Source organism: Ailuropoda melanoleuca, chromosome 3 (assembly GCF_002007445.2).
Source record: "Ailuropoda melanoleuca isolate Jingjing chromosome 3, ASM200744v2, whole genome shotgun sequence".
Taxonomy (NCBI): Eukaryota; Metazoa; Chordata; class Mammalia; order Carnivora; family Ursidae; genus Ailuropoda; species Ailuropoda melanoleuca.
The window spans coordinates 47148632-47285001 of NC_048220.1; the positions used below are offsets into that span (position 1 = coordinate 47148632).

Below are 136370 nucleotides of genomic sequence, written 5' to 3' on the forward strand. Positions count from 1 at the left end.
GGGGGGGGTGCCTGGCTGGCTCAGTCAGTGGAGCATGTGACTCTTGCTCTCAGAGTCGTGAGTTCAAGCCCCATGTTGGGTGTGGAACCTACTTTAAAAAAAAAAAAAATAGGAATCTCAGCTCTGTAGCCAGGCGTCATGGGGCCCAGCTGGACAGTGGGCACGACAGAGCCTGGGCTGCAGTTCTCCCAGCTGGAAGGCACCGATGCAGCAACAGCCAGAAGGGGCTCCAAATTGCCTCGGCAGCTGTGTTCATTGACTCTCCATCATTATGGCGACTCAGCAGCTCTCTTCGTGGCTCCAGCTCAACTCCTATCAACCAACCACCTCACTCTGAATATCTTTTCTCTACATCATGGCTTGCTTTACTCATAGCTTCTGCTCTGAGTTTAAGGGTTCTACATTCTCTTGGCACCCCTGCCCTGCCCTCCATCTGGGGAGGGAGCCCAGATCTGCTTCCATTACCAATTGCCTGTGTCTTTCCCTCCATCACCAGTACAAATTCTTTTTTTTTTTTTAATTTAAATTCCAGTTAGTTGGGGCACCTGGGTGGCTCAGTCAGTTAAGTGTCTGCCTTCAGCTTAGGTCATGATCTCCAGGTCCTGGGATCGAGCCCCGCATCAGGCTCCCTGCTTAAGGGAGAGCCTATTTCTCCTTCTCCCTCTGCTGCTCTCCCTGCTTGTGTGCTCTTTCTCTCTCTCTCTCTTTCTCTCTGTCAAATAAATAAATAAAATAATTTTTTTTAAGATTTTATTTATTTATTTGACAGAGATAGAGACAGCCAGTGAGAGAGGGAACACAAGCAGGGGGAGTGGGAGAGGAAGAAGCAGGCTCCCAGTGGAGAAGCCTGACGTGGGGCTCGATCCCACAAGGCCGGGATCACGCCCTGAGCCGAAGGCAGGCGCTTAACCGCTGTGCCACCCAGGCGCCCCATAAAATAATTTCTAAAAAATAAAAATAAAAAAAATAAATTCCAGTTAGTTAACAAAAAGTGTAATACTACTTTTTTTTTAAGTAAGTTCTACACCCAATGTGGGGTTTCTACTCAACACCCCGAGACCAGGAGTCGCATGCTGACTGAGCCAGCCCCAGTACAATTCTTGAGAGGGAAAATTCCATTGATTTAGCTGGTAGCTTAGGCTGCCTCACGGGCCCCAGCCCGAAGGTTCTCAAACTTGGGTCTGCAATCACTGGTAAGGTTTATTAAAACACAGACTCCTGCACTCTGCCCCCAGAGTTTCTGATTCAGTAGATCTCCAGGGGAGCCCAACAATTGCCTTTCTGACAAATCTCCAGGTGACACCGATGCTTCTGACCTTGAGGCCACACTTTGAAAACCACTGCTGAGCTACAGGTTTACCACGGATAAGAGGTCCATCAGCGGCCGGCAGGGGTATACATTGCATGGTTTTGAATGTCGCCAGCTATGACTAAGGAGCTGACAAGGGCTGCTTCCCGCACCAAGAGGCCCTGGACGTGAAACTTTGAGTATGGACTGTGAACAGGCAAGCAGCAGCCGGACATTGTCCCCATGCACTCTCTCAGCAAGGCCCAGCATCATTCGTTGAGCGCTCCCGTGTGCCAAGCCTTTGATACACTAAGTTAGTGCAAGTACACCACCAGATAACTTGAATTTGCAATTACGAAGGGCGCAGCTAAATCATGCCGATAAGCTCGAGGAGTCAAGATAAATGTTTTGGTTCCCTTGTGAGATAAAGACACATCAAAAGAAAACTGCAGAAATTCTCAAATCGTATTGTAACATAAACAGAAGGGTGAGAGGTTCATAAGCAGAAAAAGCACATTCCAAAAAAATAATGAAGATAAAATCATTAGTTATGCAGTATGCAGAAGTTCTCACTCTGAATAAACCGAAGCATATTATGATGAAAACAAGGCAGGCTCTGAGCTCTCAAAACCCAGATGCATGCAAAGGAACAATGTAAGCACCTCTGAAAAGGAGGAGGTGTCCAGCAGATGTGCTAGAGGCAGGAAAAAGCCGAATATATACTGGTTTTAGGAAAGGTCCTATATAACCAGCCTGAGAAATGCATTCCAGGCAGAAGAGTACGCACCATTTTTTTTCTGGACAGTGCAGAATCTCGACAGTAGATCAGGCTACAGCCCCGCTTCCTTCCCTGGTCACTCCAGGTTGCTTCGCTCCTCTTTCCCTATTCTGGCTTTCTGCCGCAAGCACTCCCTAACTTCACGGAGGATTCTGTTGTATTACACTGTCCTCTAGTGGCTTCAAATAGCTCTCGGCTCCCTTTTTTTTTTTTTCTTTTGAGAGAGAGAGAGAAAGAGAGGAGGACAGAGGGAGAGAGAGAATCTCAAGCAGGCTTCACACCCAGAGCAGAGCCCACTGAGGGGCTCGATCTCACAACCCTGAGAACACGGCCTGAGCTGAAATCAAGAGTCAGACACTTAACCGACTGAGCCACCTGGGCGCCCCAGCTCATCTCCCTTTTTTAAGGCAGCGTTTTTCACAGGGCCACCCAGACATATGGTGTTTAACAAACTTCTGTTAAATGGACTGGAATGACTGGCAGAGACCCTACGACGACATGACTAGGAAACCCATTTCAGCCACCATGAGAGAATGGGTACTCAGGTATTTTAGGCTCAGGTGCGTTACACCCTCTTCAGCTTTCCTTGAAAGTGAACAATGCGGTGTGGTTTGCCTTTCAGCTCTCCTACAGGCTCAAGGAAGTCCAGGGTAAACTTTTTAGGTAGGATAGCCTGGGAAAGCAAATATTCCAAAAATGATCACTGCAAGTTCTCTATGAATAAGAACAAATACAGAGAGTTGAAGTGTTGACGTTGGTCTCTGTTCCAGAACTTTGTGACTGAGAAGCATTTCAAGTGAGCCTTCATGTCTCAGTCATGTCTGAAAGGTGAGCAGCTCACTTACTAAATAAGGAAACTAGGTAAGCTCATGGCTCATTAATCTTTCTTTCGTCTCAGCTTGGTATATTGTGCGTTTGGGTTCTGATTTTTTGTTTTCCTTTATGTAGCCATTGAACAAGTGTTCTTGCTTCTGCTAATTGTAAGGCACCCTGGTGATCATTCTGGGGGCATGGGAGGGGGGTGGGAGTGCCGATGACACATGTCCTTGCCTTCAAAGTGCTTACGGTGTGGAAAGAAACCAGAATTCACATAGATTCTATACAAGCAGTGTTTCAAAGTGCCCCAAGAGAGGGGCGCCTGGCTGGTTCAGTTGGTAGAGCATGTGACTCTTGATCTTGGGGTTGTGAGTTTGGGCCCCACACTGGGTGTAGAGATTACTTAAAAATAAATAAAATGTTTTTTTTAAGTGTTTCCCAGAGGGTAAAAGAAAGGTAGTTACAAGGAGTTCAAAGAAGGAAGAGGTCCCTTCTGAAATAATCTTTGAATGTATGGCACCTGTCATTCCTGATTGAAGACCGTTCAATAGCAAACAAACCACAGAGAATTAACAATGACTGCGAGCTGATATCATCTGTCTGTAACAAAACTGTAACTAAGGATAAACGCCCCATTCCTTTTTTTTCATATAATAGAAATACTACTGGATTCCAACTCAGAATTTCACTCAGGAAATATTGGCTTTAAGATACCTCACTAGTTATAGGAAAGAAAAAAAGAAGATAATGACCCTGACCAGAAAGAATGTATTATATAGTGGGGGAAAGTTATGAACAACCCTCCAATTTAAGCTGAGCTATTTTTTGAACTTTCATTTTTTAAAGATTTATTTATTTATCTGAGAGAGAGTGAGAGAGAGAGCACGAGTGGGGTGAAGGGCAGAGGGAGAAGCAGACGCCCCACTGAGCAGGGAGCCCAATGAGGGGCTCCATCCCAGGACTCCAGGATCATGACCTGAGCCAAAGGCGGACGCTTCACTGACTGAGCCACCCAGGCGCCCCTTGAAGTTTTATTAAAATAATTTATAAATACCTAGGTGTTAGTACTGGTTTTATGAGATTTTTTTTTAAGTTTTATCTTTTTTTGCCGGAAGAAAATATTGCAAAACATTTGTTGACAAAGCAGTAGTATTTGGAGAATATGAAGAACTCTATAACCCAGTTTAAGAACACAAATTACCCAATCAAAAATTGGGTGAAATACTCAGACACTCCTCAAAAGAAGACAGAGAAGAGCCTATAAGCATGTGAAAAAAAGTGTTCAACTTTTATCTGTCAACAGGGAAATGTAAATTAAGTGAAATATCACCAAACACCTATCAGAATGGCCCAGCACCAAATGTGGTGTGGGGGGAGCAATCAAAACTCTCATTCAAGTTGGTAGGCTTGTAAAATAAAATAACTACTTTGGAACAAAGTTTGGCATGTTTTTATAAGCTTAAAACATATACCTACTCCTAGATATTTACCTGGGAAAAAGGAAACACCTGTCTACACAAAGACTTGCCCAAAAATATTTATAGCAGTTTAATTCATAATACCCCAAATGGGAACAATCCAGGTGTCCATCGGTAAGGAAATGAATAAAGTGTGTTATTTCTTACACCGACCACACAGTAACAAAACACACAGCCACAAGAAGTAATAAACTACTGATACATACAGTAACACGGATGAATCTCGAAAATATTCTGTTGAGCAGACGTCTCACTCAAAGAACTCATTGTAGGATTCCATTTACCTGAAGGTCTAGAACAGGCAGATCTAATCCAGATCTAATCTATGGTGGAAGAAAAAAATAGATGTTTCCTCTGTTGGGTGGAGGTGTAGATAGAGAAGGATATGAAGGAATTTTGTGGAGTAATGGTAATGTTCCACAACTTGACAGGGGTTTGGTTGACAAAAATAGATGTATTTGTCAAAACTTGGCAAATGTATGCTTAAAATGTGTGTATTTCATTGTACGTACATTTTAAATCAAAGAAAAAATCTGTAAACAAATACTGAACTACAATATAGTGTTCAGTATTGTAAACAAATATTGAACTATAATATAATAATATACATGCTGAAGTATATTTGGGGGAAATGTGTTAATGTCCACAGATGACTTTGAAATGCATCAAAAAATATAATGGAACAGAGCACCTGGGTCACACAGTCAGTTGAGAGTTGGACCCTCTCCCTCTACTCCTCCCCCACTCGAGCTTGCTTTAAAAACATATATATTATATTATGTTATATTGTATTATATATATGTATCAGTGATGTTGCCAATTGAACTAGGGACACCCTGGGCCCTGGGACCTCGATCCAGCCAGACCCAAAGGAGTCCCCAAAGGTTCTTGGTCTTGTCACAAGAATGAATTCAAGGGGCGCCTGGGTGGCACGGCGGTTGGGCGTCTGCCTTCGGCTCAGGGCGTGATCCCGGCGTTATGGGATCGAGCCCCACATCAGGCTCTTCCTCTATGAGCCTGCTTCTTCCTCTCCCACTCCCCCTGCTTGTGTTCCCTCTCTCGCTGGCTGTCTCTATCTCTGTCGAATAAATAAATGAAATCTTAAAAAAAAAAAAAATGAATTCAAGGACAGACGTGCGACAAAGCAGATAAGCAACACTTGCGGGTAAGTGAAGAGTACGCTCCGGAGAGTGAAGGAGGTCGGGAGAGACAGCTGAGTGCCCTGGGGGTTAGATTTCTTTTTTCTCTGGTTTTTTTTTTTTTTTTAAGATTTTATTTATTCATTTGACAGAGAGACGGCCAGTGAGAAAGGGAACTCAAGCAGGGGGAGTGAGAGAGGAAGAAGCAGGCTCCCAGCGGAGGAGCCTGATGTGGGGCTCGATCCGAGAACGCCAGGATCACGCCCTGAGCCGAAGGCTGACGCTCAACGACAGAGCCACCCAGGCACCCCTCTTTTTTTTTTTTTTTTAAGATTTTATTTAGTTGACAGAGAGAGAGAAAGCACAAGCGAGGGAGAAGCAGGCTCCCCGCGGAGCAGAGAGCCCCACTCAGGGCTCCATACCACGACCCCGGGATCATGACCTGAGCTGAAAGCAGACGTCCAACCGAGCCACCCAGGCACCCCTGGATTTCTTTTATTGACAGTTGCTAACTAGGAGTTGGAATGTTCATTACTTGGGGTGGGAAGCAGGGTTTTGGGCTTTTCCTTCCGAACATGGTCAGAGGGCTCTAGTCAAGGCATCAGCTACAGGAGCCTGACGGGTTTGAGCTGGCTTCTTGCCGCGGGACGTGCCGAGGCAGGCTCTGACTTTGCCGAGAGCAAGCCAGGGCTTCCTCGTTGCTGACCTCCAGGTATCCTGTTAGAACCAAACTGCCTACTTGAACAGCAAGAGAAAAGATAATTCCTTTAAAAGAAAAACTAAAAGATCAGAAAACAATTCCCATATTCTTGAAAATGAGAGAGAAAAACCAAGAAACATGTCAGCAGATGTTAAAACTTAATGGTTTAAAAAGAAGTTTTAATTAAAATGGCAACGATATAATTTTTTCACCCATAAAATTGCCCAAATATTTGTCCATTTATTTTTTTTTAATTTGAGGGTAACCAAACATACATTCCTAATTTTTTTTAAAGATTTTTTATTTATTTATTCGACAGAGAGAGAGACAGCCAGCGAGAGAGGGAACACAAGCAGGGGGAGTGGGAGAGGAAGAAGCAGGCTCATAGCGGAAGAGCCTGATGTGGGGCTCGATCCCATAACGCTGGAATCACGCCCTGAGCCGAAGGCAGACGCTTAACCACTGTGCCACCCGGGCGCCCCTACATTCCTAATTTTTAAATAATATCTTTATACAGATTTAATTCACATACCATCCAATTCTCATATTGAAAGCATGCAATTAAATGGTCTCTAGTATATTCACAGAGTTGTACAACCATCACCACAACCAATTTTAGAACATTTTTATTGGACCCAAAGAAACACTATTCATCGGCCATCACTCCCCAGCCTTAGGCAATCATTAACCTACCTATATATAGATTTGCCTATTATGGACATTACATATAAATGGAATCCTACAATATGTGCTCTTCTGTGATTAACTTCTTTCACTTAACACGTTTCAAGGTTCATCCATGTTGTCGCATCTACACGAGACTCTTACCAGAAACATGGTTGCAAATATTTTCTCTTCCTATTCTGTGAATTATCTTTTCACTTTGTTTTTTTTTTCTTTGTTTTTTTTTTTAAGATTTTATTTATTTGACAGAGAGAGAGAGAGTGTGAGAGAGGGAACATAAGCAGGAGGAGTGCAAGAGGGAGAGGCAGGCTTCCCGCTGAGCAAGGAGCCCAGTGCTGGGCTGGATCCCCCGTCCCTGGGATCACGACCTGAGCTGAAGGCAGACGCTTAATGACTGAGCCACCCAGGTGCCCCATCTTTTCACTTTCTTGATGGTGTCCTTTGAAGCGCAATGTTTTTAATTTTGATGAAATCTAATTTATCTTTTTCTTTTGTGAGTTGTGCTTTTGATGTTATAGCTAAGAAATCATTACAAGGTGACAAAGGTCACAAAAATACACACCCATATTTTATTCTGACTTTATAGTTTTAGCTCTTGAATTTAGATCTTGAAATATTTGGAGTTAATTTCTGCCTGTGGTGTGAGGTAGGGATTCAAATTCTTTTGTATATGCATGTCTAGTTGTCCCAACACCATTTGTTGTATAGATTATTCATTCTCCACTGAATTATCTTGGCACCCTTGTTGAAAATCAATTGAGTGTAAGCATGAGGGTTTCTTCCTAGACTCTCAATTCTACTTCATTGATTTATATATCTATTCTTATGCCAGTGCCACACAATTTTGATTACTGTACCTTTGTACTAAGTTTGGAAATTGGGAATTGTGAGTACCCCAACATTATCTTTTTCAGTATTATTTTGGCTATTTGAGGTCCCTTGAATTTCCATGTAAATTTTAAGATCAGCTTGTCAATTTCTACAAAAATCCAGCTAGGATTTTCCAGGACAGATATAGAATTATTGAACATTATTGAACTGCATTGAACCTGTAAATCAATTTGGGGAATAGGGCATAATATTCAACTTCAATAATATTAAATATGAACATGGGCACCTACCCATTTATTTAGGTTTTCTGTAATTGCTTTCAACATGTTTCATAGTTTTCAAAACATTGTCTTTTACACCCCCTTTGGTCAAATTTATTCCTAAGTATTTTATTCTTTAGGTGCTATTGAAAATGGAATTATTTTCCTAATTTCATTTTTTGATTGCTCGTTACAAATGTATAGAAATGAAATTTATTTTTGTATATTGATCTAGTATCCTGTAGCCTTGCTCAACTTGTTTATTTCTACCAATTTTTTTAAGTAGATTCCTCGTATTTTCTGTGTGTAAGTTCATGTCAACTGCAAATAGAAGTAGTTTTACTTCTTTCTTTCCAATCTGAATACTTATTTTCCCATACCCTTGATGATAGTGTGCTATTAAATTAGATAGCTAATTTTTCTAAATAACTAATAAATAATATTTTCTTCTTTTTTTTTTTTTGTAAGGAATTCTTTTCAGGGGCGCCTGGGTGGCACAGCAGTTAAGCGTCTGCCTTCGGCTCAGGGCGTGATCCCAGCGTTATGGGATCGAGCCCCACATCAGGCTCCTCCGCTATGAGCCTGTTTCTTCCTCTCCCACTCCCCCTGCTTGTGTTCCCTCTCTCGCTGGCTGTCTCTATCTCTGTCGAATAAATAAATAAAATCTTTAAAAAAAAAAAAAAAGGAATTCTTTTCAGTTTGTTTTCCCCAAAGGGTGTTGCTACCAGTTCAGTCTCTAATCAGTTTCAGAAGAAGGAGAATACTATATTTTCCTCCACTCGGGAATATAATTGGTACTGGCACTTAAAAGCCCTTCAGTAAATACTTTCTTTTTGACCACTGAGTGGATGAATGGATAAATGGAAGGATCAATTCCTGAAACACCTGGGGTATAATTACAATGAAACTTCAAGATCCACAATAAAACTCTGATCTGCTACTTGAAAATGTGTAAATGTGAACTGTATCTTTTCATCTCTTCATCTGTATCCCCCTCATCGTTCTTGCACATGATGTTTTTCATTTTTAACTGCTCACATTTAATGTCTGCTAAAAACATTACACAGAGTCCCTAACTGCAAAGAACTCAAATCCTTTAAACTACCCACTGTTTCTCTGTAGAGCTTTGCAGGTGTAGTATGAAGCCAAAGATCTCTGAGAATTCCAGAGCACTCAAACCCCCAATCTTCTTCCTGCCTGGTCAGGACAGATATGGAATTATTGAACATTGTTTCACTTTCTTTTTCTGATTTCAAATAGAAGATAAGAATATGTTTGGCATCAGATGAGGTCATCTTATCAGTCTGGGGCTGCTTTCTCCACTAGGGTGCAACATATTAGGTGTTGTTTTTGAAAAGCATTGTTCTGCTCCTTGGTCTGAAATAAAATGCGCTTACAAAATCTATGTGCAGCTTATTGATAGTTAGGGTTTGGTACCATATCACCTGTACCATTCAGTGTTCTTAATTGCAAAGAACCACCTCTACTCTGACTAGTTCCTGCAGGAATTTGTTAAGGAATATTGGGTAATTCACAGAACCTCTCAGAAGACCAGAGAGCCAGGCTCTTCCACCAAGGCAACAGAAGCAAGGCCCAACCACACCAGGAAGGCCACTCTGCCAACCACGCCACTGCCACTGTCACTTGGCACTAATGACCCTTAGGAATGGACACCAGAAGCTCTGCCATTGCTACTTCCAAAGTACTGGATGTCTCCTCCAGCGAAGAAAAGGAGTGTCCCCACTTGCTGCTTTCTCAGCTGAAGTCAAGTCACACCTGGAGGTGTTTGACTGGTGAAACCCAGGTCCTATGCCAGAACCCTAGGGGCAAGGAAGTCTAGGAATGTGAGTTTTCTGGTTTCAACCCTAGGAAGGTAGAACACACAGCATGTGGAAAATGACCAAAATATACGTAGCCTTGTAGTGGATACTGTCAGTAAGGCCTTTGCTCATATGCCCTTGGATCCCTTCCCCATTTTCACACATGCCAGCAGCACTCATAATACCCAGCACCTTCCTCTCTTTGGTCAGAGAACTGTTTCCAATATATCCCAATTCCCTTGTGTTATGGCCTGAATGTTTGTGTTCTTCAAGATTCATAGATTGAAATGCTAACCCCCAAGGTGATGATCTTAAGAGGTGGGTCTTAGGGGGTTATTAGGTTACCAGGCTCTGCCCTCATGATTCAGATTAGTGCCTTTACAAAAAAGACCACACAGAGCTAGCTCACCTCTTACCAAAAAAAAAAAGATTTGCATTTCAAAATTATAACTATTACTGTGGCAAAATGTGGAAAACAGACTGGAGAAGGGAAAGAGAGAACTTGGAAAACGAGTATGGGTTTACTAAAGTGGCTAAAGCAAAAGCAGATCATAGCCTAGACTTGATGGTGGTGATAGAGATGGAAAAATTTGGATTGACTGAAGAAATACTGAGAAGGTAAAAAATGGTATGACTTGGTGATGGAGACGTGTACAAGATGACAGCTAAGTTTTGGGTTTGCTAAACCAAACAAATGGTGCCATCCAATGAGGTAGGAAACATTAGAAGAGAATAAGGTTTTAGGGAAAGATCATGCATTGACTTTTAAACATAAAGACTTGAGCTTCCTTTGAGACAAAAAAAAATGTGGAGTTCTGGAAACCAAGGAAAGGGAATGTTTCAAGGAGAGAGGAGGGGCTCCTGGGTGGTTCAGTCGCGGTTAAGTGTCCAACTCTTGATTTCTGCTCAGGTCATGATCTCAGGGTCGTGGGATGGAGCCCTGAGGTGGGCAACGCACTGAGCCACCGAGCGGGGAGTTGGCTTGAGATTCTCCCTCTCCCTCTGCCATTCCTGCACTCTCTCTCTTAAAAGTAGAAGAAGGAGGAGGAGAGGAAGAAAAAATAGAGATCAACTATGCAGAAAGCTTTAGAGAGGTGAGGTAGTATATGGCTGAAAAATATTCATGAGAGATCTGCTTCAGAGGACTGATAGATGCAGAAGCCAAGGCTGGAATGGGTTGAGAAGTGAGTAGGCAGAAAGAAAATACAGGCTCTTGCCCTTTCACTACAAAAAGCAGTTGTAGAAAATGTACTTATATTGGCCTAAAAGAAAAGTGCCATAATTCCAGCCAAATCAGAAATATCGAGTGAGTTCAAGTTCCACTTGGAATGAAGTTAATTTCAATTTATATGTGTCATGCTACCTAGTCTTCTGGGCTCCACAAGAATGGAACTTGCTCTAGAAAACACAATACATAATACTCATTAACGCTGCTATTATGATTGGAAAATAAGAATTCTACAAAAAAATTACTACAATAAAGTCACTCAGAGTCACTTTGGCCTTCAAAGGTCATGTCTTCCTCTGTGTTCTACACATAGGATGTGTTGTCCCACGATGCTTTTCTCCCATATCCAAAACCTTATCCAAATTTCAGATCAGGTTCTGAAATTTGGATAGATCAGATCACTTCTGTCTATCAGTGAGTCATATCACACCTTATTTGGAAAACCTTAGCATTTGTGCCTTTAACCTGTAATGTTGCCAACCAGGCCTTGCTCTCAAATTAATAAATATTTACACAATACATTATGAAGCTCCAGCAGGCACAGTGAGTTCTCAATATTTTATATGTTGCTAAGACTTTTTATGTATATTCAAATTAAGTAGAGTATTGTAAACTGCTCCAAACCCCATTTCCATCTCCCAGTCCTCAATTTCCCTATGAGTCATAATAGTTAACATTCATTGATTACTGTGCACCATTCACTATTCTAGACATTTTTCACATAACACAAATAATCCTCCCAACAGCACTGTAATATAGATATTACTATTACTATTCTACAAATTAAGAAGTTGAGGTACAGAAAGGCCAAGTGACACAATTATTAATGATGGAGTTGCCACCTAATTCACACAAATGATTCACACAAATACAGATAAGAAAGCCTACGTTCCTAAATTTTTAGCAGCAGAAAGATAACCCTGATAAGGCCTGGTCCTCCCTGGCCAAGTTTTACTGATGTACCAGGATTAAGTAGCATAGTTTAGCAGCCGGATTTTTAAAAGATACTCTCTTCCATTGAATCACACGTTGTCTACTTTCTAGGCCCTCTTCCGCGGTGCTACAAGAACCCGCTGTATTCCTGACGGCCCAGAGGTGGCGCTGCAGGGACAAGTAAGGGCATAGGCAGAGTCACTGGGAGGGGCTGATCCCGAACAAGAAAACGATCCGCCACCCCGCGGTAGGCGGAACCTAAGGAAGGCCAAAAGAAAGCGAGTGTTCTGTTGTGCGCAGGCGCAGGGCTGGGCACTCCCCCGGGAGTGAGGGCTGCTGGGCCAGATGACGTGGCCTGGCAACGTCCGCTTCGGTGCGCCTCCGGGGAGCCCGGCGCCGCCGGAACTGCCCGCGGCCTAGTCCCGACGGGCGTGTGCTTGTGAGCCGGGGACGGCGGCGGCGGCGGCCGGGCCTGCGGGGACACGACGGGGCCGCTGCCATGGGGGAGTGACGTGCCTGTGCCCGCTGTTCCGCGACAGCGGCGAGATATGAGGAAACCCCGCGGTGGCGGCAGCGGCGGCGGCTCCTGAGCCCCGGCATGGAGGAGAAACGGCGGGGACGTGCTAGCCGGCCCCGGCGGCGGGGGCGGCGGCGGCAGCGGCCGCCTTGGGCCGGTGGACGTGCCCAGCGCTCGGTAAGTGACGGACGCGGCTCGCACCTCCGGAGCGCCTCTCTCCCGCGCCTGCGCTCGCCGGCTCACTCGCTAGTGCACCCAGACGGCAGCAGCCCCCCGGACGCGCGCGGGCACCGGCGTCCATCCCGTCCCGCTGACAGCCCGGAACGCCCTCAGCCCAGCACGCGTCCCACAGCGGTCCGTCCCGTCCGTGTGCCTCCTGCGCCTGTGGCTTTCATTGGCTCCCCCGTTGCCCGCTGCAGAATGAATGCTCTAAAGCCCAGGGCGGTACTGCTTGAGTTTCTGGTTTTCAGGGCATACCGTTAACTTAACTTCCCTCAGCCAGCCGGTTCACGGGAGGGGTGTTTTTGGTCTGTGACAACCTTTTCTGCTGGCTCTTTCTCCCTGAAATAGTAGTTTAGTGACTACTTAACCTTTCTTTCGTCTCCCTGCGTAAGTTAGGGGAAGGTGTCACCATCTTCAGGCGAAGAAACCAAAGTACAAACGGATGAACTTCGACATTCGGGTTAACCCCGCACATCAAAAATTCAGCCCGTCATCTAGCTTTCTTTATTTTCCTTGGCTTATTTATTTTATTATTAAGTGAGAAATGTGTACTCATTGTTTAAAAAAAAAAAACCTCAAGCACTACAAAAATTGGTAGAATAAAAAGCGAAAATTCCTCTTTACCCGCCCCCCCCATGTTCCCACGAACCTCCAAGAGGTAAGTACAGTAACCAGTTAGTGTGTCCTTGATCTGTCTTAAGTTATGAGGTAGTGTCAAGGATGCATAAAATACGGCCCAACAATTTTGCTGGAATTTGGTATTCACTGTCTTCATTTTTAATGAGGTTCAGTTTTTCCGTTCTTGAAGACTTTTTTTTTGAGGTTTAAAGATTTTGATAAATTCTTTGGAACTGTAGAAAGAGCATTGCCAATATAATTTTTTTTCAGTGAAGAGGAAAGGACATTTAACATGCTGAAACAGAACTTAGTCAACTGCATTTTTGTAGTTTAAGTTAAATTTTCTAATCTCTTATAAATAACAGCATATCAGATATTATTTTGTGAGCTCTGACAGGTAAATGCAATAGGCAACGCGGTCTAGATTTTGGTAGTAGAGGGAAAAATGCGGTAAAGGACAGTAATAGATCCATAACAAAACTGGACTATGAGTGGTAAAGTATAACCATGTTAAATTTTCTGAAGTTGATAACTTTCCTGATTTTATAAGAAAATGTACGTATTCTTAGGAAATCAAGTATTTAGAAGTGTGATGTAAATAACTTACTCTTAGTTGAGAAAAAGAGGCCTGTATTTAGAGAGATGATAACGCAAATGGGACATTTAACAATGAGGGAATCCAGATAAAGGGTATACTGTTCTTGCCACTTTTCTGTAAACTGGAAATTATCTTTAAACAAATAGTTTAAAATTACCATTTATTCAAGAGATTACTGTCTTATCTGTGGCAAACGGTCTTTTGCTCTGCTGTTGTATTATTTGCTTAGCAGAACTGCTTTTCTATTGTAGCTCATTGCAAAATCAAATTCAACTCAGGAGTGGTTGAATTTTTAATAGATTCCAAGTTGCAAGAATTTTCCTTTGCGTAGGCTAATGATCAAATACTAGTTATAATCTGCAATAAAAACTAGTTCAAAAATCCTTTAATTGTGGGTATTTTTGTGCCTGAATTCACAAAAAAAGAATTGTTTTAAATGTTTGTATCTGGCTTCTGTAAGGCCTCTTTGTAGAAAAGAAGATGACAGTCAATATTTGTTGAACACCGGTGTTCGATGTGCTTTGAGTATAGCATCTCACTTAATCCATACAACAGTGCTATAGACTACATAGCACATCCCTGTTTCACAGGTAAAGAAACTGAGACATAGAAAAAAGTTTATTTTCCCAACTAATAACTGACCTGAGAGTCAGTTATCCTAAACCCCATGCATTTCACACTGATTGTGTTTTTTGTTTACTGGAGAACCATGAACTGCCCACTGCAGTGGGCAAAGCTAAGAAGCACATTTAAACCCAAACCAAAATTTTGGTAATTCTAGGTCTAGAGAACCAGAGATTTTTTATAATCCTTTACATAAAAGACCAGTGATAATGTTTGGTGAAACTGTTTGATGGCAAATAATGATTTATCAGTTGGGTAGGTGGAATATATCCGTCTGAGTCCCCCAGAGCCATTGAGTGACTCAAGGGTCACTGCCCCTGTTGAAGAGCCTTTCTCTCCTAACCCCCTCATCTTTCCCTTTTAGTAAATGAAGCTGTTCATTCTTTCCCTGCACAATATAAACTACAAATTATCTACTTATTAGTATATGGTTATTTAGCCTTAGCTAGTGTTTCATCTGTAGCCCAAGAGGAAGACTTCACTATGAGGCTTTAAAAGTCAGAGACTCCAGGGATGCCTGGGTGGCTCAGTCGGCTAAGCGAGTCTGCCTTCTGCTCAGGTCATGATCTCAGGGCCCTGGGATTGAGCCCCACATCAGGCTCCCTGCTTAGCGGAGAGCCTGCTTCTCCCTCTCCCACTGCTGCTCCCCATGCTTGTGCTCTTTCTCTCTCTGTGTCTCTGTCTCTCAAATAAATAAATAAAATCTTAAAAAAAAAAAAAGAAAAAAAGATTGGGGGTGCCCAGATGGCTCAGTCATTAAGTGTCTGCCTTCAGTTCAGGTCATCAAGCCCCGCATTGGGCTCCCTGCTTAGCGGGGAAGTCTGCTTCTTCCTCTCCCTCTGCCGGCTGCTCTCCCTGCTTGCACTCTCTCACTCTCCCTCTGTCAAATAAATAAATAAAATCTTTAAAAAAAAAAGATTAATGTTTTATAAATAACAAAAATCAGAGAGTCCAACTTAAAATAATTTTCCTGATTTAATAGTGTTAGCAAAAATCTTGAACATATATTACATGAAAAGTCATGTAACTATCAAAATATGTGTATAATTGTAAATATATGAAATATGTATGTGTCCATACATGAAGATGCAAAGGAAAAGATTTGAAAGGATGACCACTTGGTTGCCTGTGAGGAGGAAACGGGAATGATTTTATCTAAAACTTTAATAACAAGCAGCTACTCAGGAATTACTTTTAAAATCTCTGTATTTTAAAAATTGAAAAAGGAATAAAGAAAATTAGTGTCAGAAAGATCATAATAGTAATATGTTTACCAAGAAGTATTTTACTTGGGGGGGCCTGGGTGGTGAAGTCAGTTGAGCGTCCAACTCTTAGTTTCAGCTCAGGTCGTGATCTCAGGGTCGTGAGATCAGCATGTCTGGCTCCAGGCTCAGTATGGTGTCTGAGAGTGTCTCTCCCTCTGCCTCTCCTGCTCGTGCTCTCTCTTTCTCTCTAAAGTAACTAAATCTTTTTTTTCAAGTATTTTACTGAAGTTAATGTTCCTTATGACTAAATCTTGGCTTTTAAATGACAAAATTTTAAAGTTTTATTAATACTTCAAATGGAAATTACTTAGAAACTGGGCACCTGGATGGCTCAGTCAGTTAAGCGTCTGCCTTCGGCTCTGGTCATGATCCTAGGGTCCTGGGATCAAGCCCCACATTGGGCTCCCGGCTCAGTGGGGAGCCTGTTTCTCCTCCTGCTTGTGTGTGCACGCTCTCTCTCTGTCAAATAAATAAATAAAATCTTTAAAAAAAAAATTTCATATATTGTCCCATCTTGTTAAAACACGTATATAATCTACCTTTTCCTTGATAACCTCTGGTCATTCTGTCATCTGGTTAACCTAGCTTAAATACAGTCATCTATTTAAGGCGTTTTCCTAGTACTAGTATTTTGCATATGCTGCTCTCTACTTTGAAAAACCCTTTCCATTTTCTTGCTTTGTAATTCCTGCTTATTCTTTATTTTTATTTTTTTAAGTATGCTCCATGCCCAGCATAGAGCCCAATGCATGACTTGAACTCATAGCCCTGCAGTCAAGACCTGAACTGAGATCAAGTGTGGATGCTTAACTGACTGAGCCACCCAGGCACCCCAAATTCCTACTTTATCTTTAATACACACTTGATATCTTGAATTCTAAAGACGGACCTTTGCTTACCAAGTTACAGTTAGTTGCTTCCACTATTCTTCTAAAACTCCATTACTTACTTGGGTCACATAAATACTTGTTTGCTTGCCTGTCTTCCTTAGGCCTCAGACTCCTTGCAGGCAGGTCTCTATTACACATTAAGTGTCGCAGATAGCACCTAGAAATATGTTTAGTTCCAAGTAACCTAACAAAGAGAACTTTAAACAAATAAGGAGATGTTCTTCTCACATAAAAGAAACCAGGTAGGTATTTGCTCAGCACCTCAGTGAGACCATCTAGGACCCAGATTCCTTGTCTTTGCTCTCTGCCATCCCAGGTGTATTGGCTTTGATATAAGCATGTTATAAGATGGATAACATGTTATAAGATGGATAACACTTTTAGATAATGTTAACATTTTGACAACATTTTTTAGATAAAGTTCCTGCCTTGAAGGCAGAAAGAAGACAGAAGTATTTCCAGCTGCATCTTCCCTTTTGATCAGGAAGGGAGAAGGCTGTGCTTGAAGCCACCCTGTCAGTCTTCCCTTAGGTCTCATTGGCCTTGTATAGCATCTGGCACATAGTAAGTGTGCAAAGAATATTTGAAGAAGGTTAACTATCCCTATAGAGGATATACAAGGGTCTTTGCTGACATTGAGAATCCCCAGACTGCTGTCATTGTTTTTCCTGGTCTTTTTTTTTCCCTCCCTATCTTGACATTATTGTTCTTTATGTCCTTGCTTCTATCCTGCTGCCTTATTATTACACTTAATTAAGAGCTTAAGGAGTAAAGCCCGTGCAGTTTCCAGTGTCGCTGTCTACTTAATTTCATTCTTTTTTTTTTTTTCATTCTGAGTTTCATGGCTGGGTTGCTGATAGTTCAAATTGCCAGAAGCTTGACTGCCACTTAATGTACTGTATTATTGCATTATGTATGTTACTGTCTGAGATACCACTGTATCACACAGGTATAGTTGTAGAGTTAACATTCTTTCTTTTGGTAAACCTTTGCTGGGTACATATAATGCCCTTGACTGCGTTAGGAACTAATAAACAGCAGATTTCTAGCTCAACTTTTATTTTCCTTGACTAATTTTGAATTGCTACGCTGACCAGAATATTTAATTAACATTAATATAGTTGATATACTCAGTGTACTAAAGTCTATGTGACTTTTTTCTCTGGTTTAAATGGGCCAAAATATAAAAAATCTTAGGTTTTAATATGGTTTTTGTCTTTCATATTTAAAGATGATTTGTGTGGGCCACCGTGAATGTATAATTTAGAACAGTTTAGAATGTAGGAACCCTCAAAGCCTTTAGATGAACTTTGATTTTCTCTGTGACATATTACATGATCTCAGGATTGTGAGAACTAGCCCCGTGTGTCTTTGCTGCATGCTCAGTAGGGAGCGTGCTTAAGATTCTCTCTCTCCTCTCCGCCTGCCCCTACCCTGGCTTGCATTCTCTCTCTTAAAGCAAAAACAAACAAACAAACAAAACAGCATACTTGGGCACCTGGCTGGCTCATTCTGTAGAACTTGTGACTCTTGATCTCCAGGTGGTGAGTTCAAGCCCCACCTTGGACATGGAGCCTACTTAAAATTTAAAAAAAAAAAAAAAAAAAAAAAAAAAAAAAAAAAAACATACTTAAGAGCCATGGGTTTGACCCTAGCTAATGTTGTGGACTTTAATTTCCCAATCTGTGACATGAGAGGAACTGGGCTAGAGAATCTCTAAGGTGTTTCTCAGCTCTTAAATCTTAGTATTCAGTTTACTCGAGCACGTGTACGTTTACTTTCATACCTGGACAGTTGCTAGAGATTTGGTAGATTTCCCTTGTTATATTCTTTGTTTTTAGCCAATTTGCAGAAAGTCCAAAAACAAAATACACTTGATTTTTTGTTGCTGTTATAGCCATAACTTTAAGTTTATTATTTTTTCCAATGCTCCTTTTTTCATTGAGATAAAATTTACCTATAATAAAATGCATGGATTTTAAAGGTACAAGTTTGCATTTTTCACAGATGTGTATACCTATGTAACTTTCAGCAAAATCAAGCTATAGAACTTTTTTTTTTAAAAAGATTTATGTATTTAGAGAGCACACAAGCACGTGTGGGGGGAAGGGGCAGAGAGGGAGAGAGAGAATCTTGAGCAGACTGCCTGCTGAGCACAGAGCCTGATCCCCAACTCGGGGTTTGATCCATGACCCTAAAATCATGATCGCAGCGAAAATCAATGGTCAGGTGCTTAACCGACTAAGCCACCCAGGCGCCCCAAGCTATGGAACATTTTTGTCATCCCAGAAAATATGTTTGATCTTTGAAACAGAAGTTTTAATGAAGTTTATACTGTTCAACAAGTGGGTTAAATAGGAACTTCTTTAGGGTGCTTTAGGATGTGACTTACATTATCCCGCAGTAACATTTTTATTAGCCTTTGGGTGATTAATTATCACATAGTTGAAATCCCCAGGGGGGAAGAAATCACCAGACTGCACTATAAAAGGCCCCCCAGATGGTGTTCATGATAAGAAAAAGCACTTTTGTCAAATCTTTTTTTAAATTTAGTATAATATCTGGACTAAAACAGAAAATGAGCCATCTTGGATGGTGAAGATGCTGAGATTCATTCTTTCAGGGGCTGAAATTTATTTTAATAATTGCATCAAAATCTTCCGAAAATATATTTTTTCATGCCTTCTTAATCAGATTACTGTTTGTTTAATATAGTTTAGCTAATTCAGCGCCATCGCACTGGGTTATTCATACTCATCAGTTTTTGTGTTATGCGTTGATATCCCCATTGTATGTCAGATTGTCTTAACTCTATTTGAATGACTTGGGCTTCTTTTAAACTTACGGGTTTGCTTTTTGTATTTTTTCTCCCATTGAGAGAGACTTCTTATTCCTGTCAGTATGCTGGCTGTGGACATCCCTCACACATCGTTTTTGGTTTTGGTTTTGGTTTTTTTCCTTCCAGCTCCTTTTTAATGTAGTAACACCTGTTTGGTGTAAACTTAAAAAGTCATCTACTGAGTGGCTTGCACAAGATGTCCTATTAGGGTGAGGGGAAAAATACTAAGAAGTCCACAACTTTTTATCTCATTCTTTTAATTTCTTTTTTTTTTAAGATTTTATTTATTTATTTGACAGAGAGAGACAGCGATAGAGGAAACACAAGCAAGGGGAGTAGGAGAGGGAGAAGCAGGCTTCCCTGCCAAGCAGGGAGCCTGATGCGGGGCTCGATCCCAGGACCCTGGGATCATGTCCTGAGCTGAAGGCAGACACTTAATGGCTGAGCTACCCAGGCACCCTCATTCTTTTTAATTTCTAATTTGTGTATGTTTCATAATATATATAACACCAGTACAGTAATTCACTTTTACAACATACGGATAAATAGTGGGTTTCATATGCAAAAAAAATTTTTTTTTTACTGCTAGAGAGTATATGATCAAAGAAGACTACTAGGCTAGAAAACTGAAGTTATTTCTTCCCTAATTCAGTTTCTTTTTCAGGAGCTCCTTCTTTCTTTTTATGGCACCCTAATTTTTTCACGCATGCAGTATTCTTTCTTTTGTCTCAGAGACTGTTATTTATAGTTCTTTGTTGTTTGCTGCTGCTGTTACCTATGATCCCTTTATCTTTTAGATTTGTTGTTTTTGTTTGGTCTCTCCTAAGCTTATCTTAAGGATTGATTATCCATGTTTGCCATTCATATATGAGTGAGCCCTAAAAAGCTAATTAGAACACCTGTATGGGGCTTGTAAGGGTTCTGCTGAGAGATTGCAGCCTGGCTGTTAGGATACTGGAGGTAAAAGAGGAAAAGGAGGTAACTTTCTTTTAATTTCCATGATTTTATTCTAGCACCGCACCGCTCCTCTCTACTTTGCCTTACGTCTAGACCTTTCCAGAGACTAAGCCTCCTGTGTCCGGTCATGATTGAGGAGAGATAGTTGCCTGGCTGGGTAGGAATGTGCGGATCTAATTACCTGGAGGACTTGTTGATGCTGATCCTCTTTTCAGCTTCCCGGCCGGCCCCATCCGAGGTGCTTCAGATTCCTGAGCCTGTACGGGACTCTGTAGGGCAGGCTGCTTGACTTTTCAACCATGACTCTCACCGCAGTCACATAGCAAAGCAGAGGAGGGGCAAACCTAAGGCATTTACCATTCCTCTGTTCCTTCTTACGTTGTGGTCTTCTAGTTTCATCACAGGTAGAGTTTGGGGTCTGTTTTTATTCTCTTTGTTTGAAGCAACTGTTAAGTTTAAAAAGCAGATTACGAAATGATCTGGCAACTCAGTTAAACAAGAACATATTTTTAGTTTGGCCTCTTTTTTTTTTTTTTAACAGACTCTGTCTATATACATATATTTTTTTCTATACATTAAAAAGAACCTGGATGTTGTATACCAAGATATTAATAATAGTTATGTGGATGGTGAGTTGTTTGGTTTTTTGTGTGTTTCATTTTTTTAATGAGTATCTGTGGTTTTTATGATCCCTATTGTATAATAAGAAAAAAAATACTACAGAGTTCCTGTGATTTTAATGATACTGAAATTTGTTTCTGCTTTTATTTTTCAGATTAACAAAATATATTGTGTTACTATGTTTCACTAAATTTTTGAAGGCTGTGGGACTTTTTGAATCATATGATCTCCTAAAAGCAGTTCACATTGTTCAGTTCATTTTTATATTAAAACTTGGGTGAGTGTCTGTGGTTCTTTTTTTCCTTAATGTTTTATTTATTTGAAACTCCTGTTTTAACTGATTATCTTTAGGAAATTTTAGGTAAAATATTTTGTGCTCTTTATTCCTCCTTACACATGTATGATAAATTTTCCAAAAAATAAAATACCTAAAGTTAAGGTACAAAGAGAATGACCTTTTTTTAAAAAGACTGTTATACTATAATAGCTTGCCAAAACTAAACTTGTACTATAGTTTGTGTTAAAGAGGTTTTTGCACATTTCTTTTAATGTTCAGCTTAATAGAGAATTGCTGAATTTTCATGTCTGTTTCAGCATCCAGTCTGCAGGATCTCATATCACTTAGCCACAGAAGACCAGCACTGTATGCCCCTGAGAGAATAAGAGTGAAAATGGCAGATAATCTCTTAGTATTTTCATAAAAATAGTTTTGTCCCCACAGTCTCCCTTAAAGAGTCTCCAGGCCCTAGGGATTCCCAGACCATACCACTGGTGTAGTTCAGCCTTCCAGCAGGCATAACCTGAGACTTGTTTTGGCACAGATGTTCCTTATTTTCTAAGTTAAACTGTGCTGGGCTTTGTTCACAATATGCTCCCTTCACAGTACAGGATCCTCATGTAAAATAAATTTTACATTATTCTGCACATAGTAAGAAATTCTCTCTGAATAAAGTTTCTTTAGACCTTGAGATTGATAGTGACCACTCTCTGTTAATAAAAATCTGTTAAGGCTCTGGGGAGTTAATTTTAGTGATTATGGAAAGTGATTCTTGACTAGAAAATTTTAAGTAAGCAGTTGTATACATTTTTATATAACCATTTTGGGAATGTGAAGGTAAGGACATTCTTCATTTCTGTTATTTCAAGATTTGTTATTAAGTTTTAGAGAAAATAGGATTATTTTATTTTTTGTATTTCAAAGGATGACAGAATATTGAGACTCCTTTCTTTTGTGGCTTGTGAACTGGTTCTGAAGGCAGTTACAAAATAAGAGTTCCCCAGATGTTGCAGTAGAAGCCTTAGTAGAATAAATACTGTTCTCCAGTATAATTTTTTTAGAGGGTAATGTACTTTTCAAGTTGTAGTATGTTTGTTTAAAGTGAGTATCTTTACTTAACATCACACTTTGTGTATAAGATAGATTAATATTAACGTATCAATGTTTCCTTATTCACAGGACTGCCTTTTTTATGGTTTTGTTTCAAAAGCCATTTTCTTCTGGGAAAAGTATTACCAAACACCAGGTGAGTTTTTTCCACAATCCTTTTTTCCTAGCAGCTTCCTAGTCATTAGGCCAGGAGACGTGCTCTTTCGTTGATCAGTTATTTAAAGAATTTAAGTACACAGCAGAACATTTCCAGAGTTAAGTCACTCTTGACTTGCCTTTCAGTATCAAGGCTTCAAGAGTAAACTGTAAAGTATTAAGATAACAGAATGTTTAAAAATGGAGAAGAGAGTAGAAAAATTTTAAGGTATACCGTAATTTTTTTTTAATGAAGGACTCTATTCTAAAAATTTCTAGATAAGACATGGAGACATGCCCAAAGCCTAGGACAAATGTCGTTAGGAGGCAGATAAAGCATAGAGGTTAAGAATGAGGCCTCTGGAGTCAGACAAATTCATATTCTGTTTGTTCTCCATACGAACTCTTACTTTGAGCAAGTTACTTAATTTTTCTCTATCTCAATTCTCTTACCTGTAAAATGGAGTTAATAATACCTTTGTAATGAGCTGTGAATAATGAATTAGTACATATAAAGTTCTTGAAATAATGCCTGGCATATAGTCAGCAAACAGTACATGTTGTTTACTGACATACATACGTACTCATCATCATCATCATTTTTTTTAGGCACCTGAGGTTCAGGATGCATACCAGAAATGTCCTGTGTTCTATAAGGTCACCTCACATTATTACCTCTTTGGACAGTAGTTAGAGTTTGCTTTGTGCACCAACTTAGAAACCTGTGCCATGACTTTTTATTAGAATGACAATTTATGTACTGCTGTTTTAGAGACCATGCATGTTTTAAAAATAGGATTATTTTAATCCCCTTCATAACTTTTTTTTTCTCTCTTTTCAAGTAATTGAAGGTCCATCTGGTGGAAAAGAATTTAAAGATTAAAACATTACGTGTTCTAGCAAATTACTGAGAAACTAATGAAAAAAACCATAAATATGTATTTTACAGAAAAAGATTTCAATATCTAACAGCAAACAAGAATATAGAAAATGGGGGCGCCTGGGTGGCACAGCGGTTAAGCATTTGCCTTCGGCTCAGGGCGTGATCCCGGCATTATGGGATCAAGCCCCACATCAGGCTTCTCCGCTATGAGCCTGCTTCTTCCTCTCCCACTCCCCCTGCTTGTGTTCCCTCTCTCGCTGGCTGTCTCTATCTCTGTCGAATAAATAATAAAAAATTAAAAAAAAAAAAAAAGAATATAGAAAATGGAAAACAGCATATTGTCTTACAAATCTAGATTTAGTCAAGGGATGTTAACATTTTCTATTTAAGTTCAAAATATGTGATTATTTTTAAAAATGTAACTATTTAGCCTTTAAAATATCTAAGCGCTACCATTATTTTCTTTCCCTATATATTTTTTTTAAGATTTCGAGATACTAGCAAAACATATATGACTAAAATTTTTAACTTTTTGTTTCCATTCATAGTGGATCAGAATATTTAAACATGCAGTTGCTGGGTGTATCATTTCACTCTTGTGGTTCTTTGGCCTCACTCTTTGTGGACCACTAAGGTAAATAAAAATGTATATTTTGAGTGTTTACTTATATTTTTTAATTTTGAATATTTTATTCCATTATATTTTATGTTAACTAGTTACGTTAAGTTATATATAAATGCTTCTCTCACTCCTATAGCACTGGGTACATCTAAGTATTTAAATGGGGGGGGCTGACAGAGTCTGTTTAATTTGTAGACTATCTTTTGGTGAACACTGTAAATGTATCTTTCATGATTTGTTGTGCTGCTTTACTAGTTGAGTCCAAACCGTTTATAATTTTTAGCATAGGTGGTTTTTTATCATCCATTGGTGATCCCTTTTAGCACCTGATTTTAGAAACTAAAAGGTCTGAAATGGTAAATAAAATGAGCCAGTAGGAAAGCAAAATCTTTGGGGCACCTGGGTGGTTCAGTCGGTTAAGCATCTACCTTCGGCTCAGATCATGATCCCAGGGTCCTTGGATCAAGCCCTGAGTCAGGCTCTCTGCTTACTGGGTAGCCTGCTTCTTCAGTTCCCTCTGCCTGCCACTCCGCCTGCTTGTGCTCACACTCTCTTTCTCTGTCTCTCAAATAAATAAATAAAATCTTAAAAAAAAGTCTTCGGACACCTTGGTGGCTCAGTTGGTTAAGCATCTGCCTTCAGCTCAGGTCATGATCTCAGGGTCCTGGGATCAAGTCCCACATCTGGCTCCTGGCTCAGCAGGAAGTCTGCTTCTCCTTCTACCCTTCCCCCCTGCTCGTGATCTCACTCTCTCTCTTTCTCTCTCTCTCTCACACTCAAAAAAATAAAATCTTTTTTAAAAAAATTTCTTTTCCATGAAATTGTATTTTGTTTTCTGTTATTAAATCACTGTCCCTGTGTGTTAGGCAAGAAAGGAAGAAAATCGTTAAATTCTTACTTGACTCCTTATTTAGTCTTATATTTCCTGTCTTACAACCCATCACTACCACCAGCTCCTCTGTCAACACTGCCCCTTCATTCTTTAATTAAAACCATCAGGGGCCTCTAGGTGGCTCTGTCGGTTAAACCTCCGACTCTTGATCTTGGCTCAGGCCATGATCTCAGGCTCCTGAGATCAAGCCCTGCATTGGGCTTCATGTTCAGCATGGAGTCTGCTTGTCCCTCTCCCACTGCTCCTTCCCCTGCTTCTGCACTCTTTCCCTCTCACATAAATTAATTAAATTTAACTTAAGAAACAAAAACAGCCGTCATGCAGGGGTGGCTCAGTCTGTTAAGTGTCCAACTCTTTATTTTGGCTCAGGTCACAATGTCAGGGTCATGAGATCGAGTCTCATCAGGCTCTCTGCTGGGTGTGGAGTCCGCTTGGGATTGTCTCTGTGTCCTTTTCCCTCTACCCCCCGATCCCCATTTGCACAAGTGTGCACACGCGCGCGCTCTCTCTCTCTCTCTAAAAAAAGAGAAAAGGAATTGCATGTTTTTTGTTCTTTGTTTTTAGGGAGGGAGAGGGAGGGGCAGAGGGAGAGACAGAATTTTAAGCAGGCTCCCCACCCAGTGTGGACCCCCATGCTGGGCTCCATCTGACAACCCAGGGACCAAGACCTGAGCCCAAATCAAGAGTCGGACACCTAACCAACTGAGCCACCCAGGCACCCAATGTAATTTCTTGATTAAAAAGACTCCTTCAGTAATGCTAAGTGAAATAAGTCAAGCAGAGAAAGACAATTACGATATGATTTCTCTCATCTATGGAACATAAGAACTAGGAAGATCAGTAGGGGAAGAAAGGGATAAAGAAAGGGGGGGTAATCAGAAGAGGGAATGAAACATGAGAGACTGTGGACTAATAGAAACAAACTGAGGGCCTCAGAGGGGAGGGGGGTGGGGGAATGGGATAGACCAGTGATGGGTAGTAAGGAGGGCACGTATTGCATGGTGCACTGGGTGTTATATGCAACTAATGAATCATCGAAGTTTACATCCGAAACCAGGGATGTACTGTATGGTGACTAACATGATATAATAAAAAAACATTAAAAAAAAAAAAAAAAGACTCCTTCAGTGTTCCATAGCCTGTCTTATTTTAGGTTGGTATTACTCTGCTGATATATTTATTTTCTTAAATTGTATCTTGCAATTATTAATAGAATTAAAGTTAGGACTGCTGTGTTCTGTGTTACAGATTTTTGAGTAAAGAGGAAAAATGAAAAATTTTTAAAAGAGCAGCTAAAAATCTTAATATTTAGATCCTATAAGCCCTGTTTTGGCTGGTAATAATGTTTTTCAGTTTTTTTGTGGGTTTTTTTTTTTTAGATTTTATTTATTTGTCACAGAGAGATACAGAGAGAAAGCACAAGCAGGAAAGGCAGCAGGCAGTGGGAGAAGGAGGCTTCCCACTGAGAAGGGAGCTGATGCAGGACTTGATCCAGGACCCTGGGATCATGACCCAAGCCAAAGGCAGACACTTAACCTACTGAGCCACCCAGGCGTCCCAGTTTATTATTATTATTATTATTATTATTATTATTATTATTATTATTATTATTATTATTTCATACATATAAAAGAGTAAATATGAATAAGAATGTTTAAATAATAATGGCCACAGTGTGGCCACCTGTATCCCCGTCTCCCCCTACCCTTGGGTGCAATCAGCATCTTAAGTTTTGTTTTTTATTTTCTTGGTTTTCTTTATAGTTTTTTCACATGTGTGTCTATGTCTTATTTTATGTTTAATTATTTTTTTAATGTTTAACTTTGCAAGTTTTTTACTTTGTATGAATAGAATTACATTGCATGCATATTCTATAGCTTCCTTTTACCATTTAATGTTACATTTGAGACTTGCCCTTATTGGTGCATATAATATATATATTGGTGCATATGATGTGTGTGTGTGTGTGTGTGTGTATATATATACACAGTTCATTCATTTTGATGGCAGTTTTTCAAAATACAATTCATAAAACGTTCATCCTTTTTTAGACCATTGGGGCTGCTGTAACAGAAATACTGTGTCTACTGGGTGGCGCTTTTTTCCTTCTTCTTTAAAAGATTTATTTATTTATTTTTAGAGCGTGCATGAGCTGGGGGAGGGACAGAAGGGGGGAGAGAGAAAGAGAGGCAGATTCCCCACTGAGTGTAGAACCCAACATGGGGCTCGATCCCATGACCCTGAGATCATGACCTGAGCCAAAATCAAGAGTTGGAAGTTTAACCAGCTGAGCCACCCAGGTGCCCCATAGACTGGGTGGCTTTTAAACAACACAAATTTACTTCTCAGTTCTGGAGACTGGGAAGTCTAATACCAGGGTGAGGCAGAGTGACTGTGTTTTGAGGTACTGCTTCCTGGTTCATAGCTATCTTTTCTCAATAACCTCACATGGCAGAATGGGCAAAGAGAATACTCTTGTGGTCTTTTTTATGAGAACTCTAATCTCATTCATGAGGGAGGGTTCCACCCTCATGACCTGTCCACTGCAAATGCCCCACTTCGAAGCGCCATCACACTAGGGATTGGGTTTAACATGTGAATTTAGGGGGGACTCAGACATGTGGTCTATACCACATTTAAAGTGTGCAGTTCAGGGGCGCCTGGGTGACTCAGTCAGTTAAGACTTTGCCTTCGGCTCAGGTCATATCCTGGTGTCTTGGGATCAAGCGCCACATAGGGCTCCTTGCTCAGTGGGAAGCCTGCTTCTCCCGCTCCCTCTGCCTGCTGCTCCTCCTGCTTGTGCTTTCTCTCTCTGCCAAATAAATAAATAAAATCTTTAAAATAAATAAATAAAGCCACTCTCTTAAAAAATAAAAAAAATAAAGTGTACAATTCAGCATTTCTTAATATATTCATAGCCTTTCATTCATTTTTATTGCTGTACAATAGTCTATTGAATGAGTGTGTTCTGTTTTATTTATTCTTTTACCAGTGACATTTAGGTTGGGGCTACTGCAAATAGAGCTGATAGGAGCAGCCTCTAAGTGTTTCCTGGTACACATACACAAGAAATTGATGTGATATAAGCCTACAAGTTTTACCATTTCAGCTTCTTTTTTTCCTCCTCTTTTTTTTTTTTTTTTTTTTTTTTTTTTTTTATTGAGTAGGCTCCACACCCAGCATGGGGCTTGAACTCACCACTGAGATCAGGAGTGGGGTGCTCTACTGACTGAGCCAGCCAGGTGCCCCTAGTTTCAGGCCTTCTGGGATAGATAAGACCAAAAGATAGATTATTCCGAAAGCAGTTGTCCCTATTTATTTTTCTCAGTGTTTTATGAAATCAAGGGGAAATATTTATTTTCTCTTACTGTAGTTGAACTCATGCTTCTTGGTGAAGATCAGATATATTTTATGAATGATAATGTTGTATTTTTATAGGACTTTGCTGCTATTTGAGCACAGTGATATTGTTGTCATCTCACTACTCAGTGTTTTGTTCACTAGTTCTGGAGGAGGACCAGCAAAGGTACAATTTTCTGTTATTAGTTCCTTGAAAATTGAAAGTTATACATGTAAAATATTATCTAAACCAATTAAATAAACTCCTTTACCATTTAAAAGAATGCAGGGGCTTTCTCTGCTAATTTTAACTTCTTCTTACAGACTTTTTTTTTTTTACTTTTTATTCTGAAATCATCATATATTCATAAGAGGATGCAAAAATAGCACCAAGAGTGCCCTTCACTCAATTTCAGTGGTAATTTCTTACCCAACTCAAGTACACTATCAAAACCAAGAAATTGACATTGGTATAATCCATAGACCGTATCAAGACACAGAACAGATTAATCACCACAAAGATCTCCATCATACTGTACCCAAGCCTCTTCCCCACCTCATTCTTTACCCTTATTCATCATTTTTGGAAAATACCTGAGAACTTGTTATAAAGTCTGTGAATATTTATCCAACATTTTGCCAACTAGGCCTTATTTATCTTAAGTAACTTAAGTATTATCCTTTTTTGGTAAATGAGTCAAGAATCTACAATTCCAAATTTTTATACCTACAGTATTTTTTACCAGATCGTTTGCTGCGCATGGTACATTGTCCCAGTTATAGGGGAAAGGAAAAATAAAAAGACAAATAAGATGTGGTAGTCCCTGTTCTAAAAGTTTTGCAGGCTAATGGAGGCAGATGAATAAAATTAAGTGAACAAAGTAACATGCCAGGTAGAGCAGAGAGACTACCCAACCCACAGATTTCAAACGTGATAATTAATATTAAAGCACATGCCACTGTTTCTTTCATCTCACTCATAGAGTACTCCAAAATAAATGTCAAGTAGATTAAAGCGTTTTGTGAATAAAAATTAATACATAATATAAAACAACCTTAATATAGTATAATGGTATGTAAAATATATGTAAATGTATGTGAATATGTAATGTGTAACAGAAAATACAAATATATGTATCAAGTAATATATATTATATACTGTAATATATAAAATAATACAAATAGCTATAAATGTAATATGTAAAATAATATAGAGCTATAAGATAATATAGAGATACAAATATATATAAAGTAATATATATGTATGATATACTGTAATATGTAAAATAATATAGAGCTATATAGAAAATATAAATATATATAAAGTAATATGTGATATACTGTAATATGTAAAATAATATAAATAGAGCTATAAAACATCAATATACATAATATAAAATATAGATGGATAATTAACTATAATATAGCAAAGAATTTTCTGAGCATAAAAGCAGTGGGAGAAAATCACAATGAGAAAACTCAGTACATTTTTTTTAAATTTTTTATTTTGTTAGTCACCCTACAGTACATCCTTAGTTTTTGATGTAGTGTTCCATGATTCATTGTTTGTGTATGACACCCAGTGCCCTGTGCAATATGTCCCTCCTTAATACCCATCACCATCCTATCCCAATCCCCCACCCCCATCCCCTCTGAAGCCCTCAGTTTGTTTCCCAGAGTCCATAGTCTCTCGTGGTTCATTCCCCCTTCTGTTTACCCCCCCTTCATTCTTCCCTTCCTTCTCCTACCGATCTCTCTGCTATTTATGTTCCATAAATGAGTGAAACCATATCATAATTGTCTTTCTCTGCTTGACTTATTTCAATTAGCATAATCTCCTCCAGTCCCATCCATGTTGCTGCAAATGTTGAGTAATAGTTCTTTCTGATGGCTCAGTAATATTCCATTGTATATATGGACCACGTCTTCTTTATCCATTCGTCTGTTGAAGGGCATCTAGGCTCCTTCCACGATTTAGCTGTTGTGGACAGTGCTGCTATAAACATTGGGGTGCATATGGCCCTTCTCTTCACTACATCCATATCTTTTTTTTTTTTTTTAAGATTTTATTTATTTGACAGAGTTAGAGACAGCCAGCGAGAGAGGGAACGCAAGCAGGGGGAGTGGGAGAGGAAGAAGCAGGCTCATAGCGGAGGAGCCTGATGTGGGGCTCGATCCCAAACCACCGGGATCACACCCTGAGCCAAAGACAGACGCTTAACCACTGTGCCACCCAGGCGCCCCATGCAGAAGCTTTTTATCTTGATGAAGTCCCACAAGTTCGTTTTTTCTTTTGTTTCTCTTGCCTAGAACTCAGTATGTTTGACCCCATAATGATTATAAGTTTCAGTGTAACAGAAATCATTGTGCAGACAACAAACGACAGCAGAAAATTACCACAAGTAAAAGGTTTACATTTCTTTCAAAATATAAATTAGTAAAATCAGTTAAGAAAAATGCGTAAGATTCTCAATAAAAAAGAGCAGGGAAAGACAACTCACAAAAGAAATACAAATGATTTTAAAACATTAAAAACAACAAGAAAAATTTGGGAGCCCCTGGGTGGTGGCACAGTTGTTTAAGTATCGAATCTTGGTTTCAGCTCAGGTCATGATCTCAGGGTTGTGAGATTGAGGCCCATGTCATCTCCTTGTTCAATGTGGAGTCTGCTTGAGCCTCTTTCCCTCTCCCTCTGCCCCTCCCACCCTTTCTCTTGAATAAATGAATCTTTTAAAAATATAATAAAAAATAAAAATTTTGCCGCACTAATGCTCAGAAATTAGAATATAAGTCGTACATATCGTATTATTAGTGTCTGTAATGAATCTGGGCATCTGTCTAGGACACAGCATGGTTTTTTTCCTTTTTTTTTTTTTTTAAGATTTTATTTGTTTATTTGACAGAGATAGAGACAGCCAGCGAGAGAGGGAACACAACCAGGGGGAGTGGGAGAGGAAGAAGCAGGCTCATAGCGGAGGAGCCTGATGTGGGGGCTCGATCCCACAACGCCGGGATCACGCCCTGAGCCAAAGGCAGACGCTTAACCGCTGTGCCACCCAGGCGCCCCCTCAGCATGGTTTTTTTCCTTAGTTATGACTGAGGCACTACAAAATTCTCAGTTGCCCTCTTTAACAAAAGATTAAATTATATTCTCCATATCTGGGTATTGTTGATACTGTCATATTCTAATTTAATTAAATTTAAAATTGTGTGGCTGACTTTTGTCAAGATATCCATCTACCACACTAATAGAGAATTTATCATGTGTAGTGGTAATCACATTAATGAATAGAATAGGATTCTCACTTTAATTTTAACTTTTATTTAATGAGAGTATGTGGCAGTATACCTGTAAATTTATAAATACAGAATGTATAATAATGCTATTTAAATGGCTTTTACACCCAAAATTCTGAAATATTTGCGTAAACTAGGCAGTACGTTCTTCCTGGTTTTTCTTTTGTCAAAATCCTTTCCTGGGATGAAAACATAAACTTATAAAAAATTTATCAGCTTTTAAATGTGCTGCATTTTTACTGGATATGAGAAATGACTTTGCTAATTTTCCTAATGTGCCCTCTTACTCTTTTTCCCTAGAGTGGTAACTAGAATATTGATAATATTGTAAATTAACTGTCTTCTCTATCACTTACATGTTGTAGAATAAAATAAGTTCCTACTAATTATTCTGTAGTTGCTTGGGTTTTTCAACCAGAAGCAAAGTAACATTTAGGAAAATTAATTCTGCAAGCACTAACAGTTAGTGCATAGTAACATGCCTAGCCCTATTAGCAAGGAGACAGTTCAAGTTGTCATTACTGTGTGCCTCAAATGCTTTCAAAATATCCTGCAGAATTTGTTGGAGCTCTTTTTTATGTTACTGTTAATACTGCAAATTTAGGGGTGCCTGGGTGGCTCAGTCGGTTAAGCATCTGCCTTCAGCTCAGGTCATGATCCCCTCGGGGTCCTGGGATCAAGCCCCACATCGGGCCCCCTGCTCAGTGGAGAACCTGCCTCTCTCTCTCTTCCTCTGCCGCTCCCCCCGCTTGTGTGCTCACTCTCTCTCTCTTTCTCTCTGTGAAATAGATAAATAAAATCTTTTTTAAAAAATACTGCATATTTATATTTTATAGTAGAAAGACTTTAATGTAAGGTATTATTTTTTTCTGTAAATATTTATTTGAAAAAAATTCTTCTTTAGCATTTGTATAGTCATGGTCTTAAAAATCAGCTCTTAAAACAGCCATTCTTGGTAATATTTTCTTCATTTTCAGACAAGAGGGGCTGCTTTTTTCATTATTGCTGTGATCTGCCTATTGCTTTTCGACAATGATGATCTCATGGCTAAAATGGCTGAACACCGTATCCTTTTGCAGTAGATTGGAGTGATTTAGTCTTGGAGAACAATAGAAGACTGGCAGAATGAGTAAAGAAGGAGGATTGAATTAAACTGATCAGTCATGAATGAAACTTCCATGAATTAATGTAGGTATTCAAATAATGAGTAAATTTATTCTAAAGTAAGTATTTTATAGCATCTCCATCAATATCTTCTACAGGGACAGTGAAAGAATATTTTAGAATGTCCTGGTGCTTAAAAAAAAAAAAAAGAAAAATTTAATTTGCCAGTCAACAAAATCACTCTGTTGGCTCCCTTGTAACAAATTTAATGATTTAAATGCTCGATTTAGAGGTCAGTTGCAATTATTAAATATAAACTTCTTGAATTTAATGAAAAATCTTTAGCATCTTCTTGCCTGAAAGAAAAAGCTAAAGTTCCTTCACCTGATAATCACTCTCTTGCTCGAAACTGTTATTTCTTTTCCTTTTAATGAATTTTTATTATATTGAGCTTCCACTATTCTATAACCCCAGCTTTCCAGTCAAATATGTATACTCATTTTCCTCTGCAGACAGACATGCCTTGTTCTTTCCTGTCCATACACCTTTGCCCACTACATTTAGCTGACCTTAGAACATTAGTTTTGATTCTTCTGGTTACAGATACTGTCCTAAAGCCTGTCAATTAACTAATAACAGTTTACTTTGTTGCAGTGAAAGAGAGTAGTGTGACTTTGCAGAACTCCAGGTTGCTTGTGATAGGCCACCTCTGCCCCTTTCTGCTCGCTGCTTGCTTTACTGAGGCTTATGTGGTTAGTGATTTAGAAAGAGATTTAGGACTAATTTGACGTGTTCTGAAAGAACAACCTTAGTTCCATGACAGTAGTGGTCCAAGAAGATCCTTGCTCTTATCCCTTTGTCCTACTTAACAGTATGCATGCGTATACTTTTGGAGGTTGACTACTAAAATTTAACAACTATATCTCAAGCACTATTGTAATTGTTTGGAGACAACAAAAGAAATACAGGCCATTCCAGTTTGTAAATTATGTCCCAAAATTAGATTTTTAATTGTTTTGTTTTTAAGGGCAATAAACTGTTGCAAGTAGTCCGGTTTGGGGCCCCCAAACTAGTCTATAGTCAGCCTCAAATAATGTAGTTAAAATTTTAGGACTTCAGGATTCAGAGTTAATATTTGGGATTTTTTTGTTTTCCTTTACTGCAATTCACTTAGCTGAAGGACATCATGACAGTGCTCTAACTCACATGCTTTACACAGCCATTGCCTTCTTAGGTGTGGCAGATCACAAGGTATGTTCTTTTCTTTGTTCCTAACATGATCCAGAGATTGTGAAAAGTTATAGCAACTATAACTTTAAAAGTACACTTAAAATAAGTTACCAGTAATTTACAGTACTGCCTGACATTTATGCAGTTCAGTAATTTGGGATGTGGAAGAAACATAATAGCTCCATTTCTTCGAATATTATGTATTTAAGGATTGGATATTGGACTGTATGTTTCTAATGAAACTTATCTAATTTTACTCATAGGGTGGAGTATTGTTGCTAGTACTGGCTCTGTGTTGTAAAGTTGGTTTTCATACAGCTTCCAGAAAACTCTCTATAGATGTTGGTGGAGCCAAACGTCTTCAAGCTTTATCCCATCTTGTTTCTGTGCTTCTCTTGTGCCCATGGGTCATTGTTCTTTCTGTGACAACTGAGGTAAGAGTAGGAATTTATTGGTAATAAGTAAAATGAATTGCTCTTACTTAAAAATTTTAGTTCAGTACATTGTATTTTATTTCACTTTGAGCTTGCAAGTATCTTAAATTACCATTGCTTTTTTTATAATTTTTGAAAAATTTTTGGAGTAAATTTTGTTCATAGAAAATACAAATCAGGGGTGCCTGGGTGGTGCAGTCGTTAAGCATCTGCCTTCGGCTCAGGGCGTGATCCCAGTGTTCTCAGATCAAGCCCCGCATCAGGCTTCTCTGCTGGAAGCCTGCATCTTCCTCTCCCACTCCCCCTGCTTGTGTTCCCTCTCTCGCTGGCTTTCTCTCTGTGTCAAATAAATAAATAAAATCTTTAAAAAAAAAAAAAAAGAAAAAATACAAATCATGTACTATTACATTTGTATATTCATCCCATTCCTGTGGCCCAAAGGAATCAATTAAAGAATATTTGCTTATTTTAGAGCGAGAGAATGAGCAAGTTTGGGGAAGAACAGAGGGAAAGGGACAAGCAGACTCTGCACTGAGCCTTTGCAGGGCTTGATACCACAACCCTGAGATCATGACCTGGGTGGAAATCGCGAGTTGGACGCCTAACCAACTGAGCTACCCAGACCCTCCTAAAGAACCCATTTAATAGTTACTGTGTGTTACAGACAAGGATTGTGGGTCACCTAGTATTTATATAATTATTAAACCATAGTGTTCTTGTTTTTAATACTTTGAGGATTACTGAGAAATGTACTAATATTTTACAGGTCTTATATCTTGGCATTTTATGAATCGTATTGAGTTAAAATATTTGTTTAAATATGAAGGGATTAACTAAAACATAAGATGTGAACTTTATTCCAGTGCAGTGCTAACAATTTCTTTTTTTTCTTCTTTTTTTTTTAATTTCTAGAGTAAAGTCGAGTCTTGGTTTTCTCTCATAATGCCTTTCACAACAGTTATCTTTTTTGTCATGATCCTGGATTTTTATGTCGATTCTGTTTGTTCAGTCAAAATGGAAGTTTCCAAATGTGCCCGCTATGGATCCTTTCCCATTTTTATGAGTGCTCTACTTTTTGGAAATTTTTGGACACATCCAATAACAGACCAGCTTCGAGCTATGAACAAAGCAGCACACCAGGAAAGCACTGAACATGTCCTGTCTGGAGGAGTGGTAGTGAGCGCTATATTCTTCATTTTGTGTGAGCATTTTTCCCCTTAGGAAATTTTCTCTCATGGATTCTGATGTTGAAATCATTTACTTAATTTGGGAATTTGTTCAGTGCTTGCATTTCGTGCTGACAGATACTGTGTTGGTTTTGGTAGCTTAATATTTTAAAACTTTTGTCATGTTGTTGTTTTCTCTTTTTTTTTTTTTTAAAGCTGCCAACATCTTATCATCTCCTTCCAAGAGAGGACAGAAAGGCACCCTAATTGGATATTCTCCTGAAGGAACACCTCTTTATAACTTCATGGGTGATGCTTTCCAACATAGTTCCCAATCGATCCCCAGGTTTATTAAGGAATCACTAAAACAAATTCTTGAGGAGAATGACTCTAGGCAGATCTTTTACTTCTTGTGCTTGAATCTGGTAAGATTTTTATATATTTGTGACATATCTTAAAAACTTAATCTTTTAATTTTGACAGTTCTGGTATAATTTTAGTAATTCCCAGATTTCTGATAGTTAGAGAAGGGCTAAAATTATATTTTCTCTCAGTGATAGGAAGATTACAGGATCATATTCAGACTTAAGCAGACAATTTTTTTTTAAGATTATTTATTTATTTATTTGACAGAGAGGCAGCGAGAGAGGGAACACAAGCAGGGGGAGTGTGAGAGGGAGAAGCAGGCTTCCCGCTGAGCAGGGAGCCCAATGTGGGGCTCAATCCCAGAATGCTGGGATCACGACCAGAGCTGGAGGCAGAGGCTTAACAACTGAGCTACCCAGGCACCCCATTAAGCAAACAATTTTTGAGGCATTTTAGATGCATTAGTTTAGTGTGCTATTTTATTTTATTTTATTTTTTTTTTTTAAAGATTTTATTCATTTATTCGACAGAGATAGAGACAACCAGCGAGAGAGGGAACACAAGCAGGGGGAGTGGGAGAGGAAGAAGCAGGCTTATAGCGGAAGAGCCTGATGTGGGGCTCGATCCCATAACGCCGGGATCACACCCTGAGCCGAAGGCAGACGCTTAACCACTGTGCCACCCAGGCGCCCCTAGTGTGCTATTTTAAATCAGGAAACACAGTAGCCTGAAAGGTTTTTATCTACTTCTTTTAGGATCTCACCATACCAGATTGCTAACATTTTATACCCTAGTTTACTGAGTTCTACAGACATAAATGAATCTTTTTTTTTTTTTAAGATTTTATTTATTTATTTATTTATTTATTTATTTGACAGAGAGAGAGACAGCCAGAGAGAGAGGGAACACAAGCAGGGGGAGTGGGAGAGGAAGAAGCAGGCTCCCAGCGGAGGAGCCTGTTGTGCCCGGCCCGATCCCATAACGCCAGGATCACGCCCTGAGCCGAAGGCAGACACTTAACGACTGAGCCACCCAGGCGCCCCAGATGAATCTCCTTTTAAATAATTTATAAGATGAGCATATCTGATTTAATGTAGTATCTTACAGGTTTGGTTTTTTTTTTTAAGATTTATTCATTTGTCAGAGAGCACAAGCTGGGGGAGTAGCAGGCAGGGAAGAAGCAGGCTCCCGGCTGAGCAAGGAGCCCAATGTGGAACTTGATCCCAGGACTCTGGGATCATGACCTGAGCCAAAGGCAGATGCTTAACCCAACTGAGCCACCCAGGTGTCCCTATCTTACAGTTTATATGAAATGAAATAAAGTGGCAGTTATATCAAGTAAAGTTTGCATAATAAAAGGTTAAGGGGGCACCTGCTGGCTCCATGGGTTAAGTGCCTGCCTTCGGCTCAGGTCATGATCTCAGGGTGCTGGTATCGAAGCCCTGCTTCGGGCTCCCTGCTTGGTGGGGAGCTTGCTTCTCCCTCTCCCTCTGCCTGTCACTACCCTCCTCGTATTCACTTGCTCCCTCTCTCTCTCTGTCAAATAAATAAAAAATCTTTTTTAAAAAAAAGGTTTTTTTTAACTTAAAGGTTTAAATTCTCATGATTAAGTTCTGATAAATCTCTTGAAATGGTATTTCCTAACATATCTCTCCCCTATTTTTCTTTAAATTCATTGTAGCTTTTTACCTTTGTGGAATTATTCTATGGTGTGTTGACCAATAGTCTGGGTCTGATCTCAGATGGATTTCACATGCTCTTTGACTGCTCTGCTTTGGTCATGGGGCTTTTTGCAGCCCTGATGAGTAGATGGAAAGCAACTCGCATTTTCTCTTATGGGTAGGTACACTGACCATCAGGGTGATATAACACAACGAAAAAATCCTAAGGGCAAATTCCATCTTAGGGAATAAAATTTTATTACTTTTTTTTTTTTTAAGATTTTATTTATTTATTTAACAGAGAGAGAGACAGCCAGCAAGAGAGAAACGGGGGAGTGGGAGATGAAGAAGCAGGCAACCAGTGGAGCAGGGAGCCTGATGCTGGGCTCAATCCCAGGATGCTGGGATCATGACCTGAGCCGAAGGCAGACGCTTAATGACTGAGCCACCAGGCGCCCCAAAATTTTGTTACTTTTAATACGAATAATTTTTCAGAGCTTTAGTTTTCTTTAATTTGAAGTAGATACGAGGAAATGAATCAAGCATATGGTAAAGCTCAAGATTATATTCCCTGGCTAATTCCTCTTGTATGGAGAGAGCAAAAATCAGATTTTGGGGGGTGCCTGGGTGGCTCAGTCGTTAAGTGTCTGCCTTCGGCCCAGGGCGTGATCCCAGCATTCTGGGAGCCCCCCATCAGGCTCCTCTGCTGGGAGCCTGCTTCTTCCTCTCCCACTCCCCCTGCTTGTGTTCCCTCTCTCGCTGGCTGTGTCTCTCTCTCTCTGTCAAATAAAATCTTTAAAAAAAAAAAAATCAGATTTTGAGCTCTTTGCCTAACAGTTTTTTGGGGACAATGGAATGTGCATGGCCATTTGCATCTTTGCTGTTAGAAATAGTATTCAAAATTTGAAGAGGCTATGCATGAAATATCCTTTCATCAACTGAATAATTCAGTTCAACAAATATTAGAATCCTTTATTTGTACAAAGAATTGTGATAAGACCTACCTTGAACAGATTGATAAATTCAGCTCTTTTCAACTGTTAATATTTTGAAAGATAGGTGAGCCAAAAGTACAAATAATTTTGGTACAAAGCAGAATCTGTGTGCTGTGACAGAGGTACAGAGCCCATCGAGAGAGACCATTAAAGGGAGAGAAGGATCTTCTTGTTAAGAAAGTCTTTGTGTAAGAGGAAACACTGAAGAAGGACTTTGATAAACATTTATAATTACAACAAACTTAAGTGCAGAAAGACTCTTCCAGCATTAGTCTGGTGTTTAAAATCTTGGTAATTTTCTGATTGTATTATTTATGTACATAGGAAAATCTGAACTTATATCCTCTTTTGTAATGTAACGTTTATACTTTGAAAATATTTGTCATTTTCCTTTTTTAAAAATATATTCTACACTTTTAGGTATGGCCGAATAGAAATTCTCTCTGGATTTATTAATGGACTTTTTCTAATGGTAATAGCTTTTTTTGTGTTTATGGAGTCAGTGGCTAGATTAATTGATCCTCCGGAATTAGACACACACATGTTAACAGTAAGTTTTTATTTTCCTGTTTGAATTTCTATTCATACCCCCTACAGCCTTTTCCATGCTAAAGTTTAACTATTGTAGTTATTGATCTAGGAAGGTTCTATTTTATTTTTTAATTTAAATTAACATAATTTCTTATCTTGTGTTTATATTTACACTGCTGACTCTTAGAAATTAATCCTTTTCTCTAATATTTTAGTCAGAATATTAGATGACAGTCTAAAACATACAATTTCTTTCTGATTCATTAAATGTTTTTGTGTGAAGATCTGGTTTTTAAATACCTGAGGAAATTTGCAAAATGTTAGAGATAGACTCAGAAAAATACTATCATTTTAAAGGCTTTACTTTGTTGATTGTACTACTGCTGTAGTAGTTTATAATGTTCTCTCTGTACCTCCAGACCTTTGCATGTGCTGTTGCTTGTAGTTGGCATGTCCTTTCCTCACATCTGCTTTTCAGCCTTTGTCAGGACTTTGCTTATATGTCTCTTCCAGTGAGATACTTTCCCTTAATCTCCCTCTCTTCCCTCCTTGAAGTTGGGTAACTTTCCCTTTCTCAGTATTCCTGTTATATCTTGCTTTTTTTTTTTTTTTTTTTTTGAGCAACATTGAGTTGTAACTCCTTTGTCTTTCTTCCACAATTAAAGATGTAAGTGAAGTATCTTCAGGACCTGAATTGTCAGTCATTAACTCTCAAACTCTAGCACCTGGCTTGTAGTAGGAAATCAGCAATTGTTGAATGACTGTAAGCAGTTATGAATCTGGTTGCTGGAAGCATATATTAGTAAAATGCTTTGGATTACAGTTTAGAAATAAATTTTGAACTTTAAATACTTAATATCTTTTGACCTTTAATATTTATTACAGAAATAATTGCAAAAAATATTTGCACAGATGTGTAAAGATGCATGATTCCTTGTGCCATTGCTCATAATGGTAAAAAAAAAAAAAAAAAATGTCCACCAAGGAAAAGACTAGTTAAATAAAGAAAGAAAGCTGTCATTCTTAGGATACTATACAGCCAATAAAAAGAATGAGGCATATCTATATACACTGGCATGAACAATACTTATAAACTGTACTAAGTTAAAAAAAATTCCAAAGCAGCATTATAATATGCTATTATTGGTTGAAAAAGGTGTATATGTATGTGTTTTAGTATGTGCGTAGAAAGTACACCATTCTCTTAGTGACTAATTTTTGGGAGTTAGATTACAGGGGGCTTGCACTTTCTACATTATTTTTCCTGATGAAGTCTATAGAAATAAAGTATCATTAGAGGAGAACTATTTGAGATAATGGGGTCTCTGTATGCAGTATTTGATTTAATTCAAAATTCAGTAACCATTTTCAAGTTCATAAAGTTAACTAAAATTTTAAAATCTGACAGATAAATGGTCTGAGCCTCAGTAAGAAGTGTATAATTTCCATACATGTTTACTAAAGTAAATCTCTCGTCTTACAATCTTTGGAAATTAATTAGAATTATCTGTCCCCATTATTGTTATATATTCTTTTTATAAATCAAGTGGATTTCTCTAAAGGAGAAATTGTAATGAATGTAAATTAAATAACACCCTGAACTACCCAAAATCATTTTATAAGAGAGGATAATCAAGGGTAAGTAACTTTGTTTATCCTTCGGGCTGTTATATGGCATTATTAAATCAAGATAATTCCATTCAGTTTGTTTTTTTAAAAAAAGGTGAAAGATTACTATTACATGTCTGTTTTTCCATTATACTTTTTGTTACTTTGGGAAATTTTACTGTATTTTAAGAAACACAATAAGATTGTATGTATTTGGAATCCACTAGTTATAAATTATAATCATTGCCTTACGAAATGAAATTTATCTGGTAATATAAACGAGATTTCGGCTACAGTGCCTACTTGCTCTAGTAAGCAGTACTTTCAAGCTCTATTCAAATAAAACAAAATTCTAGAATAACTTATTCATAAACCATGAACCAAATACATGTTCTTCACTTGATTAAAGCAAGTCCGAATTCCTCTGCTTGTCAAAACTTTGCTGTTTGAAAGTTGAAATGTTTCTTCTAAAATATTCTAAAGTCTGCTTTTTAAAAATTTTGGATTTCCTTATTGAACTTAGGTTTTACCAAAAATACTTTGAAAACTATAAACAAAAACATATTTAGATATATAGTAACTTTAAATAACAAATATATTTTTTAAATTACAAATTTAAAGGTTTTCTTTTCTCCTTTACTAGCCAGTCTCAGTTGGAGGGCTGATAGTAAACCTTATTGGTATCTGTGCCTTTAGCCATGCCCATAACCATAACCATGGAGCTTCTCAGGGAAGCTGTCATTCATCTGATCACAGTCATTCCCACCATATGCACGGACACAGTGACCATGGGCATGGTCACAGCCACGGATCTGCAGGCAGAGGCATGAATGCTAACATGAGGGGTGAGTCCTTGACAAATACTATTCTACTTTCCAACTGTTATCAATTGACATTGACACTGTCGTATTAAATGTTAGGCTTCTGGTACAGTTTTATTTTTGAAAAACAGTCTGTGGCTAAAAAAATGAAGTCATCTGCTGTAGAAAATGCTTACATTCGTTCGTAAATGTCAGTTTTTAAACAGATTATTATAGAGTCCTTTTCATAGTGACATTTACATAAATATTATTTGGAAGGGAAATACTGTGTCATTATGAACTTTTACTACAAAAGAACCAGGAAATTTTTTATTGTACTGTAAAATATATAGGGGAAGTATTTATCACTTACTGTGTTGAATTATTTATTGTGATTGTTTAATTTGGGTAATGTCAAAACATGGCTCCTGTGCAATTTCTAGGAAAACCACACCATCATAAAACTCACCACTCTGTGCTGTAGTTGCCTGTATCTTTCCCTTTTGACCGCTGTGCCATGAGTTCTTTGAGAGCAGTGACCATGTTTGTTTTGTTTTGTTTTTTTAAGTACTATCCCCTAGCAGAATCAGGAGCATAGTAGGTGCCCAGTAATACTTATGAAATGGATAAAGGAACTAAATTAGATGTGCTTTAATTTTTAATGTTTTCATATTTTACTTCTAGGTGTATTTCTACATGTTTTGGCAGATACACTTGGCAGTATTGGTGTGATCGTATCCACAGTTCTTATAGAGCAGTTTGGATGGTTCATTGCTGATCCCCTCTGTTCTCTCTTTATTGCTATATTAATATTTCTCAGTGTTGTTCCACTGATTAAAGATGCCTGTCAAGTTCTACTTTTGAGACTGCCACCGGAATATGAAAAAGAACTACATGTTGCTTTAGAAAAGGTACTGTGTGTAATTTCTTCACTATATTTTTTCCTTTTAAAATAGCATTTAAAAATGATTAATTAATTAATTAAACAGCATTTGAAATTGAATAAGTTGACCCGACTACAAATGTGCAAAATATGAATTAAAAAATACGGTTTCATTTAAAGGACATAAAAAGGGGCACCTAGGTGGCTCAGTTGGTTAAGCAACTGACTTTTGATTTCAGCTCAAGTCATGGTCTTAGGGTCATGAGATAGAGCCTGGTGTCAGGCTCCGCATGGAGCCTGCTTCAGTCCTTCTCCCTCTGCGCCCCCCCCCAACTTGTTTGTGCACACACACTCTCACTCTCTCTTTCAAAAATAAATAAATAAATAACATATAAAAGAGGGAGTAAATAAATGGAGAAATTTTTCATGGATGGGAAACTGTATTGTGAAGTTGTTGTATTTCTTTCATTTAAATCTCAGTACAGTTGCCTCTCCTGGGCAGTACACGATAAAACTCTTGTAGTAGCTTTTGAACATAAATGGGCGAAAAATTTTGAATACAAGAATAGAAATAGAACTCAACGGAAAAAGAAAAAGGCAGACAAGGGGAAAATATTTGCAGCACGTATAAACAGGCAGAGACTTACTATCCATAATTTTTTAAATCAAGAAAAAGTCTTGTAGGGGCGCCTGGGTGGCACAGCGGTTAAGCATCTGCCTTCAGCTCAGGGCGTGATCCCGGCGTTGTGGGATCGAGCCCCACATCAGGCTCCTCCGCTATGAGCCTGCTTCTTCCTCTCCCACTCCCCCTGCTTGTGTTCCCTCTCTCACTGGCTGTCTCTATCTCTGTCGAATAAATAAATAAAATCTTTAAAAAAAAAAAAAAAGTAGTCTGTACACGTAGCGTGGGGCTCAAACCCACAACTCTGAGATCAAGAGTCACAGGTTCTACTGACTGAGCCAGGCAGGCACCCCTCATTTTTTTTTTAAGTAATCTCTACACTCAACATGGGCCTCAAACTCACAACCCCAAGATCAAGAGTCACGTGGGTTTTGTTTTGGTTTTGGTTTTTTTTTTAAGATCTTTTTTTAATTTATTTGAAGAGAGTACAAGCAGGGGGAGCAGCAGGCAGAGGGAGAAGCAGGCTCCCACTGAGCAAGGAGCCCCACACGGGTCTCAATCCCAGGACCCCGGGATCATGACCTGAGCCAAAGGCAGATGCTACCGACTGAGTCACACAGGTGCCCCAGGAGTCACATGTTCAGGTGCCCTTGCCATATCGTATTAAATTAGGATCTACTGATGAAAAGTTGTTATCTTGAATATTTAAAGAATAATATCTTGGGGCGCCTGGGTGGCACAGCGGTTAAGCGCCTGCCTTTGGCTCAGGGCGTGATCCCGGCGTTATGGGATCGAGCCACATCAGGCTCCTCCGCTATGAGCCTGCTTCTTCCTCTCCCACTCCCCCTGCTTGTGTTCCCTCTCTCACTGGCTGTCTCTATCTCTGTCGAANCGAATAAATAAATAAAATCTTTAAAAAAAAAAAAAAAAAAAAATAAAGAATAATATCTTAACTCACTGTTTTCATAAATAAAATTAGTAAAGTTTTCTCACCTTCTTGTTAGTGAATACTACATCCAACTAAAAGGAAAAAAGTTTTATTTAAAAAATAATTTATGCCCATTATGGAAAACTTCAAAATATATATATTTTTTTATTTAAGTAATCTCTGCCACTAGTGTGGAGCTTGAACTCACATGTTCTATCAGCTGAGCCAACCAGGCGCCCCTGGAAAGAAACACTTTTAAAACGTGCTTTTCTATATTAAGATATTTTGAAAATATGGATACCTGAGTGGCTCAGTTAGTTAAGCGTCTGCCTTCTGCTCAGGTCGTGATCCCAGGGCCCTGGGATCCAGCCCTGTCTCGGGGCTGCTCAGAGGAGAGTCTGCTTCTGTCTCTCAAATAAATAATAAATAAAATCTTTTTAAAAATTTTTTAAAGATAGTTGGAAAATAAAAATGATGAAAACTGTATTGTACTACTTTGTAAATTTTCCCCATTTAGTTATGTCATATTGATAGATACTCCCATACTGATTGTAGTGTTACGTTGTATGCGATGTCTGTTACTTATTTAATCAGTTCATTGTTAAACATAGAAGATATCTTTTGAATGTGTTTATATAACCATTAAATATGTGAATGTGTAAGGAAACCAAGTAGTCCATTGAAAGTATCTAATGTTTAGAAAAGGCAAAGTACCTTTTAAAGAGGTGAAAATGGGTATGAAGCTATTGAGTGTGAAGACATCTGTAACCCCTATTCATTTCCTATTCAAAGCTGTCTTCCCTGGGGCGCCTGAGTGGCTTAGTCGTTAAGCCTCTGCCTTTGGCTCAGGGCGTGATCCCGGAGTTCTGCCATCGAGCCCCACATCGGCCTCTTCCCCTGGGAGCCTGCTTCTTTCTTTCCCACTCCCCCGTTGTGCTCCCTCTTTCGCTGGCTGTCTCCCTCTGTTAAATAAATAAAAAAATCTTTAAAAAAAAAAAAAAAAGCTGTCTTCCCTGACATCACTCCCAGTTCAAAATATTTTAGGCACCTTTACTTCAAACAAGTCCCTTTCTTTTCTCACTTCTTTTCCTTCTGTATTATCTTTTTTAAAATCAGCTTAATAATGGTTTCTGGACCAAAAAGATTGCTTTGTGTTAAGTGAATTAGCCTTTTAAGTCCATTTATATCACCTCTCCGTTTATTTGACAGATACAGAAAATTGAAGGATTAATATCATACCGAGACCCTCATTTTTGGCGTCATTCAGCTAGTGTTGTGGCAGGAACGATTCATATACAGGTGACATCCGATGTGCTGGAACAAAGAATAGTACAGCAGGTGATAATCTTTTGTTTTTAAAGTAATTTCATTTGAGTTAATTCATGCATAAACTGGGACGCATTATAAGTTGAGTAATCCTGTAACTGTTCAAAAACATCAATCTTTTAGCTGTCCAAGGATAATATAACTTATTTTTTATATCTAGATTTGTTTTCTACCCCAAAATGGTTAAAATAAAATTAAGTTTTAGTATTTAGATGACAAGCTTAAGTGAATGTAAAAAAATTTACTTATGATCCACCTTGGCTCCCCATCGATTGTCCAGAAATAAATTATTATAAATACAGATCTAGATTAATAATAATCACAGTCAAGTTGGCAGCATATAATGCTGTGATTGGAGGTTAGGATCAAAGCAGTTCCTATATTCCTATTCTAAACCTACCATGTTGGAAACAAAAGCTGTTTCTCTTTTCGACTTTGAATGTCAGGTCAGTAGTTTACTGGCCATCTAAAGGATTATAGCTAACATTTGACCAAGTGAATAATAAACATTACTTTGAGGATTATCTTTGGCTATCTGTGGCTGTGAAAAAAAATGTAATATCAGTTATTTAAGATATGCATTATATTAATATAAATGCTTTAAAATGTATGGGTTTTGATAACAGGTTACAGGAATACTTAAAGATGCTGGAGTAAACAATTTGACAATTCAAGTGGAAAAAGAGGCATACTTTCAACATATGTCCGGCCTAAGTACTGGATTTCATGATGTTCTAGCTCTGACAAAACAAATGGAGTCCATGAAATACTACAAAGATGGTACTTACATCATGTGAGATAACTCGAGAAATACCTCTGGGGTATGAACAATGAAGATTAAATTACTCGGTATTTATAATATTGCCAGAAGGAAGAAAAGTGCACATAATTGTACAGAAGCATATTGCTGTATTTGAAAAAAATTCTGGAGTTCCCTACTATTGGATCAAGGAATCTTTCTTAAAGGAAATTTAAATACAGAATGAAGCATTAATTGTACAAGTAAAATAGTTACTTGAATTATGTGTATAACAGGAATCTTAAAATTTGAGTGAACATGATGTATCACATTATCTTCAAAAATGAACATATAATGATGGATTCTAGTGAAGACCAAAATTACTTCTGTATGTTTACTTTCTGTCAGAAAGCATCTCCATTGTAAATAATGTATTTACATGTTTATTACAAAGACCCAAATGAAAAATTTTTAGTCAATTTTTTGCATAGCCCTAGGATAAAATAGGAATAAAAGTTCTATATTTATGGATTTTCTGTATATAAAACTGGTTTCTAATTATAACTTAAATCCAGTAAGTAAAAGCTGTATTGCCACTTTAAATGTAAACTAAATTATTTGGGAGAAACCAACCACTGAAATGAGACAAGCAGTGAGAATAGGGAAGTATAACATTATTGATGTATTACAAAAACCAACCACTCTGTAAAATAAATTTTTTTACTTTTGGTAATATTTGCAAATGAATAATTACTTTATTAGGGTAAAGAACTTATACTAAGTTGTGTGCATTACTCGATCACTTGTCTTCTTCCTCTGAAGTAGAATATTCCATTTCTTGTTATGCATCTGCCATTCCAAGTTGCTTGTCAAGCTGGTATCCAAGCAATGAAAGGGTTCTCATCTTTTCGTTTAGCTCCATATTTTGTGGAACCAGTTGAGAGAATCATAAATAATGTCAATTCACATTTGAATTTTCTGCCTTTTTATACATAGTTTTTTTTTTAATTTCTGGAACATGTAGATCTATAAGAAGTATCAAAGAATAGGTAGTTATTTTAAAGTTTAGTAAGTAAATCTTGTCCGTAAGTACTTAGACACCATGAAATCAAAATACCTACCCTGTAACTATTTTCTATAGCAATATCAAATTTATATTTTTTCATTTCCAATTTAAACTGAATCTATAGTCTGAAAAAAACTGTATGATAAGTAGATCTATAATAATATATGCAGTTTTATGAACACCAAAGAATGTTGTTCAAAAGAAACTTTTGAATACCTATTTATAAGCATTTGAATATTTTCATTCTTAGAATAGGAATTTTGATAAGTAGGATGAATTAATTTTAGTATGGGTACTATTTTTTTAACTATACCATAACAGCAAACATGTATTGTAAATCATATTTTTATCTTAACAATTTTAATATGTGAGAGGTTTTAGAAATTTGTTAGAAGTTATTTTGATATTCTTTGTCTTATCTTTACACATTTTCTGGTCCAGAATCTTCAATACATAATTAAAATTTTTGAGTGGTGGGAAAATAATTGCATATTGATGTTTTAATGCAATTTTGGTATGTTAAAAAAATTTTTAAGGAGATAGGTATAATAAATATTGCACCGTTACTAAAATTGCCATTTCCTAGGAGGCATATAACAGCAGAAAAATTAAATTACTGTGATGAGAGATAAGGTGAGACATAGGGCAGGGGCTGAAGGGGATCCAGATGGGAAGTAGGGAAACCAGTATTAAGAGCACCAGGGTACGGGTACTAACTCATACAAACATTTTTTTAGGCAAATCATCTTCTCTGGTATCTTTTTTTTTTCTCTTGTACATGAAACCAGAATAAAATTGCTCAAGTTCATAGGGTTATGAGAAGCAAAAGGAATAATGTATGTGAAATTAATTGAAAAAAATTTTTCGTAATGAATTGAAAGTTGAAAAGGGCTCAATAAAGTTGAGGAATTGTTATTATTCTAAACCTGCCTTCAAAGGTAGCTTTCATTAATTTGTTTTTTTTTTCCTATTACAATCAGCATCCCAAGAGATAAACTGTATTTTAATTGTATAAATAAGTTCAAAATAATACCCAAGCAGGCCTGTATAACAGTTCATTTGCCCCAAGAAGGGCGGTAGTGGTTGTTTACCACACCTATTAATTTCTCTCCTCTTCCTTTTCTCTGCAGCCGTTGTTTTTCCTGTATTACCAATTTGGGAGCTTGTGATTTCCATTTAGAATTAACTTTAGGGGCACCTGGGTGATTCAGTCATTTAAGCGGCTGCCTTTGGCTCAGGTCATGATCTCAGGGTCCTAGAATTGAGCCCTGCTTTGGGCTCTCCGCTCAGCAGCAAGTCTGCTTCTCCTTCTCCCTCTGTGATCTCTCTCACTTTCACTCTCTCTCAAATAAATAAAATCTTAAAAAAAAGAATTAACTTTGCATCTGTTATAATGTAGATTTATTATTGCTTTACATAATAATTGATCAGACTTTAAACTTTCTAATTTTAATAGAATAATGAAGTTAGTTATAATTAGATATCTCTACCTAAGGGTTCTGGTTTTATTTTAAATTTAGATTATGATTCTCCCCTGAAATATATAGTATATTAATGCAGAGATATTTGTTTTTGCTAGTTAATGGTCATATGGTTCAGAATTTAAGAATAAATGGCAAAGGGGCGCCTGGGTGGCTCAGTCGTTAGGCGTCTGCCTTTGGTTCAGGGCGTGATCCCGGCGATCTGGGATCGAGCCCCACATCAGGCTCCTCCGCTGGGAAGCCTGCTTCTTCCTCTCCCCCTCCCCCTGCTTGTGTTCCCTCTCTCGCTGGCTGTCTCTGTCTCTGTCAAATAAATAAATAAAATATTAAAAAAAAAAAAAGAATAAATGGCAAGAAGCCTCACACCCCTGTCACTCAGATACACAGCTCTCCTCTCTAGAAATTACCACACTTGTCAGTTTATCCTTACAGATATCTTATGAATATACATGTTTTTTTTTCACTTAGAAATTATTCCAAACATTAAAAAGTAGCCCATTTTTTTCCTTAGCTACATAGTATCCCTATTCATGCAGTTCTTAAGTTGGTTCCAATGTCTTTCTATTACAGACTGCTGATACAAACAGCTTTGCACAAATACTATTTTGCATATGTGCAAATAAATATGTAGAATATATTTCAGTATGCAGGATTTCAGAGTCAAGGGGTTTAGGACATTTATAAATTTGAAAAATAAATTGTACTCCATAGAGATTGTAACAGTTTACCTCTCCTCAGCAATGTTAAATGTCTTAAAATATTTTAAGACAGAGTGCTTCACTGACTCATTCAGTAGGGCAGGTAACTCTTGATATGGTGGTGAATTCGAGACCCATGTTGGCCATAGAGATTACTTAGATAGAAAAATAGATAAAGCTCACATAATAAAAATTGGGTTTTTTTGAAGATTTGTTTTATGTATTCGACTGAGAGCACAAGCAGAGAGAGTGGCAGGCAGAGGAAGAGGGAGAAGCAGTCCCCCCCCGCCCCATTGAGTAGAGAGCCCAACGTGTGGCTTGATTCCAGGACCCTGGGATCATGACCTGAGCCAAAGGCAGAGCCACCCATGCACCCCTCACATAATAAAAATTCTTTCAGAATTTTTTTTTTATTTTTAAGACAAATTCTTAAAATTTAAGAATTTCAAGGCAAACATTTCTTTATAGCCTTAATTCATATGCAAGTTAAATATGCAGAGATTATACATAGATGCTAAGCTGCGTTTAGATATAAAACCACTAATGTTCATTATATTTTTAGAGTGATTTTCAGAAGGATAATTTTCTAGTAAATAGTGTGTAATACAATTAAAATGGTAAAATTAGATTTTTTAATCAAAAATTTTTCTATGCTTTGTTCCTTCTGCCCACAGTTCAGTTTCTGAGACAGATGATCAATACTTTCTGCATATACAAATACGGTATTCTGTTACATTTCTTTTCTTCTCTGCTATTTTTGTTGAGGTACATTTAGGTACACAATGAAATGCATTTTAAGCGCTCAGTTCAGTGAAGTGAGGATATGGAGCAACTGGAACTCAGTGCAAGTGGGAGAATGAAATGATACAACCACTTTGGAGAACTGTTTGCGTTTCTTTGAAAGTTTTAAACATACATCTACCCTGTGACCCAGCAATTCTCCTCCTAGGTATTTACCCAGGTTTACCCAAGAAATGGAAAGGTGTGTCCACAGGAAGACTTGTACAAGAATGTACATAATCATGATAACCAAAAACCAAAAACAACCCAAATATCCATTAAAAGAAGATGGATAAATGAATTGTAGTGCATTTATAATGGAACACTACTCAGTTTAAAAAAATTACTGTTTCAAAAATACAGGTAAATCTCAAAAACGTTATGTCAAGTGAAAGCAGCCCAACTCAAAAGAGTTCATACGTTACAATTACATGTACATGAAATCCAAGAACAAAGACCATACTGATAAAACACAGAAAATGGTTTGTATTTTCTATTGCTGTCGTAACAAATTACCACAAACTTAGGTGCTTAACACTAATTGTCTCACAGTCTGTGTGTCAGCAGTCTAATATGGGTCTCACTGGGCTAAAATCAAGGTGCTGCAGGACTGTGTTTATTACTTTTTTTTTTTTTTAGATTTTATTTATTTACTTGACAGACAGCCAGCTAGAGAGGGAACACAAGCAGGGGGAGTGAGAGAGGAAGAAGCAGGCTCCCAGCAGAGGAGCCCGATATGGGGCTCGATCCTAGAACTCCAGGATCACGCCCTGAGCTGAAGGCAGATGCTTATCGACTGCGCTACCCAGGTGCCCCAGGACTGTGTTTATTCTTGGAAGCTCTAGGGGAGAATCGATTTCCTTGCTCATTCAGGTGGTTGGCCCAATTCAGTGTTTGTGGTTGTAGGACTGAAGTCCCTGTTTCTTTGTTCATGTTCCCAGCTTCTAGAGGCCACCTATATTCCTTGGCTTCCTCCATCTTCACAGCCAGCAACAGTAGGTCATGTGCTCCTCACTCCTCAGATCTCTCCTGTTTCTTTCCCCACTGTTGCATCTTCTCCTGACCTACTTTTCTGCCCTCCTCTTCTACTTTGAAGGACGCATGAAGTTACACCAGGCCCATCCAGGTAATCCAAAATAATCTCCTATCTCAAGGTCTTCAAAGTCCCTTTGCCATGTAACATATTCAAAGGTATGTTCATATTCTCAGGTTGTAGGCATTCTGGCAAGGACATCTTGAGGGGGAGTAGCTCATTATTCTGCCTACTAATGGGGGGACAGTTCCCCAAGGGGCATCTGTTTGAAGTGGTGGGAATGTTCTTTATCTACATCCAGCATAGGTGTGTATAATTGTCAAAATCTTGTAACATATGATTTACTTCTATATTATTGCATTTTCTTTTTTAAGTGTTCTTATCATTTGTTAGTGATTATTTAGAAGCTACTATATGCTAGGCACCATATAAGCAGATTACATGATCATCTCATGCATTTTTTTCTCCTAGTTCTCTGGCATTATGATGTACTAAGCTTGCATTAACTGCTGTAGTTCAATAATGCAGTATGATGGAGCAGATTTTTTCAGGTACATATTGTTCCACTTTATTGCTATTTTCCATTTGAATTTAAAGACCAAGGAGGCTTTTCCCTGCAACAAAGTATAGTACATAGATCTGTCAATCTTAATATTCACATATTTAGGGAAAACCTAATAAAGAAAATAATAAAATACAATGGTTTATGGTTTTTTAAGCATTCAATAAGTTCATTCGTACTCAACAAAAATTTACTGAAATCCTTTATACCAAGACACTCCTATAGGGCTAAAGTTATCAATGAAACAAAGTCCTGCCCTAATGGAGGAGACAGACTAATATGTGAAAAAGTTTGTGATAAATACTGAAGAAAAGCAAATTATTAACCCCTTACCATGTATCAGATGGGCAACGTCCTAAGCAATAAATATATAATTATCCCATTTTATTAATGAGGAAACTAAGGCAGAAAAAGGTTAATTAGGGGGACCTAGTGGTTCAGTCAGTTAAGCCTTCGACTCGGGTCATGATCCTGGAATCCTGGGATCGAGTCCCTGCTCAGTGGGCAGCCTGCTTCTCCCTCTATCCTTCCCTGCCCCACCTCCATTTGTGTCCTTTCTCACTTCCTCACTCAAGTAAATAAATAAAAATCTTTAAAAAAAATTAATTTGCCCCAAATCTTACACCTGCTAAGTGGTAAAGTTAACTTTCCAAACCAGGCACTCTGTTTTCAGGACTGACGCTCAACTGAAGCAGAATACAAGGAGAGAGAGTAACAGGATGCTAGAGATTGGCCAGAGAGGATCTCTATGGAAGAAGACTTAAGAACGTGTTTTAAGTAAGGAGGTAAACAGTATCTAGTGTCCTAGACCGTATTCTACCAGCATCCACTCTTACAGACAGAACATCGAATGGAAAGGCGTCTGAGGCAGGAGGTGCTTAACATGCTAGAAGAATAGCAAGAAAACCAGTGTGAGGGCAAAATCAGGCGGTGGTGTGAGGACATGGAAAACTTGGGGAGGGCTTTGAGGAAGGGACTGGAGCTGATAGGTTTCAAAAGCATCAAGGTAGTGGAGTGACAGTACAATCTAGGTGAGAGTTGGAAGGCTTTTGCCAAAGTCCAAGTGAGTGAGAGAGGATGGTGACTTGGATGATGTAATATGTTCATTGCTTCTTATTTGTAAGTTTGCTGTTTAAGGGGAAAAAAATCAGACACAAACCCTTTCTTCAATACGCTTATTACAGTGGAGAAGATAGAATGAAAAAAACTATCATTCAAGATTTGGAAAGATGTGGTGCCCTGAGGGAGTGGCAAGTTTCAGATTACAGAGGTTTCTTCTAGCTGAAGGGAAAAGGGTGTAGTAGCTTCGCGGAGGAGGTAGCATTGGACAGACTGATAGGACTGGTGGAAATAAGATGCCAAGGGCCTTAATTCCACCAGAGTGAACTGGGTAAACCCATTAGTAGTTTAGTTTTACATAATCGTGGCTTTTGAATATGGAATTAATTAAGAGCAGGGCGCTCGGGGTACTTGAATACCAGGTTACCATAGACCTATTATAGATCGTCGTCTGGGGGTTAATTGTCCAGCCCCGTGAAAAACATTAGCTAAATTGCCCTGGCATACTTTTCAAGTGGGGTGTTCCATTTTGAAGTTGCTTAGATTTTCCATAGGAGCAAGACAGGAATGCCTAATCTGGAAGACTGCAGGTTGATACGGGGGCTAGACACTGGCCGAGGAATCAGGCTTTCCGCCATAGCTGTGATCTAAGGGCCCGGCACTTGTTCTCTGACATAAAATGACCGTGTTTGGATGCAGTGAATAGAAGATGATCCCTTTCAGTCCTGTGAAATCAAGGCAGTAGTCCTAAATTAATGTATGGAAACTGTTCTGTTAAAGGCACCTACCTATTTAGACGAGAGGCCTTAATGGCCTAGTATGTAAAGCAGGGTGGATGACACAAGGTCTGATACGGCCTCTGTCTTTACAGGAAAGCAATAGTCACTGAGCATATAAAAATACATAAAAGAGAATGAGGAGATACATACCGGAAGAAATGAATGAAATAATACTGTGGGTTCAGAAGAGGAAGAACACTCTCCCAGGAACGTTAGGGAAACCTTTACAGAGGAGAGGGCGTACATTGTTAATAATCAGGAAAAATCAGTGGAGTTAGCTATGATTTTGAGCTTGACTTGTCCTCATCCCGACCACGTGACAAATTGGCTTACACTGAGCTTTAGCTTGCCCAGGAGCGTCACAGAGTTTTTGGAGCACCCGTGACCTTTCACCTCCTCCCACTTCTGACTCCACCAAACAGCTGATTGTCAGGTACAGCTGGGCACCATCCCAAGACAAACTGTACTGTAAAGCTTCTGCTCTGTTCCCCGCGTTACTCAGGCTGCGCAGCCTTCTAGACTACTCACTCCGCAAAGACTGACTGCTGTATACAGTATGTCCGATACACAGGGAGTAGTAGACTGCCGAAGAGAATCCTTACTTCACTTTCCAGGACGAGCAAGAGCCCTCTCACTCTCCATCGCCCCTCTTTTGCCCTTTCTCTTCTTCATTCCCTTTTATCTGCTTTGGTGTTCTTGCCATCACTTAGCACACAGGCCGTGTGTTATTACAGTCCTTGTTACCACGATCCTTGTGACTACAAAGATTAAAGTTAGGCTTTCGGGCATCCGGCCGGCTCAGAGAAGCGAGTGACTCTCATCTCAGGGTCACAAGTTCGAGCCCCACAGTGGGTGTAGAGATTACTAAAAAAATAATAATAATAAACCAAAAATAAAAACTAGGGGTGCCTGGGTGGCTCAGTCAGTTAAGCGTCTGCTTTCGGCTCAGGTCATGATCTCAGGGTCCTGGGAACGAGCCCCGCATCTGGCTCCCTGCTCAGCAGAGAGCCTGCTTCTTCCTCTCCCACTCCCCCTGCTTGTGCTCTCTCTCTGTTAAATAAATAAATTTTTTTAATTAAAAATAAAAACTAATAAAATAAATTAGGGTTTGTAACTGAAGATTTCTCAATGAGTGGGATAATTGTGAAATATTTCACCTCAGGACATAGCTTATTCCCAGAGCAGCAGCTGAAACAAAACAAAAACCACCACCACTACAACAACAACCACCTTACCTTGAGGCATCTGGGTGGCCCAGGAGGTTAAGCATCTGCTTTTGGCTCAGGTCCTGATTCCAGGGTCCTGGGATCAAGACCCACAATGGGCTCCCAGCTCAGCAGTGAGTCTATTTCTCCCTCTTTTACTCTGCCCCTCTGTTGTTCTCTCACTCTCTCAAATAAGTAAAACCTTAAAAAAACAAAAAAAACAAAAACAAAGTTCCCTTGCTGGACCAGTACGGTTGATCTCTACAAAAAGAGCCTCAGTGCTGAGAAGTGTTTTACAAGAGAACCAGTTCAAGAAAAATTTAAATACGTTATAGCTGCATTCTAAATACAACAAAAACAATTTATCACTACCTTCTCATGTACCAATTCTTTAATACTCTTACCTCTGTAAACAAATTCACATGTTCCCCACACCCAACCACATACACACAGTAGGGTGGGAGCAGAAGCAGAGATATCTTGAAGCTTCTTGCTCACAATACAGCATTCTGTTATTTTTTCTTCTGTAAAGATTGAAAGATTCTTAAAGTTCAAAGAGAGAAAAGCACAAGATATAGATAGGCATCCTCCTTTGCTTGAGACCTGAAATCAGCCATGCCTGAAGCTAGGTACTCCCTGGACTTTCCACTTTAGAGAGCCAATAGTTTTCCTTTGTTATATAAGCCAGTTGCAGTTGGGTTCTTATCACCTACAACAAAAAGTCCTTGTAATAGAATTTTGATGCAAATGAACTCTTGGTCTTTTAAACCAAAGTCCCCCTTCCCTCCCCCCCACCCCCTGCCCATGACTGAAGAAAAAGGGAAGAAAAGAGGCTAAAGAGAGAAAGAAATCTTATCTAATACAAGCATATTGTAATACTTTATCTTCATATCTGCAAGAACATGTATTTTAACAGCAGATATCCCTAGAATCTAGCTGAGTGTATAAAACATAGTTAAAGCTAAAAAAATATATTTTTTTTTTTGGTTGAACAAACTCGATTTATTCATATTTTGAAAAAAAAAAGATTTAAAGATTCTTTTAAAATCCTTGTCCTCTTGGGGTGCCTGGGTGGCTCAATCAGTTAAGTGTCTGATTCTTGGTTTCACGTCAGGTCATGCTCAGCAGACAGTATGCTTCCTTCTCTTCCCCTGCTTGTGCTTGCTCTCTCGCTCTCTCTCTCTCAAATAATTTTTTTTTTTTTAAATAATAAAACTTTTTAAAAGTCTTTTTAGGGGCACCTGGATGGCTCAGTCAGTTAAGCATCTGACTTCGGCTCAGGTCATGATCTCAGGGTCCTGGGATGGAGCCCGGCATGGGGCTCCCTGCTCAGCGGGAAGCCTGCTTCTCCCTCTCCCTCTGCCCCTCCTCCCACTCGTGCTTTCTCTCTCTTTCTGTCTTTCAAATAAATAAACAGGATCTTTAAAAAAAAATCTTTGTACTCTTATATATGCACAGAATATTTTTAAAGGATACGCAAGAAACTTTTAATACATTCTCCTCTGTGGAGTAGTACTTACTCTACTGTATAACCTGTTGTTACATGTAGCATCTAAAACCTTAAAAAAAAAAAAAAAACCTTAAAAAAAAAAAAGGCAAAACTGCTATGAACAATTCAAGGGACAGTGGTGAAGTGTTAACATATACACCAGCTCTAGGGCATCTGGCTACCTCAGTCAGTGAAGCGTGGACTCTCCATCTCAGGGTGGTGAGTTCAAACCCCATGTTAGGCGCGGAGCCTACTTTAAAAAAAAAAAAAAAAAGATGAGTATACCCTAGCTCTACCACTGGAACAATGTCCCACTGAGGTGTCTTTTTCACTCCTATTTCCAGCTCTATCTTAGTGTGAAGATCCCTCATTTTCAGTCAACACAACCACTCCTTGTCTTTAATTTAATCTTTCAGTTAGAAATGTGTATGTTTTTATTTATTTATTTTTAAAGGAGATAGACTTTATTGAATACATCCCAAGGGAGCAGTGGGTAGGACTGCAGAGGAGAGGCTGTCTGCTATGCATGGTGTTTTTTTTTTTTCTAAAATTATAATATTTAAAATTTCAGGGGCACCTGGGTGGCTCAGTCAGTTAAGCATCTGCCTTCGGCTCAGGTCATGATCTTGGGGTCCTGGGATCAAGCCCCACATCGGGCTCCCTGCTCATCGGGGAGTCTGCTTCTCCCTCTGCTCCTCCTCCCCCCACTCATGCTTGCTCTCTCTCTCTTAGATAGATAGATAGATAGATAGATAGATAGATAGATAGATCTTAAAAAAAAATTTCAAACACACGCAAAATGGAAAGAACAGTATAATCATCCCCTCTATATCCTCCGTGCATTATCTAGATCTAACCATTATTAAAGCAAATATGGCAAATTTTAGCTACATTTGTATATATATATAAACACCCTAGAGTAAGCTTACATTTATAATCTTATTACTATGATGGTAAATTTATTAATATTTATTATACCTGGGTAAATTAACAAGAATTCATTAATATCATTTTTATCTAGTCAAGTTTCAAATTTTCCCAATCATTCCAAAATTCATCCCCAAATTTCTTTTATACTCTTTTGTCCCAATTAAGATTTAATCAAGATGTATGTTCTGTTATGCATGGTTTTAAAAAGCCAAATTGTTCTTTAAAATTTAAAACAGGGGCGCCTGGGTGGCTCAGTCGTTAAGCGTCTGCCTTCGGCTCAGGTCATGATCCCAGGGTCCTGGGATCGAGCCCCACATCGGGCTCCCTGCTCAGTGGAAAGGCTGCTTCTCCCTCTCCCACTCCCCCTGCTGATGTTCCCTCTCTCGCTGTGTCTCTCTCTGTCCAATAAATAAATAAAATCTTTAAAAAAATAAAATAAAATAAAATTTAAAACAAAATCAGCACACCCTTGTCCCCCATTCCTACTCTCTAAAAAGAACCATTTTCTATTCTTAACTGTGCAATTTTTCATTGACAATCATAATTTTGATAATGCCCTTATAATACTATTTTTGGGATGTACAGTTTTTTTTTTTTAAAGATTTTATTTATTTATTTGACAGAGATAGAGACAGCCAGAGAGAGAGGGAACACAAGCAGGGGGAGTGGGAGAGGAAGAAGCAGGCTCATAGCGGAAGAGCCTGATGTGGGGCCTCGATCCCATAACGCCGGGATCACGCCCTGAGCCGAAGGCAGATGCTTAACCGCTGTGCCACCCAGGCGCCCCATGGGATGTACAGTTTTGTTTTTTAAAGATTTATTTGAGAGGGAGAGAGAGCACAATGTGGGGGTGGGGCGAGCAGAGGGAAAAGCAGAGTCCCTGCTAAGCAGGGAACCTGAATCAATTGGGCTCTATCTCAGGACCCCGAGATCATGACCTGAGCAGAAGGCAGCTGGTTAACCCACCCAGGTGCCCCTGAGATATAGTTTTAAAAATTGCCCACTAGCTCCTTGCAATGGAAGATGCGGGTTTAATACCACCACCAGCACACATGCGCACTCATATACATCCCTCTCTCTCTTTCCCCACCTTTCCAATATAGTTGAATCATAGTTTCTGATTAAGTCAATATTCAGTGTTCCCATTCTTATGACTATGATTTACCACAGTGCCCTATGTACCATATTATGACTACATTTCCATCTTTTAACAACTTCTAACTTGCTCCAGAGTTAATATTACCTTGTTTATTTTTCATTTGCCTAGTTTTTTTCTGTACCTATCACTAATTTATCTCCTATCAGAAGTGTAAATCTCTGCTCAGTACATTCAAATACATCAGGTAATATATCAGTTTCATTTTTTTGCTTGGAGATGTCCAAGTTGGAGCCCACTGTTCTTCTTGTTCTACTCCACCATGCCCTGATTGCTCTCTAGGCCTAATGGAAGATTTTATTTATTTATTTATTTTTTGAGAGAGAGAGAGAAAAAGACAGTGCACCCGCACTCAAGCGGGGGGAGGAGCAGAGGGGGAGGGAGAGAGGATCCTAAGCAGACTCCCAACTGAACTCAGAGGCTGATGGGGGGCTCCATCCCACAGCCCCCAGATCATGACCTGAGTAGAAATCAAAAATCGAATGCTTAAGTGACAGAGCCATCCAAGCACCCCTAGGCCTACTGGAAAGAGCCAGCCTGGGATCCTATGTCTTGGGAATTTCTTTTTGCCTTTCTGCTGTGTTGGAACTACTGTATTTTAGATCCCACATCTAACTCTTTTTATTTTCATCCTTGTGTTGGAAGACTACACACCAATAATTTCTTAAGAAAGACTACACACCAATAATTTCTTAAAATACTGAATAGAAGTTCAGGGTCAGGGAATGCCTGGTTAGCTCAGTCCTTTAAGCATCTCTCTCCCGCTCAGGTCATGATCCCAGGGTCCTGGGCTCCTTGCTCAGCAGGGAGCCTGCTTCTCCCTCTGCCTGCTGCTCCCCCTGCTTGTGTTCTCTGTCTCACAGATAAATAAATAAAACCTTTAAAAAAAAGAAGAAGTTTGGGGTCGGTGTGCAAGCATGTCAAGTAGTGAGCATTGCTTTCCGGGTGAACCAAACATTTCTTTAGATACCCTAACCATCAGTATTTTTGAGACTTTTCTCTGGGGCTGGTCCGTTCCCAGAGAAGCATGCCCTTATCTTATTTTGGAGGGTGTAAGTTAAGCTACCTGCTTTCAGGGGACCACACTAGGGGAAGAAAGGAACTGAAGGACTCGCCATTTGGTATCGAAGAATTTTATTTCCTCCTCTCTCAGCTTCCCTGGTGTCTGAATCCGGAGTTCCTTTAGTTCAGCATCCCTGAACAGAAACCTCCAGTCATCAGCGGGGACCAGAAAGAGGCTACACCCTCCCTACACTCAGATGTGCAGGAGAGAAGAACAAATTCTGTTTTCAGCTCCACCTACACCACCAATTTTAGAAGCTCCTGGCACCTCCAATTCCTGAAACGTGCTGGAGTCTAAAGCCAGAATCAGTTTGCTTCTTGGTTTTCCGTTGCCAGTCTAGATTTCAACTTTCTTGGGCTGTCTGCTTCTTCTGTCCCCACTTTTTGATTGACTTTCCTGCTTCCAAAATGTTGTCTTTAGTGTCTCCTCACCTATCCTTGAGAGTTACGAATTTTTTAAAAATTCCGTTACTGTCTTTAGGGAGAAACAGAGACAATATGTATATTTAGTCTGTCATGGTAAACCACTGCTCCCTCAGTAAAACAACTCCTTCTCTTTTCTGAGACACCACTGTTTGATCTCCTACCTCTCTGATCTTATTGCCCAATATTCTTAACAGGCTTCTCCCATTTAAATATGGAGAGCCCCAGGGCTTGCTCCTGGCCTGTAGGCTTCTTTACATTCCTTCTCTAGATGATCTCCTCTGTGTCTGGATTTAAATACCATCTACAGCCTTCTAGCTCCCACCCTGAGCCTGCCTAGCGGACCTCTCCTCCTGCCTATCTCTGAGCATTCCAAATATAGCAGAATTCTTAATCTCCTGCCCATAACCTGCTACCCACTAAAAGCTGCTCATCTCTAAGTCTTTCTGTTTCAGCTACTCAGGCCAAAGCCTGAGAGTTATCCTTGATTCCATTTTCTCTCACTGCCAAGTATGCAAGCCATCAAGACCCAGTAAATGTACGTCCAGAATTTATCCAGAAGACTTTCCTTTCTGTCAGGCGCTACTAGTACCATCCAAGCCATCTTCTTTTGCCTAGCCAACTACGATGGCCTCCTCACGCCTCCTCTTGCTGTTCTTCTCCTTCCCCCTTATTCTTCCTCCTCCTCCCCACCTTTGTACATTCTCTCCACAGTAGCTAAGGTCATCTTTTTGAAAGATGGATGATGCCACATCTTGGCTTGAAACCCTCCAAAGGCTTCCAACGCACTTACATAACCCAGACTCAAACCCCTTGAGTCCTTTATAAGCGCTTGTATAATTTTATTCTTTCCAATTTCTTCAATCTCACTTCTACTCTGTCCTCTAAACTCTAGCCATACTGGCTTTTCTGAACATGACAAACTCATTCCTACCACGGGGTTTTCACAGGCTATTTCCTCTATCGGGAATGTTCTCTTTCTTGTCATTTAAGCCTCAGCAACTAGGAGTTACATCACTTTCTCAGACTGTCCCTAACCACCAAGTCTAAGGTAGCTACCAAGTTATTCTCTACATCACCTTTTCATTCTCTGCCTAGACCTTAGTAGTAGCTGNTTTTTTTTTTTTTTTTTTTTTTTTTTACTTTTTTACTTACTTGTTTACCTGTTTTGTTTCTCTTTTCTCTTACTGCAATGTAAGATTTGTGAAAGTGGGGATCTTCTCTGTTTTGTTCAGAGCTATATTCCTAGCACTTAGAACACAGCCTGGTATCGAGTTAGCCCTATTAACTTGGCCAGAAGAGAGAACATTGAGTTCATTGACTTCACATTGAGTAGTTCACTGAGGAGAGAGTCACACAAGTTTTTGTTCTGTTTTGTTTTTTAAAGATTTTTTTATGTATTTATTTGACAGAGAGCGAGAACAAGGAGGGGAAGCAGCAGTGGGAGAGGGAAAAGCAGGCTCACCACTGAGCGGAGAGCCTGATGCAGGTCCTGGGATCATGACCTGAGCCAAAGGCAGATGCTTCACCAACTGGGCCACCCAGGCGCCCCAAGTTTTTAAGTATCATAAAGAAAGGAGGTGATCTGTGAAACGCTAATTAAGGGTCAAAAACTAGAATGCTGAATAGAAACGAATCTATAGGTATGTACATAGTCGGCAAGATTTCTCAAGTTTGGCACGTCCAGACTATTGACATTTTGGGCTGGATAATTAGTTGTGTGTACTTGGGAGGGTGGGAGCTATCCTATGCATTATAGGAAAAGACGTGGGAACTATCCCAGATTAAAGGAAGCTAAACGTAACATCTGGTCCTAGACTGCATCCAGTCCTGAAGGAGGGAAAATACTATAAGGAACCTTATTAGATCAACTGACAAAACTGGAATATAAACTAGACTGCATGAGATATTGTAATAATGTAAACTTAAGTTAATAACTATTGCAGTTATGTAGGAGAATAGACCTTTTTCTTAGGAAATATGCACCAAAGAATTAAGGGATCAAGGGCCATAAATATATATAACTTACCCTCCAATGTTTCAGGAAGAAAATATTTACATACAGTTAGACATAGATCTATTTACAGAAAGAGAGAAGTAAATGATAGAGCAAGTGAGGTAATATGTTAAGGGTACTTGAATCTGGGCAAAAGGTATACATGTGTTCCTTGTAATATTTTTGTTTGCAACTTCCCTAAGTTTGAAATTATTTTCAAATAAAAAGCTAAAACAAAAGATTGGCTTTGGGAAGCAATTCGATTAAAGTACTCTGGCAGATTAAGAAGGAGACAATATTCTTAAGAGACAATTAGTGGAAATATCAGGGATCCAAAAAACAACCGAAGTTTATTTCCCATGTTACTCATTTGTGACTCTGGGAAAGTCACTCAAAGCGTCTCTGAGCTTCGGTTCCTTCACCCAGAAAGCCTCTCGGAGCTTCGGTTCCTTCACCCAGAGGGCTGCGGGAATAATCAAATGAAAGAATGTATATTCAAGCCTTTCCTGCTACATGCCCCAGCAAAGAGGAAAGTGTGTAATAATAAGCGGGACTAGAGCCATAACTGCTTCTCAGGTTCCCAAACTCAGGCTGCTGCACTGTCACTCTTCGTTGGGACACCCGCCGTCCCCCAGGCTAGCTCCCCCGGCGCACAAGCTCTCCCCCGCAGGTGGGCCGCGCACCGCCGGCTCGCCTCTCCAGGTGGCAGCACAGCTGCCGCGGAGCCAAGGGCTGGCCCCGCCCGCTCTCGAAAGTCTCCGCGGGGTCGCCCAGGAAACGCATTCTCGGAGGAACGGGCAGCCGCCAATGGGAAGGGAGCGAGTGCCACGAACAGACCAATAAGGAGGGAGCAGTGCGGGGTTTAAACCTGAGGCCGGGCCCGGCTCCTCCCGGCGTGCTGCGGAGGAACGGAGGAACGGCTGTTGATCTGCGGTGGGTCCAGGTCCCCGGCTCGTTGGTGGCTCCCGTGCTCCGCTTCTCCGCACTGAGCTGCTGCCTGGTGAAGAGGAAGCCATGGCGCTCCGAGTCACCAGGGTGAGCTGCTGCGGACGGTGAACAAACGCGGCCTTCCTCGCTCGCTGCGTGTCCTCTCGTCCTCTGTCCCCTGCCGGAGGCCCCCCCCCACCCCCGTGGACTAGGGCAGCGATTTGGGGAGGAAGATGGGGGGGGGGAATCGGTGGGCCCCTTGCACGGTGGGCGCGTTTGGGGGCCCGACGGAGAAAGGAAGAGAACCGGACCGTCCTTGGATGAATGTTTGGCGCAAGGGGGGAGGGCGGTGGAGGGTCGACAGGAAACCTCTTTTACAGCGGGGTGGAGGGCGCCTGAGTGAGCTCGCACCAAGTGCGGAACCCCCTTCCCGGAGAGAAGGCGCCTGCCCTGGGAGGCTTTTCCGATTTCCTTTCAGATGTAAATTAGGAATAGTTCAGAGGCGCCGGGGACGAAACAGGCCGGCCCTCGGTAGGTGAGTGAAGAGGTTCTGGGAAGAAATGGACTTGTCACAGCCGAAGCGTAGATCCTGGAACCCCGGTGTCCCTTGGGAACCCATTTTTTACAGCCAGCTTTCCTAAGGAGAGCCTGTCTCTTGCCCCACTTTCACTGACCCTGGACTGACTCTAACCTGGGTGGGCCGGCTCTCAAAGTGGTCTTGTTTCCTTCAGAACACAAAAGTCAATGTTGAGAATAAGGCGAAGATCAGTATGGCAGGCGCGAAGCGCGTGCCTCTGGCCACTGCTGCGGCCTCCAAGCCCGGACTGAGGCCAAGAACAGCTCTCGGGGACATTGGTAACAAAGTCAGCGAACAACCACAGGCCAAACTGCCTCAGAAAAAGGTAACTACCTTCCTGACCCAACTGCTCTGTCTGTAAGAGTCCACCATACAGCTGTGACCCCTGACGCAGAAACCTCTCATTTTCGTCCTTTTCATCCACAGGAAGCAAAACCTTTGGTTCCTGGAAAAGTTATTGCCAAAAAAATACCTAAACCTCTGGAAAAGGCACCCGAGCCTGTGCCTGAGCCAGAACCAGAGCCAGAACCTGAGCCCGTGAAAGAAGAAAAACTTTCGCCTGAGCCTATTTTGGTAAACTTACCGTGCCTTTCTCCATCCAGTCCCTTGGTTGTTTCTTTCCCTCATTTTATAATACATGGAATAGCATTTGAACAAGTAGTAATACTAGTAACATTTATAGAGTACTTAGCAGGAGGTAGTCTCTGCTCTGCGCTTCTAAGTGCGTTTAACTGGCATAATCCTCACATGGACTCTATTACTTGTATTATTACCTCTACCTTTTATACTTCTAATGGCTTAGTGAAGTATTAAGTAATTTTTCTAGAGTCACACATCTAATCAGTGGCACCTGTGGATGTAAACCCAGGCTTCAGAACCTGGGCTTTTCATCATTTTGTTACAGAATTTATTGACTGAAACAGATCATCTTGAATCCATTTACCCCCTAGTGTGGCCACCGAATAATTAATAAGCCTGTAACATTGGAATAGATAAAGGTGTAAAGCAGAAAGAAAATGTAGCTTTTCAGAGAGTAGATGAGTTAACAGCCTCAAAAACTAAAACTAAGAACTTATTAAATATCAGTTATGTAAATGTAACCACTTCTGTGAAGGAGAAACAGGGTACCTAGAAGGGGCTCCTTTGCTGAAATTAAAATGAACTGCATTTAATGAAGCTCTAATTTTTAAATGACCTGCCTTTAGCTCAGGTCATGATCTCAGGGTCCTGGGATTGAGCCCTGAGTCGCGCTCCCTGCTCAGCGAGGAGCCTGCTCCTTTCCCTCTGCTGCTCTCCCTCTGTGTGTGCTCTCTCACTCTTGCTCTTTCTCTCAAATAAATACATAAGGTCTTAAAAAAAATAGAGTAAAACGTAGTTAAGGAGCATCTCTACTTGCTAGATAGGATGACGCCCACTTCATGAATCACTTAAGGAAGACAATTACATCTTTAAATTAAGAAACAAATAAGAGTTAAAGCCAGTTGAGAAAATGATCTGTAAAGTCATTCGGCCCAGCTCCTTCTACCTAAGGGTAGGAGATTTGAGGCTATTGCTTAAGTATTGACATTCTGGACATAACACATGAAACCTGGAGCATGCACCGTCTCTTAATTGGCCATACTGAACTACATGAGTTTTCCTTGAAAGTCCCACACTAACTCTTGACTTTGCTCTCCCACCTACTAAAAAAGTCCTTTCCCACTCTCTTGTTCTTTTAGATAGTAACCTTTTCTTTCTTTCTTTCTTTCTTTTTTAAGATTTTATTTATTTATTTGACAGAGACAGCCAGCGAGAGAGGGAACACAAGCAGGGGGAGTGGGAGAGGAAGAAGCAGGCTCCTAGCAGAGGAGCCTGATATGAGGCTCGATCCTAGAACGCTGGGATCACGTCCTGAGAGCCGAAGGCAGACACTTAACGACTGCGCCACCCAGGCTCCCCTAGATAGTAATCTTTTCATCCTTCAAAGCAGCTCAAGCATCAACTCCTGAAACTTTGCCTAACTTACCCATACCCCTGTTCATAGCATCAGTCTCATTTCATTTACTTCTCTCTTCTAAATTTGAAGCCCTTTGAGGACACTATAAAGGCAGTGTCTAGCACAGAGCTTGACTAGAAGAAAATGCCAATAAATGTTTGAACAAAGGGATAACTGGAGCTTGAAGGAAATGGCTAATAATAATAATGAACTAGGGATGCCTGGGTGGTTAAGTGTATGCTTTCAGCTCAGTAATGATCCTGGGGTCCTGGGGTCGAGCCCCACGTCAGGCTCCTTGCTCAGCGGGAAGCCTGCTTCTCCCTCTGCCTGCCGCTACCCCTGCTTGTGCTCTCTTTCTCTCTCTCTCTGACAAATAAAAATATCTTTAAAAAAAAATAACGAACTTTGTTAATCCTTAGTAGTCAGGACAGAACTTGTGTTTTCTGGGGCAGTGAGAAGCAGTCTGTTTTGATATAAAGACTAAAGACTGTCATTCATTTGGATTGACTTCACATGACTTGATAAACAGATTGTTTACTCATTTCCTTTGGAGGAAAATCTAGAATGTGATTTTGTTTGCATTTTCTGTGTTTTACCCATTGGTGTTTAGGTTCTGCTAACTTAAAATCTGCTCAGTCTGTTTGGCTTTTCACTTTTTGTATTAATCACGTCCTAAGGAGAAATTGAATAAATTTGAAAAGAAGATACTTTTCCTTTAAGGAAATGAATTATGAATTATATGTCTATTTAGCAGTTGGTTTATTGAATTAGTACCAATTATTGGGCCTTCATTCCCAGATTGTATGCTCCTCGTTGCTATTATTTCAAAAGGTCTCTCTGTTTCAAGGTTGATACTCCCTCTCCAAGCCCAATGGAAACATCTGGATGTGCCCCTTCAGAAGAATATCTGTGTCAGGCATTCTCTGATGTAATTCTTGCAGTGAATGATGTGGATGCAGAAGATGGAGCTGATCCAAACCTTTGTAGTGAATATGTGAAAGATATTTATGCTTATCTGAGACAACTTGAGGTCTGTATACCTTTTAGAATCTTTGCTTTTTTTTAAACTGCATTTAGCTTTATTAAAGACATTTTCCACTGACAGTTTACAATAATTCAAGCAGGATGTGAGCAGTATTTCTTAGCAGTAGATTGCACTTTCAAATTCTCATTCACGGAGTACGAAGGTCCAAAGTCACTAACCAAACCAAGCACATCTGTAGTTGCCATTTTGAACAGGTAAAGTTCAAAGTGACAGTGGATAATACCATGACTCTAATGAATGTCCATAGGTTGTCCATCACAGTTAGGAGTTGGTAAGTCCCAGACTCTGAGTTTGAGGATTAGAGGCAGGAGATAGATGGTAATGGAGAATATGCTGTAAAATTATAACCACCAGCAACACAAGGCATTTTGGGTCATTTTGGCTGGCGTGCATGTGATACCAGGGAGATTGTTCTTTGTGTCCAAGAGGAGTACACTCAAAAAAAGGTTTTGGTTTTCTTTCATTTCATATCACTTCTGAAACTTTCTATTTAGTGGCATTTGTCCTCCCCCCCCAAAACAAGGAAGCGTTCTTTCTGCTAATAAGCTGTACACTACCAAATTTGCCCAATTGTTTGTTAATAAAGCATTCTCTTCTTTCGGGATCTTCTTTGGGCATCCGTTTTCTATAGGATTGTCCTAGAGAAACTTCCTTGCCAGGATTAGCCTTCCACTTCAGGTTTTTTCTCCCTTTTTAATAAAATTATAGCTTTGGCCGAGTGGGTTTAGCAAGCATATGTGCTGGTCCTTGATGGTTCCTTCTTTTTCTCTATGGTGTTTTGGGGGTTTAACTCCTAGAACAGGAGAGTGGGTAGCACACAGGTTCCAGCTGATCTGCAAAGTAGCCGCTGCTAGTTTTCTCTACTTCATACAGCTTAGGTTCTGGGTTTAGAGTCTTAAGTGAAAAGATCTGAGATGATGGCATGATACATACCTTTGTCTGGGATGAGGTAGGTACAGAGTGTGGGCCAGTAGCAGTGATGGTAGGTTAAACATAATGAGATCTGTGCATAATGAAAAACCTGTCAAACTGTCCTATTGAATGTTTGCTTTCTTTTTCAGTGACAGAGCTATATGTAGTGACTGTATGAGTTATTAAGTTGAGGTCTGTTAGAGATTCTGAATTCTCCGTTACTATTCTGTGGTGACTAATACTTGTGGACAGAAATGTCACATGGAGTCTTGCTTCTAAAGGATAATCAGCATTCTTTTGCAGGAAGAGCAAGCAGTCAGACCAAAATACCTACTGGGTCGTGAAGTCACTGGAAACATGAGAGCCATCCTTATTGACTGGCTAGTACAGGTTCAAATGAAATTCAGGTTACTGCAGGAGACCATGTACATGACTGTTTCCATTATTGATCGGTTCATGCAGGTGAGCATAATTCAGTAACTGAGGGTTCTTGCTTCCAGGGTCCTAGCAGAGTCATAAGAAACAGACTTTTTTAGGGGCGCCTGGGTGGCTCAGTTGATAAGGCATCTGCCTTCGGCTCAGGTCATGATCTCAGGGTTTTGGGATCAAGCCCCGCATCGGGCTCCCTGCTCAGCAGGCAGTCTGCTTCTCCCTCTCCCTCTAACCCTCCCCCCTGCTCGTGCTTTCTCTTTCTCTCTCTCAAATAAATAAAATCTTAAACGAAAAAAAGAAACAGACTTTTTCAGCTAACATCTGTCTTGGGGTAGTGTCATTAACTTAAGCTTTTGCTGTGAGAGTGTTTTTCCCATGTCCCCGTCATAGCTCTGTTGTCTCCTTTTTCAAGTACGTATTAGTTGTTCATCACGTTGAAATTCCCATTGCAGAATAACTGTGTGCCCAAGAAGATGCTGCAGCTGGTTGGTGTCACTGCCATGTTTATTGCAAGCAAATATGAAGAAATGTACCCTCCAGAAATTGGTGACTTTGCCTTTGTGACTGACAACACTTACACTAAGCACCAAATCAGACAGATGGAAATGAAGATTCTAAGATCTTTAAATTTTGGTCTGGGCCGCCCTCTACCCCTGCATTTCCTTCGGAGAGCATCTAAGATTGGAGAGGTACGATCTCTTTGGTCACCTTTAGTATGGTACATGATGAAATACTGCTATAGTCAAGCAGATCTAATTCAGCTGACTTATAAATCCACATGAGGAAGACATAAAGATGTTCTTTTATTTCCAATCAGACTGTATATTAATATTTTCATTAAGGCCTCCCATAGGCAGTTGCATTTGAGCGTTAACAGACAAACATTTGTAATTATAGTTACGGGCATACTGCTTATTGCTGATACAGAATTCTCTGACAGACGTTGAGAGACCTGTGGGTTTTGTTTCAGGTTGATGTGGAGCAACATACTTTGGCCAAATACCTGATGGAACTGACTATGTTGGACTATGATATGGTGCACTTTCCTCCTTCTCAGATTGCAGCAGGAGCTTTTTGCTTAGCACTGAAAATTCTCGATAACGGTGAATGGGTAAGCTCTGTCCCATAGATTTAAGTACAGGATCCTAGAGAAGCATGAAAGAAGTGTCTGGGGAAGAAGGCATTTTAAGTCTATCTTAAATTTTAGTTATAATCAGTCCTATGGAATCTCTCCTTACTCTACTCTTGGCTAACACAGAAATGTTATGAAAACCATTGCTGGTGAGCATTTCTAACATTAACTTTTGTTGCCACAGACACCAACTCTACAGCATTATCTCTCATACACTGAAGAATCCCTTCTAAATGTTATGCAACACCTGGCTAAGAATATAGTCATGGTGAATCGTGGGCTTACAAAACACATGGTAAGTCATGGGTACTGTAAGATGTTGCTGGGGATGTTGGGGGTTAGTGCAGAATGAAAATAGTTAAGATTTCATGTCTGCAAATGCATGGCTTATTTTTCCTTTTTTTTTTTTTAATTTTTTTTTTTTTTTTTTTTTAAGAGAGAGATGGGAGGAGGTGGGTACAGAAGGAGAGAAAAGTTGGGGTGCCTGGGTGGCTCAGTTGTTAAGTGTCTGCCTTCTGCTCAGGTCATGATCCCAGGGTCCTGGGATCGAGCCCCGCATCGGGCTCCCTGCTCAGTGGGAAGCCTGCTTCTCCCTCTCCTGATCTCCCTGCTTGCGTTCCCTCTCTTGCTGTCTCTATCAAATAAATACAATTTTTTTGGTTTATTTAAATTCAATTAACATATATTGTATTATTAGTTTCAGAGTTAGAGTTCAGTGATTCATCAGTTGCATATAACACCCAGGGCTCATTACATCACATGCCCTTCTTAATACCCACCTCCCCTACAACAACCGTCAGTTTGTTTCCTAGAATTCAGAGTCTCTTAGAGTTTGTCTCCTTCTCTGATTTTGTCTATTTTATGGGGGAGAGAGAGAATCTTTTTTTTTTTTTAATTTTTTAATGTTTTTTTTATTATATTATGTTAGTTACCATACAGTACATCCCCGGTTTCCGATGTAAAGTTCGATGATTCATTAGTTGTGTATAACACCCAGTGCACCATGCAATACGTGCCCTCCTTACTACCCATCACCGGTCTATCCCATTCCCCCACCTCCCCTCCCCTCTGAGGCCCTCAGTTTGTTTCTCATAGTCCGTAGTCTAGGGACAGAGAATATCTTAAGCAGGCTCCACGCCCAGTGCGTATCCTGGTGCAGGGCTTGATCTCACTATCCTGAGATCATAACCCGAACCGAAATCAAGAGTTACATGCTTAACCAACAGAGCCACCCAGGTACCCCAATGCATAGCTTATTTTTTAAGTATTTGATGTTTTAAGTGAATGTCTGTACCGTTGGATCTTACAATGTTTTCCTCTTTGCCTCATTAACTCCCATGCTTTTCTCTTCCAGACTATCAAGAACAAATATGCCACATCTAAGCATGCTAAGATCAGCACTCTGGCACAGCTAAATTCTGCACTAGTTCAAGATTTAGCCAAGGCTGTGGCAAAGGTGTGACTTGTAAACAAGAGTTGGAGTACTATAATAACTGCAAATAAAATTGGCACCATGTGCCATCTGTACATATTATATGTTATCTTTACTTACTTTTAATAAAGTTTGTGGTCCTTTTTACTTCTTATACCTTAACTCATTTGAATGTCGCTATTTTCCTACTGAGGATAACCTAAAAGTTGTATTAAAGGTATGATGGGGAGTATAAAAAGTACTTTCAGTTTATTGGGACCCATCTTACATATATAATCGTTACTTGTGTGGTTCTTGTTTTATGTATTTGGCTTTCGCTTTCTTAATATGGATTACTGTGGTCATGAAAGCATTTAAAGCCCTTCTGTAGGGCACACTTCAGGTAAGCCCAATCGCCTTGGAGAATATGCAGCCTCTGCTTAGGAGTCTGCCACCTCACCCTTAGGACCACGCCCCTCGCTCCCATTTTTGTTTGTTTCTTCTGGTGGTTGCTGCCATAACCATAATTCTACATAGTTTTTAATTCTACCACTATTTCTTAAATTATCAACTTTAGCTAGTATCATTTTTTTTTTGCTAGCAAAAATAAGAACTTTATATTTTAAACCTACTCTTTCATTGTTTATTGATCAAATAAAATTGGATCCTCAACATACAAAAGTATCTAAAAATTAACTTACTTGTCCCCTTTTGTACAGCTCAATCCCATCCATCTGAAGGTACCAGCAGTTTGGGATAGATCCTTTGATGTCTCCTCTATAAACGGACATGCATATAAATTGTTACAGGGATTTCTAAGAAATGGGATCATTCTGTAGATAAGCAATTCCTTTTAACACGTATAGGCCTTGCCTGTGTTTGGACATTGCATTTCATATTACGGATATACTACAGTGTATTCAACCATTTTGCTATTGACCTTCACATTGCTTTTCCTCTTTGCTCCTACAGACAAATGTCTTTATTATCATTAAATAACATGCTTTCCTTTCTGTACACTGGGTTCTCCAGAATATGTGTGTACTAAGTTTTGGCAGGTACTGTCAGATGACTTTCTCAGTGTCATCAGCAGTATACAAAAGTACTGAACTTCTCTGTGTCCTTGCCAGAAATGAAGGTAATGATTCTCCAATTTCTGTGAATTTGGCAAAAAATAGTCTTGTTTGCTGTTATAATTTATAAGTTTGATGGCTAGTTGAATAAATTTTTGTTGACTACTTCTCAATATGTAAGGTTTACCCATTTTGTCATTTGCCTTTTGACCGTTTATGCTCTTTTGCATGCAGACACTGCTAAGTTTTTGTATTATCAAATCTACTTTTTTTTTCTGTAGTTGCTTTTGGATTTTCAGTCCTAAGGTCAACTCCATCCCCAAACCATAAACATCTTTTAAAATTCTAAAATTTACCCATTATATTTATAGTCCCCTCAAACTTTTTGTATATGGGATAAAGTAGGACTCTGACAGATGGGTGCCCATTAATGCCCATACCACATGATCAAAATTATCCTTATCAACCTGAATTGAAACATTAATGTCCATCTATCATTTCCTCACCTACTTATTTCTACTTGTTTTTTCCCGTGATAAACACTATACCACCATTACATTAATAAGATGAAGCTAGCATTACTTTTAAGATATTTGGGGGCAATTTCAAACATAAGAACTTTTATAAAGTTATGTCCAGTTACAGAAAAGCTTCTTTGAGGTTTTGAGTAGACCTGTCTTACCATCCAGAAGCATTTTTCTCCAAAACTTGTTGCATGCCCTCCAATAAAAAAAAAAAAATTCTAATGAATAATGAATTTTAATTATATAATTGCTGCACTTTTCTTGTCAAGCTTTTTACTGAGTTTGTGGCTTTTTGTCACTATTGAGAATGGGATCGATTTCCCACCTATCTTTTTATTTTCTAGTTATAGTTTTTTTTTTTTTTAAAGATTTTATTTATTTATTTGACAGAGATAGAGACAGCTAGCGAGATAGGGAACACACGCAGGGGGAGTGGTAGAGGAAGAAGCAGGCTCATAGCAGAGGAGCCTGATGTGGGGCTCGATCCTGTAACTCCGGGATCACGCCCTGAGCCGAAGGCAGACGCTTAACTGCTGTGCCACCCAGGCGCCCCTAGTTATAGTTTTCTTATCCAGCTTACCAAATTTTTTTTACTTGTTTTTAATGCCATAGAAAACCTTAAACCTAGGCCTTAAATCTAAAAATTTTATTTTTCAATATTTATGGAATTTATTGTATTAGAATTTCAAACATAATCATAATAGACTAATCCCTGCCTTGTCTTTGGATTAGACATCTCAAGTATTTTTATTGTTTAATGTTTTCGTTGTTAGGCTTTAAGTAGTCTTTATATTTTAGGTATTTTTCTGTTTCTGTTTAGAGTTGTTAATTGACAAGGCTGTGGAAATTCATTTACATTTTCAGCTTATGATGTTATTAGGGTTATTGGAATGAATTCTTGCTCATGTTACACAGATTTGTTTCTTCTAGAAAATTTGGATCTCATTTGGAAAATTGGCCCAGTTTTTGTTGTTGGTGTGGTTTTTTAGTTTTTCTTGTATTTTACCAGCTTTAAGGGGGATTAAAGAGGTTTTCACTTTTATATCACATACTTTGAAATCCTTATTCATTTAAAACTAGCTTAATTAAATTTACAATCATTTGGCCTGGATCTGCTTAAAATGGTATGTTTTCCATTGTCGTTTGTGGTGTTTTTGAGGAATTATCCACCCCCTCTCTTAATAGGAAATAATCTATTCTTGAGGTGTGCCTGGGTGACTCAGTCAGTTAAGCATCTGCCTTCTGCTCAGGTCATGATCTCAGGGACCTGGGATCAAGCCCCATATCAGGCTCCCTGTTAAGCTGGGAGCCTGCTTCTCCTCCTCCCTCTGCCCCTCCCCTGCTTGTGCTGTTACATAAAATCTTAAAAAAAAAAAAAAAGGAAATAATCTATTCTAGATTTTTAAAATTATAGCTGTGTATATAGATATATCTTGTTTCTTGTTCCTGATATTAAATATTTTTATTTTCTAACCAGGCTTGCGTGGAGGGTTTTTTTTGTTTGTTTGTTTTTTTAAGATTATTTATTTATTTGACAGAGATAGCCAGCTAGAGAGGGAACACAAGCAGGGGGAGTGGGAGAGGAAGCAGGCTCCCAGCGGAGGCGCCCGATGTGGGACTTAATCCCGGAACGCCGGGATCACACCCTGAGCTGAAGGCAGACGCCTAATGACTGTGCTACCCAGGCGTCCCTGCTTTTTGTTTTTGGTTGGTTTTTTGTTGTTGTTTTCTGGTATTTTTAAAGAATCCGTTTTGGTGTTACATTTCTACCACATTTATTTTGTAGTTATAGCTTTTACATTATTCTCACCATCTTTTTCTTTCGTTATTTTCTAGTTTAAGTTAAATACTTTGGTGATAAAAGCATTTATACATTTCTTTGAGATAGCTTGTTTCTGAAGCCCTCCTTTCTATTTCTGGTTATAATTTCATTTGTGGTTCTTGATCTGGAGATTACTTAACTGCTTATTTTCTAAGTAGTCGGTTTCTTTTTAAGTTTTTTGTCAAATATCTTCATGTTGGTGATTTTTAATTTTGTTGGAAATGGGGGTCTTTAAAAAAGCCTTTTGGAAACTTAATGTTTTCTCTGTAGATAAGTATTTGAAAGACTTCTTTAAATATTCCAAAGATATAAAAAAGGATTTTTTTCCTGTAGGGGACAAAGTTCTAGGTACTTCTGTAGGCAAAAAGAAAGGTGTAAAGAAAGAAAAGTATGTGTGTCGGGAACGTATATACATGTGTATGCATTTTTTTTTCTTTTTCAGTCATTTCAAAGTAAATTTTAGATTTCAAGATAATGTCACCTTAAAATATTTCATCACGCATCTCCTAAGAATTCATTTTCCTAAATAACCATAATCTTTATCACATTAAGACAATTAACAACTCCGTATGTAATATGCGGTGCATATTCAAATTTCCTCAATTGCTTCAAAGATGTTTTACAAATTTTTTCCAATCCAGGTTCCAATCAAAATTAATTTGTTTCCCATATACAATAGTTGTCCTGCATCATTTACCTCACTGGGAGTCACGTGATGGTAGCTACCTAACTGTATTATCCCTTCTATATTATTGGACATTCTCTAAAGAATAGCTCCACATGTACATATTCCCTTTTTGTTTTACTCTGGAATTTTTTTTTAAATCAGTTATAATCCATTACCACAGTGGTTCTCAAAGTGTCATCCCCATCCAGCATCATGAACATCACCTGGGCATTTGTTAGAAATGAAAATCAGAATCAAAACTTGGGAGAGGCCCCTGGCAATTTTTTTAAAAATATTTTAAATTCCAATAAAATTAACATAGTGTTACATTAGTTTCGGGTGTACAACATAGTGATCCAACGGTTCTCTACATTATTCTGTGCTCATTATATTAAGTGTGTTCTTAATCCCCTTCACCTATTTCACCCATCCTCCCACCCACCTAAGCAGTCGGTTTTAACTAGTCCTTCCCATGATTCTGATTCCTGCTGAGATGAACTGTATTGTCTTTGTCCCAGATTTGGTCTGGGGCACCAAATAGGCAACTGCTTAAAAGGATGAGATTGATGTGAGATATTGGAAGAAATCCAGGGTAAACTTAACAGTTAACGTTGCGCTTTTGTGTAAAATAAAAAATAAAGGAAACCATGTTTTTCCGAGAGTACGAGGGTAGGAGTGGCGAACATCCGTGCGTTTTGAATCGAAATTATACAGGGAGCTGTTTCGTTGATAATGAGGAAGAAAGGAGAACGCGCACTGTGTGACCAAGTATAACTCAAGGGAAACGTTATTGTAGGGGAATGCTCGGCTCTCTTGTTCAAAGAGGTCTGCATTCCTGTGCTCCTGCTATAAAGCTGGAGCGACAGCCCTTAACGAAAGACTACAATCAGGGATTTATTTACATGTCCTGCAATTTCATTACCCGCTCACGGCCCAACTGAAAAGCTTAACTGTAACCTAATAAGTCGACAAGCTAACACTTCGGGGGCACAGAACTCTTGTTATGAGTGCGAATCTTACTGATAGTGAAATTTCACGCTGCCAAGTCTGGACTTGCCTCGTAGGGGCTTTAGGTACCGCTGAACTTCGTCAAACGAGGGGTGTCTGGATGTTATAAACTCCGATCCAAAGTCTACTTAAACAAAACAAAGCTCCATTGTATTCCTTTCTTAGCCTGCCGGGCACACCCATTTTCCAAAGCTGCGAAGGTTGACGGAGTGCCGAGATGGGCCAAAAAAACCGCTGTCCCAAAGATTCCCCGGCCCCAGCGCCCACATGTGTCGGGGTTTTCCCTTCCAGGGTTCTAGGCTGTTCCCGGGAGCCGGTGTGTGTCCGAAACGGCTGTAGCCGAACCCCTAGCCCAGCACTCGGCTAAGCTGACGCTTAAAGTTCAACTTTTTCCTACTAGCGGTCTCATACTCGCCGCCAGGATAGGAGGGACCAGGAGTAACCACGGCAACCAGAGAACGGGACGGAAGGGGTGGGACTGTAGGGTGGAAGGGGCGGGACGAAGCCTGGCCGTTCTCTGGCCCTTTCCCGGCGTCAGTTTAGTGGCGGGAAAGTCGGGTCCTGAGCCTGCATCTTTCGGTCCCGGGAGATTCTTCTTCGCGCCAGTCTGAATGGAGAAGCAACCCGGAGAGCAAGTGGCCACCGAGCCCGCGGACTCCGGAGCGGGAGGCGGGGAAGGCGGGCCATCACAGGTCGCTGGCGCCCAGGAAGCGCGTCCAGAGGACCGCTTGACCCTGCTGCTCAGGTTGTTCCCTCCGGCCGGCTTAGCCGGATCCAAGCGGGCGTTGTGGCCGAGAGCCCCGCCCTTCGCTCTCAGGGTCCCGAAGCCTTCGAATTCTGGTTTGGTCGCTCAGTGGCTGCGTAACTGCGTCATTCAGTTAAGCTTCTTAAGCCTCTTGCTTCATCTTCGAAAAAGAGGAGGGTTACACCCTAGTAGAGTTGCCGTGGGGCTTAAATGTGATACTTGGAGGCAAGTGTTTATAGCACAGTGCCTCGGGCCCTTCGGGCCTTCGGAGCTGTAATTTCCCCCCCTTTTCTCATCCACTGATGCCCTGCGGCCCCGGCATTCAAACGGGTTGTGAGGTTCATCTACATAAAAAAAAAGTCCTGCCTCTTTGTGTTATGGTTACGACCCTTTCAATCTAGAAGCTTCATTTGTTATATTTCCTACCAAGCGGGTGATGTTTATACTTTTCCACTGAGCCTGGTGTGGCTTTTGATATGGCCCCTCAGGCTAAGAATAGTTTTTCTGTCTTTAAGTGGTTGGGACAAAACGAATTCCTGGAGGAATATTTAATAACACGTGAAAATTATACAAAGTTCAAATTTCAGGCCGTTAAGGAAGGGTTTATTGGAGTACAACTTTCCCGCTACCGGTTCTGAGTTGAGTAGCTACACTAGAGACCGTATGACTCGCAAAGCCTAAAATACTTGTTTGGCCCCTTTAAAGGAGAAAAAAAAAACAACAAAAACTATCCTATAGGGGATTTTTTTCTCCCTCCCCAAAGAATTCTAACTATTGTAGCTTTACCATTACTTTGAAAGGTCTTGGCTAATAAGCCGCACAGTGTCACTTAAAAAATTCCCTCCTACCTACAAAAAATTCTAAAATATTAAAGATATAGGATTACCTTTTTTATTTCAGCTAAAAGGGAACTGTTCTTACAGTGTGTGTGTGTGTGTGTTTAAAAGATTTTATTTATTTTTTATTTATTTGACAGAAAGCCAGCGAGAGAGGGAACACAAGCAGGGGGAGTGGGAGAGGAAGAAGCAGGCTCCCAGCGGAGGAGCCTGATGTGGCGCTTGATCCCAGAACGCTGGGATCACGCCCTGAGCGGAAGGCAGACGCTTAACGACTGCGCCACCCAGGCGCCCCCTTAACAGTGTGTTTTAAAACGCTAGCCTAACTTCTTAACCTGTAAGAAATTCCTTTCATTTGGAATTTCCAGGAATTTTAAGAAACTTAAACCATGGAGGTTTAAAAATCTTTTTTTTTTAAATTTTTTTTTAAAGATTTTATTTTTATTTATGCGACAGAGATAGAGACAGCCAGCGAGAGAGGGAACACAAGCAGGGGGAGTGGGAGAGGAAGAAGCAGGCTCATAGTGGAAGAGCCTTATGTGGGGCTCGATCCCATAACGCCGGGATCACGCCCTGAGCCGAAGGCAGACGCTTAACCGCCGTGCCACCCAGGCGCCCCTAAAAATCTTTTTAATGTCGCTTTAGCTACTGATATAGGTCTCAAAATCTCAGAGCAGTTTCAGAATTATGAAACTACCATGTAAATGTACAACATCTTGTAAGTATAACTTAATAATTAGTGTTTTACCCATAGCTTTTCTACTTACCTATGATTTTCAGTTAAGTACAATCCTAGGACAACTAAGAAACTATGTGAATTATCTATCCAAGAATTAGTATATTTGTTATTTTTCTATATATCCAAGGAATGTTACAAACTGTTTTTAAACTTGTTAACAATGTTTGCAGTTTTCACCATTTTGATGTGTTCTTTGTGTAGCCCATATTTCTTGAGTGTGGCATATTAAATTTAGAAATCAGAATTTTAACTTTTTCTCATAGTTGCTATTTTTCCACTGGAGTCCATATTGCATCTTCCTCTGAGGCTTCCCTTTTTTTAAAAAGAGATTTTATTTTTAAGCAATTTCTACACCCAATGTGAGGCTCCAACTCACAACGGGAACTGAGCTAGCCAGGGAACCGAGCTAGCCAGGTGCCCCATAAGATTTGAGCATAGTTGACACAATGTTACATTAGTTTCAGGTGTACAACTTAAAAAGGTTGGGGGCACCTATGTGGCTCAGTCAGTTAAGCATCTGTCTTAGGCTCAGGTCATGATCCCGGGGTCCTGGGATCGAACCCCACATCAGGCTCCCTGCTCAGTGAGGAGCCTGCTTCTTCCTCTCCCTCTGCTGCTCCTCCTGCTTGTGCACTCTCTCTCTCAAATAAGTAAATAAAAAATTTTTAATAAAATCCATATGTCTCTTTTTGTGCCAGTACCATACTGTTTTGATCTCTACAACTTTGTAGTATATCTTGAAATATGGAAACGTGATAGTTCCAGGTTCATTCTTCATTCTCGGGATTGCTTTGGCTATTTGGGATCTTCTGTGGTTCTGTAAAAATTTTATTTTATTTTATGTTATTTTATTTTATAAAATTGTATTTATTTATTAGAGCATGAGAGAGTACAAGTGAGGAGGGAGGTGGGAGACAGGGAGAGGGAGAAGCAGACTCTCCACTGAGTAGGGAGCCCAATGCAGGGCTCAATCCCAGGACCCTGGGATCATGATCTGAGCCAAAGGCAGATGCTTAACTAACTGAGCCACCCAGGCACCCCCCCATTCAAATATTAGTATGATTGTTGTAGTTTAGTGGAAAATGGTGTTGGTATTTTGGTAGGGATTGTTCTGAAACTGTAAATTGCTTCGGGTAATATGGACATTTTGGCAATACTTTTTTAATACATGAACATGGAATATCTTTCCATTTGTGTCATCTTCAATTTCTTTCATCAGTGTCTTATAGTTTTCAGAGTACAGATCTTTCAACTCTTTGGTCAGGTTTATTCCTAGGTATTTATTCTTTTTGGTGCAATTGTAAATGGTGTTGTTTTTAAAATTTCTCTCTCTGTGACTTTTTTGTTAGTATATGGAAATGTTACTGACTTCTGTGTATTAATTTTGTATACTGACACTTTGGTGAATTCAATTATTCCAGTACGTTTTTTGGTTGAGTCTTCAGGATTTTCTCTGTATAGTATCATGCTGTCTACAGATAGTGACAGTTTAACTTCCCTACCAATATGGATGCCTCATTTCTTTTTCTTGTCTGATTGCTGTGGAGAGGACTTTCAGTACTATATTGAATAAAAGTGGTGAGGGTGGGGGTGCCTGGGTGGCTCAGTTGGTTAAGCATCCAGCTCTTGCTTTAAGGCTCAGGTCATGATGTCAGGGTCATGATTTTGAGCCTTCTGTCAGGCTCCACACTGAGCACAGAGTCTGCTTGAGATTCTCTCTCCCTCCATCTGCCCTTCCAGCTCGTGCTTGTTCTCTCTCTCTCTCTCTCTCTCTTTTTTTAAAGATTTTATTTATTTATTTGACAGAGAGAGAGACAGCCAGTGAGAGAGGAGCACAAGCAGGGGGAGTGGGAGAGGAAGAAGCAGGTTCCCAGCAGAGGAGCCTGATGTGGGGCTTGATCCCAGAACGCCGGGATCACGCCCTGAGCCAAAGGCAGACGCTTAACGACTGAGCCACCCAGGTGCCCCTCTCTTTCTCTCTCTCTTAATTAATAGAGTTTTTATTGTGAATGAATGTTGAATCTTGTTAAATGCTTTTTTTGCTTCTGTTGAGATGATCGCATGATTTTCGTCCTTTGTTTTATAGATGTGTATGATGTTGATTGATTCGCGGATATTGAACTACCCTTGCATCCCTAGAATAAATCCCATCCGATCATGGTGAATGATTTTTTTAAAGTGTTGTTGTATGTGGTTTGCTGATATTTTGTTGAGGATTTTTTTTTTTTTNTTTTTTTTTTTTTTTTTAAGATTTTATTTATTCGACAGAGATAGAGACAGCGAGCAGAGAGGGAACACAAGCATGGGGAGTGGGAGAGGAGGAAGCAGGCTCACAGCAGAGGAGCCTGACGTGGGGCTCGATCCCATAACGCTGGGATCACGCCCTGAGCCGAAGGCAGACGCTTAACCGCTGTGCCACCCAGGCGCCCCTTTGTTGAGGATTTTTGCATCTATGTTCACAAGGGATATATTGGCCTGTAATTTTCTTTTTTTGTTGTGTCTTTGTCTGGTTTTGGTATCTGGGTAATGCTGGCCTCGTAGAATATTTGGAAGTTTTCCTTTCTCTTCTGGTTTTTTTTTTCTTTTTTAATTGGAATACTTTGAGAATAGGTATTAACTTTTCTTTAAATGTTTGGCAGAATTCATCTGTGAATCCAGCTAGTCCTGGCATTTTTGAGATTTATTTATTTATTAAAAAAAATTTTTTTTTTTTACATTTATTTATTTGAGAAGGAGAGAGAGCATGAGTGGGAGGGGCAGATGCACAGCAAGAGGGAGAGAGAATCTCATGCTGGCTCCACACTGAGCGCAGAGCCTGACATCGGGGTTGATCTCACAACCCTGAGATCACGACTGGAGCTGGAACCAAGAGTTGGACACTTAACCAACTCACAACCCAGGCAGCTCTTTTTGGTAGTTTTTGGATCACCAATTCAATTTTCTTATTGTAATTGGTCTATTAAGACTTTTTAAATTCTTTCTGGTTCAGTTTTGTAAGATTGTGTGTTTCAAGGAATTAGCTATTTCTTTTAGGTTGTCCAGTTTGTTGGCATATAATTTTTCATAGCATGCGCCTATAATCCTTTGTATTTCTGTGGTGTCAGTTGTTACTCCTCTCGATTCTGATTTTATTTATTTGGGTCCTTTCTCTTTTTTTCTTGATGAGTCTGGCTCAGGGTTTATCAATTTTGTGTATCTTCTCAAAGAACCAGTTCTTGGTTTCATTGATTTTTTTTTTTTCTTTTTTCAGTCCGTATGTCATTTATTTCTGCTCTGATCTGTATTATTTCCTTTCTTCTATTCACCTTGGATTTTGTTCTTCTTTTTGTAGTTCCTTTTAGGTGTAAGGTTAGATGTATTATGGAGTATGTTCCACGTGCACTTGAAAATGGATGTTTATTCTATTGTTTTTGGATGGAATGTTCTGTGTATGTTGTTATGTCCATCTAGTCCAATGTATCATTCAAAAACATTGTCTCCTTGTTGATTATCTGTGTGGATGATCTATCCATCGATGTAAGTGTATTGTTAAAGTCCCCCTACTATTATTATATTGCCATCAGTTTCTCTTGTTTCGTCTGTTAACAGTGGCTTTATGTACTTAAGTGCTCCAGTATTGGGTGTGTAGATATTTACAGTTGTTATATTCTCTTGTTGGATTGATTACTTTCTCATTATGTAATGCCCTTCTTTGTCTCTTGTTATGGTCTTTAAAGTCTCTTTTGTCTGATAAAAGTATTGCTACCTAGGCTTTCTTTGGGTGGGTGGGGGCTTCCATTTTCATGGTGGACGTTTTTCCATCCCTTCACTTTCAGTCTGTGTGGGTCTTTATGTCTGAAATGAGTCTCTCATAGGCAGCTTATAGATGGGTCTTGTTTTTTTATCCATTCTGCTATTCTGTGTCTTTTGATAGGAGCATTTAGGCCGTTTACATTTAAAGTAATTATTGATAAGTGCGTACTTACTGCCATTCTTAAAATTTATTTTCTGGTTGTGTTTGTAGTTCTTCTACAAAACACCTTTCTTGCTCTCTTCTTCTCTTGCTCTCTTTCTTTGTGATCGGTGAATATAGTGTTTTCTTTGACTTCGTTCTATTTTTTGCATATTTCTCATAGGTTTTCGGTTTGTGGTTACCATGAGGTTCATAACATCCAGATAAATAGCAGTCCATGTTACTTTTTTGGTCACCTAAGTTCAAACACATTCTAAAAAAAGCAAAACAAAAACAGTAAAAGAAAAAAATCTTTCTTTTTCCCCTTCTCTTCCCTTTTGACTGACTTCTCCACAGTTTATTTTTATGTTATTATATTTTACAACTTTTTATTCATCATTTTCTTATGTCCTATTGGGCCATTTCTTTTCCACTTAAAGAAGTCCCTTTAACATTTCTTATAACACTGGTTTAGTGGTGATAACTTCTTTATCTTTTGTTTGTCTAAGAAATTATCTCCTCAAATCTGAATACCTTGCAGGTACTTGGTTGTAGTTTTTTCCTTTCAGCACTTTGAATATATCATGCCACTTCTTTCTGGCCTGCAAATTTTCTCCTGAAAAATCAGCTGATAGCTTCATGTTTTCCCTTGTAGGTACTTTTTGTTTTTCTCTTGCTGCTTTTAAAATTTATCTTTATTTTATTTTTAACATTTGACATTTTAATTTTTATGTGCCATGGCCCGGAACTCCTTGGGTTCATCTGGTTTGGAACTCTCTGTGATTCTTGGACTTGGACATCTGTTTTCTTCCCTAGTTTAGGAAAGTTTTCAGTTATTTCTTCACATAACTTTTCTACACCTTTCTCTTCTTCTTCTCCTGGAATCCCAATAATGTAAATGTTTTCTTGATATTGTCCAAAAGATTTCTTAATCTATTTATATATATATATATATTTTTTTTTTAAGATTTTATTTATTTATTCGACAGAGATAGAGACAGTCAGTGAGAGAGGGAACACAAGCAGGGGGAGTGGGAGAGGAAGAAGCAGGCTCATAGCAGAGGAGCCTGATGTGGGGCTCGATCCCATAACGCCAGGATCACGCCCTGAGCCGAAGGCAGGCGCTTAACCGCTGTGCCACCCAGGCGCCCCTAATCTATTTATATTTTTGAACCATTTTTCTCTTTGTGCTCTTCTGCTTGTATGCTTTCCATTACCCTCTCTTCCAGATCACTGATATATTCTTCTGATCCTTTAATCTACTCTTGGTTTCCTGCAGTATATTTTTTTTTCCCCAGTTATTACATTCTTCAACTCTGATTGGTTTCTTTTAATATTTTCTGTCTTGCTATTGAAGGTATCACTGAGTTCTTCCGCTCTTTTCTCCAGCCCAGTGAGTATCTTTACGAGCATTACTTTAAATTCCTTTTCAGGCTTATTGTTTATCTCTGTTTCATTTAGTTCTTTTTTTTTTTTCCTTGTTCTTTCTTTTGGAGCATATTCCTCTGTCTCCCCCATTTTGCTTGAGTTTTTGTTTGTTTTTATAGAAGTTAAACACTGAGCTTCTCCTAAACTTGAAGGGGTGATCTTGGTATGGTGTCCCCTGTGCAGTGTGTTGTTGGTGACTTTAGTTGGCTGACTGGAGCTGTGGCTGTAAATGCCAGTTAATCTTTTAAACTGTGGCATGTCTCCATCTCTCTTCCTGTTCTCTTTTTGTTCTATCTTTGTTTATTCAGTAGCTGTTCAGTCAGCCCTTAGTTTTTTAGGAGGAATTGTTCAATTAATAGATGTAATTTGGTGTGTTCAGTGGAGGAGGACATAGTTTTTCCTACAACCCCATCTTCAACTAGAACTCTCTTTACACCCACTTTAAATCATTCAGGCCAAACTAGAAGACTTATTGCTGAGTTTACTTACACTCGTTTTATTGCATAAACTTCTGAAAAATGTGAGTTGGTTTATAATGTAGTAATGAGTAAAACCTCTATAAATATATGACTTTCTGGGATACCTGGCTGGCTCAGTCAGCAGAGCATGCAACTCTTGATCTCAGGGTTTTGAGTTTGAGCCCCATGTTGGGGGTAGAGTTTACTTAATTTTTAAAAAAGTATATTTGTGTGTGTGTGTGTGTATATATATATATATATATATATATATATATATATATATATATATATATATATATATATGACTTTCTCTTCTCTTTTTGCTTTCAGGCTGAGAGCACAGACAAAACAACAACTCTTGGAATATAAATCAATGGTTGATGCAAGTAAGTATTTTCATTTTCAAATAAGATTTTGTGAGCTTGGTGATGAACAATATTCTAGAGAAAAGAAAATCAACTTTACAAAAAGTTATTTATTTAGGGAATGGGAGTGTCAGCATAATGTGGTACTATACCATATAAGAAGGCAAAAAACACAATTGCCCTGTCCCTCAGGAACTTGTTAGGAATTCAGGAAATAGATTAAAACAAAACAAAACAAAAAAACAAACTAAGAATGCAAGACAGTTAAGTTCTGTTGATCAGAGAATTGGGAAATTTCTGTGGGAAGGAATCATAGGACTTGATCATGAACAGCTTGGAGATTAAATTAGTGGATGAGATGATTGTTAAGCAAGTGAGCTAAGATCTATACTTCAAGAAACACTGGAAGATAGGAATGAGAGGCAGAAGGGAGATTAGCTTACAGATATGAATGATAATTTCGATTTTAAACACTGGAAAAGTTTACATTTTCTTAAAAGATTTTATTTTTTTGAGGGTCACCTGGGTGACTCATTTGGTTAAAGGTCTGCCTTTGGCTCACTTCATGATCCCAGGATGCTGGGATTGAGCCCTGCATCAGGCTCCCTGATCAGTGGGAGTCTCCTTCTCCCTCTCCTCCCCACTTGTGCTATCTCTCACTATCTCTGTCTCTCTCTCTCAAATAAATAAATAAAATCTTTAAAAAAAAAAAAAGATTTGGGATGGCTGGGTGCCTCAGTCAGTTAAGCATCTGTCTTAAGCTTGGGTCATGATCCCAGACCTGGGATTGAGCCCCAAGTCGGGCTCGTTGCTCAGTGGGGAGTGTGCCTCTGCCTTTCCCTTTGCCACTCCCCCAGCTCATGCTCTCTCTCACTCCCTCTCTCTCTCTCAAATAAGGAAATAAAAAATCTTAAAAAAAAAATTTATTTATTTGAGAGAGAGAGACAGACAAAGCACAAGCAAGGGGAGGGGGAGGGATAGAGGGAGAGGAACAAGCAGGCACCCCACTGATCAAGGAGCCCGATGCAGGGCTCAGTCCAGGACCCTGGGATCATAACCTGAGCCGAAAGCAGACGCTTAACAGACTTAGCCACCCAGTCTCCCCTGAAAAAAATGTAAATTTATCTTTTTTTTTTTTTTTAAGATTTTATTTATTTACTTGAGAGAGAGAGAGCATGAGAGGGGAGAGGGTCAGAGGGAGAAGCAGACTCCCCACTGAGCGGGGAGCCCGATGTGGGACTCAGTCCTGGGACTCCGGGATCATGACCTGAGCCGAAGGCAGTTGCTTAACTAACTGAGCCACCCAGGTGCCCCTGTAAATTTATCTTTTAAAATCTAGAAGTCTTCAGGAGCAAGAGAGTACTAAAATAATGGTTTAGCTCTCCTAAAGTAATAACCATTATTGCAACCTAATTTGTAAGACTTTGGGTCTCAAAGATAGGTTTTGGTGAGTTTTTCTTTCTCTGTGAAATAGGCTTAAAGAATAAAACCAAAGGGCACCTGGGTGGCTCAGTCTTTAAGCATCTGCCTTTTGCCCAGGGCGTGATCCCTGGGATCGAGCCCCACATCGGGCTCCCTGCTCCACTGGGAGCCTGCTTCTTCCTCTCCCACTCCCCCTGCTTGTGTTCCCTCTCTCGCTGGCTGTCTCTCTCTCTCTGTCAAATAAATAAATAAAATCTTTAAAAAAAAAAAAGAATAAAACCAACCAATACTTTATGTTGAATCAAGAATTGTGGAAAACCTGAGGGGCCACATAGATGACTTAGTCACTTCACCTGAATACATGTTTAACTTAGGAACTTTTCAGACTCTGCTCAGGTTCTTTTATAAGGCCGTAGATCCAAAGGCAGTTCTAGTGTGATGCCCATCTGATATTCCAGGCTTTCTAAAGTCTTAACGCAAAACAAGAACAACAAAAAAATAGGACTATGAAATGAGCCGCCTGGCCTCTTTTCTGCTTAGTATAACGAGTAACTTGTGAAACTGGGATATGAACCAGGTCTTCTTGCCTCCAAAGCCATGACCTTCCATTATATCAATAATGCTTCCATCAAAAATGATCAGTATGGGGCGCCTGGGTGGCACGGCGGTTAAGCGTCTGCCTTCGGCTCAGGGCGTGATCCCGGCGTTATGGGATTGAGCCCCACATGAGGCTCCTCTGATATGAGCCTGCTTCTTCCTCTCCCACTCCCCCCTGCTTGTGTTCCCTCTCTCGCTGGCTGTCTCTATCTCTGTCAAATAAATAAATAAAATCTTTAAAAAAAAAAATGATCAGTATAGGGGCGCCTGGGTGGCTCAGTCGGTTGAGCCTCTGCCTTCGGCTCAGGTCACAATCCCAGCTTGCTAGGATAGAGCCCCACATCAGGCTCTCTGCTCAGCAGGGAGCCTGCTTCTCCTTCTCCCTTTGCCCCTCCTCCTGGTTGTGTTCTCTCTCTCTTCTCTCAAATAAATAAATTAAAACTTAAAAAAATGAATGGCAGGTCACCGTCCTTCCCCTGGTGGAATTAATGATCTCTTTGTTTCAAACCCATGCTCCTTATATTAAACTAGTGATGTTTACCTCATAGATGGGACGTAGGATATGACTAAATTCTTTTGCTGGCATGAGAGCCCACATAATAAAAAAGGATAATGTATCTTCTTAGAGGACAGGATGTTGGGGGAAAGCTATTCAGAATTTGGACCTTTGAGAAATTACCTCTACATTTTCCTGCATTCATTCAAATCATTTTTAAGTATTCAGCATGTCCCCACTAGGGACATGTAACTAGGCATGGAGACATAGTGTTGAAGGAGGCAGAATTTGCCCTAGTGGGGCTTAATTTCTATGTAGCAAAACAGGTAAGGAAAGAAGCATTGCAAGATAACTGTGAAGTATGGTAAGTGTGATGAAGGAAATCATGGTGTGATAAGGAGGGGCTCCTTCAGATACTGTGATCAAAGATGGTGTCTTTGAGAAGGTGACATGAGAGTAAAATCCAAGTGTTAAGAAATAGTCCACCTTATAGAGTCCTTGTTTTCCGACTATATATAATTCCTCTTTTAAGGGATTATGACATCTGAAAACTTGAGTAGGCTCGATAGTGCACGCTGAAGAGTTTCTACAACTAAAGGAGATTACTGCTTTAGGGCATGAAATGAGGTTGTAGTCTTTGAAAAAAGATATTTATCTAAAATCAATTATTTTACCATTAAAAGAGTATGTTACTTTATTGCTTGATGGATTTTTTTTAAATAGTAAGTGCATCCCTTTTCAGAGTACAATTTGTTGAGTTTTGACAAATGTATATATCAGTGTAACAACCACCACAATCAAAACATAGAATGTGTGTTATACCTCCCCTATTCTACTTCACAGTCCCTGCACTTACCCCCAGCACACACCATTGTAATCTGTTTTTCCAGATTTGCCTTCTAGAGTTGGGCTGTCCAGTGTCGTAGCCATTAGCTACATGTGGCCTTAAAGTTAAATTAATTAAAATTAAATTTAAAATTCAGTTCTTTAGTTGCACTAGTTACGTATCAAATGCTCAGTAGCCACATGGTGTCTAGTGACTAGCTGTTTGGACAGCAGAGATATTGAAAATTTCTACCAAATTTCTCTTGGACAGCACTGTTCTAGAATTTGATGTAAACAGCATTATATATGTATTTCTGTGTATGTGACAACTTTCTTTTAATGGAGATTTAATTCATATAACATAAAATTCATTTTTAAACGTACAGTTAAGTAGGTTTTTAGTATATTCACAGTATTGTGTAATCATCACCAATATCCAATTCCAGAACATTTCCATCACCCTAAAGAGAAACCCAGTACCTGTTAGTAGTCACTCCCAGTATGTCTGGCTGCTTTTGCATAATTTTATGATTCATCCATGTTGTTTGTTTGAGTAATTTTTTCTCTTTTATTGTAGAGTATATTTCACGATGACTATACCACATTTTGTTTATCCATTCACCTATTGATGGCCTATTGATGGCCATTTGAATTGTTTGCAGTTTTTGCCCATTATGAATAAAGCTGCAATGGACATTTGTCATTTCTATGTGTCTTTTTCTGTACACTTCTTTTCATTTCTCTTGGTTAAATACCTAAAAGTGAGATTGTGTGCTCATGTGGTAACGATATGTTTAACATTTTTTTTTTTTTAATATCATGCCCAGTGTGGAGCCCAGAACGGGGCTTGAACTCACGACACTGAGATCAAGACCTGAGTTGAAATCAACAGTCGGATGCCCAACCGACTGAGCCATCCAGGTACCCCTATATGTTTAACTTTTTAAGAAACTGCCCAGACATCTAAAATGTTTACACTGGGGTGCCTGGGTGGCTCAGTTGGTTAAGCGTCTACCTTGGGCTCAGGTCATGATCTCAAAGTCCTGGGATCGAGGCCCACATCGGGCTCCCTGCTCAGCAGGAGATCTGCTTCTGCCTCTCCCTCTGCTCCTCCCCCCTGTTTGTGTGCATTCTTTCTCTGTCTCTCCCTCTCTCTCTCAAATAAATAAATGAATAAATAATCTTAAAAAAAAAAGTAAAATGGTTACACCATTATGGTACGTTCTTCCTAAAAGCATGAGATTTCCATTTACTTAGCATGTTCTTTAAAATTTGATACTGTCACCCTTATTAAATTTTAGCTATTCTAGTAAGTATGTAGTGGTATCGCATGTGGTTTTTAGTTTACATTTCCCTGATAACTAATGATGTTGAGTATCTTTTCATGTGCTTATTGGCAATTAATATATCTACATTTATGAAGGAGATCTGTAAATATACTTTAATGAAATGTTAAAATCTTTGCCTATTTTTTAATTGGATTGTTAGTCTTAGAGAATTTGAGTTCTTTATATATATAGTTATTTTTTCCAGATAGCTATATGTAGTTACAGATATATATATAGATGTAGGTATCTATGTATAGATATGTAGGTATCTGTGTATCTACTTATATGTTCAGCAGGTATTTTCTCCCAGTTTTTTGCTTGCCTTTTTTTTTTTTTTTTTAAGATCTTTCTATTTTTAAGTAATCTCTACATGCAACATGGGGCTCGAAGTCACCACCCTGATATCAAGAATCTCATGCTCCATGGGGCACCTGGGTGGCACAGCGGTTAAGCGTCTGCCTTCGGCTCAGGGCGTGATCCCAGTGTTACGGGATCGAGCCCCACATCAGGCTCCTCTGCTATGAGCCTGCTTCTTCCTCTCCCACTGCCCCTGCTTGTGTTCCCTCTCTCGCTGGCTGTCTCTATCTCTGTCAAATAAATAAATAAAATCTTCAAAAAAAAAAAAAAAGAATCTCATGCTTCACTGACTGAGCCAGCCAGATGCCCAACTTGCCTTTGTTTTTTAACTGTCTTTTGAGGAACCTAAGGCATTCATTTGATGAACTGATTTTTATCAATTTTTTTTTCTTTTGTGGTATGTGATTTTAAGTCCTCTCTAAGAAATCTGTGACCACTCCAAGGTCACAAAGATTTTCTCCTTTGTTTTGTTCTACAAGGTTTAGGGTTTTAGGTTTAACATTCATTTCTGTGATCCTTTTTGAGTTAGTTTTTGTGTATGGTGTGAGCTAAGGATCAAGGTTCATTTTTTCCCCCCATGGAAATCTAATTTTTCTTGCACTATGTATTCGAAACTTTCCTTTCTCCATTGTATATGTGTGGGTCTATTTCTGGGCTTTTTGCTCTGTTCCCTTGAGGTATTTGTCTGTGCTTATAATAGTGCCACACTATCTTGATTACTGTAGCTTTATAGTAAATCTTCATATCAACTCCTGTAAGTCTTGCAGTTGTGTTCTTTATCAAAATGGTTTTGACTGTTCTAGGTCCTTTGGGCTTTTATATGCATTTTAAAATCAGCCTGTTAGTTTCTACAGAAAAAAAAAAGGGTCTGAGAATTTTGATTGGGATTCAGTTGGGATCTATAGATCAATATGGGGGAAATTGTTGTAATAGCCATATTGATTCTTATAATACCTATACATGATATATCTTTTCAGTATTTGAATGTATTCAGTGTAGAGGTCATATGCATATCTTGTTAAATTTATCCTTAAATATTTCATGTTTTTGAAAGAAAAAAAATTTTTTTTAAAGATTTTTTTTATTTTTATTTATTCGACAGAGATAGAGACAGCCAGTGAGAGAGGGAACACAAGCAGGGGGAGTGGGAGAGGAAGAAGCAGGCTCATAGCAGAGGAGCCTGATGTGGGGCTTGATCCCAGAACGCCGGGATCACGCCCTGAGCCGAAGGCAGACGCTTAACCGCTGTGCCACCCAGGCGCCCCAGAAATTTTACTTTTTAATTTCCAATTGTTTTTTTTCTTTTTTCTTTTTTTTAAATTTATTTTTGCGAGAGAGAGAGAGAGCTCGAGCGCATGAGTAGGGGAGCCCAGAGGGAGAAACAGACTCCCCACTGAGCAGGGAGCCCTATGTGGAACTTGATCCCAGGACCCTGGGATCATGATCTGAGCCGAAGACAGCTTAATGGACTGAGCCCCCGAGACACCCCTGATTGTTTTTTTCTAACATATAGGCATATGGGTGATCTTTTTGACATTGCTCTTGTTAATATTTTAATCCTTTTTTATTTTCCATTATTCTCAAACTGTTCTGTCCAGTATGGTAGCCACTAGCTCCATATGACAATTGAACACTTGAAATGTGGTTAGTCCTTGAGAGGGACTATAAATGCAAAATACAGAAGAAAAGTTTATAAAATATTTATTTAGTAATTTTAGATTAATGACATGTTGAAAGATAATATTTTAGACCTATTGGGTTAAAATAAGTTACACTGAAATATTTTCACTTGCTTTATAATATGAAAACTAAAAAATTAAAAATTAAATTTTTGGTTTACATTTATTGCTTACATTATATTTCTATTGGACTGCACTCTTCTAAACTGTTACTAACTTCAAAAAATTTTTAATTTTAGATGAAGAAAAAACTCCAGAACAAATCATGCAAGATAAGCAAATTGAAGTGTATGTCATATTTTTAAATTTTGCTTTTTTTACTAAGATTTGCTATTATTACACATCTTACACCACTATCTTGCTTTTTCCTTTTCTTTATTTTTCCAAGTAATTTTTCATGCATGTACTAAGAATTGTTGATATGGGAGATGGACTTAACATGTACCTGAGTGGTCACAGTAGCACTTTGGCATTCCCGTTCACGAGATAATTAGTTGAGAATCTCAGAGGCATCTGTTTACCAAATCTATAAATGCATCAGTGTGGGGAACCTGTAGAATAATTTTATCTACATAGGATCATTTTACTTTTTTCAAAGGTTTACTGTATATATTTTTTGATGTTCAGTGAGTTTTTTTGATATAGCTGAAAATTTTTTGTTTATACTTCTTTGATAGTAAAATTGAAGACCTGGAAAATGAAATTGAAGAGGTGAAAATTGCTTTTGAAATGAAAAAGCTTGCATTAGACAGGTAATTATTACATTCTAGGTATAAGTATTGTGAACTGAATGCAAAATGGTTGTGATTTGAGGTGGAGGGAATACTTTAATTAGTCTAAATGATTAATCAAGTGATACCATTAGATAACAGTTACACAAATTTTGAGCCCTGAGAGAAAAGTTACATCATTCATTAATACCTTCATTTGAAGTAGTTACGTAAGATTGACCTAATAAGCAAATATCAAAGAAATAGAAGGGTGAGCTTAAATCCAGTGTTTCAAAGGATTACATGGATTCGATTATGACTATTAATCAAGTAAAAGAATTGTCATCAAGTTTAAATATATATAGATATATCTTTTAAAGATTTTATTTTTAAGTAAAACACCAACATGGGGCTTGAACTCACGATCCCAAGATCAGGAGTTTCATGCTCTATTGACTGAGCCAGCCAGGTGCCCCTAAATATATTTTTAATATAGGTTTTACATCCGTATTTTAAAATTCATTGAACAAATATTTGAATGGTTACTATGTCTTAAGCTTTGTACGTGTTGGTATACAGTTGTTAATAAGACAAACGTGATCTCTTATAGACCTGTGATCTGAATTAATAATCTCAATTAAGTGAATGACTTTTAAAATTACTTCCTTGAGTTTCTGCCCTTCCAGATGAATTTCTTGTACATTTAATTGAAAAGTAGTTAAAGTCCTCTTAATTGCTTCTAATAGTGAACATTTTTCCATATTCTTGTAAGCTGGCTCGGTACATAGATTATATGTACTTTTTATTAATTCATTTTAAGTAAGCTCTTTGCCCTACATGGGGTTTGAACTCACGACTCTGAGATCAAGTGTTGCATGCTACACGGACTGAGCCAGCCAAGTGCCCTAAATAATATATATATATATATTTTTTTAGATTTTATTTATTTATTCGACAGAGATGGAGACAGCCAGCGAGAGAGGGAACACAAGCAGGGGGAGTGGGAGAGAAAGAAGCAGGCTTATAGCGGAGGAGCCTGATGTGGGGCTCGATCCCATAACGCCGGGATCACGCCCTGAGCCGAAGGCAGACGCTCAACCACTGTGCCACCCAGGCGCCCCCCTAAATAATATTTTTTAAGATGACTTGAGAGCTATTAAAATATCTCATTTTAATGAATTGAATTTTTTTGTGTGATGGAAAGGCAGAAATGACTTTAATATTGCTAAATTGATTGCCTTTTCATTATTACTCATTAGCTATTTGGATTTAAAAGTAATTTATGCAGTTTGTATGTATGCATATTTTAAAGTGTCCGTTCAGGTATGGCTTTGTATTCCCCAACTCCAGGTCAGGCCTTTGCTGATCTCTGTAGTGCCTTAATGCTTCATCCTGTCCCTGCACCAGTGTGGATGGCTTGGAGACAAAGCCCAGGCTGATTTCAGGTCTCATCGGCCCTTCAGCTGCAACCACGTGGAGCAGCCCTTTCTATCTTTTCATTTTCCATTTCTGTGACTTATTTATCAAAGTATTTCCCATACAATAGTGTTTATAAACATACTTATGGTTTAGGTTACATTTAAAGAAAAATCAGTCTTTAAGTTGTATATATACGTTTTGTCTTTTAAATGTTCCACAAATGTTATCCATGTTTTATAACGCCAGCTTTTTTCCTTGCGCCGTAGGATGCAACTTTCAACTGCACTGAAAAAAAACCTAGAGAAAACTAACCCCAGGACTAGGTACGTTTGTTTTTTTTCTTTTTTCTTGTTTTCTGAATTCATTAAGGCTGAGAGTAAAGAAGGGAGATCTGCATAATGACTTTAGTTTTCTGAATTTTTGTTAATTAGCTGTCAGTGCCAAACCACCTTTATCTGGGAAATAAGAAAAGTGACAAATTTTTGTGGGCATTATAATTTTTACAGTCCTACTGACATTTTGTCTGGATTGCAACACTAAGAAGCAATGGAGATTTTTAGCCAGACAGCCTGAAAACTTTGAAGGAAGATTTCGAAAGTTTACTTTTGTTCAGTATTTATTGTAAAACAGAGATAGAGCTGTCTCATTTATCCAGTAACCCGGGAATTAGTTATTGAGATAGGAATGAGACAGGAAGTTTATGCCTCATTTTTCACCGGCAGAAATGAGCTTGTATATGTTAAAATGTTTGCCACGAATATAAAATTAAAACTTTTGCGGTCAAGGTTCTCTATAATCTGGTCCTTTGTGTCTGGCCTCAGGGAACTTACCTATGCTCATATCTCTCAAAGCTCTAAAAAATCCTGTGATAAAATATCCCCTACCATTAGCACCAGAAATGTGTTAAGATGCATCTGGGCACTTCCCCTCTCTGGGTGTCTTAGTTCAGACTGATCATGTACTCTCCCCATATTCCATCTAACTCCAGGATTACATAAATCCTAAAATATGAATTTGGGCCCTCTAACGATTGCTTCTCCATAAAAGGTGAGCCTTAAACATTCTTGAGTTAGAGATGTACAGGACAAATTGACCCCCAAAGAGGACAGAAAGACCAAATGGGCTGAGGTAGTGCCTTTAGCAAGTTCTAAAGTTTACAAACCAGTATAGCTGTAACTAGTAGAAAATGAGTTTAGCTTTCCCAGGTCTATGCAAAGATTCACATTTTCAGCCTCCTCAGCAAACTCCTTCTGCATGCAGTGTTTCTCATGCCTGGTTGATATCAGAATAATTAGTATTATCACAGTGATCACATTGCTGGTCCCTTCCCAAACCTATTGACTCAATCTCTGAGTCCAAGTGGGCATGTTGGGAGTCATGTGATGATCCACATTAAACATCCTCCCAAAGGATTGTGGCACTTGGAAGTATAAGAACCAGGCTTATTTTATACTCTTTGGCTCCATCTATTGCAAACTAGATAATCTAGGTAATTACTTCATGTCCTTTAAGATTCAAGAGTTTCCCTTGTTCTACTCTGTGCACAACTCTTTCATAACCGGTTGTAATGAAACCATACTATAGTCGTGGTTTCATTTTTCTCTTTCAGCAGATTCTTTCCTCTTGGTGTTTTACTTTGCTTTATATTCCTGGTGCCTGAACAGGTCTTAGCATGTAGTAGGTACTCAGAAATATTTGTTGAAGACATGAAGGTAAGAAGCAGCTTGAATATTCATTGAAACTATTCTCTATGATGCTATATAATAGTGAATACATGTCTATACATTTGTCAAACCCATAGAATGTACACTACCAGGAGTGAACCCTAATATAAATTATGGGCTTTGGATGATAATGATATGTTAAATGTAGATTCATCATTTTGATGAATAGACCTTTCTGATGGGGGATGTTGATAGTTGAGGAGGCCATGTATGTGGGTTTACCTTCCATTCAATTTTGCTATGAACCTAAAACTGCTCTCAAAAATAAAGTTTATTTTTTTAAAAAGCAACTTATTAGCATGTTATTAGGGCTTTTTCTCCAAAATAGATTTTTAGAAATGTTCCTACATGCTTAAATTTCATATTTTTTATTGTCTATGATTACAAATTTTTCTAGGGAAACGCATCTCTAATTTTTTAAATTTATATTTTGCATCTAATTTTAAAAATTATTTATTTGAGAGAGAGAGCACAAGTGCAGTGGGGAGGCACAGAGGGAGAGAGAATCTTAAGCAGATTCTGTGCTGAGTGCAGAGCACGGCATAGGGCTCAATCTCCCAACCCAGAGATCATACCTGAGCTGAACCAAGTACAACACTTAACTGACTGCTCCACCCAGGTGCCCCTGCATCTCTAATTTTAAACAGAAATTTAGTTTACATCAAACTTTTCCAGTTTTATTTTGTTAAAAGATAACTTTCTATTGAAGTATAAGTAAATTTCATGAAAGGAAATACATAGTAATTGATTTGTTCATTAATGATATTTTTAATTCAAGGTTAATAAATCATTTTTTTTATTCCTTTTCAGTGTCCTCATGGATAACATGAAACATGTATTAAAGCTAAACAAATTAATAATGAAATCACACCAGGTAACTGCACATTGGGCTGCTTATACATTCTCGTGATTTCAGTAACTTTTTACTGGCAACTGTATTGTGTATGATTATATGGGATTACCCAAAGGTTACTGGTATGATTGGAATTCACTGTTCTTAAGTTTTCTTTTTCTCATAACTCAGTTGTTTCTGACTATTGTGACTAATTATTTACTTAAAATTTAAGCTACTATCCTTTTTCTTTTTTGGTATGGAAATAAAGGGATTGAAAACTGGAGGTTTGGAAAACATGGGCTAATAGATAAAATTCAGTGAAGTAAGTGTTATTGGTTTGTTCTGAGGTCATATGCCTTAATCTTTTTATTTTTAATAACAGGAATCTTGGGATTTGGAGGAAAAACTGCTTGATGTTAGAAAGAAGAGGTTACGTACGTGGAACAGTTATTTTGTTTTTGTTTTTTGTAGAAAACATTTTCACTTACTGTGGATATTGATAAGACCAGTTATCTCAGCCATTGAGAAATTTCTTAATTTTCAGATTTTCTTAAAATTTTGCGCATGGCATTTCTAAAAGTAGTATGTAAAATGTATTTCACTTGATTCATTTTTGTTGTTTTAGAACTTTAAATCACTACATTAATACATTCTCAGGGAGAAAAAATCAACTGACACATCAAAGTACAATGTGAAAGCCATACCTCCTTCCTGTGTGACCACAGTTAGGCATATATCATTCCAGTAGTTTTTCCATGTCCCTATAAACATATTTATATATACATAATTTTAAGTTATCATTTGATACATATGATTCTATAGCTTTTTAACTTAATGATTATGAAGTAGCTTTTTGCATTGAAATTATTGTTTTTTTTTTAAAGTAATACACATTTTTGGTAGAATTTGGAAACAGAAAAGTATACTTAGGGAAAGTAAAATTTTTAGATTTACTACTGCGATAATCACTCTTTGGTGCTTTTATTCTTTAAAGATTTTTGTTTTATTTATTTGAGAGAGAGAGTGCACAAGAGAGAGAGTACAAGGGTGTGAGGGGCAGAGGGAGAAACAGGCTCTTCACTGAGCAGGGAGCCCAATGTGGGGTTCGGTCCCGGGACTCCAGGTTCATAACCTGAGCCAAAGGCAACTGTCTAACCGACTGAGCCACCCAGGCGGCTCCTTTTTTTTTTTTTTTTTTAAAGATTTTATTTTATTTATTTGAGGGGAAGAAGGAGACAGCACAAGCAGGGGAAGGGGCAGAGGAAGAGGGTGGGAGAGAAGCTCAAGCAGACTCCATGCTGAGTCCAGAGCCAGGCATAGGGTTTGATCTCAGGACCCTGAGAAATTGAATCAGAGCCTTACCTGACTGAGCCTCCCAGGGGCCCCTTCAGTGCTTATTTCTTATCTAATAAAATTGGCTTCATTTTATTCTATGTTGTAAACTGACTTTTTCATTTAATAGTATAGGCATGATTTATTATTTTAACATATTACACAGATTTGCCTGTTTGTAAGTAATCTCAGGGTCAGAAGTAGTTCTGGTCATCTGATCTAATCACCCTTTGGATGTTTAATGTTTTTCCATTGCATTCCAACCTATTTTTGATCCGTTAATATCAAGGAACCAAGCTCCTGGGACACACCCATTTATGTTTTCAAAGAGTTTAATTCTTAAAACATTTCAGGAACTATAGGAAATGGTTGATGATATGTTTATCCCTGGAGAAGAGAATCTCTTCATTGAAAATTTATCTTGTTGATATGTCATTTTTGTAAATAAAGGAGGAAAAGGTATTTCCTTACATATATCTTCTTTTTTTTTTTTTTTTAAAGATTTTATTTATTTATTCGATAGAGATCGAGACAGTCAGTGAGGGAGGGAACACAAGCAGGGGGAGTGGGAGAGGAAGAAGCAGGCTCATAGCGGAGGAGCCTGATGTGGGGCTCAATCCGTAATGCCGGGATCACGCCCTGAGCCGAAGGCAGACGCTTAACCGCTGTGCCACCCAGGCACCCCTCCTTACATATATCTTCTACCTTTCTTTTGGCAACTCTGACTAAGTCCTCTTTAACATGATGTCACTTCAAACATAAGTAGACAGCTGTCATTATCATATGTACATACTCTGAACATTTCATGCAGGACATTGCTAAGGATAAAGTTAAAATACTGGTATTTTTCACAAAGAAAGTCATTTTCAGAATCAAAATAGAACTGCAACTTAAAATGATGCTTATGAAATATTTTCTCTTAACTGATAAAGTCAGGAACTGTTCTGCTTCACAGTTTTTCCAGATTCTTGTTTGTAGGAGTTATTAAATATAGTATTTTTTTTTGTAACCTAATAGAATTAAAACAAGCTTCAGAGAGTAAGCTTTTAGAAATACAGACTGAAAAGAACAAACAGAAAGATGATTTGGTCGATATGGAGAATTCAGACAAGATAAAGACCATACAACAAAACCTGCAGATGGAGATACAAATTACTACAGTTATTCAACATGTGTTCCAGGTAACATTTATATAAGGAAAGTATAGGTAAAGAACTTTTTAAAAAATGATTGGTTCTGTTACTTTCAGATTTGCTTTGTTAGTCTTTGATCCTGAAAAAAATCATGAATTCAATACTAAATATTAGTCTGTTTACATGTATTTGGAATTTATGGCTATTTAATGTTTAAGGCTTTGACTTTTTATTATGGTTAGATCTTAGGCATTTATAAGTGGAATGATTTCAGCAGCCTTGTGAAGACAGACAGGTATAATGGTGGAAAACATTAGACCTTAAACTTGGGAGGTGGGGAAAAACATGCATGGGGGTGACGGGGATGTACAATTACTGTCCATACTGCAACTTAATAGTTGCAAACCTTGAGGAAATTATTTAAGTTTTCTAAATGTCAATTTCCCTGTTTAGAAAGAGAGGTTATAAAACCTAAAGATAATTCCTGTTAATCTATTTAGCATAATGTCTGGTCCAAGTAGATTCTCAATAAATATTGGTAGTTATTAGCATATTACCTCTTAAATTTTATGTGTTCCTTTATTCTGGAGGGTTTTCATTACTCTTTTGAATTATAAAATGTCTCCAACTGTTGAGATGAAATACTTAAATTACCAGATTTCAATTAGGAAGATACACAGTTAAAACTGCTCACTATGTGTAAAGCAAATATTATATGTAAAGCTTATCATTGTAGAATATGAGTTCTTGTATCTGACCATAAGAAATTATTCCTCGGGTCTCTTTTTAAGATTGATTGATTGATTGATTGATTGAAGAGACAGAGAATGCAAGCAGCAGGGAGGGAGAAGTAGGGGGAAAGAATCTCAAGCAGACTCCACACTGAGCACAGAGCCATCATGGGCTCAATCTCATGATGCTGAGATCATGACCCGAGACAAAACCAAGAATCAGACACTCAACCACCCAGGCGCCCCTCTTCATCAGGTCTTAATCCTACCTTTTAGTAGCAGCGGTTGTTACTCTGTTAGCAGTAAGGAAGTCCCTTAGACTAACCTCCAGTGGAAGATTGCATCATAAGTATAGGATCCTATTAATTTTCTTTGGCACATGTTCCTTCCTACTGCTTTGAGACTTCTATTATTTTGTCTTTCTTAGCTTTTATTCATATCCTCTTAGTGTTAATTTTGATTTAATGAAATCATTGCTTTGTTAAGCAGAACATAGCTTTGGCTGCATTAGAAGCTCCTGCCCCTAATGGGTTCAGTCATGTTTGAATGCTTACTTCCCTTTGCCTTTGTAAATTTTTTTTTTTTTTTAAGATTTTATTTTTATTTATTTGACAGAGATAGAGACAGCCAGCGAGAGGGAACACAAGCAGGGGGAGTGGGAGAGGAAGAAGCAGGCTCATAGCAGAGGAGCCTGATGTGGGGCTCGATCCCATAACGCCGGGATCACGCCCTGAGCTGAAGGCAGAGGCTTAACCGCTGTGCCACCCAGGCGCCCCTTGCCTTTGTAAATTTTTAATTGGATTTATATACACCAGCCCTATAGCAAGAATGTACCCTGTGTAGGCCAAATTTTTAAATATTTTTATACGTAACAATATGACGCTTAAATTCTAAAATCTCTTTGAACAGAATTTGAATTAGTAACTTGGTATCATTGAGCCATAGTTTTTGTTTTTTTGTTTTGTTTTGTTTTGTTTTTAAAGATTTTATTTATTTATTTGACAGAGACAGAGACAGCCAGCGAGAGAGGGAACACAAGCAGGGGGAGGTGGGAGAGGAAGAAGCAGGCTCATAGCAGAGGAGCCTGATGTGGGGCTCGATCCCATAACGCCGGGATCACACCCTGAGCCGAAGGCAGACGCTTAACCGCTGTGCCACCCAGGCGCCCCCATAGTTTTTCTTTTTAAAAAAATAAGGGATCACAGTTTATGCTTAAACTGTTTTTTGCTGTAGAAGTGCAAAATGACTGAACCACAGCTGCAGTCTTTTTCCTTTAATCTAGAATACCATTGCAAACATCCCTAATAGGTAAAAGGTGTCTCCAAAAACTGATGAAGCCAAAAAAATTGTTGTAAACATTGTAAATATTCCGTAGCATTATGGGGATCAAAGCTGAACCCTAACTGAAAATGGAAATGAGGATACAAGAATGTATTTTTTCTTTTTGGGGGGTAGATTTTATTTATTTATTTATTCATTCATTCATTCATTCATTTAAGAGAGAGACACAGTGAACGAGCATGCATAAGTAGGAGGAGGGGCAGAGGGAGAGGGGGAGAGAAGCAGCAAACTCTTCGCTGAGAAGGTGGAACAGGGGGAGGGCTTGATCTCAATACTGTGAGATCAGGACCTGAGCCAAAACCAAGAGTCCAACCCCTAACTGACTGAGCCACCCAGGCACCCAAAGAATGTATTTTTTATAGAGTAGATGTCCACACCTAGTTTGGTAAATATTTGATAAGATTAGTGAAGGAGGAGGGCACCTGGGTGGCTCAGTCAGTTAAGCGTCTGCCTTTAGCTCAGGTCATGATCCGGGGGTCCTGGGATTGAGTCCACCCTATATAGGACTCCGTGCTCAGCAGGGAGCCTGCACCTCCCTCTCCCTCTGTTCCTCCCCCCTACTTGTACTTGCTTTCTCTCTCTCTCTTTTGCTTTCTTTCTCAAATAAATAAATAAAATCTTTTTTTTTAAAGATTTTATTTATTTATTCAACAGAGATAGAGACAGCCAGTGAGAGAGGGAACACAAGCAGGGGGAGTGGGAGAGGAAGAAGCAGGCTCATAGCAGAGGAGCCTGATGTGGGGCTCGATCCCATAACGCCGGGATCACGCCCTGAGCCGAAGGCAGACGCTTAACCGCTGTGCCACCCAGGCACCCCTGAAAGAGAATTTTCAAAAATCTTGTTAAATTTTTAAACATACTGTAACTTTAATATAAAATTTTTTTTCTTTTTTTATTACAGAACCTCATTTTAGGAAGTAAAGCCAATTGGGCAGAGGATTCTGCCTTTAAGGAAACTGTTCTACAGCTTGAGAAGAATCTCGCCATGATCTAATAAGAATTCTGTTTTGTTATTTTTTGTTTAAATCTATGATACATCAAGTAAAATTTTTATTTAGTGTTTTTGGAACTAATATTGTAAAGTTTTTGTAGCTTAACACTGTAACATGGAATTTGTTCTTTCAAATATGTTAATTAAAGTGGCATTCTCTAAAAGAATCTGAAAGTCTTAACCTTGCAAGTGTCCCAAAAGACATCTAATCTCGATTTCCACTGAATGTGGACATTTCTTCTACAACATTCCTGGCAGTCCCAACTATCATTTGGAATACTTCTTTTTTTCTTTTTCTTTTTCTCTTTTCTTTTTTTTTTCTTTTCTTTTTTTCATCGTCTTTTTTTTTTTTTTTTGGTAGTTTTAAGTTTTTTGTTTAAATTCCAACTAGTTAACATACAGTGTAGTATTAATTTCAGGAGTAGAATTTAGTGATTCATTACTTACATTTGACACCCCAGTGCTAATCACAACAAGTGTCTTCCTTAATAACCGTCAACCATTTAACCCATCCCTCCACGCCCCATTATTTGGAATAATTTTGTGCATTTGTCAGTCAACTAAAATGTTAGAAAAATAGAAAAGGGTATCCACATATTGATGTTTTTTCAACCAGCAGTTGTATTTTATTGAAATAAATCTCATTTTAGTTTTATCTCACCACAGATTCTTTTTTTTTGCCTTTTTTTTTTTATAATACAGAGATATAATTGACATAGTATGGTATAAGTTGAAGGTGTACAATGGGTTGATTTGACCACCATGGCATTAGCTCACATCTCCATCATGTCACATAATTATTTCTTTTTTGTGGTGAGAACCTTTAAGATCTTAGCAACTTTGAAGTATATAAAAGAGTATTGGGTTTTTTTAAATTTTTTGTTTTAAAGATTTTATTTATTTATTTGACAGAGAGAGAGAGAGAACAAGCAGAGGGAATGGCAAACAGAGGGAGAAGGAGAAGCAGGCTCCCTGCAGAGCAAGCAGCCCAATTTGGGGCTTGATCCCAGGACTCTGGGATCATGACCTGGGTTGAAGGCAGTCGATTAACCAACTGAGCCACCCAGGCACCCCTATAATAGAGTATTGTTAACTATAATCGCAATGCTATGCATTCGATCTCCAAAAACTTACTCTTCTAACTGCATTTTTGTACTCTGTGACCAACATCTCCCCAAGTCCCCCACACCCCATCCACATCTTTATTTATTTATTTTCCCATCCACATCTTTATTTTTTCTAAAACATTTTATTTATTTATTTGACAGAGCACAAGGAGGGGGAGTGGCAGGCAGAGGGAGAGGCAGGCTTCCTGTCGAGCAAGGACCCCGATGTGGGACTGTATCCCAGGACCCCAGGATCATGACCTGAGCCAAAAGCAGAAGCTTAACCGACTGAGCTACCCAAGCATCCCCCATCCACATCTTTAAACAGAAACCCAAATAACACACCTCAACCTTGAAAACCAAAAAAGAGAAAGCATATCCGAAATGTTAATGCTCGTGGTTATTGTAGAGTAATTGTGACTTTTTTAATTTTGTATTTCTATATCACATATTACTTTTATAAGTTAAAACATAAAAAGAGTAAATGTTATTGTCTTATTAAAAAATAGAACTTGCTGGGGCGCCTGGCTGGCTCAGTTGGTAGAGCATAGGACTCTTGATCTCAGGATTGTGAGTTCAAGCCCCATGTTGGCTACACAGATTACTAAAAATATATAAACTTAAAAAAAAAAACCAGAACTATCTTTTATAGTGTCCCATCCCCTTTTAGAGAAAGCTCTAATTTGAGTTATTAGTTTGGAGCTATTGATCATTTTTATAGACGATGTGTTTTCAACATTCTTTTTCTAAAGATTTTATTGATTTATTTGAGAGAGAATGAGTGGGGGGAGGGGCAATGGGACAAGCAGACTCAGCAGGAGCCTGACAGGGGCTTGATCTCAGGACCCTGAGATCATAACCCAACCTTAATTGACTGAGCCACCAGGTGTCCCTCAACATTTTTTTAAGAAGGACTTTAAACTTGAAAAGATGCACTGCTGTGGATAATAGCATTTGAAATCTGTTCTTTATTTTATTTATTTATTTTTTAAGGATTTTATTTATTTATTTGACAGAGAGACAGCCAGCGAGAGAGGGAACACAAGCAGGGGGAGTGAGAAAGGAAGAGCAGGCTCCCAGCAGAGCATGGAGTGCAGTGCGGGGCTCGATCCCAGGACCCTGGGATCACACCCTGAGCCGAAGGCAGACGGTTAATGACTGAGCCACCCAGGCGCTCCTGAAATCTGTTCTTTAGATCAATAACAGAAATACAGAGATTAGTCTAAATTTGAATTCTAAATACTTTTCTTCGAAATATTTGTAGTCTTCATTAGCTTTGATAAATTCTTTATGTGTAGTTTTATTCTTTGCCATAGTGTATTCTTAGAAATTGTCTATATAAATTATTGTAAAACAAGTTATATATATATATATATATATATATTTATATTTGTTCTAGAGAGAGAGTGTGCGTGCAAGCAGGGGGTGGGGCAGAGGGAGAGAATCCCTCAAGCAGACTTCCTGCTGGGTACGGAGCCCAAAACAAGGCTTTATGCCCCCCGCACCCATGGGATCATGACCAGAGCCGAAACCGAGCTGGAAGTTCAACCAGCTGAGCCACCCAGGCACCACAACAAGTTATATTTTTCTTATAGAAAAGCATTATTCTAGAAAATACCTTGCTGATGTAAAGATTCAGCATCATCTAAAAATCTTTTTGCATTTTCCTGGGATTTTCTTATCCTTTCTATTTCCTTCTAAAGCCCAAATCTGAGACAGAAATTTCATTAGTTAGTTTTTCCTCCTGAATAACAACTCCCTGGCTTATAACATTTATATCTCTCTTGAATCCATAGTTTGGCTGATCATTGGAGGACCTGAGGAGCATTCACTGTCTGAAACATTCTCATGGTTTATGTGGTGAAGTCAAATTACACAAGCACATTTAAAGTTTCTTCTTGGAAAAGGTATACATTATTTCCACCAAGGCTCCATTCACCAAGCCAAACATCACTGGGACAGGAAAGTATACTTCTCCCACGGTACGGGAGTACTAGGTCTCAGAATGGGGGAAAGAAAATGGGTATCTACTGATTCGAATATCCCCTACAGTATGCAGTGTTGGTCTTAAATATTAACTTCCCTTTTACACATAAAATATACACCCTTCCCCAAGGAAAGTAAGTTAACAGTGTCATCTAATCATAACAGTTCCAAAGTTCAGGATCTCATGGTAGTCTTTCACATCAGGTCCAGATGTGGCTCTTCATGATCGGGAGCTTAATAAGCTGAGAAGACAAAATTCTGTTGCTTCACATAGCCAGCATTCAATAGTGGACAAGGTCAGCAATTGTGAAATACTGCTTGGCAAATGATAGGAGGTGCCCCCCTTCCAAGGGAGAGGGAACACCTTTTGCTTATGTTCTTGTGCTGCTCACTGGAAGAGGTTCTTCTGTGATTAAGTTCCCTTGTTCCATTAATAACCTTGGCCATATCTGAAGAGTATGTCCTGAGCAGCTTTCTCTACTGGGGTCACAAATACCACTTTATATCTCAGTTGGTCTTAAATTCTGGGCTGTGGTGCTTTTGTTAGTATATATTTTAAATGCGGTTGGTGGTGGTGATCACAATTGCTTTGGTTGGTTGGTTCATCTATATCAGAAGTCAGCAAACTATAGCTTATCAGCTGGCTGTTTTTGTAAATAAAGTTTTATGGGAACAAAGCTAATGCCCATAAATTTACGCATTATCTATGGCTGCTTTCCCTCTACACTAGCATATTTGAGTTGAACTGAGTAGCTGTAAGAGATTATATGCACTGGCACCCTATTTTTCTTACAGTCACTGACTTAAACCAGTTGACTTGTAGAAAGTTTTCTGTTATGATTTGTCTGATTGCTTCCTAGTAGCTTATATAGCTTGTTTCATGTCTGTATTCCTTTAAACTAGAAGTTAGATCTGCTTTAACTGTTTCAATTATTTTTGTAGTTTCAAATTAAAAAAAAAATTTTTTTTAAAGATTTTACTTGACAGAGAGAGCAGAAGTGAGAGGAGTGGCAGGCAGAGTGAGAGGGAGAAGCAGGCTTCCCGCTGTGCAAGGAGCGCGATGCAGAGCTCGAGTCCATGGCCCTGAGATCATGACCTGAGCCAGAGATCATGACCTGAGCCGAAGGCCACTGCATAACGGAGCCACCCAGGTGCCCCAGGAGTTTCAAATTTTTTTATCTAGAAAATTCACAGGTTGTACTAGGTACTTTATTATTTATTTTTAAAGTTTTTATTTATTCATTTGTCAGAGAGAGAAAGCACAAGCAGGAGGAGTGGCAGGCACAGGGAGAGGGAGACCAGGCTCCCTGCTGAGCAAGGAGCCCGATGTGGGACTCGATCCCAGTACTCCAGGATCATAACCTGAACCAAAGGCAGATGCTTAACTGACTGAGCTGCCAGGGTGCCCCTTTCCTTGGTACTTTATATTGTATCACATCAGGAGGCCGTCATGAATGGGGAGTTTTGCCTAAAGGTCTACAGCCAATGTCAGAACAGGGAACATGGAACAAGAAAGGAGTCAAAGCCCAGGTAGATAGAGACATTTAAGAATATAGAATACAAGAAGTAGAATCACCTGTGCTCCAGGTCCATGAAAATAGCCAAATAATAGTACTGAGGGTATAGACAAAAATCACAGGACCTGAGTGGGGTCAGTAATCAAATGATCTGATGACATATCTGATGGTGACTGATAGAAACTGAGCAACAGTGGGAAAAGGATATGATTTGGCAGTTGAGACAATTTGCTGCTTCCTTATTAACTACTTTTATCATCTTCATCCTAGATAGAATTAATTTATAAGAGAGCTGGATGAGAATTCTGTGGAGTATGAATATCAGCACTTAGAAATGAATCCACAAGTAAAGAAAAGTCATATTTTCCTGGCTGACTCCCCTAAATAATCCATACCAATATGACCAGTAATTTGCACTGCATTTGACATTTTCTGAAATTTATCATCAGGTATTCCCAAGAAACTTTGTATTTGAGGACTCGGAAAGTTTGTTTTTTTCTTTTCTTTTCTTTTTTTTTTAAAGATTTTATTTATTTTAGAGAGGGAGACAGTGCAAGCGGGGGTTGGTGGGGAGGGAGAGGGACAAGCAGACTCTGCACTGAGCATGGAGCCAGATGTGGGGCTTGATCTCACAACGCCAAGATCATGACCTGAGTGAAATCAAAAGTCCAAAGGTTAACTGAGTGAACCACCCAGGTTCCCCTAGAATGTTTATTTTTTAATAAAAATCTTTAAATCATGGGACTTCTTTATCCATACTCACTTCTTAAATATAGTCATAAAGGAAAATGAAAAACATCTATTTAGAAAAGTAACCAAGAAACTCTGTGTCTTTTAAATGACCTTAGAATGAGAATCTAGGACATACCTGGTTGGCTCAGTCGGTTAGGCATCTGCCTTCAGCTCAGGTCCTGATCTGGGCTGAGCCCCACATAGGGCTCCCTACTGATCAGGGAGCCTGCATCTCCCTCTCGCTCTTCCTGCCACTCCCTCTGCTTGTGCTCTCTCTCTCCCTGTCAAAAAAAAAAAATCTTTTTAAAAAATAGAATGACAATCTAATATTGTAGATATTCACATAGAAACTTGCTGTTTCTCTGTGTGTAAATGAAAAATCTTTGTACTAGAAATCTAAAGTTATGCTGTTTTGAGCTTTTTTTCCTTAGCTGTATTGAGGTCATTGACAAATGAAATTGTAAGGTATTTAAAGTGTACAACTTCATTTGGTGTAAGTATACATTGTGAAGAGATTCCCATGCTTGAGTTAACATATCACCTCACATATTTGCCTTTTTTTGTGTGTGTGAGAATATTTAATTTCTCAGCCAATTTCAGTTATATGATACAGTGTTATCAACCATAGTCACCACTTTTGAGCTTTAAGAATACATTATCTGGTTTCAGCAATGGTGACTCAAAACAATTTTTTTTTTTAAAGATTTTATTTATTTATTCGACAGAGATAGAGACAGCGAGAGAGGGAACACAAGCAGGGGGAGTGGGAGAGGAAGAAGCAGGCTCATAGCAGAGGAGCCTGATGTGGGGCTCGATCCCACAACGCCGGGATCACACCCTGAGCCAAAGGCAGACACTTAACCGCTGTGCCACCCAGGTGCCCCAAAACAATTTTTTTAATAGACTTTTTTTTAGAGCAGTTTTAGGTTCACAGCAAAATTGCAGAAAATACAGACTTCCCATATACTTACTGCTTCTACACATTCACAGCCTCCTCCACTAACACCATTCCCTACTAACATGGTATATTTGTTACAATTGAACCTATATTAATATGTCATTATTACCCAAAGGTGGTACATTCTATGGATTTTGACATGTATAATGACACATATCTAATATTATAGTATCGTATGGAATAGTTGCACTGTCCTAAAAACCATTACGCTCTGCCTTTTTGTCCCTGGCAATCACTGATCTTGTTACTGTCTCCATAATTTTGCCTTTTCCATAATGTTATATAGTTGGAGTCATTCAGTATGCAGGTTTTTCAAATACCATCCTTTACTCCTACCAATGATATGTTTGAGTGCCTCTGTCCCTACAACCTCCCCAGGATGTGTTATGCAAATTACGTATGTTGACCAGTTGGATGGGTGAAAATAGTGTTTCAGTGTAATTTAAATTTTATTATAAGGGCCAATTTGGGGGCACTGTAACATATTTCTAAGAAACTTCCCAGATTTAGCCACCGATCTAGATCATCAAACTAAGTGTATCACTCAAAACAACTTATGGCTACATTACCTACAAAATTATGTTAAGTGGCTGCAACGTATTGTGTATTAAAAATTATAACAACATAAACAATATTTGCCACAGAATTTAATATAATTTGGGGGGAAATGGAAGCGTTGTGGAAGCGTTTGTTTCAAAAAGAAAAACAAACTTGAGTTCTCTCATACTTGAAGCAGACAGCAGTTTAATATCAGGACTAATGATAGACCCTATCAAGTGATGACAATAAGTGAGGGAATAAGAGGGACAATAAGACTGGAATTGACCACTCCGTGAGCCTGCCATTAACTCTCATTTTAACGAGATCGTTCGTTTTAGGAAGCCACATGACTTTGTATTACTTACTTGGTTTCAGGTTGAATTTTGGACTCTACTTAAATTAGAAACTGGCCATGTGGAGAGAAAATGGCCCTAATCTACTTGTAGGCTGATGTGCAAAACAAACCCAACACCACATACCTTCGTCTGCAAAACTGAACAATGGGAAGCACGTGGGGCAGTTCCTAGGCGGGAAGTGGGGCGGGGCGGGGCGGGGTCAGGCACAGAGGGTGGGTTAGCTCCGCAGTGGAGGAGGATCCGCCGGATCGCGCGCTCGTCCCTCCTCCGTGACGCCACAGGCAGGGCCCGCCCCCAGCTGCCCAGGACTCCAGTTATCTCTGCGCCTAGCGAGCGCCCCGGAAGCTGCCCCAGCCAGGGGTCATGATGGGCAGCAAGATGGCGTCTGCCAGCAGGGTCGTTCAGGTAAGGAAATTCAGTCGTTTTTTCGGGACGTGAGCGGCAGGAATGTTGCTGATTATAGCAAAGGCGCTGAGGAGACAAGGCGGTGGCGGAGGCTGCGCGGTCACCGCGGCCTTGGATAGCGCCAGCGACGCGGCCCGGGGGTATGTGTGAGAATTGGACCTCGAGCCTTTTGGGTCGGGCAGTGAGCCGGGATTATAGCTGAGGGTTCAAGCCAGCCTGCGGGACTGCAGTGTATCAGCACGTAGGCAGCTGCGCGGTCCCCGGACGGTACTCTGCCAGGACCTCCGTAGCCCTCTTAGGAGTCGGCCGGCTAGGCTGCCCTGGCAATAGTCTGGCCAATCGACGTTTAGCGTTGTCTGTGGTGTCCTGGATCAGCCAATCGTAAGGAAGGCGGTAACGGCGAGTGGAAGGAAGCGAACCTTGTTTCTGACCCAGTGTCCCTTCAAGGTCTTGGGAATGGCCGTAGAGCTGGCCCTGCGAGCTGCGTCCTCCCCCCAGCCTGTTCTCCCCACCAGTCCAAGCGTCTAGTTACTGGCTGGCTGGGGGGAATTAGAGGGGGAAAAAGATACCATTTAAGTTTATCTGTAATGTTTTACATTACAGGTGTTCGTTTCCCAAGCCTTTTGTTGTTGGTTTCCCAAGCTTTTTTCCCCTTGAGTTTAGATTGGTAGCTAGAGGAACTTTGTTAATCCATTACAATCAATTACGAACTTCCGATAGCTTTTGTATTTGCTTCTCCAGCTGTGATCATTAAATAGGAGAGGTAAAGTTGGTATATAAAGGGACACAACCTCCACATTTGTGGTTGTTTTACACAATCTGTTTCAACTCTCAAAGTATATTATTGTATGAATTTCGACTCTGATATGAGAAGTGCATTTACCTTTACACAAACACACCTCTTGAAAAGACTTCCTAAGGTTGTTTCAGTTTGAAAGATAATCCTAGATCCCAGCCTTCGGTGCCATTGCAAGGAATGATCCTCACTTATTCATTCAGTGGGTACATATTGAGCATTAACTAATTAAAGATTCTGTGAGGACAAGGAGAACCTCTAACAAAGGACTGGTGTCCATATGTATAACCATACATATCCATAATATATAGCTCAACTTAAAAATGGCTTAAAAAGTTGAAACTGCACAGAACATACAGAAATGAGCGATAAGCATGTGAAAAGATGTTCTACTTCATTACTTGCCAGGAAAATACAAATTAAAGCCAGAAAGTACTACTGCATCTACCAAAGTTATTTAAAATTTTAAAAACTGGCAATACTGAGAGATGACAGTGTGAAGCCCCTGAAACCCTCATTCGTTGCTGGTAGGAGTATAATTCGTATATCTACTTTGCAAATCTGTTTTGTCAGTCTCTACTAGCTAAACATACCTACCCTGTGACCTAGCAATTTTACTCATAGGTTTATGCCCAAGAGAAATGGGTGCACATTTCTACAAAAAGACATTTAAAAATGTCCGAATGCCAAGCATATATATTTGATATATTTGGGCTGATGTAAGCAAAAAGATGATAATTTATCATTTACAAAATTATTTTGACTGCATGAGACATGGGAAGAAGGTGGGCAGTTGTATTAATTCAGGGTTTGAGATTTACAAGTGAGGTGAAGATACACCGCCAAGAAGGAGGTTGAGAGTGCTGTTAGTAGAATATTGAACGGTCCCTGGATTCTAGGCTAAATAAGAAAGGAGGTAAAGTCAGGGTGGAACCAGTTAACTGGAAAAAGGAACAATCAAGGAAATGAATGGTTTGGTGAAGCTTATAGTGGGAAGTAACAGAGAAGAGTTATATGTTAAAAGGTGTAGTTGAGGTTAGATTTTAGGTTAACATTTTAGGGACAACACAGCTTTGAACTCAGTGAAGAATTAAAAACTTTTCAGAAGTAAATACTAAAGTAGAAGGAATATCAACATAAATAGGCAACTGAGAAGTTTTGTTAAAGGAAATAGTGCATGAAAAGAGGAAAATGAAAAAATCACAGAATAATGAAGGAAAAGATTAGAAGGATTCAGATAAAGTCATAGAAATAGATAAAAACAGGAAGATACAACTTTTGTATAATATAATAAGTAGTCTCTGAAAAAGTAAAAGCAAATTGAACAAGTCTCAAAACCTGTAAGTTAATAAAACTCGACTGATGTAAAAGAAGATTTAAACCTATACTTGAGAGAATTAACCAACTGTGGTTGACTAATGGGTATATTCTAGTAGAATCTTGATATTTCTTTTTTAAGATTTATTTGAGAGCGCATGCACACAAGTACTCAGATGGGGGGAGGGGGGCAGAGAGAGAGGGAAACAAGCCGACTCACCACCGACTGGGGAGCCTGTCGCAGGCAGGGCTGAATCCCAGGACCCTGAGGTCATGACTTGAGATGAAAGCAAGAGTCAGATGCCCAACTGACTAAGCCACCCAGGGGCCCCTAGAATCTTTAGATTTTAAAGGAGAAAAAAAAATTTGGGTGATCCAGGCTACAAGACCAAGCACTTAAAAGAGAACGAAAGTTATCAGAGTTTCAACAATAATAGTTCATAAAGGAGGACATATGGATAACATATTTAAGGTAGTTAAGGATGGAAAATGTGAACCAGAGATATATCTAGCTACAGTGACCTTCGAGTTTTAAAACATTTTTTTTTAAAGATTTTATTTATTTATGTGACAGAGAGACAGCCAGCGAGAGAGGGAACACAGCAGGGGAGAGGGAGAGGAAGAAGCAGGCTCCCAGCCGATGAGCCCGATGTGGGACTCAATCCCGGAACGCTTAACGACTGCGCTACCCAGGCGCCCCCTGACCTTCAAGTTTTAAAGTCCACAAATTCTTATACACCTTCAATAACTCGGAGTATTGTTCCCTGGAGCCCTTCCTACTAGATCTCTCAGAGAATGAAAGACAACTAAGGAATACTTAGTTGCACTTGGAGTTGTTTCCACATAGGAAATGGATATGAACATTGAATGTATGTGACTGTAAGAACTAAGACTAGGGGCGCCTGGGTGGCACAGCGGTTAAGCGTCTGCCTTCAGCTCAGGGCGTGATCCCGGCGTTATGGGATCGAGCCCCACATCAGGCTCTTCCGCTATGAGCCTGCTTCTTCCTCTCCCACTCCCCCTGGCTTGTGTTCCCTCTCTCACTGGCTGTCTCTATCTCTGTCAAATAAATAAATAAAATCTTTAAAAAAAAAAAAGAACTAAGACTAAATAATGGAGATACGAGTGAAAGACTTGTTGGTAATACTGTTGTTCTGACAATATAGCTCTAATTCAACTTTTAAAATGGAGAAATAAGGGGAAGAGTATACAAAAGGTAGAATACACTTGCTCCTGCCCCTGGTTATTAACTGGTAGTAAAAGATGGGAAGAAAAGCAGAGAAGGGATCACTGTCACCTGTTTTCATTCTTTCTCATAATAATGAACCAATGGGTAATATCTCAGAAAGTGGCCATTGAAGGTATTATGTAAAGGTAGTAATGTAAATATAAATACAGAAAAGTATAATTTACAAATCTTTCCAAATGAAAAAAAATTCCCACAAATGAAAGCAAAGAAAAGGTAATATGACAAAGGAATTTATATTTAAATAATCACAAAATGATACAACAAAATATACCAAACTTGTGAGTTTTATCTGTAAATGTAAATGGTCTAAATCACCCTTAGAAAATCATTCTCAAATTGGCTAACAAATGCCTGTCCAGTGTTGCGCTATATATGCGGCATACCTAAAGCTAAGAGACTTAGAAAGGTAAAAATTAAAATTAAAAATTAAAAGCTATTTAATTGACCTGTGACAAAGGAGAAAACACAATAAATGGAGAAAACATAGTCTTTTCATTAAATGTTATAAAACAACTGGATATCCACTTGGAAAAAAATGAATCTAGACACAGACCTTATACGCTTCACAAAAATTGACTCAAAATGGATCATAGAATTGTATGTAAAATGCAAAACTATAAAACTCCTAGAAAATACCATAAGAAAAAATCTAGATGAGCTTGGGTTTGGCTGTGACTTTTTATTTTTAATTTATTTTTTTCTGAAGATTTTATTTATTTATTTTGACAGAGAGGGAGAACGTGAGCACCAACAGGGAGGGGCAGAGCCAGAGGGAGAAGCAGGCTTCCCACTGAGCAGGGATCCCGATGCAGGACTCGATCCCAGGACCTGAGATCATGACCTGAGCCAAAGGCAGATGCCCAACCAGCTGAGCCACCCAGGCATCCCTGGCTGTGACTTAGATACAACACCAAAGCCATGATATGTGAAAGAAATAATTGATAAGCTGGATGTCATTCAAATTGAAATCTTCTTGTCTGCAAAAGACAGTTAAGAGAATGAGATGACAGGCCACAGACTGGGAGAAAATATTTGCAAAAAACATCTAATAAAGGACCGTTATCCAAATTATACAAAGAACTCTTAAACTTAGCAATAAGTTTTAAAAATGATTTAAAAATGGGCAGAGTGCCTGGGTGGCTCATTCCCTTAAGTGTCTGGCTCTTGATCTCAGCTCAGTGCTTGATAGGGTCCTGAGTTTGAGTTTGGGGCCTGCGCTGGGCTGTGGAGCCTACTTAAAAACAACAACAACAACAAAATAGCTAAGACCTGAACAGACTCGTCATCAAAAAAGACAGATCACAGGCATATGAAAAGATGTTCAACATCTTATGTCATCATGGATTTGTAAATTAAGACAACAATGAAATACCACTTCATACCTATTAAAGTGGCCGAAATCCAGAAGAACATTGATACCACCAAATGCTGGCAAAGACGTGGAGCATTAGGCACTCTCATTCACTCCTGGTGAGAATGCAATACGGTACAGCCACTTTGGAAGGCAGTTTGGCAGTTTCTTTAAAAACTTGATATACTTTTACTTTATGATCGAACAGTTGCCCTTTGCTATTTACCCAAATGAGTTGAAAACTTACATCTACATAGAAACCTGCACATGGATATTTATAGCAGCTTTATTCATAATTGTCAAAATTTGGAAGCAACCAAGATATCCTTTAGTAGTAGGTGAATAGATATATAAACTGTGGTACATCTCGACAATGGAATATTATCCAACACTAGAAAGGAATTTGCTATCAAGCCATGAAAAGACATGGAGAAAACTTATATGCATGTTACTAAGTGAAAGAACCCGAACTGAAAAGACTACTTACTGTATGATTCCAAATATGTGACATTCTGGAAAAGACAGAACTGTGGAGACAGTAAAAAGCTCAGTGGTTTCCAGGGGTTAGTGGGGGAGGAAGTGATAAATTGTAAATGGATCTGATATCTTAATGTAAAAAACGAAGCCAAAATTGCAAAGAATTATACATGCACAAATGAGTGCATATAAAACTGATAAAATCTAAATAAGCTATATGGACTGTATCAATGTCAGTTTCCTGGTTTTGATATTGTGCTATAGTTACATAAGATAGTACTGTAGTAGGAAACTGAATGAAAGGACCTGGAATTTCTGTGTACATTTTTTACAACTTCCTATGACTTCATAATTATTTCAAAATTGAAAATCAGGGGCGCCTGGGTGGCTCAGCTGTTAAGCATCAGCCTTCAGCTCAGGTCCTGGGATTGAGCCCCACATCAGGCTCCCTGCTTGGTGGGAGGCCTGCTTCTCCCTCTCACACTCCCCTTGCTTGTGTTCCCTCTCTCGCTGTTTTTCTCTGTCAAATAAATAAATAAATAAAATCTTTAAAAAAGAATTGAAAATTAAAAGAAACAAAGCCATGCAATACCAAATGAAAATAAGACTTTCTTTATAACCTGGAAACAGTGAAAACTTTCCCAACTATGCTTTAAAATTAAAATACAGTAAGGGGAAAAAACTGATAATTTGGGCTGTACTAGAAAGAAAAACACCTTTACTCATCCAAAAAAAGTAAAAAGCATTCGACTAAAAAAACTAGGTGAAAAATTTGCAACAGAAAAAGGGTTAATAACCATACTATATAAAGAACTTGTAAGCATAGAAAAATAGGCAAGAACTGTGAACATACTCTTCACGGGTGAACAAATGAAAATGGATCTTAACCATATGAAAAGATGGACAGCCTCACAATAAGTGAAAATTAAAACTACATGGAGATAACATTTTTCCTCATTTAAATTTTATTTAAAATGTACAAGTTAGATAACATAAGTCTGTTGGGAAGGCTGTGTTTAAGTAGGCATTATCGGTCGCTCTAGAAACCAATATGGGAATATAAAACAGTATAACCTCTGTGAAAGAAAATCTAGCAATATCTCTCAAAACTAGTTTTTTATCTTTTGACCCAGCAATCCCTTTCCTAGGAATCTATCTCACAGATATACTGGCACAGATAAGAATAGTATGAGAATATTTACTGTATGCATTATTTATAATAAAGACTGGAAACAACCCGAATATCCATTAATGGGACAGGCTGAATAAACTCATGGCATTTATCATGAATTTATACTGACCCCTTAGATTCCAGTCTGAACACCACAGCATTCTTCCTTCTCTTCCCCCATCCCACACTTGTATTTTCTTTCTCTCACAGGCAAATCGCTGGCCCCCCCAAACATCAATATAAATGTATGTACTCATTTGCTCAGTCCTACAGTAGATACAAAATGGTTTCAAAATTGCTGTATTTATACAACTACAAACACCAAACTACTAAGTAAGAAGTTCGAAATTTCTTTGTATTTATTATTATTGCCTTTAGACTGAAGTGTAGTCTGAGCACTATGAAAGTTATCTGGATTAGCTCTTTTTATTCCCTTAGTTATGTTACCCAACTAATATACAGTTAGAGTTGCTTCTTTGTGTTTACATTTAGTTTAAAAAACAAATTTTGAGAGAGGAAAATTTGAGCATAAGCTAAGTATTAGATGATATTAAAGAATTATTTTTTGCTTGTTAGTTGTGGTAAAATGTATTGGGATTGTGGTTTCACAAAAATCCTTTTCTGTTAGTGATACGTATGGAAGGTATTAACAGGTAAGAGGAAATGGTTGGGATTTGTTTAATGGGGGAAGGGGTGATGAAATAAGATTATATTACTGTTGAAATTGTATAATGTGTTTGTCAGGGTTTATTTTTTGTTTATTAGGGTTTATTATAGTACTCTCTTTACTCTTATGTATTTAGAAAAATTTTTTTTAAGGGGACATCAGGGGCACGTGGGTGGCTCAGTCAGTTAAGCATCTGACTTTAGCTTAGGTCGTGATCTCAGGGTCCTGGATCAAGCCCTGCATCCGGCTCCCTGTTCAGCAGGGAGTCTGCTTGTCTCTCTCCCTCTACCACTCCCCCTGTTCATTCTCTCTCTCCCTCTCTCAAATAAATAAAATCTTTTAAAAGGGGGGTGGGCACGAAACTGGAAATTTAATCTATAAGAGCATATTACATCATGTTTTTACGTGTGCAAAAGTAATGTTGAAATGGATTCTCCCTGTACGTATGGTTGTATAAGTGTGTGTATACATATTCACATGCCTGTATAGATAGTCCTAACTTAAAAATGGTCTCTATTCACTCGGCAAATGTTTCCTGTGCATTTACTATGTACCAGGCACTACTGCAGCAGTGCTAATTCTCTGACACTGCCTTTTCAGGAGCTTAGCTGTCATATAATCATTGGCGCATTGATCTGTCCTCTGCACAATATTCTTAAGATGTTCAGGATGCTGTGGAAACGCAAAGGACGAGTTTTAAAATCAGACTTTGAAATCCAGAAAGCTTTTTAGAGGGGAGTGATACGTGATTGTTTTAAAAGATAAACAGATGAAGAACACCTGGGTAGCTCAGTCTGTTAGGTGTCTGCCTTCAGCTCAGGTCATGATACGAGGGTCTTGGGATCAAGCCCTGCTATGGGCATCTTGCTCAGTGGGGAGTCTGCTTCTCCCTCTCCCTCTGCCCTTCTCCATGCTCATGCTTTCTCTCTCGCCCCCCTTTGCTCTCTGTCAAATAAATAAAATTAAAAAAAAAAAAATATAAACAGTTGAAAGCAGAGCCATGGAAATGGGACAGGACTGAGGATAGATTTCCTGGCGGAGAACACAAGCTGTAGATGGAAAGGCATGAAAATGGCATGATGAATAGGGATCAGGAAAGTACTTGAGAATACCTGGGATAATAGGTGTCTAAGGCAGTGGTGGGGAATGAGGCTTGAGAGGTAAGGAGATGCCAGGTCAGGATGGGCCTTGTGAATGACAAATGTGAGTTTGAAGTTTATCTTGAAAGCTGTTGAACATTTTTAAAACTTTTAAATGGGGTATTGAGAGTGGATGGATAGAACATTCTTTCAAGAAGCTTGGCTATGAAAAGGGAAAAACAATCACTAGAGGGAGAATTGGTTTTTGAAAAATCTTTATTTAAGTATAGTTGACACACAATGTTACATTAGAGTTTTGTTTTTTAACATAAAGACTTGTGTGTGCCCTTATGCTGAGGGAGGCAACTCTATTCCAGCATTTTCTCACAGTAGCACAATTATGGTGGTGTTTTCAGGCCAGTCCCATCAAGCCTATTTACTTCTGTAATCTATAAAATATATAATATACAGTACATATATACAAATATTTTGCCGATCAACACACATCTCAATATCATTAGTTACAGAGCAACTCAGAGATTACTTTAGATGCAAATAGTACTGTTCATTAGAGCTTTGCATTGTGTATTCAGAAATTTCATATTGAAAGGTCCATTTAAGTTCCCTATAGCATTATCTGGAATTTTAGGGATAAAACATTAGTACTCTGCAAATGTCTGTTATAAAAACAATATCATAAAAGTAAATATTTCTGTGGGTATATCCCTCAGACCAAAAGCGCAAACAAATGTTTTAATCTGTTTTATGTGGGTTTGGGGATTATAGATGGTGTTTTCTTATTTGTGCTTTTTTCCATTTCTTCCAAATTTTTTACACAGAACACGTGTTACTTTTATAGTCAGAAAAAATATTTTCTTTTTTTTCTTTAAAAAAAATTTTTTTTAAAGATTTTATTTATTTATTTGACAGATAGAGACAGCCAGCAAGAGAGGGAACACAAGCAGGGGGAGTGGGAGAGGAAGGCAGGCTCATAGCGGAGGAGCCTGATGTGGGGCTTGATCCCAGAACACCGGGATCACGCCCTGAGCCGAAGGCAGACGCCTAACGACAGCGCCACCCAGGCGCCCCAAGAAAAAGTATTTTCTTAATGACCTAATTTTCGGTATGCTTTTTACCCTGTTTTACACTGCTAGATATTGACCTAGTAGGAAAACAACACTCAATATAAGTCAGGAAACTTCGAATTCTTGCCAGGCAGCAGGGCAATATATGTCATGCAACATAAAATCTGTGTCATGTTTTTCATAGGGTGGTTTTTGAGGTCAGTTGGTAGTATACTAAAATGTCTTATAATGTGTAAAGTCCAAAGTTATTTTGAAGAGCAGAAAAGATAAACAAATTAATAATTCATAGACTAGCTTTCTTGGTTGGGGAATAGGAAAATAGTAAGATTTAAAGTTGCTGTCAAATACTAAGTTAGTTTATTTTAATAAAGGTATCTATGAAGCTCAGTAGGTTGTTTCCTTTAAAGTTAATTTTAGGGGCGCCTGGGTGGCACAGCGGTTAAGCGTCTGCCTTCGGCTCAGGGCGTGATCCCGGCGTTATGGGATCGAGCCCCACATCAGGCTCTTCCTCTGTGAGCCTGCTTCTTCCTCTCCCACTCCCCCTGCTTGTGTTCCCTCTCTCGCTGGCTGTCTCTATCTCTGTTGAATAAAGAAATTAAAAAAAATAAAAAAATAAAAAATAAAAAAAAAAAAAAAGTTAATTTTAGTGCTTCATCTTTTTTTCCATGTTATTTTATTTTTCCTATAGGTAGTCAAGCCACATACTCCATTAATAAGGTTCCCTGACAGAAGAGACAATCCTAAACCTAATGGTAAGTTGTACTTCAGATTTTTTAAAAGAATATATGTACAGGCATATTTATATAGAAACACTCTATTATAGGCATTATTTCTCATTTTAAAATCAGCAGAACCATTGTAGCTCAGATCACAATGCTCTGCTAGGTTTCGTGCAAGTAGAAATTAACTTCTTATTACCTCCATTTAAAAAGGTGGTAACTCAACAGCACATGTCTCTGAATTCTTAATGGTATTGAGTTTATATAGGGAAATTTTTGTTCTTTACTTTCCTCTGTCCTTTAAAAGACGCTCCCATGCTTACATTGGAGAGATTATGAGGTACAGTAGCCATTCCTGTATTTTTCTCCCAGTTGCCCTTCTTTTCTTTCATTCGCTTATTTATTCATATTCACTCAATAGTTAAAGACTGCCTNATCACATGGGCGCCTGGGTGGCTCAGCGGTGAAGTATCTGCCTTCGCTCAGGTCATGATCCCGGGGACATGGGATCGAGTCCCACATCAGCCTCCCTGCTCAGCGGGGAGCCTGCTTCTCCCTCTCCCGCTCCTCCTGCTCGTGTTCTTTCTCTCTTTGTGAAATTAATAAATAAAATCTTAAAAAAAAAAATAGTTAAAGACTGCCTTAGCCCTGGGCAATCATTGCCTATAAAGTAACTGAAGATTCTGAACAAGTCCTATTTTCCTCTTGCCCCTCCTTTTTACCAGATCCTTTGTCCCTGTTTTTTTTTTTTTTAATTCCAGTGTAGTTAACTTAACAGTGTCTAATACAGTGATTCAATATTTCTATATATTACTCAGTGATCATTATGATTGTCCCTGTTTTTATTATAAGATCTTTGATCTTTNGAGAGGGAGAAACAGGCTCTGCACTGAGCAGGGAGCCCAATGCAGGGCTCCTTCCCAGGACCCTGGGATCATGACCTGAGCCAAAGGCAATTGCTTAACTGACAGCCATCCAGGCGCCCCTTATAGGGATATTTTTAACTGTAATTGCCACCATTTGACAAAACTTAAGTCATGTAGATGATCCATATGGTTTGAACTCCACTATCTAGAAATTTTATTTTTTTAACTTTTTTTTTTTTAAGATTTTATTTATTTATTTGAGAGAGTAAGGGGGGGAGGGAGAGGGAGAAGCAGAATCCCCGCCGAGCAGGAAGACTGATGTGGGGCTCAATCCCAGGACCCTGAGATCATGACCTGATCTTAAGGCCCATGCTTAAACCACTGAGCCACCCAGGCGCCCTGAAATTTTATTATTTTACAAACTTGTTTGATTTAGTAAGTCATTCACTTAAAGCTACAATTAAAAAGAACCTTATGAAATTAACTATAGGTACTGAACTATGTTACTCAGTAATACTTCTTAGAATTACACTTAGCATTTGAATAATGACTTGCTTACTCGATAATAGATAACTCAAAGTAGTATTTTAAGACACCTGAACAATTTATTTCTCTAATTACATTTTTTTTTTTTCAGTATCAGAAGTTTTAAGATCAGCAGGACTACCGTCTCACTCTTCAGTTTCACAGCATTCTAAGGGAAGTAAATCACCAGATTTGCTGATGCATCAGGGTCCACCAGACACTGCAGACATAATAAAAACATTACCTCAGAAATACAGAAGGAAACTTGTATCTCAAGAAGAAATTGAATTTATCCAAGTATGTCACCATTCTTTATCTTAGCACTGTGTAAAACACATGAACATTTTTGGCTTTTGGAATTTCATAGGCTGATATACTTGTTCTTTTCATCATCTTGTCATGGTGGGTCAATAGCTAAGACCAAGATAGTCAGGTAGGCCAGGACTGTTAGAAATAAACCATATACAAGCCCTCAGTAAAAGTACATGAAGGAATATATGTGTGAAAGTATAAAATGGGAAGTAGCAATGGCTATAACTGCATGAAAAAAGCTCGGTAGAGTCCTTGGTAATTTTTCAGTGTGAAGGGCTGCTGAAACTAAGACATTTGAGGACCACCAATCAGGGTCAACCTTGAGTCCTTTCCAGATCAGAAATTGTTTATAACAATGATAGGAGTGCCTAAGAGGAATGAAAAACTGATATAGTTTTTTTAAACAGCTAAGGATCATTTGCTTAAAATGGTGTAAGTTTGTATAGTGGCCATGAAAACATTTCTTCTGTAAATTTAACACCTAATCTTTTTGCTTTGTTTTTTCCTTTTCAGCGGTGGAGGTCCGGAATAAACACTGACAGTGTGACTGCTGTTTGTCATCAGAAAAAGAATAGTCTTTACAATAAAGAACTTCCAAAATGGCACATGAGAAATTATATAGTAAACAACTTGAATAAATACTCTGCCAAAAAAAAAAAAAAAAGAAAGAAATATAGAAAATTTAGATGGACAATTATATCTCCTAATATATGTATCTTGGTCAGCTTCTCCACAAGCTTACCTAATTGTTTTTATGCTTATTAAAATATAAATTTTTAAATGTTAGCCTATTAATTTACTCTCGATTATCAAGTATTACCAGTGTTGAGCTATTAAAAGTACACAATATCTAGTAAACTATCACAGGTTTCCCATAATTTCACTTTTGTTTCAGTTTCTTTTTAGACATGGAAAGATTCATCAGACAGAATTGCTGCTTTTGAGAAGTGATTTTCCTGAAATTGGATGAGGATCAGTGAAAGAGTGACTCCAGTATTTGTTCTTAGTTTTCTTAACACTTCTTCATTCACAAAGTTACTGGAGTATAACTAGTTTTAAAAAGCATATCCTACACTAAATGATAAAAATATAGTCAAGATAAAACAGGTGACTTTGTGGTATTAAAACTGGGAGTTAGTACAAAAGATTATTTGTAACCTATATTCAGAAGCAAATGCCAGAGTTTAAAATGGAAAATAAGAGATCAAAATGAATATAACCTAGGAATAGATGTTTGATTAGAAATTGCAAGTTACTGTGTTATTAGGGGTATTAAGAAAGTCTTATTCTTTGATTTATTTTACTGTTTTGAGTGTCATCATGTGTGCAAATTCTGAAAACCACTAACTTTCTCAAACTTAATGTCTGAGGGTCTCATAAAATCAACCTAAATATTTACCTTATTAAGGCAATTTATGACACTTTAATAGGGTCTTACAGTGCCAAGGGTATGTATTATTGTGAAAGGAAAGCCTCACAAAGCTAAATAAATCTTCTTCCATACCTTGAATGATTTCTAGAATATGCTTTAAAGAAGTCATCCCTAATAGTAAGAGTAGCTCTTGGGCATTAGACAGAGTCAAATTGTTGTTAAGGATTGCTCATTTGCCTGTGGACTAAGCTTTGCCTTTGTTGTTGTTGTTGTTGTTGCTATTCCATAGTTGATTTGCTTCTCTTATAAATTCTCTGTTGTGGCCTAGTATAAATGTTGCCCAAGTCGGATATGAGATAGGGTTTGGTACTAGCAATAAGCTGTTCTGGTGACTCAGAAAAACAATGTGATTCATGATTTTTGTTAACATTTTAAAAACTTATTTGGAAAATATTCTTAAAAGTTAGCACTAGTCTCTTTTTTCCTAATTTTTTCATTTCAGTAAAAGGAAGCCAAGGTCAATTTTTTTGCTTTCCAAAACAGAGTGGGTTCAGGTAATGAAGGGTGATTTGTGATACTGTGGGCCAGCAGTCAGAAGCCCCATACTAGAATCATCTGAAGGCCATCTTTACTACAGGTCCTACCATGAATGTCACAATGAAAACATTGATCACTTTTACAGAATTTGTGAGCACAAGTATGGCAAAAAGGCATGTTCACTGGGAATTGGTGTCATAGGATGAGCTCCCAAAGAGGATGGTATAGAAGGAATTCTGGCTTAGTTTTATATAAATAGCCTGTATTTTCATGCAGGAGATAAGCACTTAAATATATATAGCCATCCACAAATTGCTGAATATGTTCAAGTTTCAGTTTTCCTCCCTAATACTATACAATATGATAAGCAGGATCCATTCGTGTATTGTGTATTACTTTGTAGCAAATCAAAACTTAATGACTGAAAACCCAAAATATAGCTAAGAACAACAATAACCACTTGATAGCTCATTGTTTCTCTGGAACTGGAATTCTGGAGCAGTTTGGCTGGGCAGTTCTGTTCCCTGTCTTTCAGGAGGTTGTAATCAGATGCGAGCTGGGGCTGCCGTTATTGAAGGCTTGCCTGGAGCTAGATGTGGCTCACTCCTGTGACTGGCAAGTTGATGCTGGCTGTTGGCAGGAGTCCCCGGTTCCTTCCCCCATAGGCCTCTTCACAGGGCTACCTGATTGAATTCTTGACATGATGGCTGACTTCCCCCGGAGCAAATGATCTAAGCATACAAGGCAGAAGGAGCAATGCCTTTTATGATCTACTTAGAAGTTGCATGTACTCAATTCTGCCATATTCTACAGGTCACACAGACCAGTCTGTCACTGTGGGAATAGATTACACAAGTGCATTGATAACAGAAGGAAAGATTCATTGGGGTCACCTTGAAAGCTGGCTATTGCTAATATGTGCATGTGCTTTGTAAACTGGACAGTGCAATACAGATGCTGAATGGCATTTTATACATACAGTGACCTAATGAACCCACGATATCACCTACATAACTGCCTTTTTTTTTTTTTACCATACTTAAAATGTCCCCAAATAGGAATTTACCTCGCAGCGTAGTATAATGCAGTGATTATCAATTCATATGCCATGATACACTTTGGAACCTCCAGCCTCACAAGTGCACCATCATATCTAGCTCACTACTTAGCTTATTTCTACTACAAGTGAGGTTAGATTACTGTTAAAGTGATGATTTTCAGAAAACGACTTAAGTTCTATGGTGCCATGTATCATTAGGTATATTTTGATACAAGAGATAAATGGTAAAGATGGTGTTTTGGGTAATGTATGAGAATTTTATCTATGAATGTATCAGAACTCAGTAAAACCCCAAGTGACAGGGGTGCCTGGGTGGCTCAGTCGTTAAGCATCTGCCTTCGGCTCAGGGCGTGATCCCAGAGTCCTGGGATCTAGCCCCACATCTAGCCCCTGGGAGCCTGCTTCTTCCTCTCCCACTTCCCCTGCCTGTGTTCCCTCTCTTGCTGGCTGTCTCTCTGTCAAATAAATAAATAAAAAATCTTAAAAAAATAAAAATAAAGTTCTTAGTAAGAAGAAAAACAAAACCCCACGTGACAAAGAGCTGGAAGGTGACCAGTAATAGTTACGTGATAGCTAGCAAACTGAGCACTGTCAGACACTCTTCTAAGGGTTTTGGAAATGCAAAACATTTAAGCCTTGCAGTAACCTAATGAGTAGTCCTGTTACAAATGAGGTAACTAGGAACAAAAAGGTTAAATATTCTGCCCACGTAATAAATATAGCGACTGAGCACTTGTGAGGCCAGTATTCAAATGCAAGTAGTCTAGACCCAGAGCAAGAGCTCAACCCTAACTCTGTATTACCTTGACTAAACTATGAACCTTAGTATTTTTTTTTTAAGATTTTATTTATTTATTTGACAGAGAGACAGCCAGCGAAGAGAGGGAACACAAGCAGGGGGAGTGGGAGAGGAAGAAGCAGGCTCCCCGCAGAGGAGTCTGATGTGAGGCTCGATCCCAGTACGCTGGGATCACGCCCTGAGCCTAAGGCAGATGTTTAACGACTGAGCCACCCAGGCGCCCCGAACCTTAGTGTTTTGCTTCCTTCTTCAACACCTCTGAAAATGAATATTCTGAACTCTTAGAAACATCAAATGCTTCAGCTCAAAACCTTGGAATTACCAGTTTTTTCCTCCACAACCCACATCCAATCTGTCTGCAAATCCAATGGCTAAAAGCCAAATTGATAAAATCTTAGATAGCCATCTGGATAACTGCAATAATTCTTTCACTGGCCTTGCTTTTTTTGTTGTTCTTTAAGTCCATGTTGTGGTCTCTCAAAACAGCCATAGTGAACTTTCTGAAACGTTAAGTCAGATCATACCACTTGCAGAAAATTGCAGTGGCTTTTTTTTTTTTTTTTGCACTGGCTTTTCACTGACGTCTTTTAACACCCTGTTTTAAACTGCAAGCCCTGCTATGTCCCCTCTCCCTGCTTTATTATCTCTGTAGCACTTAACAGTATGGATCATAACATATTTTATCTCCTTCCATTGGAAAGTATGGATCTTTGTTTCCCTGCTGATTTCTCAGTCTGCAACAGAGCTTGTCACATAGTAAGCGCTCAATACACATTGGGTGAATAAGTGAATTAATGTGTTTAACGTGTTGATTTGCATGCAAACTTAGAATCAAGATTGAGTACTGCTCACAATTAACACTTAATTGAGCACTTACTATGTGTAAACTTTCTGGGTGTTTCATTTAGTCTTCACAACCAGTTATGATGTAGCCTATTATTACCATTTTACAGAATAGAAAACTGATGACCAGAAGTCTGTTACACGGCCCGAAATTCTTCACCTGACTTGGATTTTGTTTCCCTGGAGTACTTCACAAAGGACTGAATTAAGAAAGCCTCTTGACCAGCCCTTAAGAACTGGGCTCTCTTCTAAGCAACCTGAGCTTGCGACTCTAAGCGTCCATAGCAACCGTGGCGACGTACGCCCTTGAGCAAGAACCAGAAAGCGGGATCAGGGATAAGGTCAAGCCTTCCACACTCATACACACCTACTGAATCCAGAACTCAGAACATCATATCAGAACGCTGATCTGTCCCCGGTAGTGAAGGGAATATCTAAGTTAAAACGGTAACAGGGTGACACAGTCACCTGCGAAAACACTCCGCTACCGGCACCAACAGGCTGCGGCGTGACAGGGCGGGGACCGCGCAGAAAAGGAACGAACCCTGCCTCGCGCAGCTTCCGTAGGGCGGGCTCTAGCCGGACTTATTTAGCAGCGTCCCTGCCCAAACCGGAAGTGTGGGCGGAGCTAATAAAGCGTCGGCTCCCACTCAACGGAAGTGGCTGTTGGAGGCTTTAAGGTAGCTTTAAATTCCTGGTGTCTCGGAAGCCTGCTCCTTTCAGTTGGAGTCGAGTTTTGGGCGACAGATGGCGGTGGACGTGAAGTCGCGAGCAAAGCGTTATGAAAAACTGGACTTCCTCGGGGAGGGACAGGTGAGGCTCTCGGGCAGGATTCGGAGGGCTCTGAAGGAGAACGCCGAGCCCCCTCACACCCTCACAGATTTTCTGGTGGAATCTAGAGGGCTGACCTGGCGACTCCTTTTTGGGCGAAGCTGCCCAAACGCACCTGCTAACCTCTGTGTGTACCCCCGAGGGGAGCCCCTAAGCGGCCCTGTCCTTGAAGGATAGACTGGAACGGGAAGTAGCCTGCCTCACCACGTTCCACGCAGCCCCGAATCCGCTCCAAGAACCCCGGGGTCTTCTCCAAATCTAAAAAAGTAAAAAGGCAAGCACAAACAAAAAAGTTCCCACAAACTTAGGTTATTTCTGTTTTCCTCTCTAGTTTGCCACGGTTTACAAGGCCAGAGACAAGAACACCAACCAAATTGTCGCCATTAAGAAAGTGAGTTACCGTCTGTTATTTTTCCTCGAGTCTCTGAAGATGTCTATGTATGAGCTGATGCCTGGGCTTTTTTACGACTCTTGACCGTGCTCTGCTAATGAGATGTTTCTGTCATTTTCAGAAAAACAGATTTTATTAGTGTCTTGTGTTCCAGGATGGAACTCAGGTTCAGCTAGTTTTGTCGTTGTTCCATTAATTGGAATTGAAATGAAGAGGAAGCTATGTGTTATGTTTGCTTTATAAACTCAGACGTAGGCAAGGGGAACAAGTACCGATCTGTTGAGTCCTCAGAACTATTTAATGCCGTGATCTTACCAGGTCGCGGTTTCTGCCACACCTGCATCTGTCGTGTGTATCTCTATTTTCTGTGTACAGATTGTCCTTGAAAGGCTTTCGTGAGCATTAACATTGATATGCGTTTTTAAAAAATGATTTTAGTAGCTTCTTTCCTTGGCATTCATTCAAGAAACTTGGGTCATATGTAGCTAATTTTCTACATGTCAGGCACTTTCACTTACATTCTTTTCATTTAGCCCTCAAAATAGCCATGTGAAGTAGGGAAAGTATCCCTATTTTATATTTGAGATACCTAAGACTAAGAGAGATTGAGTAACTTGTCAAAATGACACAGATACTAGTTGCTAGCACTAGGATTTAAATCCAGGTGTTTTGCTGCCAGGTTGCTTGTTCTTTGCTATGCTACTGAAATTAGTAATCCTCTCGGGAGGTTTTTGTCACATCTCAAGGTCTGATGGTGGGGTAGGTGACTTCCACCTCCTTATTTTATTTATGTATTTATTTATTACAGATTTTATTTATCAGAAAGAGAGCGAGTAGGGGGAGTGGCAGGCCAGAGGGAGAAGCAAGCTCCCTGCTGAGCAGGGAGCCCCACGTGGGGCTGGATCCCAGGACCCTGGGGTCGTGACCTGAGCTGAAGGCAGATGCTTAACCAAGTGAGCCACCCAGGTGTCCTCACCTCCTTATTGTTCCTGTTGCTATTTGAATCTATTTCTCCTTCAACATTCTTAACTCCTTTGAAGCCTAGTCCCCTGATTGACTTACACCTGACTCCCTGTCACCCTCGCCACAATTATTCCTGCTGTTATCTTTTTACTTTTTCTGATTTCTCTCATTTCCGACTTAAATTCTGTAATCCAGCACTGTAGCTACTCCTGTGTAAAAAGCCTTATCTCTTCTGACCCTTTCTAAAGTTATCTTTCTGATTCTACCCGTGGTTCATTATATTCTAGCCACACTGACTTTTCTGTCCCTTGAACACATTAAATTCAGTGCATTCCTGGGATCATTGAATTTGCCTGCTAGTATATTTTTCCTCTAAAACTTGTGAAGTTTTAGATCTCACTCGAATGTCTCCCCCACATAGAGACTCTGGTCGCTCTAGTTAAAATAGCTGTTCCTCCCTATCTCCCTAGTGTTCCTTGCCATATTTCTCTAATTCAAATGTTACAAAGATAACATTTATCAAAATCTGAAATCCTTTTATCGATGAGCTTATTGTCCATTTACTTCCACTCAAATTATACTTAGGATGGTGTCCAGTACATTTGTAGACATTCATTAAAAATGTATTAACCTAAAAAAAGAAGTATTAACCTGATACAATCGTTCATTGTTGGCATACTGAGTTATGTAGTTGTTTGGAAGTCCTAGTGGGGTTTGTTTTGTTTTGTTTGGGGGTGGTTTTGCTTGTTTTTAACGTAAGTTAGGATTTAGAATCCATCCTGTTTCTCTCTCTCTCTCTTTTTTTTCTTTTTTAAGATTTTTATTTATTTATTTGAGAGTGGGGAGAGGGGCGAGGAAGCAGCAGATTCCCCGCTGATTAGGAAGCCCTACTCTGGCCCATTCCCACTACCCAGAGATCTTGACCTGAGCCCAAGGCAGACCCTTAACCGACTGAGCCACGCAGGTGTCCCTCCTGTTTCCCTTCGATAGACTTTTATCCCTTGAAGGTTACTCACAATGGAATCTTCTTTTACATTTAATTTTTATTACAAATAATGCATCTTTTTGGTTTTAAAAATCAGTTAAAAGGCCCAGGCTTTTTAAGGTGCTTGGTTCCTCTAGCCCTGTTTTTCACTCCTTAGAGCAATCGCTTACAACTCCTATAGTTTTCCTCTGGCATTTACTTCTATTTCATTAAATAATGTGCTTGCTCCTACCTCATTTTAGACATTATCTAGTCTTTCTGCTATAAAGTTTTACACTTGTTCATTTACTAACATTTATGTTTAATTTTACAAAAAAATGAATATTCTGTGTTCTTTCACCTATTGTATCTTGGACTTTTAAAGTATGTTTAGAGGTTAGTGGAATATTTCATTTCTTTTGAAATTTATAAAAAAATTAAATATCATTGATCTCTACCTCACCTTTTTAAAAAGATCATACTCAATTTATGTTTCTTCCATTTATTTAACCAATCCTCTATTGGGCCTTTTAGATTATTTCTCTGGCTGGCTGGCTGACTGCCTGCCCTCCTGCCTGCCAGCCCACCGCCCAGCCTACTCCCCCACCCCCCATATGTAAATATTCTTTTTCAGTTTTTCAGAATCAGCATTATTTCTGAAATCTTCTACATGGATACATGTAGATGTGGTTTATTTATGGTTATTGGTGATTAGATTCCATCATATAACTACACTAAAATTTGCACACTTATTCTATTTTGTTATTTTTTATGTTTTCCTTTAATTTAGCCCTACAGCCATGACTATTCATGTGAGTTTCTTTAGAGAATATATCCATATTTGAAACCAACTGTGAATTGTTTTTTTAGGGAATATACAGCATCAGCCTCACCACATATTGTCAGATTGCTCTTCAAAGTGGTTGGACTAGTTTAACCTCCATCCACATTCTTACCATGTTTGTATTGTCAGATTTTACAACATTTGTCCCTTACCTGGATCAAAGTTGGTTTATGATTGTTTCAACTAACAGGTCTCTGAATACCAGTTAGATTGATCATCTTTTCTTAGATTTACTGCCTTTTAAGACTTTCTCCTACCAGTTTTTCTGTTAGGGTGCTTAAATTTTTTTCTTTCTATTGGTTAGTGGAATTATTTATTATATTATGGACATTGATCCTTTGTCAGAAATTTGCACAGCAGGTATCCTCTCCCAGTCTTTGGCTAGACTTTTAGTTTATATATGGTATCTTCTGGGGTGTAGAAATTTATAATTCTGTTCTGGTTGAGTTTATCCATTTTTTTCCTTTATGGGTTTCCTTTTTGTCTGCTTGCCTACCTCCAGTTTATTAAGGATTCTATTTTCTAAAAATTTTGAATTATTGCTGCTCACATTTAGGTCTTTATTCCATCTGGAATTAATTTTTCTATTTTGTGTAATATGGAGATCCAGTATTTTTTTCCTTGCTGTCCCAGCATTATTGTTAGTCTGTCCTTTTCCTGGTGAGTTGTTATGCCAAGTTCTGGATTTAGTTGTAATGCCAAGTTCCAGTATACACTTGGATCCATTGCTGGGCACACTGTTTTTTTCCATTGATTGATTTTTTTTTTTTCCATCTCTGCTCAGATACTATAGTGTATTTAATTACTACTGTCTTTCAAAAGCCTTGAAATCTGATAAGTTAAACATACCTGTTTTTCTTCAAAATTATCTCAGCTACTTTATCTGCCAGTTGGGAAATTTCAAACAATCGGGGGAATTTGGTATGAACTAAGTTTTACATACTGCTATGGCATGATTATTAATTTTATTAAGTATGAAAATGGCATTTTGAATATGTAAGAAAATGTTCTTTTAGAGATGCCTACTTAAGTACATGGGGATGAAATGACATGAAATCTGAGGTTTGTTACAAAACATTTTAGCCAGCAGAAAAGGGAGGATGAATAATGAAGTTAAGTGTGGCAAAATATTGATAGTTGTTTAATCTGGGTGATGAAGTAGATGGCTTCGTGAAACTAATGTATTTTTATTGTGTTTACAAAATGTAAAAATTTTTAAAATTGTTCTTAGCTCCTTACTTTTCCATGTGAAGTTTAGAATTGATTTGTCAGTGTTCTTTAAAAAATGCTGTTGAGCTTTCGATTTGGTTGCATTGAACTTAAAGAAAATTGACATACTTATGATTACTGAGTCTTGCTATCCATGAATGTGTTGTTTATTTTGGTCTCATTTTTAAGGATGTTTTAATATTTTTTTATTATTTAGTTTTGGAAAGCTTTGCACATCTTTCGTTAGATTTATTGCTGAGTGCCTTATATTTTTTGGTGCTATACTAGTTTACCTTTAAGTAAAAAGTTGTGTTTATAGTATGTAGCTGGGGGATATGTATATATTATATCTTTTAATCTATTTTTATCATTACCAAGAATCTTTTTTTTTTTTTTGTAATTTTAATTCCAGCATAGTTAACATAAAGTGTTACATCAATTTCAGGTGTACAGTACAGTGATTCAGCAGTTCTATACATTCGTCAGTGCTCATCATGATGTGTAGTCTTAATCCCCTTCACCTATTTTCCCCATCCCCCCACCCACCTCCCCTCTGATAGCCATCTCTTCTCTATAGTTAACTGTTTCTTGGTTTGTCTCTTTTTTCTGTTAGTTTGTTTTCTTTCTTAAATTCCACATATGAATGAAATCATATGGTATTTGTCTTTCTCTTCACTTAGAGTTATATCCTCTAGATCCATCCATGTTGTTGCAAATGTCAAGATTTCATTCTTTTTTGTGGCTGAGTAATATTCCAGTGTGTGTGTGTGTGTGTGTGTATGTGTGTGTACACACACACACATACACCACATCTTTATCCATTTATCTACTGATGGACATTTGGTTGATTTCATAGTTTGGCTATTGTAAATAATGCTGCAGTAAACATAGGTTGTATATATCTTTTTGAATTACTGTTTTTGTATTCTTTGGGTATATACCCAGTAGGGGAATTACTGGATCATATGGAAATTTAATTTTTAATTTTTTGAGGAACCTCCGTACTGTTTTCCCCCTGGCTGCACCAGTTTGCATTTAGCTGGGAGATTTTATTTTTATTTATTTATTTTTTTAGAATTTATTTATTTATTTGACAGAGAGAGAGAGAGCCAGTGAGAGAGGGAACACAAGCAGGGGGAGTGGGAGAGGAAGAAGCAGGCTTCCAGCGGAGCAAGGAGCCTGATGTGGGGCTCTATACCAGGACCCTGGGATCATGCCCTGTGCCGAAGGCAGACACCTAATGACTGAGCTACCCAGGAGCCCGGAGCTGGGAGATATTTTTAGAGGTAGACTAGCTGTGTTTTTCCAGAAGTAATTGGTTTTTGGGGGTTTTTTGGTTTTTTTTGTATTTTTTATTACATGTGGTTATTGTATAAAGCAGTGAGTAAGAGACTGGTGTAAGCATGAACCTATTAATGCAATTTGCTAGGCTTTTTTTGTTTTGTTTTGTTATGTGTATTAAGAGTAACAACAGTTTAACCATTTTTTGTACCCATCATAATCTGTAATTTTGCTTTTTGGATAATGTGTTCCCTAAGAACGTGTCATTGGGTATGTTAAACATGTTATTTTATGTTTATGTCATATATTTCCTCCCAAGTAGGCTAACTTGAAGTGATTTTTCTTGTTGTTTATTAGTATGCCCTCAGTTACTTTTCCACATTTAGTATTGAAAAGGTAAAGAAGACATTTATTTTCTAAATTCCATTACTTGAATGTAATTCAAAAACTTAGGGGGCAAGGAATGATAGGTACTTAGTCCTTTCTTATATTGTTAATTTTGTCTTTCAAATTCATGATTTCCACTCCCTTTTTGTTTACTGGCTACATATAAGTTGCTACGTGTTTTTGCTGTGTCTAAGTTTCTGAAGTGTTTATATGTATATGTATGCAAAAAGTCTAAATAATTTAACACATTTTTAATGTGTTTGGGTTTTTTCCCCCCTACCAGATAAAACTTGGGCATAGATCAGAAGCTAAGGATGGTGAGTATTCAATATAATCTGACAGAACAGGAAAAACTTTTATTCTCATTAAGGGAGTTAGCAAAGTATTAGAGTTATTGCAGGGTGATAGAAAAGTAAATTCAGGATAGAGACAGGATATTTTTAGATCCACCATTCGATGTTAAGAGTCCTATAATCCATCCAAGTCATCTGAGTAAATGTAAGGGAACAAGGTTATTAGTGGCTTGTCTTGCTGTCTTCATTACCCTTTAAGGTATTGTTGCAAACAGTTGTTTATTCTTTTTCTAAGATTCTAATTACTTTGAAAATTCAGGATACAACTTCATGGAAGTACAGAAAGCTTATACTGAAATAGATGAATGGAAGAAAACATGTTTTTACCCTTCCTCCATAGGTTTGTGCGTTAGTATCCTAAGTCTTGTTTAGTCATCAAGAACTAGTTTTTATAAAAAGGACCCATCTTCTATTTAACAGATAGTACCAGATCTTAATTTTAATTTTGAGTTCTATCCTTTGTATTGGGAAAGATATTGTATTAGCACTATTTTGCAATTAGCATCAAGAATCTGTTCCTAATATTCATAATGCACAAAGAGGAAGCTATTGACTTACTGCTTTAATGTTACACACTATTACATTGTTATTCCAGCAGGCTTCTCAAGTGATACAGTATGAAGTGAATACCTTTTTTCACCATTTATCATAGTCATTGTTAAGCTGTTTTAAAAATAAGGTAATATAAAAGAAAACCAGATGTCAAAAAAAATTGTCAAAATAACCCTTATTTTTCTGTAAAATATTCACTGCTATTTCTTGAAAGATTAACCTATAGCAAAAAATATGTTTGTAAGATTTGAGATGTCAGAATTTTCACATTTTGCTTTGTCTTTTCATATAGGTATAAATAGAACAGCCTTAAGAGAAATAAAATTATTACAGGAGCTAAGTCATCCAAATATAATTGGTGTGAGTATGATCTGAGTTGTTTTTGGGATTTGGGATCCTGTCATTTCTGAATGTGGTAGATGTTGATTGAAGGCTCAGCAAGATGAATTGTTTTAGGTGAACCTTGCAAAAAAGCTTTAAAGTTTATCAGGCTAATATGTATTTTCTATTCTGATTGATTCTTTAGGCAGTGTCTTTTTTTTTGATTTTATAATTTTTTTATGATTTTGTTTATTTATTTTGACAGAGAGGGAGAGAGTGCACACAAGCAGGGGGAGGGGCAGAGGCTGAGGGAGAAGCAGACTCACCGCTGAGCAGGGAGCCTGATGTGGGCCTCCATCCCAGGGTCCTGCGGTCATGACCTGAGCCGAAGGCAGACGCTTAACCAACTGAGCCACCTAGATGTCCTTAGGCAGGGTCTTTAAAACTATTACAACTGATGAAATAAATTTAATATTGGCATATGGCCTCATTTTGTCAAAAATCATTTTGAAGCCCAGAGAGCCCTAGCATGCATAAGACCTTGAGTAAGCTCCCCTACAACTTGGTACCATAATTCCACCTCAAAGGGTTGTGGTAAGACTGCTTAATTGATTGAATGCATGTAAAGTACCTGGAAATAGAGCCTGGCACAGAGGGTGCATTCAACGAATGATAGCTGCTACTGCTGTTTTTAGGATTTTCTTAAATACTGAGCCTGGAATTGGAGACTGAGGTGAGGTTTTCATTAATTTATTTCTTATTTATAACTCTCAAATTTTTGGAGGAGAGCTTAAGTATTTAGTGACTTTTTATTTATTTTTATTTTTATTTTTTTAAAGATTTTATTTATTTATTTGACAGAGAGAGACAGCCAGCGAGAGAGGGAACACAAGCAAGGGGAGTGGGAGAGGAAGAAGCAGGCTCTCAGCGGAGGAGCCCGATGTGGGGCTTGATCCCAGAATGTTGGGATCACACCCTGAGCCGAAGGCAGACGCTTAACGACTGCGCCACCCGGGCGCCCCTATTTAGTGACTTTTTATTTTTTATTTATTTTATTTTTTTATTTTTGTTTATTTTTTTTTAAAGATTTATTTATTTCTTTATTAGACAGAGACAGCCAGCGAGAGAGGGAACACAAGTAGGGGGAGTGGGAGAGGAAGAAGCAGGCTCCCGGTGGAGGAGCCTGATGTGGGGCCCGATCCCAGAACGCCAGGATCACGCCCTGAGCCGAAGGCAGACGCTTAACCGATTGCGCCACCCAGGCGCCCCAAGTGACTTTTTAAATATAGTAAAGTTTAGGTGCACCTAGGTGGCTCAGTGCATTAGGTGTCTGACTTTGGCTCAGGTCATGATCTTTTGAATCCTGGGATTGAGACGGCATTGGGCTTTCCGCTCAGCGGGGAGTCACCTTCTCCCTCTCCCTCTACCCCTCCCCCTGCTTCTGCCATTGTGTTCTCTGCCTCTCTCAAATAAATAAAATCTTTAAAAAAAATAAAGTTTAGTATTTTAGGGCCTCAAATTACTAATTCCTAGCAAGAAAAAGGATAAATGTCAAATTTAGTAAGATAATTCAAATTTAGCAGGGAATTATCGGCAGTCCACATGCCTGTTTAAATTTTTAAAAATTACTTTAGTTGGTATAATATTTTCCAGTATTTTACAGAAAATCATATTTTTATTTATTTATTTTTTAATTTTTTTTTTGCAGCTCCTTGATGCTTTTGGACATAAATCTAATATTAGTCTTGTGTTTGATTTTATGGAAACTGATCTGGAGGTAAGATTAAGATTGCTAGAGGACTTTCTTTTCACTTTTTATTAAAAGAGAGCCTAAATCTTTATTTCCTACTTTTGAAGATGCTGTTAGTCAAAGGAATGTTTAATTTTGTTGAAATGTGAATATACTCCTATGTGAAGGAGCTTCTGAATCATTTAGCCATATTCCCAGTGTTAGATACAGAGATTTGGATTTCAGAGCATTTCTGTCTATCAAATTCCCTATGCCTTATTGACATTATTTTTAGAGAAATTAATATCAGGCGTTTGAGAATTTAGAGTTCATTTTCCATATTATCATAGAATATCCTTCATTTGAAAGCCAAGTTTTTAATTTTATTTTTGAGAAAATAAGATCTAATGCTTTTCTTTAATGTTAATTGAATCTCAGAAACTGACAATCCAAGGATATTGAACAATTGAAATTCTCAAACACTGCTGGTGAGAATACAAAATGGTGTAGCTAGTTTGGAAAATAGTTTGGCAGTTTCTTAAACAGTTAAATACACAGCTAAAGAATGATCTGGCAATACCACTGCTAGGTATTTATCTAATAGAAACCAAAATATGTCTACACAGAAATCAGTTCGTAAACAGATGTTCAGCTTTATTCATTATTGCCTAAACTGGAAACAAATCCAAATACCTTTCATCTACTGAATATATAAACAAACTGTGGTATAGCTATAAAATGGAATACTGTTTGGGGATAAAAAGAAATGAACTGCTCATACATAAAACAGTATAGAGATACACTGGAGATATATTGTGCTGAATGAAAGAACTCAGGCTCAAAAGGCTATATATTGTATGATTCCATTTATATGATGTTCTGGAAAAGGCAAAACTAAAGAAACAGATCAGGTCAGTGGTGGCCAGGAGTGGGAGTAGAATGGAGTATTGTGTATTAGAGGGGCCTGAGGCGATTAGGGTGGGAGTGGGAGTTAAAGAACTCTGTCTTAATTATGGAAGTGGTTACACAACTGGATGTCTTTGTTAAAACTCATGGAACTGTGCACTGAAAAGGGCATATTTTCCCTAAATCTGGTTTGTTTGTTTGTTTGTTTCTTTCTTTCTGTAAATGGGATTGTTCTCTTAATTTCTCTTACTGTTACTTCATTATTAGTATATAGAATTGCAACAGATTTCTGTATATTGATTTTGTATCTTGCATCCTTACTGAATTCATTGATCAGTTCTAGTAGTTTTTTGGTGGAGTCTTTAGGGTTTTCTATATATAATACCACATTGTCTGCAAATAGTGAAAGTTCTTGCCAATTTGGATACCTTTTATCTAAATCTGATTTCTAAAAAAAGAAAATGGGAACTTTTAGCTAATGTAACTTACAAGTTTAGGAATAAATTGGCTTTAAACACAGCTCTCAAATAATGCCATGAGAACTCAGTCTTGCACTTTAACTCAGCTCTAATTTCTTGTTTGTTGCCTTTCTTCATGGGCATAATTTCTCAGTATAGTGGCTTAGGCACCTCAGGTTATATCCTTTTGAGAGCATAATAATCTATAAGGAAAGAAGGTGCTTTGTTCCCTTTGATTCTAGGAGAAGTACTTGCCTGTTTGATTAGCTTGGCTTGGATCACATGTCCATCCCTAAACCAATCTTCTGGACAGCAGGCTTCAGTGGTAGTTGGCTTGGCTATGCGTGGGTCATGTTCTACCTCTAGAGCCCACAAGTAGTGGTCAGTCCTGTTTTAACCAGGTGGTTTCCCAAAGAAATGCTGAATGCTATTAACAGAAGAGGTTGTACATCCTGGGCAAGCAAAACAACAGATGTTCACTATGTTAATGCCTTTTAAACAAAGAAGTAGCAGAGAAAGCACAAGCAGAGATACTTTCCCTAACCACATAACTGGAAATTCTTTTTTTTTATTTTTTATTTTTATTGTATTTATTTATTTTATTTTATTTTATTTTATTATATTATGTTAATCACCATACAGTACATCCCCAGATT

At 38.8% G+C, this 136370-nt stretch overlaps 5 protein-coding genes and 1 long non-coding RNA gene across 12 annotated transcripts in view; 5 read left to right on the forward strand and 1 right to left on the reverse strand.

Annotated features, from left to right (window-relative positions):
• The window catches only part of LOC117801511, a 26601-nt gene extending 24430 nt beyond the window's left edge, over positions 1 to 2171 (reverse strand). For both annotated transcript variants that reach the window (XR_004624091.1, XR_004624090.1), the window contains exon 1: positions 2076 to 2171. This is a non-coding gene — a long non-coding RNA (uncharacterized LOC117801511). The remainder of the gene's footprint in view (positions 1 to 2075) is intronic.
• Positions 2172 to 10260: 8089 nt separating this feature from the next.
• On the forward strand, positions 10261 to 46787 carry SLC30A5 (solute carrier family 30 member 5). The gene is made up of 18 exons (XM_034655639.1): positions 10261 to 10412; positions 12067 to 12135; positions 12560 to 12649; positions 21261 to 21383; positions 22563 to 22629; positions 24060 to 24145; positions 28464 to 28551; positions 32639 to 32726; positions 33940 to 34016; positions 34259 to 34429; positions 35342 to 35630; positions 35812 to 36020; positions 37643 to 37800; positions 39038 to 39167; positions 41400 to 41601; positions 42241 to 42467; positions 45199 to 45327; positions 45942 to 46787. Exons 1-18 carry the CDS (start codon positions 10261 to 10263, stop codon positions 46110 to 46112), a joined length of 2526 nt encoding a protein of 841 aa, XP_034511530.1. The 3' UTR covers positions 46113 to 46787.
• A 15849-nt stretch (positions 46788 to 62636) lies between these two features.
• Positions 62637 to 70367, forward strand: CCNB1 (cyclin B1). The gene is made up of 9 exons (XM_002915884.4): positions 62637 to 62808; positions 63432 to 63602; positions 63704 to 63850; positions 66100 to 66282; positions 67513 to 67671; positions 68094 to 68330; positions 68612 to 68752; positions 68958 to 69068; positions 70128 to 70367. The coding sequence occupies exons 1-9, from the start codon at positions 62788 to 62790 to the stop codon at positions 70233 to 70235; spliced, it is 1278 nt and encodes a 425-aa protein (XP_002915930.2). The 5' UTR covers positions 62637 to 62787; the 3' UTR covers positions 70236 to 70367.
• A 5396-nt stretch (positions 70368 to 75763) lies between these two features.
• On the forward strand, positions 75764 to 100867 carry CENPH (centromere protein H). Its single transcript, XM_034656315.1, has 9 exons — positions 75764 to 76023; positions 83746 to 83801; positions 90724 to 90772; positions 91162 to 91236; positions 92880 to 92936; positions 95148 to 95211; positions 95555 to 95606; positions 97522 to 97685; positions 100611 to 100867. The coding sequence occupies exons 1-9, from the start codon at positions 75890 to 75892 to the stop codon at positions 100701 to 100703; spliced, it is 744 nt and encodes a 247-aa protein (XP_034512206.1). The 5' UTR covers positions 75764 to 75889; the 3' UTR covers positions 100704 to 100867.
• A 7280-nt stretch (positions 100868 to 108147) lies between these two features.
• Positions 108148 to 120773, forward strand: MRPS36 (mitochondrial ribosomal protein S36). Its single transcript, XM_002915886.4, has 4 exons — positions 108148 to 108300; positions 118181 to 118244; positions 119715 to 119899; positions 120428 to 120773. Exons 1-4 carry the CDS (start codon positions 108259 to 108261, stop codon positions 120677 to 120679), a joined length of 543 nt encoding a protein of 180 aa, XP_002915932.2. The 5' UTR covers positions 108148 to 108258; the 3' UTR covers positions 120680 to 120773.
• Positions 120774 to 123896: 3123 nt separating this feature from the next.
• The window catches only part of CDK7 (cyclin dependent kinase 7), a 51351-nt gene continuing 38877 nt past the window's right edge, over positions 123897 to 136370 (forward strand). For 2 of the 6 annotated variants that reach the window (XM_011220585.3, XM_034656324.1), the window contains exons 1-5: positions 124355 to 125338; positions 125688 to 125747; positions 131679 to 131712; positions 132593 to 132660; positions 134330 to 134398. In XM_011220585.3, the coding sequence (XP_011218887.1) occupies positions 125273 to 125338; positions 125688 to 125747; positions 131679 to 131712; positions 132593 to 132660; positions 134330 to 134398 (297 nt within the window). In that variant the 5' untranslated portion in view covers positions 124355 to 125272. Of the gene's footprint in view, positions 125339 to 125687; positions 125748 to 131678; positions 131713 to 132592; positions 132661 to 134329; positions 134399 to 136370 lie in introns of all 6 variants that reach the window. The other 4 variants (XM_034656325.1, XM_034656323.1, XM_019796034.2 and 1 more) reach the window with 4 other exon arrangements.

Bases quoted from the DNA above. Each gene is read 5' to 3' on its own strand.
- SLC30A5 (XM_034655639.1), top strand. From the start codon at position 10,261: ATGTGGAAAACAGACTGGAGAAGGGAAAGAGAGAACTTGGAAAACGAG. The intron at 22,630-24,059 runs GTGAGTTTTTTC...TTCCATTCATAG, and splicing joins AAAGTATTACCAAACACCAG to TGGATCAGAATATTTAAACA. The intron at 34,430-35,341 runs GTAAGAGTAGGA...TTTAATTTCTAG, and splicing joins TTCTTTCTGTGACAACTGAG to AGTAAAGTCGAGTCTTGGTT.
- CCNB1 (XM_002915884.4), top strand. From the start codon at position 62,788: ATGGCGCTCCGAGTCACCAGG. The intron at 67,672-68,093 runs GTGAGCATAATT...TTCCCATTGCAG, and splicing joins TTATTGATCGGTTCATGCAG to AATAACTGTGTGCCCAAGAA. The intron at 68,331-68,611 runs GTACGATCTCTT...GTTTTGTTTCAG, and splicing joins GAGCATCTAAGATTGGAGAG to GTTGATGTGGAGCAACATAC.
- CENPH (XM_034656315.1), top strand. From the start codon at position 75,890: ATGGAGAAGCAACCCGGAGAGCAAGTGGCCACCGAGCCCGCGGACTCC. The intron at 83,802-90,723 runs GTAAGTATTTTC...TTTTAATTTTAG, and splicing joins TAAATCAATGGTTGATGCAA to ATGAAGAAAAAACTCCAGAA. The intron at 97,686-100,610 runs GTAACATTTATA...TTTTTATTACAG, and splicing joins TTATTCAACATGTGTTCCAG to AACCTCATTTTAGGAAGTAA.
- MRPS36 (XM_002915886.4), top strand. From the start codon at position 108,259: ATGATGGGCAGCAAGATGGCGTCTGCCAGCAGGGTCGTTCAG. The intron at 108,301-118,180 runs GTAAGGAAATTC...TTTTTCCTATAG, and splicing joins CTGCCAGCAGGGTCGTTCAG to GTAGTCAAGCCACATACTCC. The intron at 118,245-119,714 runs GTAAGTTGTACT...TTTTTTTTTCAG, and splicing joins AGACAATCCTAAACCTAATG to TATCAGAAGTTTTAAGATCA.